The sequence below is a fragment of the Drosophila obscura genome, unplaced genomic scaffold (assembly GCF_018151105.1).
Source record: "Drosophila obscura isolate BZ-5 IFL unplaced genomic scaffold, ASM1815110v1 contig_97, whole genome shotgun sequence".
NCBI lineage: Eukaryota > Metazoa > Arthropoda > Insecta > Diptera > Drosophilidae > Drosophila > Drosophila obscura.
The window spans coordinates 126,262-269,841 of record NW_024542891.1 but is presented as its reverse complement, the minus strand read 5'-3'; the positions used below and the strand labels follow the sequence as shown (position 1 = coordinate 269,841).

The 143,580-nt window shown below is 43.5% G+C and overlaps 11 protein-coding genes and 1 long non-coding RNA gene across 16 annotated transcripts; 6 read left to right on the top strand and 6 right to left on the bottom strand.

Moving 5' to 3' along the window:
- Nucleotides 1-22,768: 22,768 nt before the first annotated feature.
- LOC111071633 lies at nt 22,769-24,837 on the top strand. Its single transcript, XM_022363082.2, has 3 exons — nt 22,769-23,808; nt 23,874-23,978; nt 24,042-24,837. Exons 1-3 carry the CDS (start codon nt 22,840-22,842, stop codon nt 24,711-24,713), a joined length of 1,746 nt encoding a protein of 581 aa, XP_022218774.2. The 5' UTR covers nt 22,769-22,839; the 3' UTR covers nt 24,714-24,837.
- A 392-nt stretch (nt 24,838-25,229) lies between these two features.
- On the bottom strand, nt 25,230-26,396 carry LOC121405474 (fibrinogen-like protein 1). Its single transcript, XM_041596172.1, has one exon. The coding sequence runs from the start codon at nt 26,394-26,396 to the stop codon at nt 25,230-25,232; it is 1,167 nt and encodes a 388-aa protein (XP_041452106.1).
- A 5,964-nt stretch (nt 26,397-32,360) lies between these two features.
- Nucleotides 32,361-55,194, bottom strand: LOC111071609 (pneumococcal serine-rich repeat protein). Of its 5 annotated transcripts, XM_022363043.2 has the most exons (7): nt 52,169-52,228; nt 44,040-44,254; nt 35,123-36,643; nt 34,547-35,041; nt 33,546-34,481; nt 33,257-33,475; nt 32,361-33,189 (listed from the first exon to the last, which is right to left on the bottom strand). In XM_022363043.2, the coding sequence occupies exons 3-7, from the start codon at nt 36,640-36,642 to the stop codon at nt 32,550-32,552; spliced, it is 3,810 nt and encodes a 1,269-aa protein (XP_022218735.2). In that variant the 5' UTR covers nt 36,643; nt 44,040-44,254; nt 52,169-52,228; the 3' UTR covers nt 32,361-32,549. The 5 variants fall into 5 exon arrangements, with proteins under 5 accessions (XP_022218735.2, XP_041452122.1, XP_022218736.2 ...); XM_041596188.1 differs by lacking the exons at nt 44,040-44,254; nt 52,169-52,228 and adding an exon at nt 55,175-55,194; XM_022363044.2 differs by lacking the exon at nt 44,040-44,254 and having other exon boundaries at nt 52,169-52,234.
- Nucleotides 55,195-61,014: 5,820 nt separating this feature from the next.
- LOC111077658 lies at nt 61,015-63,328 on the top strand. Its single transcript, XR_005968597.1, has 3 exons — nt 61,015-61,131; nt 61,194-61,253; nt 63,085-63,328. It is a non-coding gene; the product is annotated as an uncharacterized LOC111077658 (long non-coding RNA).
- Nucleotides 63,329-68,480: 5,152 nt separating this feature from the next.
- On the bottom strand, nt 68,481-76,102 carry LOC111071610 (protein hunchback). The gene is made up of 2 exons (XM_022363046.2): nt 75,865-76,102; nt 68,481-70,207 (listed from the first exon to the last, which is right to left on the bottom strand). Exon 2 carries the CDS (start codon nt 70,203-70,205, stop codon nt 68,547-68,549), a length of 1,659 nt encoding a protein of 552 aa, XP_022218738.2. The 5' UTR covers nt 70,206-70,207; nt 75,865-76,102; the 3' UTR covers nt 68,481-68,546.
- An 8,451-nt stretch (nt 76,103-84,553) lies between these two features.
- On the top strand, nt 84,554-88,570 carry LOC111071622 (protein HIRA homolog). The gene is made up of 5 exons (XM_022363069.2): nt 84,554-84,727; nt 84,831-86,722; nt 86,781-87,145; nt 87,221-87,425; nt 87,492-88,570. The coding sequence occupies exons 1-5, from the start codon at nt 84,691-84,693 to the stop codon at nt 88,122-88,124; spliced, it is 3,132 nt and encodes a 1,043-aa protein (XP_022218761.1). The 5' UTR covers nt 84,554-84,690; the 3' UTR covers nt 88,125-88,570.
- A 2,239-nt stretch (nt 88,571-90,809) lies between these two features.
- Nucleotides 90,810-93,224, bottom strand: LOC111071623 (negative elongation factor B). The gene is made up of 3 exons (XM_022363070.2): nt 93,000-93,224; nt 91,638-92,936; nt 90,810-91,572 (listed from the first exon to the last, which is right to left on the bottom strand). The coding sequence occupies exons 1-3, from the start codon at nt 93,120-93,122 to the stop codon at nt 91,219-91,221; spliced, it is 1,776 nt and encodes a 591-aa protein (XP_022218762.1). The 5' UTR covers nt 93,123-93,224; the 3' UTR covers nt 90,810-91,218.
- A 762-nt stretch (nt 93,225-93,986) lies between these two features.
- LOC121405485 lies at nt 93,987-96,165 on the top strand. The gene is given in 3 exon segments (XM_041596194.1): nt 93,987-94,144; nt 94,146-94,281; nt 94,349-96,165. Coding segments are annotated over 3 exon segments (1,668 nt in total). The 5' UTR covers nt 93,987-94,099; the 3' UTR covers nt 95,836-96,165.
- Nucleotides 96,166-96,247: 82 nt separating this feature from the next.
- Nucleotides 96,248-98,303, bottom strand: LOC121403759 (pyruvate dehydrogenase [acetyl-transferring]-phosphatase 1, mitochondrial-like). Its single transcript, XM_041596195.1, is given in 5 exon segments — nt 96,248-96,699; nt 96,764-97,331; nt 97,399-97,682; nt 97,684-97,901; nt 98,004-98,303. Coding segments are annotated over 5 exon segments (1,413 nt in total). The 5' UTR covers nt 98,118-98,303; the 3' UTR covers nt 96,248-96,470.
- A 490-nt stretch (nt 98,304-98,793) lies between these two features.
- LOC111071613 (ras-related protein Rab-39B) lies at nt 98,794-100,614 on the top strand. The gene is made up of 2 exons (XM_022363049.2): nt 98,794-99,181; nt 99,536-100,614. The coding sequence occupies exons 1-2, from the start codon at nt 99,074-99,076 to the stop codon at nt 100,082-100,084; spliced, it is 657 nt and encodes a 218-aa protein (XP_022218741.1). The 5' UTR covers nt 98,794-99,073; the 3' UTR covers nt 100,085-100,614.
- A 671-nt stretch (nt 100,615-101,285) lies between these two features.
- LOC111071612 (mitochondrial import receptor subunit TOM40 homolog 1) lies at nt 101,286-103,752 on the top strand. The gene is made up of 4 exons (XM_022363048.2): nt 101,286-101,562; nt 101,823-102,085; nt 102,165-102,582; nt 102,659-103,752. The coding sequence occupies exons 1-4, from the start codon at nt 101,379-101,381 to the stop codon at nt 102,796-102,798; spliced, it is 1,005 nt and encodes a 334-aa protein (XP_022218740.1). The 5' UTR covers nt 101,286-101,378; the 3' UTR covers nt 102,799-103,752.
- Nucleotides 103,753-124,813: 21,061 nt separating this feature from the next.
- LOC111071629 lies at nt 124,814-126,153 on the bottom strand. The gene has a single exon (XM_022363078.2). The coding sequence runs from the start codon at nt 126,016-126,018 to the stop codon at nt 125,077-125,079; it is 942 nt and encodes a 313-aa protein (XP_022218770.2). The 5' UTR covers nt 126,019-126,153; the 3' UTR covers nt 124,814-125,076.
- Between the last annotated feature and the right edge of the window lie 17,427 nt (nt 126,154-143,580).

Sequence of the window (143,580 nt, the reverse complement as noted above, 5' to 3'; positions counted from 1 at the left end):
TACATCAGATATGTCAGACTGCATACGTTGAAGACTCGTTGTCAGCAGAGTTAGTTGTGCTGTGAGCCCTAGGTATGACTGAATTAGATGATCGCCGTGATATGTTCCTCTTTCTCGGCTGATGGTTGCCACTTGTTGTTCCAATACCTTTAGGCGGTTGTCCATGGCTGACTTATCCTTCCTGATCACGTTCATTGTGGAGTCGACAATTGACGTTTGATTTCGTAGTAGATGTAGCAGAAAGTCTTCGTTGGTTTGTACCTTTTCGATTACTTTGGCCATTTTCTCAGCATATGTAGAGTCAAGTACACCGAAAAGTTGGTGTGCCACGTTTCCTACTATATCCAGCGGTGATCTGCGTTGTCGAGAGGCCTTCATTAGCATATTTCCTGTTTGTAGTTCTTTGTACAAATGTTGAAAGTGTTGAAATATGGAGTTGCACGCTGGAACATTTTTTAGATCAGGGCACATGTGTCTTAGTTCGGACATTCCGGCTGACATGACTTGCATATCCTTCCAATATGGATCCAAGTCGTAGTATACAATCATGGTCCATTCGGAAGTGGTTATTCTTGAGGTTCCAAGTTTCTCATAGAATATTCCAGGCTTGTTTGCAAATTGCGTCACATTTATTGATTGTGAAAATGCTAATGGAAGCATGAGAAGTAACACTAACAATGTGGATGTTAGTGTAGGTAATGATAACCTTTTTCGCTGTGTTGGTGGCTCCTCTGTTTCCGCAATGTCTTGAATAGCATTTTTGGAGCGTTTTGTTGCGACCTCCTCTGAGAATAATGGGGCGAGACGACTGATGGGGCGTTTGTATACGCCGGACGATGTTTTGACATCAACCACTCGTACATGGTTGTCTTGCCCAGGATAAGTTTTGATGATGCGACCCATTGGCCACTTCATTACTGGAAGGTTGTCTTCCTTCACCAAAACTAATAATCCTTCGGTCACGTTTGGAGCGGTGGTTTTCCATTTATGCCGAGCTTGTAGCTCGTGGAGGTATTCCGTAGACCATTGTTTCCAAAATGCATGTTTTAAGCGTGAAACCAATTCCCAGCGCTTAACCAGAGTTTTCTCTTGACGATCGGTGTTGACGTCAGGTGCTGCGGTCAAAGGTTCACCGATCAGGAAATGCCCTGGAGTAAGCGCACTTGTATCCGTTGGATCATTTGACATTGGAGTTATGGGTCGGGAGTTGAGAATTGCTTCAATTTCGATTATGACTGTGTTCAGCTCCTCAAACGTCAAGGATGCTGTTTCTGTGGTTGTAACTAGCAGCCTTTTCGCTGATTTTACCGCAGCTTCCCAGAGGCCGCCAAACGATGGGGCCCGAGGAGGAATGAATTTAAAATCCACTTGTTTTTTGTTGCAATGATTTGTGATCAGAGCATGTGCCTTTTCGCTAAATATTGTTTCTTTCAATTCCTTTAGCTTGTTATTTGCGCCGACGAAATTTGTTGCGTTGTCGCAATGAATAGTCTGACACTTCCCGCGTCTGCTAAGGAATCGCCGGAGTGCTGCCAAGAATGCATCTGTGGTTAAGTCACTTACTAACTCCAGATGTACAGCCTTTGTGGAGAAGCAGCAGAATACGGCAATGTAAGCCTTATCAGGCCGTTTTCCTCGGATTTTATGGTGGAACATAATTGGTCCACAGTAGACAACGCCTGCATTAAGGAATGGGCGTGCTTGCGTGACTCTTTGTGCTGGAAGATTGCCCATGATCTGGTGCATCAGCTTTGGTCTGGCTCTGGTGCATCTAATACAGCTTTGTATGATGCTTCTAGCCATCGTCTTGTCGTTGATAATCCAGTATTGTTGTCTTGCGATTGCCCTTAATGCTTGGGCACTGCAATGCAGATTTTCCTCATGAAGCTTTCGCATAATCATTTTGACTATTGGGTCGTTGTACGGTAGCAGGATTGGATGTTTTGCGTTGAACGGAACTTGAGCTTCTTCGAGTCTTCCGCCAACTCGGATGAGCTCATCATCTCCTAGTAAGGGAGATAACGAAATGATCTAACTCTTTTTATCCACCGTTTTATAGCGTTTTAATTGTTTTAAATCATAGTGCGAGCACGCCTTAGTTCTCCTGCGCAAAGTGTGGTTGTAGGTGCTCTATTAGTTTTGTAGCAGAAGCGAAACATGTACGCTACAATACGTTGTAGTTTGTTGAACGAGTTGCTATGTCTGCATGTGTATAACTCTTCTCCGAGAGAGCTAGATGGGATTGGCAAGCTGACATGCTTAGCCTTTCTCTCGAGATTGCTGGGCTCAATGATGGGTGGTTTTGTCCATTTATCTCCTGATCCGTGCAAGAATAATGGTCCGTATAGCCATAGACTACGATCCCTTAGCTTGCTTGCTAGGATTCCTCTTGAAAGGACATCTGCTGCGTTGTTGGCTGATGAAACATGACGCCATTGTAATTGGCTAGTCAATGTCTGGATTTTGGCGATTCGATTTGCCACGAAGGTGTGGTATGTGGACGCCGATGCGTTAATCCAGGACAGTACAACGGTGGAATCAGTCCAGAAGCTTCCTAATACTGTGTCAAGATTCATATGGAGATCCCTTCTAACTCGATTGGTGAGTTCGGCACCTAAACTGCAGCGCACAGTTCTAGACGTGGTAGGGATTGTTTGGCGGTGGGTGCTACTCGAGACTTTGAGCATAATAGTCGTACAGAGACTTGATTGTTTTTGTAGGTGGCTCGTACGTACACTGCCGCGCCATAGGCTCGTTCCGATGCGTCTACAAAGGTATGTAGATCCTGGGTGACTGGCACTTTTCCATCATATACGTGCCGGGGAATCTCCATTGAGTTTAATGATTGTAGGTCCTCCCGGTACTCCTTCCATTCGGTTTGGAGTTGTAATGGCAGTTCATCGTCCCAATCAAGTTTAATCTCCCACAGCTGTTGCATAAATATTTTTGCCTTGACTATCACTGGGGCAAAGAGACCCAGTGGGTCAAAGATTTGGGCCAATTCTGAGCACACGACCCTTTTGGTGATGCGTGTTGCTTGGCTTTTTGTGGTTCGTCCTCGCAGTTGGTCTTGTTTTGGCATCCAAATGAGACCCAGCGCTTTCACGCTGTATTGCTCTAATGTTTCACCTAGTTTGACGTCGTTGACAACGTCCTCTTTAGGGATTCCTTGCAAGAGCTGGTCGTTGTTGGAGCACCATTTGCGAAGTTTAAGACCGAACGGTAGCAATATTTTATTAAGTTCTTGTTGAACTTGTATCGCTTCCTGAATGGTATCCGCGCCAGTAAGACAGTCGTCCACATAGAAATCGTTCTTCAATGCAGCAGATCCAATAGGTAGATGTGGTCCCATATGTGACTGTTTTTAAGCGATAGTACCTGATATCTTCAGATGGATTGTTTCTCCAGACTATCATCTGATGAAATTGATCCTCTGGATTTATCCACACTTGTCGGTACATTTTCTCGATGTCCGCTGTGAATACGTACTTATGTATACGAAAACGTAGTAGAATGGACATAAGTTCACTCTGAACTGTGGGTCCGGCATGCAGAATGTCGTTTAGAGACTTTCCACTTGTTGATTTACATGATGCATCAAACACGACCCGTAACTTTGTGCTGGTGCTCTCAGGTTTGAGTACACAGTGGTGTGGTATGAAATAGTGTCTCTCCGGCACTTGAGTTGCTGGGACCATCTTCATGTGTCCAAGTCCTTCATATTCATTCATAAATTCCACATAGCCTTTCCAGGTGTCTGGTGAAATCCGTCGCTCTAATGCCAGGAATCGTTTCGTTGCAGTTTCCAAAGACCCCCCCAGGGCTGAAGAGTGTTCGGAAAAAGGGAGTGCCATCCGATGCTGTTTGTAAGTTCTCTATAAAGTGAGCTTCGCAATGTTCTTCGATTGGCGTGCGTGGTTTTTCTTCCGTCTCTAAGTTGTCCAGAGTCCAGAATTTTTCCATTAGCTCGTTGAGTCCAATTGCACAAACGGATGCGGAATTGTGTGCAGACCTGATTTTCCTGCCACAATCCATCCCAATTTTGTATTTTGCAGCAACGGACCTCCTGACTTTGGCTGTTTTTGATCTGGGAGTAGTAGCGAATAATAGTGTTCTGCTCCGATGAGCATTTCGACCTTTCCCGGTTTATAGAAATCCGGATCTGCCAGTGGGCAATTGTTTGGTATGTTCAAGTTTATTTCATCGAGTGCCTGCGCTGGTTGATCAGTATTGGATTTTACAGTCTAGTCTCCGAAGTAAAGAAGCACGCCAAATTTGTATTTAAATATTCCTTTATTAAAGGACTCGACTTTTCGACTCGACTTGCCACGCCAATTATGTTTTCAAGAGTGAGCTGAACCGAGAAACCAACAGAAAGCCGGTTGATCTCCAATACATACGCATTACTGTAACGCAATGGTTGTCTCGCTCTAACTATTTGATCCCTGACTGTTTTGTACGTCACAGCAACACATACAAGAATACGGAATGTGTGTATGTTGCAAAACTCACAATTATTGCATCAGTAACTTCAACCGATATATATTAATATATGGGCTACTCCCGTTGTTGTTGCTGTGAAGCCAACACACCTCCTCAAAACAATCATGGATCATTCACAATTAAGTTAATCTTAATACTAAAGTGACAAGCCGAGCATTCTGGGGAGTGTTACATTATTTGGTCCAACATTTGTTGTATAGGTTAGGAACACCCAGGAAAACCTAACCAGACCAAAACAAATTCAAGCAAACAAAATTCTTTCAATGTTACTTTACATTTTAAGACTAAATATAATTATATATATTGATATGGTATATTCGTATATGTACTTAACAAAATAAGCTTAGCTTTTTCAAAGTTTTGCTTTTGTTTCTAAATCAAAAAAAAATGTTGTTCAACAACAAAGAAAAATTGACAATTTAAATTGTATTATTATTATTAGGTATAATCAGTTCGTTAGACCAATTTGACTTCTCAGGTCAGCAAATCGGGGTCCAGGTAAAGGTTTGGTTAAAATATCTGCCAGCTGCTTATCTGTGGGAAGATACTCAACAATAATTAGCTTATTTTCGATTTGCTCTCGTGTAAAGTGGTATTTAATATCAATATGTTTTGATCTTTTGTGACACGTTGGGTTGTTTGCAATACTTATGCATCCCTGATTATCTTCATAAACCTTCATAGGTTTATCTAATTCTAGTTTTATACTCATTGCCAATGACCTTAACCACATAGCTTCTCTTGTAGCTTCAAAGAGAGCCATGTATTCTGCCTCCGTAGATGAAGCTGCTACAGAATTTTGTTTCTTTGTATTCCAACAAATCAGACTTGAATCAAACATCTTAAACAAATAACCTGTTGTGCTTTTTCTATCTGTTTCATTCCCAGCCCAATCTGAATCAACATATGCCGTAAACATATTTTCGTAGTTTAATACTTTTACAAAAACCAATTTAAGATTCACTGTACCCTTTAGATATCTTAGCACTCTCTTCAGACACTGCCACAGCTCTCTATTATTTTTGTTGGTATATCTACTCAGGATTCCAACGGATGTGCTTAAATCTGGACGAGTACATAACATTATGTACATTAAACATCCAATTAAGCTTCGACATGGAGCATCATAAAAGTCGTCTGAATTTAGTGCATCATAGTTTAAATTGCTTGGGAGAGGTGTAGAAACTGGATTACAATTTTCCATATTAAATTTAATTAAAACGTTATTTATGTAAGCAGACTGACTAAGTTCTATCTGATTATCTTGTCTGAAAAGTTTGATACCGATAAAATGTCTAATTTCTGATAAGTCTGTCAATCAAAATTTTCCTTTTAAATAGTTTTTAAAATTTGACATTATTTCTAAATTTTCCGTTGCTATCACTAGATCATCTACATATAATAACAGATATATGTTCTTAGCAACATCTCCCTTGTCAAGAAGATAAATACAATGGTCTACTGCTGAATTAACAAATCCAATTTCTTTGAGTGTATGCTCAAACATTTCATACCAGCATCGTGCTGCCTGTTTAAGCCCATATATAGATTTGTTCAACTTGCATACTTCATTCTGTTTTGCAGTCAGACCCTGAGGAATATTCATATATATCTCCTCTTTCAAATTTCCATTTAAAAATGCGGTTTTCACATCCATATGATGAACTTTTAAGTCAAACTGGTTTGACAAGGCCATTATAAACCGAAAACTTGAGATCCTTGCTACAGGAGCAAATGTTTCCTCATAATCAATCAAATATCGCTGTGTAAATCCACGAGCGACAAGCCTGGCTTTACATTTGATATAATTTCCATGTTCATCGTTCTTGACCGTGAAAACCCATTTGCAGTCAACAATGTTTTTTTTTTCTGGCTTTTCTACCAAAGTCCAGGTCTCATTGAGAATGTGAGAATCTAACTCTTCTCCATTGCTTGTTCCCATTTGATCTTATCATGCCTACCTTTTACTTCATCATACGAATTCGGTATGTCGCAAAAGGTATTTTGTGAACACAGCAAACCACCATTTAATATCCTATAAGATATTTGTGGTTCTCTTGCAGTCGATTACTTCGTCTGACTTCAAGATTCTCATTTTTTCCACCTTCATACCGTATATCTTCCGTGCTCTCCTTCAAGAAACTGCCGTCCGTACTCTCATTCGGGACATTATTCTGTACACTTTCCTTACTCTCATTCAGGAAATTTCTACCATCCGTACTCTCATTCAGGACATTACAATGTATATCTTCCTTACTCTTATTCAGGAAACTTCCACCATCCGTACTCTCATTCTGGATATTACATTTTATCTCTCCCATACTTTCATTCTGGGCATCAATTTCTTGTTCTACACTCTCGTTTGGAAACACTATGTCCACATCAGAGCCTTTGGTTTTTAGGGAGTCAACATCGGATTTATATACATACATTTCATCCACTATCACATCTCTGGCTACTATGAATTTCTTATCTTCTTTCGCACATATCTTAAAACCATTTGCTGCATACCCAATTAGTATACCACTAATTGATTTGTCGTCAAATTTTCTTTTTCTTGTCTTGTTGTGAATGAACACTTTTGAACCGAATACTTTTAAGTACTTTAAATTTGGCTTCCTCTTATGCCACATTTAAAAGGTGTCTTTTTGCATTTTTGTAATGCTCTACTTGGAATTCTATTTACTAAATAGGTTGCTGTCAACACAGCTTCACCCCAAAAACGTTTATCTATGCTCGCTCCACTAACCATAGTACGAGCTTTCTCAGTGAGTGTCCTAATCATACGCTCAGACACACCATTTTGCTGGGGTGTATGTGGGATTGTCAAATGATAAGTAATACCTTTCTCAACACAATAGTTTTTCATTTCATTTGACAAATACTCCCTTCCATTATCTATATATAAGTTCACAACCTTTAAATTGAAATGAGCTTCAGATTTTGCTATGAAATCTTTAAAACAATCGAATACTTCAGACTTTTGAGTTATTAAATAGGTCACGCAATAGTGAGTATATTGGTCCACAAAAATTACATAATAATTTCTACCATCAATTGTAGGGGGTGTAATAGGGCCACAAACATCTGAGTGAATAACAAATAAAGCTCTATCAATATAATCTTTACTTTTAAATTTGGCAAATGGCAACCTGGCTTGTTTTCCTTTAACACAAGCTTCACAAATGTCATAATCAAATTTAATCGATTTTAATAGATCAATATCTTCAAACATTTTATCTCGTATAATTTCCTTTAGTTTCCCTTCACTCATATGCCCTAAACGTGCATGCCACAATCGATCCATATTAATATTATTATTTGTTAAATATGCCCTATGGCATAAGTTAAATTCAACAATCGGTATGTTAGATGAGCACTTACCCTTAAAAACGATTTGACCATGTTTGGTTACTTTTACACCATCTTTTGAGAACTCGATCGTCATTCCAGCCTCTTGCATCTTTTTGACAGACAGCAAGTTTTGCGGAATCTGCTCACAGTACAGTACATTTTTCAACGTAATATTTTGTTGCCAATTATTACTAACTTGAACCACACCCATTGCTGTGGCGTATATGTACTCATCACACTTGGCGACTGTGATTTCAATCGGTTGCTCCAAAACATCAAATCTTTCAAAAAGACTCTTATCATTGACCATATGGTCGGACGCACCCGAATCCAAAACAAAAAACACGCCATCTTTTCTTTGCATGTGTTTGGATCTTTGTAACATGAAGGCGAAGGCGCCATTCTGCTGAGCTGCGGCGGCTGTCTGTGCTTGTCTTGGCTGATTTTCTTGAAGGTTCTTTAAAGCATAGCAATCCCTTTTAAAATGACCCATCTTATTACAGTGGTGACATTTCATATTCTTTTTATCCATTTTTCCTTTGAAACTGTTTTTATTTTTGTTTTTAATATTTTTAAATATTTTTCTATCACTTTGCTGGTTGTTTCCTACCGCCTGTAAAACTTTCGAGCTCGTGTCTTTGCTAGCATTCCTCAACTTAATCTCGTGGTCCAAAAGCCGATTTTTCACGAAACCTAATGTCAATGTGGACTCAGACAATGTCTCTACAGCAGTCACAATACCATCATAAGTCGAAGGGAGTGTCATTAACAAATGAGCTATCTTATCCACCTCCTCCATTTTAGAACCAGAAGCTATTAGTTCTGTAACCAGGTCATCAAATACGTTGAAATGACTTATGAGATTGAAACCGGGTTTCAGTTTTAATGACAATAATTGCTTTCGGATTGAAAGCTGAGATGCCAAACTTTTTCTCTCGATATGGCGTCCAAATTTGTTAGAATTTCTTTTGCTGTATTGTCGGAAGTTGCGAAATGCAGAAACGAGTCTGACAAAAATTCTATTATCAAGCTTTTCGCTGTTAGTTCAGCTTTCATCCACTGTTCATTGTCACCCACTGTTTTATCATTATCTTCTATTACTTTTAAAACATTGTGTTCGGCCAACAGCGCTTTTACTCGAAATTTCCAGATGGAATATTTCTCGCCGTCAAACGGTTTGATGTTTCTTTTTCCTTTATCCATTCTCCTTCTTCACGTACACACAGCCCAAGCACAGAGACGCGCACGCACACACTCACAGATACAGCGGCCGGTCCTCGTTTTATTTCACAATGGCACGTAATTTTTTTTTTTTCTTTTAATACAAATCTTAATTCTTTGTTTTTAACTGTTTTTCTTTTACTCCGATGTGACTGGACCCATAACCTATTGGACTTTACAGTCTAGTCTCCGAAGTAAAGAAGCACGCCAAATTTGTACTTAAATATTCCTTTATTCCTTTAATTCTTTTCGACTCGACTTGCCACGCCAATTATGTTTTCAAGAGTGAGCTGAACCGAGAAACCAACAGAAGGCCGGTTGATCTCCAATACATACGCATTACTGTAACGCAATGGTTGTCTCGCTCTAACTATTTGATCCCTGACTGTTTTGTACGTCACAGCAACACATACAAGAATACGGAATGTGTGTATGTTGCAAAACTCACAATTATTGCATCAGTAACTTCAACCGATATATATTAATATATGGGCTACTCCCGTTGTTGTTGTTGCTGTGATCTTCAGCAATTATCTGAGGTAGTACGAATGCTTCAATTCTTTGCGTAAATCCGCCGTGAAGTGATTTTATTAGAACATTTACTCGTGCTCTGCTGGTCTTTGACTGACCTCCAATACCTTCGATGCGTAATGTTGTATCATTAAGTTTTACTGACAACATTGATACCATACGTTCAGAGATCAGGTTGATCTGTGATCCTGAATCCAGCAAGGCTCTAAAATTGGCTCTCTGTCCATTGTTTGCTTCTACTGCTACTTTTGCTGTAGCTAACAGGTTGTAATTATTGTTACAACCGTCGGTGCTCTTGGTTCTGTACTTACGCCCGATGGTATGTCCAAGTGCAGCAGTGTATTGTGTTTTTTGTCGCACTTGAAACATGTCCGACCTGGGCATGCATTTGTTTTGTGGCTTGTTTTAAAACAGTTGACACACAATTTCTGCTTTTGTACCCAATTTAGTCGTTCTGATGGTGACTTGGAGCGAAACTCATCGCATCCGTAGAGCCTTCTTGCCTTCTTGCAGAATGAGCAGAGAGGCGTCTTCGATTTTCCAGTGTTTACTGTTGCACGTGTTGTGCCTTTTGGCTCTTTCCTTGAGATTTGTGTCTTTTTGCCTGTTCCTAGAACTCGAACTCTTTGTTCTAGGAACTGAAGCATTGTGTCCAAGGCCTGTATTTCCTTTGAGCTTCCCAATGATTGCTCGTACAAGGCTCTGTTAGTGACATCCAGCATATTTTTGATGACGGCAATCAATATTGGATCCCATGTGGATATATTGATGCCCAATCCCTTTAGTGATGCCAGGGATTCGATAGTTGTAACGTACAACTCTTTTATTTATTTATTTATTTATTTATTCGCCAACGGATAAACCTTATCTGGCTAGACTAACTTAATTCTACATTAAAAAGTAAATACAAAATGAGGAACTAACAATTAAACAAGAAAAACTCAGAAAGCAACCGTCTGACGGCTCCTTTCCCAAGGCAAAAATCGAATCGCATCCCAGCAGGTAGCGAATTATACCGGCGAAGAGCCCTACATATTGGCTCGTTATTACCGTAATTGTTTCGGTGAAGATCAACTACAAAGAGTGCATGGCCCCTAAGGCTCCTGGCAGGCGTGTTAAAGCTAATCCCAGCAAGCAGGTCAGGGCAATCGATGTTACCCACTAATATATTGTATATAAATAACTGAGCCGCAATAGTCCTTCGATCCTCGAGAGAGAAGAGATGCACGAGGCGACATCTGCACTCATAGGACGGCAACGGAACGGAAAATTGCAAAGGCTGGAGTGCAAACTTCAAAAACTTCCTTTGCAATCTCTCGATACGAGCAATTTGAACGACCCCAGTGGGGTTCCAAACCACCGAAGCATACTCAAGGCGCGAGCGCACAAGAAATGAATAAAGACTTAGCCTCGTATATGGGTCCCTAAACTGGGATGAATTACGCGTAACAAAGCCGAACATAGCATAGGCTCTGGGCAAAATGAAGTTCAAATGCTCGATAAAAAGAAATTTTGAATCGAACAAGACCCCTAGGTCAAGTGCCTCTGCATGCTTCAAGAGCGGAAGGCCAACAAGCGAATATGAGGCCTGAACATTGAATACACACTTGCTAAAGGACTCAAAGTAACATTTGTTAATGTTGAGAGGCAGAGAATTATGTGTGCACCAACGAGCGACTGCATCCAGGTCTCGCTGAAGACGGATACTGTCGCCTAAAGTTTTGATAGGACGGGAGATTTTCAGATCATCAGCATAAAGCAAATGCTCAGAAGATTGAATGCTGAAACATATGTCATTAATGAAAATAGCAAACAGCAACGGCCCAAGAGCACTTCTCTGTGGAAGGCCGGAAGTAGCCAAATATGGGTCCGACTGCTTTCCGTTTACCAACACAACATACTCTCGCTGCTCCAGATACGACATGAACCAACAAAGCATGCTCGAATGAATCCCCAACCGATGCAGCTTGGCTACTAAGGCACATTGGGGGATTTTTTCAAAAGCCTTAGCAAAGTCAGTGTACATTACATCGACCTGAGAATGCCTTTCAAAGGCATGTGTGCAAAAATTACTGAAGGCTACCAAATTAGTGGTCGTTGATCTACCCGGCATAAAAGCATGCTGATTTGGGCTTATGTACGACTTCATGAGGAAAGAGATCTTTTTGGCAATGATTCGCTCAAGAAGTTTTGAGACATTGCTGAGTTTGGCAATTGGTCTATAATTAGAGATACAATTCTTAGCACCTTTCTTAAAAACGGGAGTAATAGTGGCAGCTTTCCACTTTTTAATAAACTGACCCGTTACCAAAGAATTTTTGAACAGAATTTTAAGAGGCTCACAAAAAGCAACATCACAGTTGCGAAGCAGAAAGGCAGAAATGCCATCACTGTCGGGCTTACTTGAGTTGTCGAAATCAGCAATTGCCTCCAAAATGTCCACCTCCGATACATCAAGCGAGCCAATATTGACCACTGAAGGGATAGAGTCTAAGACATCAGAATCATGTCAAACTGTGTATGGCTCGAAATTTGAGCTAAAAAAAGAAGCAAAAAGGTTTGCTATGCCACTATCAGTATTTGAGCTCAAGTTACCAAGGTTCATGGCTGAAGGAAGGGCACTCGTCGACCTTTTTGAATTTATGAAATGCCAGAACGACTTAGGATTAACCTTAAGTCCCCTTTCAACGTCAGCAATATACTGATTATATAAAAATTTGTTTAAAAAATCAAACTCCCGCTTATGCTGCACGTATCTGGTCCAGTCAACAGAGTCACGTGTTTTCTTAAATCGTTTAAAGAACTTGTTACGCAGATTCTTATACCTAACAAGACCCTTCGTATACCATGGTAGCCTATACGAGCCACGCACTCTTCTGGAAGCATTATTATCAACAATATTATGAACGGTACTAATGAAAACATTGTAAGAAGAGTCAGCACTAGGATGCGAAAGAACAGAAGCCCAGTTTACGTTTAACATGTCATCCCGTATAGTAGTCAAACTTACATCAGTAAAAATATATTCAAACCTGGGTTCAGACCAGGGCGAGTAACTATAGAATTTAGAGCTGAGAAGACCAACGGCACGTGATGCATGTCACATTCTGCAATAGGCAGCTCGCAACGTGCAACAGGGCAACCAATATCAGCACTAACAAAAACTAAATCTAGAATCTTATTTAACCTATTAAAAACATTATTTATTTGGGTTAAGCCCATACTATAACAGTCATCCAGAAAAAGAACTTCGTGCTGTAAATGCACATTACTCGGCATCATAGCCGCAGACTGCGGATCAGCGGACCATACCAAGGAGCCCAGATTAAAATCGCCAACTACGCAAAGATGCTGACGGCCTCGTAGATTACCATATATGTTGGCAATATTCAGCGTGCGCGCCTTGTAGACTTCATAGCTGCTATTCGGTGGAATATACGACGCGCTGATACATAGCGTCTCCGACTGACCGGCCACTGACACACCAATCTGATCCAAGATAGAGTCACCATCAAGGAGACAAATCGGATCACAGCGTAGGGTGCGTCTGACGGCCACAATGACACCACCTCCTTTTCGACGCTTCGTTTTGGCACAATCTCTGTCCTTACGAAACACTTGGAAAAGGTTGGGATCGAAGTACTCGTTGTCGAAGAAGTTTGAGCCAGGTTTCAACCAAGATGATTACGTCGAAATCGCACGTAGAGGTTGCCAAGTAGACAGCCTGAGCCTTAGTGCGCATACCTGCTATATTTTGAAAGAAAATGCGAATGGATTTGGCCCCGTCCATCAGCATGGTCCCAGAGAGTGGCAATGACGTCCGTCCAGTGGCCACGGGAGGAGGCTCCAGAGCAGCACCAGGCAGTTTCCACTGAGCAACAGGGGCCAGACTCACATGGGAAGCCTGCCGAATCGTCGCAGTGCGGATCAGCAGCCCATCCCCATCGAGTAGACTGGGCGGGAACGGTGCTGGGAGACCCACTCTTCCTGAATGTGTTGACAGTGGTGGCAGTCGAAAGAGAGCGCCAGCAAGAGCATCGACATCCGATCCAGGCAGCAGCCGAGCGAATGCCGCACAAAGCGCAGCGCGAAAAATGCATATGTTGTAGTTGTTGCGTCGACGGGGAATGCCAAATATGATCGCATAGGCGGTTGCTCACAGCAAAGAGGCGAATCAGGTGCAGGTAGAAAATTCTGTTGAAAAGCGGCGATCATGAACCCAGAGGCGCCGCTCATTGGGGGTTTTTTGAAGTGGACGGAACTGGACCTTCCTGAGTGGGCGTGGACGTCCGCAACGGTACGATAGCGCGGAAATCTACTGCCGTCAGGTCAGCGTCCAGCCTCTGTCTATGTACAAAGCGGGAAACCCTTACTGAGACAGGCCAAAACTTGTCCTCAAAGACAGCAGCAAATAGATCCCCAGGGACCCCAAGTTTGAAGTTGACAAACTTTAACGAAGATATATCAGCATCTCGCTTGACTAGCTTCGTACAAGAAATTTTCGCTACCGGCACCTTAAGTTGTTCGGCAACAAATTTTGCCACCGCCTCTGGCTCCGTCGCGGTAGAAAATTTACCGATATGCATGTATTTCTTACTCTGCATAACGTTTAGCTGCTCACAGCTCGAAGCAATACCAACAAAACGCTTAGTGTTTTTGTTTCTATTCTTCCTCTCCTTCTTTCTCACTGTGACAAAGCCATCCAAATCCAATGGAAGAGCAGCAACTGATTCCGGTTCAATGACCGCCGTCGAGGTGGCGGCCCCTAGTCGCGGAGACCACAAGTCAGCCGCTGGCATGGGCTTGTTGGCCTCTTTCCTAGTAGGCTTCACCCGCTTAGGATTGACGGAAAGGCCCTGTAAGTCCGACTTGAGATCCCGATAAAGGCTTTCAAGCTTCAGAACCTTATCATTAATTTCGTCAATTTCCGAATGCGAGTCATTAGAAACCACACAGTTATCACACTGCCATAACAGGTTAGGCAGATTTATTAACAGTTTTACGGCATCTGAGTGTAGATCAATGCACGTCAAATGAAACGCACGTCGACATATAGAAGAACACCGAACAGCATCAAAGCAACGAAGCTGAGCGGCAGTGACGTCCGAATTGCATTCCGAGCTGTGATAAAGCGACATAGCGAGAACACGTCCGAGCGTAATGAGAGCTGATTGATCACTGATGATCAATGATTTAATGACTTGGAGTCGTCATTAACTGTGTTATAATTTAGGAAGCGGTTCAATACCGTGCTAGCGACGTCTCTGGGATTGTTGTATGTATCAATCAGAATTTCCCAGGCGTTCACATAATTTTCTTCCTTTAGATCGATATGTCGGTTCAATCTTTCTGCCTCTCCAGTTACGGTTGTTTTCAGATACCACATCTTCCAAACTGTGGGCATGTTTGTTTCATGTATCATACATGAAAACAGGTCATAGAACTGGGACCATTTCAGTATGTCCCCATCAAACTTGGGAATGTTGATGCGTGGAAGCTGCACGTCATTATTGTTTGATGTGGCTGGTTTTGCCAATGCACTTTGAACCTCTTTTTCCAGGGACAGGTAGGCTTCCATGTTGTATCCTCCTTCCTCTGGGTTATCATATTCCTCGTGGATAGTAAAATGGACTTCATATGCTTGAGTCCATAGTGATTTTATCAAATCACTTGATGTACGTCCTCCCGCCTCTGAGAATTGTCTCAGAATGCGTTTTATGGACGCTACTATGGCCTTTTGTCGGCGACATAGTGAAGGCAATTTGCTGTAAGCCTCCGTGGTGACAGCGTGTTCCTCCTTGTGGTAATCCATTTCGCCTCTTATTTATACTTTGACCCGTTGGGAGTATTTTATTCGCTTTGCAGCTGGATACGCTCCTATTCGCAACCGATGTGGTACAAAGTATAAGTACAGACAACGTACTGGATGGAGGTTTTGTGCTGGTGAAACGCACTTGTGATCTTGATATTATTAATCGTTGATCTTGTTGGCTGATGATCTGAAAGTGACAGATCTGCCAATTTGTTCTACTTATTGGTAGGAGATTCTACCGTAAGTATGTGGCTTGTTGCCAGTTTGTGTTGAAAAGTCCTGGTGACTTCTTTAGTGTGATCTGCAGGTTTTCCTGCGTCGGAGTCACCAAACGTTAATGTGTGTTTGTGTGTATGTGTGATTTGGTATGCATACGGTACATAAACCGTCTGCAAATTTGTCGTCGCAACTAGAACTTGAACCAGTTGGACTGCGGAGAGGGTTTCCTACGTCGAGCAAATGGGGGTCTGAAGACACGGCGACAGCCTCTGTTGATTGCAGTTGTAGAGAATGAGTGAACAGGCAGTGATGGTACTGTTTCTGATACTGATTTTATTCAACAAACTTAATTTCTATTTATAGGTAACAAAAGGTACAGAAAGTGCTGAGTCTCGTAAGAATATGGTAAAAGGGAATTGGAATTAATATTGAATTAATTTGGATTTAATATGATATTGTGTTATTGGGCAATTGTAATAGTCAGCAATTGCACCAGTGTGTTTGCCCTCTGACGAGCTATCGCATCGTTGGCAGAAATTGCTGCAGAAGCGGTTATTGTTGACTCAGCTACAATGCTTTGTCGTTTGTTATTATGTCTCCCGTTACATGGGTCGACCTGACTTATTCGATAAGTGTATATAATTTAATATTAATTACTGCATAAATATGCGACTGAACATTATTATTATTATTATTAATAATAACGAAAAAAAATTACCAACATATACCAAACACATTTCAAATACCTAAAAAAAAATACAATTTGCGTCTTCAAACTAAATTTAATCAAGAATAAAAAAAAAACAAAACCAAAAAGTAAAGAAAAAATATTACGCCAATATTTAAAAAATATGCAAAAGACAAGTGTGTCAACAAATCTGTTGAGATCTTCTTTAATTTATATACATATATAGTTTTTCCAATCGACATTTTCTTTCCTCCTGTTTGTGTTTAAGTAAATGTGTTAAATACTTTTCATTTTCATACGCTTCAGCTAATGGATAAATTACACCTAATATGGATATGATAAACGATACATTTATATGAAAGTAAATATATATACAAAATATATGGAACACAATGATGATGGTGGGAACGGGCACGCCCCTGAGAAGACCCCACCCCCAGATAACCCACACGACACGATGAAATTGTTCGCAACTTTTAGTTTTAATTATTTCGTAATACACAATTTTTTTGTCTTTGTATTTTTTATACCCGTACTCAAAAAAGAGTTAAGGGGTATATTAGATTTGTGGTAAAAGTGGATGTGTGTAACGCAGAGAAGGAAACGTTTCCGACCCCATAAAGTATATATATTCTTGATCAGCATCAATAGCCGAGTCGATATAGCCTTGTCTGTCTGTCCGTCTGTCTGTCTGTCCGTCTTGTTGAGCGCCTAGATCTCAGAGACTATAAGAGCTAGGGCAACCAAATTTGGTTTCCAGACTCATGTGATATCACACTCCTACAAGTGTATTTCAGAATTTCGCCCCGCCCCCTTCCGCCCACACAAAGGACGAAAATCTGTGGCAGGCACATTTTTAAAGATACGATAAAACTACGATACGCAGTATCGTAGAGAATGACCATATCTACCAGACTGCCGAATCTGAATCAGATCGGATCATAATTACAGTACAGCCAGAATGAAGAAATTCATTTTCAGTTGCATCCCCTGCCCCCTCCATCAAACGACAACGCAACTCATTTTCCTTCTCGCTCGCACACTCTGCCGCATTCAGTGCGCGAGCAACCCCTAGCGGAGGAGATGTAGAATATGAATGGAACATGTACAATCTACATGTTAGATGTAGAATAGACATTGTATATGTAGATGTAAATAGCAGATGTAGCAAAAAAATGTAAAATGTAAAATTTTTTTTTTTTTTATTTCTAAAAAATCATAAGCTCAAAAATGTATATACTGACTGGTTGCGGGTAAAAGTAGAGTCGTGTCCCCAGAAACGACTCACACGTTCCTTCTCGTTATTATTATTATTATTGTAATTATTATAATATATATACATATGTATATATGATATATATGATATGATATATACATATACATATATATAGGAAGGAACGAAGTGAAGAAAGACAAACAAAAAACAAAAGCAAACAACATACCAATAATACATGAACATGAACGAAACTTTATTAAATAAAAATGTTTTATTAAACGAAAAAAAACCCATCGATAATCCTTTTTTTATGTTCCACAAATTTTCCACAAGAAAAAAAACCAACAAATCCTTGCTCCGAATCCAAATGGCCTTTTGATTTCACTTAGCAAATCGGATGCCGCTGAGGAACAAAAGTACTCGCAATCTCTTCTAAATCTCGTATCCCTTCCTGACCCACCCGCCCAGAACCCACCGGTGGGTGCCCTGCAGTACCAGAAGTGAGCGATGACAAATGTCAACTACGCGTCATTCAGGATTTTTTCTCTGCCGCTGCAACAGACGAGTAGAATATGACGTCGACGTCGCGATCGACGCGTCGGTCAGACCAAACTCTTTTTTTCTTTGTTTCTTTCTGTTACGACTCGTGCCGTAACAGAATTCGGTTTTGCCGTCGGCGTCTGACAACGTTGTTAGAATTGTGCGGTGAAAAGTGAAACGCAGGTTTTGTTTATTTTGGGCAAAATTATTATCAGGTAAGTGCAGTGTTTCATTTAATTAAAAATAGTCTATTGTGCGTTGTAAAAAATGAAGAAAAATGTGCGAAATTATATGCGTTTTGGACGAAATTTTTCATATTCATCAACGAAAACAAAAAAAAACAGCCCGAGTGGTTCTTGCGAGTCTTGAGTGGAACAGGTACATATGTATCTTGGCGAGTGTTTTGTTTTTGGCGCAAATGCACTGCTGATCTACTGAGAGCATTGTTAACAAATTGAAAAATATTTTAATTAACCTATCTTTTTTTAAAGGCGATTCAGTTGAACATGAGAAAATCAAAAAAACTAAAAAGGTTCTGTGGAAAAAAGAACACACAGCACACAAATGTGAATATGTATACATTTTTATAAGAAAACAATAAATAAAAGAAATTTAATATTTTAAAACAGAATTTACTCATGCCTTTTTCATAAAAAAATCAAAATTTTTTACTTAAATACATCACTTATTAGGGCCTTACTTTTTAAGGGAAATTCATCGCTTATTAAGGCCTTACTTTTCAAGGGAAATTCATCGCTTATTAAGGCCTTACTTTTCAAGGGAAATTCATCGCTTATTAAGGCCTTACTTTTCAAGGGAAATTCATCGCTAATTGAGGCCTTACTTTCGGCTAATTCTCGCTTACTATGTCATCGATTATGCTCCTAGGACATCCCCGTGTTAAAGTAAACAGCCCATCGTATGGCAGGTCATCGCTTATGTCATCGAGCTGCATGACGTTGCCATCGATGTGTGGTTGCTTACACATCGCTTACCCGTACTGCAGAGGTTGGCTCAGATGTAGCATATTTTAAGGGGAGTTGGAAATGAGCCCTGCTCTACGAGTATATACTTACATACATACATATTTTTATACCCGTACTCAAAAAAGAGTTATAAGAGGGGTATATTAGATTTGTGGTAAAAGTGGATGTGTGTAACGCAGAGAAGGAAACGTTTCCGACCCCATAAAGTATATATATTCTTGATCAGCATCAATAGCCGAGTCGATATAGCCATGTCTGTCTGTCCGTCTGTCCGTCTGTCTGTCTGTCTGTCTGTCTGTCTGTCTCGATGAGCGCCTAGATCTCAGAGACTATAAGAGCTAGGGCAACCAAATTTGGTTTCCAGACTCATGTGATATCCCACTGTTACAAGTGTATTTCAAAATTTCGCCCCGCCCCCTTCCGCCCCCACAAAGAACGAAAATCTGTGGCAGGCACATTTTTAAAGATACTATGAAACTAAAAATGCAGTATCGAGAGAATGAGAATGCCCTTATCTACCAGACTGCTGAATCTGAATCAGATCGGTTCATAATTATAGCCAAGATGACGAAATTAATTTTCAGTTGCTTCCCCTGCCCCCTCCTGACCACTACAACACAACTCATTTTCCTTCTCGCTCGCACACTCTGCCGCGTTCAGTGCGCGAGCAACCCCTAACGGAGAAGATGTAGAATCTGAATGGTACATCTATAATCTACATGTTAGATGTAAAATATACATTGTAGATGTAGATAACAGATGTAGCAAAAAAATGTAAAATGTAAAATTTTTTTTTTTATTTTAAAATTCTAAAAAATCATATACTCAAAAATGTAAATACTGACTGAGTACGGGTATAAGTCGAGTCGCGTCTTTAGAAGCGACTCACACGTTCCTTCTCGTTAAATATATATATAGCATTTTTATACATACAACATATATATATAGTCACATATATACATACATAATACGCGGTGCTAGCCAAGTAAATTAAAGCAAACAGATAACTTTAAATAAAGCTAAATATATTGAAGCGAAAAACACACATAGATATTGTATACAGATAGATACATATATGGTATATAAAGTCACGTAGGCAGATGAAATTTTTTGCATAGATATCCGTAGAACCTTAGGCAGGCAGAACAGAGAGGGAGAAACATACGTAATTAATTTTAAACTCGATCAAGCAAAGAAGCAACAAAAAATTAAAAGAAACACACACACACAGACACACATAATTGGTAAAATCAAAACTTGAGCTGTAAATATATACAACATAATTATGAAATGAAATGGTTAATGCGAAGTACATATGTATATGCGGAATCGATCTTAGTAATTATGAAATTATGAAAAATATCCTTCCAGTTTAAACACACAACAACAGAGAACAGGAGAGAAATGTATTGAGTAATGCAGTTTTTTTAACTCAACTTTTGTAGAAAGTTCTAGGGAGAGTTACATACATACATCTACATATATATGGATATGAATATGAATGAATTCAAGCCCATACACAAACACATACACAACGAGAAGGAACGTGTGAGTCGCTTCTAAAGACGCGACTCTATTATACCCGTACTCAGTCAGCATATACATTTTTGAGCTTATGATTTTTGAGAATTAAAAAAAATTTTTTTGCTACAGCTGTTATCTACATATACATCTACAATGTATATTCTATATCTAAGATGTAGATTATAGATGTACCATTTAGATTCTACATCTCCTCCGCTAGGGGTTGCTCGCGCACTGAACGTTCTTCCAGATCCTAACACCACCCAACCGATTGGAATACAGTAGATTCGTCTTGGAATACAGTATTTTATAGTATCTTTAAAATTGTGCCTGCCACAGATTTTCGTCTTTTGTGGGGGCGGAAGGGGGCGGGGCGAAATTTTGAAATACACTTGTAGCAGTGGGATATCACATGAGTCTGGAAACCAAATTTGGTTGCCCTAGCTCTTATAGTCTCTGAGATCTAGGCGCTCATCGAGACAGACAGACAGACAGACGGACAGACAGACATGGCTATATCGACTCGGCTATTGATGCTGATCAAGAATATATATACTTTATGGGGTCGGAAACATTTTCCTCTCTGCGTTATTCACATCCACTTTTACCACAAATTTAATATACCCATTAACTCTTTTTTGAGTACGGGTATAAAAAAACAATTAAACCCAAAAAAAAACCCAAAAATATCAAAAATATACATATAAACGAAATTAAATGCAAGAAAACCATACATAGATATATATATATTATATATATATAAATATACATACATACATACATAGATACTTAACTTAAGCACATACAATTTTTGGCAAACCTCGAAACCATTTTCTAAGATCTAAGAAAATCCAACAAGAAGAAAATTAACCCCAAAATAAGCAAAAATTACACATACTCACACACATTTTTTTGTAGCATTTCTTGAATAAATGCACACGAAGCATTGAATAAATAAAAGGCATATTTTTTTTTAAACCTAAGCTAAATCGTAATTGATCTTTGATTTAAATCATTGAAAGTACGAGTACTCCATACGCATACAGCTGTGACTCCCCAAAACGAGAATTTTGCAAATAAAATCAAATGTAAACAGAAACCGACACTGCTGCAAAAACAATTATCAAAAACAAAAAAACAAAAACAAAAAATAAATTTATTATACAAAGTGGCAAAGGAAGAGAAGGAAACGGAGACGAGTAATGAAGAGACGCACGAAATAATGCAAATATAAATAGTAATAATATGATTAATAATTTAGTTTATATAGCATATAATACTGAACAGAGAAATCATATTGAATAAAGACGAATCTACTGTATTCCAATCGGTTGGGTGGTGTTAGGATCTGGAAGAACGTTCAGTGCGCGAGCAACCCCTAGCGGAGGAGATGTAGAATCTAAATGGTACATCTATAATCTACATCTTAGATATAGAATATACATTGTAGATGTATATGTAGATAACAGCTGTAGCAAAAAAATTTTTTTTAATTCTCAAAAATCATAAGCTGAAAAATGTATATACTGACTGAGTACGGGTATAAGTAGAGTCGCGTCCCCAGAAGCGACTCACACGTTCCTTCTCGTTTTTTTGCATATGCATATGATAAATTTTAAATTAAATTACATTTTTAAAATTGTATGTATATTCAATAACTTTTTTTGCAGATTATTCATTATTATTGCTAACAATTTTGTATTTGAACATTAATTTGCGGCCCAAGTCCGGAGAGGAATCGATGTCAAGCGCCAAGCAGGCGCGTCGCCAGGGAGGAATCTACAGCACGTAATCCGAGGCGGAGAAGCAGCAGTACGTCCACATCCAGCAGTCAATAGCGGAGCATCTGCGCCAGATAGATACCCACATGGAGAACGCCAAGATGGCACTGCAACAGAGTCTCCAAGCCACTCCTGTGTCCACAGTTGAATGAGTTTTGGGTTACCCTATGTACCTATGGACAGGATCCTCTAGAGCTTTATGCCCCATCTGGACTCCTCGTAACTCGCTCCCCTGTTTTGCCAGGCAGGTGAAGCCAAGCAGCAGCAGCAGTATCGATATGGCCTTGTCCCAGCAGGCGCCCATTCAAAATTCCCATTGTCACAGATTCGTATTGGTGTTTCCCTTCAGTTTTTCGATATCGATTCAGTCTCACGGCTTTTAGAAAAATTTTTTGATCAAAATTGCTTAATGAAAGCATAAATTTTTTGGTTCCTGATCTCTCTCACATCACTTCTGCAGCGCAATGAGCAACGGGAGTCACGCACTGCCACCAAACGGCGATGGTGATCACGAGGGGTCGTCCCCCTGGCTCGGCCTCATGGACACGGATGCGATAGAGGACAACTTCACGGAGCACTATGGCGCTGAGGATGTGCGCGATGAGCTGCGCCAGATAATGGCGCGCTACAATGACGCTCTCCCTGGTGCCCAGGATGTCAATGCAGAGGTAAGCAGATGGCAGTCCCTGGCTCAGGATGACAACAATTCGGCGGCCTCACTGTCGGATACCGGCTCCGTGCTGACGCTTAACCCGTCGCCGGCCAGCACCAACATTGCCGAGCAGTATGAACGACAGGATCATGATCGTGATCGCGGGGAGGCCAGACGCCACCTGCACTCGGCACACAGCATATCGAGGGTGAACCTAAATGGGTTGCCGTCTGCATCCCATAATCTGCGGACCATTGACTCGTTACCCTATCTGCTGGCACGGCCACCCATAGCTGGCCATTTGCGTGAAATAGTCAACGCGATGGACGCCAGATCCACCCACGCACGGCCCACCGTCGATAGATCGCCTCGCCACATGGGGCTCATGGGCAGACTGTACAAGGTGCGGCTGCTGGGCGAGCTGGTGGAAGTGGTGGAGTCCGTGCAGGGTGAGGAGGAGTTCTGTGAACAGCTCCACCGCCGACTGATGGAGTTCCGGCGAACGGGCTTTCGCGACATGGAGCCGCTGATCTTTGGCAGCGATGAGCAGGCCGAACTGATGGGACAACCACTGGAGCGATACCACTTCGCGGAGGCCATTGCCTACCTGGACCAGAATATGCGCCTGGACAGGGATCTCTATCAGCTGGCTGAGGACTCCCTCAAGCGGTTCAAGAACCAACGGGCCGTGATGTACACGCGGGCCAGTGAGGCACAGAACAAGTTCTATGATCTGCTTGATCAGCTCGTTGAGGGCGAGAATTGCAGCGATATGAACATTGTATGTGTGTTGTCCAGTCGCTTCCACCCGTATATACTACATATATGCTATCCCATCCTCCGCAGAGGGTACGCAGCGAGCTGCACGAGTTGTCTGGGGCCCGAAAATGTCTGCGCAGGGTGGTTAATCAGATGATAATCCATCCCCTCTCGGAGCGAACCTACAGCGAGGTGAGTCCAGTCCACATGTCCACACCCTCCAGCTCTAGCTGATCCGCAACGTACCCTTTCCAGACGATGCGTATGATCAAGTGCCTGGTGGCCAAGCTCTGCGTCCTAATGCCATTCCACATACCGTGCACCATCCGCTGGGGACTGATCCGCAACGAGGAAGTTACCCACCTAAATGACTCGCTAACCGACGAGCTATCGTGCCTGCAGCTGGAACTCTATCGCCAGCGGGAGCAAGTCTTTCTCGATCGCAGCATCGAGCAGGAGCGAATCAGCGGCCATCTGCTGGAGCTGCACGTTGGCAACGCCAAAGCCCCGGAGGAGGAGACGTCCGCGTCTGACTCGGGCTATGACGCGGACAGAGACTTGGACAGCAGCTCCACCACGGACCAGCGATCGGTCCAGCAGAGCGTGGGCGAGACGGCGACTCGCCGTCAGAACTTCTTGGACTGCATGAGGCGCTACAAGGAGCTCGGCTTGCATCTCTACCCATTCGACGTCAACCGTCGTAGGACCGAACTGGGACTGCCCAACATAATTTCGGAATCGGATGATGCGTCGTCCGGCACACAGCCGCCCATAGAATATGAAGGCATTGGCGATGTGGTAGATTGGCCCACACCAATTAATCAAACTAGTCTCTTTCCCCCCCAAGCTCTCGTCGATCCGCCCTCCGACGACACTGAGCGGACCGTCAGTTTTAGTGACGAGGTAATCTACGGTGATCCATACTGATCCCAGCCAGCGTTCGGGTGTTCAAATTCCCAGTATAGATACCAAAAAAAATATATATATATATTTTGAGAGATAAAAGACTCTTCCAACTCTCCCATCTCTGGTATCTTCTCGATTGTAGAGTCTTTCGACCTGTGGGTTCAGGCTCAGGCTCGGCTGCCTGCGTGTCTGTTGTCTTAGCGCACAAACCAACTAAAATATGTAAGTGAATTTTCAATTCTTCTTAAATGAAAAAAAATTATCGATTTTATTGAGTTTAAATATTCTCGATCCAACGATGATTATAAGCTTATTTTTTATATATTCTTCCTCACGTCTGTGGACTCCTAGGTCTTATCATAATTTTCACAAAAGTCAGTGATATTCGGTAATCAAACGGAACCCAATGGCGCCAATAAATTCCATTGCATGCATGGGCGATACCATCTTTGAAATATTTACCGTTTAACGAACTGAAAAATAAATGGAAATTAATTGAAATTAAAGGAGTTATCTAGAAAACTAATAAAAGATTAATTACCTTTTTCCGCACTTGAAATCCGTAAACCACCACGGACCGCTGAGCTTACGAACGCACTTAACTTTGTTGTCCCTATCCAAAGTAGTGAACATTCCTCCCTCTTGAGTCCTTAGGGAGTCCCCTGCATTTCCCGAATATTCACCCAGTGATTTGAGAATAAAGTTTTCTTCTTCGCTTCCCACGATGAAATTGTCATAGCTGGCATGACGATAAGTTCCATTAACATCTCGGAGTTGTATATACAATTCCTGAGGCTGAGCTGCGGTCATCAAGTGCAATTTTTGCAGCCCAATGAAGAACTCTCCACGCATGTCTCCAAATCCCTCTTTGTAGGCCGTCCAATTTCGATTAAAGTCCACACTTCCGTCGATTCGCCTTTGAATGACCATCCATCCGGACAATTCGCAGGGAACTTGGAACGGATCCATTCCCTTGACCTTTATCTGGAAAATGCCATTTGGGCAGCCTTTGGCACATGTGTCGGGAAGATTCTCCGCCGTTTGATTAGTTTGCGATGGCTGATCGCGTCTTTTGGCAAACAAGATTTGCTCGTCTTTATCCTTTATTTGTTTGTCTTTTCCTGTAATTTGTTCGTCCATCACTTTGATTTTTTCGTCTTTTCCTTTGATTTCCGCTCGGAGATCCTTGATTTTCTCGTCCTTCACCTTGATTTGTTCGTCTTTTCCTTTGATTTGTTCGTCCTTAACTTTGATTTGTTCGACCTTTCCGTTAATTTGTTCATCTTTTCCTTTAATTTGCTCGTCTTTGCCCTTGATGTGCTCTCTGAGATCCGTGATTTGCTCGTCTTTGCCCTTGATGTGCTCTCTGAGATCCGTGATTTGCTCTCTGAGATCCGTGATTTGCTCATCTTTGCCCTTGATGTGCTCTCTTAGATCCGTGATTTGCTCATCTTTGTTTTTAATTTCCGTCCCACTATTTAGTAACTGGCTCTGCAAATTGCTGATGGTCTCTTTTGTCTGAATTTTGTCTTTTGTTCCATTATCGTGATCTGCTGCCTCTTGACACTGCAGTAAATGATCAATGTATGGCTGGAGAACTGAGAAACAATAGCCATTGCACTGCTCCAGGATGGTCACTTCCTCCGCCACATTACCTTGCAGCAAGAGCAAGCAGATGATTACCACAAAGCCCGAGTTTTTCATGTTCGCTTGACTTGCGTACTGTCTGTCGATTCGAAACCAAACTAAGGGAAATCCTCCCGATGCCCATTTATAAATATCAATTTTGCACTTTCAATTCATGCTATACATACTACATACATATATGTACATAAATACATATACAGATTGTATTCCTGGAATTGATAACCCATGCATGATAAGCTGTGGGTTTGATCTCAAGCTATCAACTAAGTGAATAATATTCATTGTGGGCTTTGCAGAGCGTTAACATTATTTATTATAAAATTAACATATTCGACCACATGAAGTGTGTATATTGTATATACATAAATATTATATGCACATGGTACATACATATGTATAGACATTTTTCGGAAGTACAGCAAATAGGCAACTATCTTTTTTATATTCTCTGGCTTCTCTGGAAATAGTACTAGTACTATTTTAATAATTGATGGATACTTCATGTGCTATTAGTGTTCGGCGGGGTTCATGGTGTATCATATGAGTATTAAGGTCCATCTATTAATTGAATATTTGAAAAAACAAATACCCTTCAGGTGGACTCATGGACTCATTCACATTGAAAACCTCTCAAATTTCAAGCATTTTCAACATTCATTTTTATTCTGCTTTCGATTTGTTAGCAGCTTCTAACTTATGAAAATTTAGTGGTGGCCTTACACTTTGAATTTCAAAACATTTAAAATTTAAATAGTCAAATGGCATGTCAACAAATGAATTTCATTAGCAACCTTTGCCATTGTCATTCGATGTTGGTACGTCCTGAACGTGCCGTCTGATCAATCTCTGGGATTCAGATTATTTTTGCCATGTTTTTCATCTCTCTCTTGTTTTTTGTTTTTTCCCCCATGCAATATTCAAACTCTCAAGCGACTGCAATTTCGTGTTTTATATAGAAAACAATCTACAGTAATTCACGACTAAATTGCCTATTCAGTGGGGCCATGGTCCAAGTGTCCAACTGCGACCACAAACCGAAGAAAGACCAAATATGCAGTACTAAGGGGAGTTCTGAAAGGTTTCAAACTCGTTGGCCATTTGAAAAGTATTTATCCACAACAAAGTCGTAAGCCTGATATCAACAGATGGGTGGTGAATAGTTTATTTATTGTATGACATACACAATTCGTTTATACACAGTGATGCAGGCCCAAAGATCAGTCCCAAATCTGTTTAGTTCATACATTTTTTTTTTTTTTGATTTTTGGTTTGGTACATATATTATGTATTTATATAATTAAGCAACAAACGAGAACCAAGTAGATGCTTTTCATTTCAATTGGTTTTTGTGTTTTTTTTTTCTTGGTTTTTTTTTTTGTGGGTTTTTGGTTTTACATCATCCAAAAAGTAGAAAAATGTTATTTCTAAAAAAATACAGGGTAACATTTAGCTCTCATCCAATTTGTCTCTGCTTTCGCTTGCACATATACATATGTATGTATTTATTTGTTATATATGTATGTATGTATATAAATATAATTCATGATTTATTTGCTTAATTTTGTTGGTTTCGATATATTTTTTGTTCATTTTTCTATTCTTTAAGTTTTGTTTTTATTTATTTTGTTTCTTTTGTACAGAGGTTTTAGAGACATAAAAACAGGCGCTATTTGAAACCTTGGAGGGCAAACAGATTAATCATCCTATTCTTCAGATATATATATATATGTATGTATGTATTTATATGTATATGCTATACATATAAGTAGATATCAGATCGCACAAAAAGGTTTTTCAAAAGTGACACAGAGACGGTACTCCATTCGATTTTTTTGAGACATACAATATAGTACATTTTTTTTGCGATACCCTGTAGACTGTGAGTGTATGTTTGTGTGTGTGTGTTTGTGGCATGCACCAAGGCTTTATCAAAGGCAGGGCTTAAGGAGCGAGGCTTCAAGCTAACACTTTAACTAACAAATCCGTGAAATCTGGCAACAGTGCGTTATTCAATCAAAGCTTCAATCAGTGGAGCGGGGCGGGGTCGGTGTTCGGGTTGCGGTCAAGGGCAGGCACTTACAATAGCTCAACATTAACCGACATCTACTGATCCTACGGATCTCCCCTAAATAGTTACCTAAATATAAGTATGTACAACTATGGACTAAATTCACAGTTCACGATCCATCAACGAATGAAGAGCACATGATGGGTAAGTGTATTGAGGGAAATCAATCCCCATGGCCGGACGTCTTCCTTTAGAGAGAGATGGAGCTTTATTATATCACCGTCGAGGAATGTGCCTCAACACACTGATATTCCGGTACTCCGATTTTAACACATCCTGATCGGATTAATACGGAAATCGGAATACCCAATTCAGTCGGTTCCGTAATACACAAAAAAAAGATAACGAATCAAACGAAATTATTTCACATATTGATTTGTGTGTATTTGGTATGCAAAAAAGTTTTAAAATCGAATATATATATACATATATGTATGCATATATATATCTCAATAATAATAATAGTAATAGTAATGGTAATAATAATAATAATGATGTTGCATAATAATAAAATAGAAGAAAAAAAAAACATTAACAAAACAGTTTTGCTCATCGCGGGCAGAAGAAGGGTATAGGGTATAGAACCATTGTACCGTATCGGATCAGATCGTATCGGTTAAGATCGGATCAGGCGAATAGTCTCCACCTGCTCTCTCTCTCTCTTTTTTTATCCGTTGATTTCGTATATATATATATATAATATAAGTGTGTTTCTGTATAAACAATAAAGCTTAATGGTTTATAACAATATTTATATATGTATCTATGTACTTTGCTATTGTCGTGTATGTAGTGTGTGTGTGTATGTATATAGATATTTATATGTGTAGAGTGTAGGTTGTGTGTGTCCTAGAGCTACATAGAACTTTCAACTGTATTCAACTTAAGCGCGAAAAACGACAACAATTCGGGCGACGATTGTCTTTCGCGGGGCATGGATGATCGTGGCATGGCATGGTGTGGTGTGCTGTGTTGTGTTGTGGTTTGGTGTGGCTGGGCTCCGAGAGGGGTCCTTTAAGCTTAAGTTATACAATAATTTTGATGTTTTTGTTTTTCCTTCTCCTCCACACACACACCGTTCGCCCTATCCCCACATGCGCTTCAAGGCCATTCTCGCGTTATTAAACTAAAAAAAAAATAATAGTAATAATAACATAAAACATAACATAACTCTACTTATACCCGTACTCAGTCGGTATATACATTTTTGAGCATATGATTTTTTAGAATTTTAGAATTTAGAATTTACATTTTACAAAAATTCTCCTCCGCTAGGGGTTGCTCGCGCACTGAACGCGGCAGAGTGTGCGAGCGAGAAAGAGAATCAGTAAATGAAAATTAATTTCTTCAATCTGGCTATAATTATGATCCGATCTGATTCAGATTCGGCAATCTGGTAGATATGGGCATTCTCTACGATACTGCGTAGAGTTTTAGTTTTATCGTTTCTTTAAAATTGTGCCTGCCATAGATTTTCATCCTTTGTGGAGGCGGAAGGGGGCGGGGCGAAATTTGGAAATACACTTGTAGTAGTGGGATATCACATGAGTCTGGAAACCAAATTTTGTTGCCCTAGCTCTTATAGTCTCTGAGATCTAGGCGCTCATCGAGACAGACAGACAGACAGACAGACAGACAGACAGACAGACAGACGGACAGACAGACATGGCTATATCGACTCGGCTATTGATGCTGATCAAGAATATATATACTTTATGGGGTCGGAAACGTTTCCTTCTCTGCGTTACACACATACACTTTTACCAAAAATCGAATATACCCCTTAACTCTTTTTTGAGTACGGGTATAAAAAAGAATCGTAATATTAAAATTTTTGAGCAAACAAACAAAAACATTTCAAAATTTGTTTCATTTGTTTTTGGTTCTCTTTGTTGCAACAACTAGCAGATTGGTTTCTTTGACATCAACATCCAGTTTAGTTTTAGTTTTTAATTTAATTATATAACTTTTTAATGCGTTCTTTGCTTGTTTTTCTTTTTTTTTTTTTTTTTTTGCTAAAAAGGTACATGAAGTGTATACACTTGGGGCGTTCTTTGTCCAGTTTTCGTCCCTCCTCTGTTCGTTTCATATAGATATACATATATATATATATATATGTATATTTATATGGTAATAAGTATTTCTTGGTTTCCACAGATGTATATATATATGTATATAGGATTTGCTTTTATGTTTTTTGCATAGATTGCAACATCGTCTCAACGGCTCTTTTGAATAATTTTGGGTATATACACATTCGTTCTAGGCTCTGATTTAGAGGGGGGTAGAGGGTTCTGATTTCAACTGAAGTCTGCTTAGAGTCTGATTAACAATTTTTTAGCATTTAAACTACGTAACCATTAGAGGGATGGTGGAAGGGGGGATGAGGGGGGCCTTACTTAATTAAGGGGTTCGCTTTTGCTTTGTGGCTTTAACTTATATCTAAATATCTTTGATTTAACATTTTTTCTTGAGTGTCATCGTGTTGGGTGTGTTCTAGCAGTATATAGTATATATAGCATATATCTACATATAGATCGCATATCTGTATAACAAAGCAGTTCAAACAATTCTCAACATCTCCCATTTAACTTTTGCTAAGGACTCGTTTCATAAGGCGCTAGGTGTGTCTGGGCTTCCTGCTTATATATTACTCTCTCTCTCTCTTTCTTTCTCTCTCTCTTTCTTTCTTTCTCTCTCTCTTTCTTTCTTTCTCTCTCTCTTTCTTTCTTTCTCTGTCTCTTTCTTTCTTTCTTTCTCTCTCTCTTTCTTTCTTTCTTTCTCTCTCTCTCTTTCTTTCTCTCATTCTATCTTCTATATATATATATATATTTTTTTTTTTATATATCATGCAAGTAGTTTTCCATTCATGTGTCTGAGTGTGTGTGTGTGATTCTTATTTGTATAAAAAAACATTTTGCTTACAGCAAAAAAAAAAAATTAAAAAAAAAAATACTATATTACAATTTGTTGCTCTTTGTATAAAATTGTTGGTTCTTGTTTTTTTCCTCTTGCTTGTTTTACAATTTTTATGTTTTGCTTTCCTTTGCTTTTTACAATTTAATGCATAGTTTTTTGTATTACTTTATTCTTTTATTTTCATTTAACAAATTTGATGCCTTCGTTTTGCTTTGCAATTATTATGCTTTCTCCCATTTTGTACAATTTCTTACTTGTTCTTTTTGTTACAATTGCTTGCTTTTTTTTTTTGTATTTTACAATTATTTGCTAACTTTGTTTTACCATTTTTTTGTTTTTTATTTAGTTTTTGTTGTTTCTCGTTTCATTATTTTGTTGAGAATTTTCCTACTTAAATGAATTTTTTGTGATTGTTTCATTTGTCTGTCTGTCGTTTGACATATGTAAACCGTCCTTCTGCCTGCCACTCTGTCTCTCCCTCTGATACGCTAGAAATTATGACATAAAGCCGAAAAGATCCAGGGCTGTGCATTAAAAAACAATGAAATAAGTTCTTCTACATCTACACCACACTTTTAGCAAAAGCTTAAAATAATATTCTCCTGAAGCAATTTTTGATCTACGATTTTCAATTTACAATTTTTCGTTTCTTCGATTTTCATCTTTGTCGTAAAAACATTTTTGAACAATTAAAAAGTATTACAAACTAAAAAAAAAACTAAAATTGAAAAAAACCAAAGTTCGGGGAAGCAAAAGGGAACAATTATTTAAGTTATTAATTAATTACAATCGTTTAGGTTGAGGGTTGTTGTTTTCAATAGATGATGCGTAAAAAACGTGTGTGTCAAATATTGAAGAAATGGCCAACAAGCGAGGACCGAATCAAGTCCAAAAGACGTTTAAAAACTAAACTAAAACCTATGAAAAAATAGTCATCAATTTGTATAACAAACACAAGGATTAAAGGAGTAGCACACACACATTCAAAATAAAGGATAAGAAAAGATGAGCGGTGGCGGTGGGGGGGGGGGGGGGTGGAGTAGGAAGAGGAGGAAAAGAAGGCGAGGGAATCGACTAAATCTTACGACTAAATGCTCTTATTTGAACAAATTGCAATTAGAAAGAGACAACAACACAGGGGACGTGGCCATGGAGGGGACATGCGAGTGTCTATAGAGGGGCTAGGAGATGGTCCTCCGGCGGCCTCCGGCCTGGCGCCACATTCACCGCATCCATGCGGACTTGCGCTTGATCTTTGTACGCAATCCCCGCACAGGCTTCACTTTATTCTTGGCCGCTGCCGCTGCTGCTGCTGCTGCTACTGCAGCATTGGCCATCGCAGCACTGAGAATGTTGGGTAACATGGCCGCCTGTCCTCCAGCTCCCGTTGCAGCGGGCAGGCAATGATTCAACCCAGCCAAGTAGCTGCCACTCACGCTGCCGAACGGATCTGTATGCTGTTGATGCTGGTGCTGCTGTATCTGATGATGCTGCTGTTGGTGCATCTGATGGATTTGGTGGTGCTGCTGTTGCTGCTGTTGGGCCAACGCCACATTGGCGGCGGCACTGCTGAGGAGTGCCATCTTGCTGCCGCTGCCATTCGTGTAGACAGTCTGTGATGTGGACGACAACAGTGGCTGGTACTGTTGCAGGAGGTGGTGCTCGTGCTCCTCCTCCAAACTGTGGCTGGAGGGGCGCTTGTGCGGAGAGCCGTGACTGCTGCCGCTGCTCCCGTTGCTGTGGTAGTGCGTGGTGGCCACCGACCCGCACTCAACGATGGATGAGCGCGACAGTGAGAGCAATGCGTCGACACCATCACGATGTCGCTGCTGATCGGCCAACTCCTCGGGCGTAATATTGTGACTGTGGAGAAGAAGGGGAGCAGAATTAGGTTGACTCAATAACCCCGCGCACGCATTAGGAGACTCACTTCTCCTCGCTGCTGTCGTAGGCCGCATCAGAGCTGGCGCAATTGCTGTCCGATCCTGCGCCGGCATTAGCCTGCGCCTGCAGCTGCATCTGGGCTGGTGTCTGCCCCGCCAGGATATTGCCATTCATAAGAGGTGTGGAAGCGCCGCTGTCCGCATTGCTATTGCCGCCCGCGGAATACGTGTGATCCTCGCTAGGCGAACTCGTAATCACTGGGGCCCTTTGACAGACAGAGAGAGGTAGGGATAATAAGATTTGCCGGATTAAGAGAGCGTGCCACAACAGCTTACCCATTTTGAAAGGACTCGGTGAAGGCCTTTGGTCCGTGTTTTAGGAAGAGCATGGCCGCCGCAGCATGCACATCGTCCATGCTGTCAGCCCCGCAATCGCGCGCCAGTCGCTCAAAGTTAATGCCATCTCCACTTGCATTTGGGGCGGCAGCAGAAGCAGCAGCACCAGCAACTCCGTTTCCCACATAGATGTACCTGCCGCTGCCGCTGCCACTGCCACTGACGCTGTTGTGGTTTTGGTTGCCCGCATATTCGCCGGAGACCTCGTCATCGAGGGCTTCGCCGAGGAGCAGCTGCTGCGTGGGCGGCCCACCATCCTCGCGGATTTTGCTGAAGGCCTTGGACAAATAGGGGAACAGCTTCGGATCGACACGCGCATGACTGGCATTGCCTCCTCCGCCAGCGTTCGCCAATGGACTGTTTGGCATGGCGGCCGATTGACTAGCACCACCGTTGGCGAGCACCAGGCCATTGCTTTTTGTGGGTGTGACCAGTGCCACTGGAGCCGCAGAGTTGCCACAGCCCATTCCCATTCCCATTCCATTGGTGGAGACAGCGGTGGAGGCGGCAGCCACTCCATCAATGCCATCGTATCCGCCGGATGATGACAGGGCTGCCCCCTGCCCATTGGGACTCTTCAGCGATGTACTGATCTTGTCCACCGCTGAATTTGGAAAGAATGGCGACCGATTGAGGGCCTGGATGAGATTTTGACGCTGTTGCGGCTCTACGCGCCACAACGAACCCTTGCCCATATTGGGGGCCTTCTCCACTTTAACGAAACTCTTGTTTAGCGACAGATTGTGCCGCACACTGTTCTTCCAGCCATTGGGGGCCGTCTTGAAGTATGGAAAGTGCTGGACAATCCAAGCATAGATCTCTTTTACAGGCAGCGCCTTCTCGTTCGAGCCCTCAATGGCCATAAAGATGAGGGAGCTGCAGGGAATAATTGGAAATCAATTTCTTGATTGAATCAAACCGAGGATCGGCTTGGGTCTCACCTAAAGCTATATGGCGGCTTGTTGTTTGTATGCACTAGCGGATCGTATGGCACATTGTTCGGATGCTTTTGCTTCTGTGGTGTGTTGCCTGCACCACCACCACCACCGGCTCCGTTGGTGGTATTGGAGGAACTGTTGGCGTTGTTGTTGTTGTAGCTGCTGCTCTTTGCTGCCGCTGCCACATATTGGGGGGTGCTCGTATGCATCCTGGAGTTTACTGTCATATCGAACTCCTTCAGCGAATCCTCATTCTCGTAGCTGCTGTAGCTGTTGGGGCTTCGCAGATTCAATCCAGATCCAGATCCATTATGACCCCCCATTGTTGCATTGATTGGCGGCGGTGGCGGCGACACAGACACATGCATGCCACGCTGCTGCTGCTGCTGCTGTTGCTGTTGCTGTTGCAGGTGCTGCTGCTGTTGCATTGGCGTGGCATTGGTGTAGTAGATGCTGCCGCCTCCCCCCAGAGTCGTCTCAGTTGGTGCCGTCGAAGCCCTGCCAAAAATCAGATAGAGATAGAGAGAGATTAGTTTTATTGACTGTCATCCTAGAGGCAGAGTTCCACGAGATACTCACATGACATGCGTGGATCCAGCCAAATGATTCACAAAACTATAGCTGCCCGTCAGGGACGAGGCACTGATCAATCCCGTTGTGGTTATCAGCGTCGTATGATCGGGCAGGTGCTGTCTGTTGCTGTTGCTGTTGCTGTGGTTGTTGCTGCTGCTGCTGCTGCTGCAGGGCGTTGTTCCAGCGCCAGAGAACTTAACCGTTTCGTAGACGGTGGTATAGCTGCTGGCTGCCTTGGGCCCTGGACTATTTCCAGCCCCATTGATGCCCCCCGATGATCCATTAGCCGACATGGAGGAGGCGGAGGCGAAAGCGGAAGCGGAGGTGGAGCTAAGCGATGAATTGTTGGAGGATGCGGGCGAACTGACAACCGTCACCGTGGAGGCCACATGATTGCTGTGGTCCACGTTCATCTTCTCCCGCAGATATTTCTTGTGGGGATGGTGGGTGGTGGTATTGTGGTGGTTGCTGTTATTATTCGGCGAACAGGGCAGGGCGGACGAAACAGAGACCGTGGCCATGGATGGGGGGGAGGAGGTATTGTATGTTGTGGAACCCGTCCCATTGCTGGTCACATAGATCTGTTGGGTCTGCTGCTGCTGCTGTTGCTGCTGCTTGGCGGGCGAAATGGTGGCTTGTGCTACTGGTGTGATGATGCTGCTGTTGCTGCTGGTCACCACCACAGGCATGTAGCTTGTTCTTGTGGCCGTCGTCGTCGTCTTGGTGGCCTTGTACTCCACCACTGTAGTGGTGCCGCTGGGTCCCTTGTGCACTGTCGTGGTACTGTAGACGCCACCCGGCGTCCCCTGCTGCTCACCCGCATCCGCCATATCGTTGCTGCTTGCCGGCAGCTCCTCAATTAGATCGCCGACAAGGCAGACTGCCGCAGGAGCCTTGAGGGCCACAGCTGCTGCCCTTTTCGCCTGCGATGCGGCCGTTGTGGGGCCGCTGCTCGTGACAATACCCTTGATCAGATTGCTGTCGCTCAGCCACGACAAGGAGCGCAGCTCTCCATCGTCCGCCCCCGCTGCTGCCGCTGCAGCGGCGGCCAATGCATCGGCCGAACCCATTTCCAGGGGCTCGGCGGCTAAAAGAACAATATTTCCACCCGTTGCGGCACCACCACCGCCGACCGTGGGCGAGGTGGCTACTGCACTGGCACTACTATCGTAGGCCGTGAAGCCGCCATTGTGGTTCGGTTGGATGACGACATATTTTGAGCTGGTGGCCTGCATGTTGCCACCTCCGTGATGAATGCTGCTGCTATTGCTGCTACTCGTGGTGGATGATGTTGCTGATATTACGGAAGATGATGTTGATACTGGTGCTGCTGCTGCTGTTGATGATACTACTACTGCTACTGGTGCAGGTGCTGTTGCTGAGGTGCTGATAGGTGGGGGGATTACGCTGCGGTATCCATGTACGGCACTTGGTGCCGTCGCTGGCGCTGTTGTCGCCTGTAGATGGCCACGCAATTGGCCAAGATCCCGCGTGGTCAGCAGCTGTGTGGGATTATCTGTGGACATGCTGCAAGAGAGAGAGAAGAGGGCGTTAGCGAGGGCATGACAATCGTAAGAATTTATTTTTACATTGAATCGATAAACAAATTACCCATAAGCCAAAGGACACATACTATTTGTTTTTATTTCACGATTCATAATCGCAACAAATTAGAGAACTCGAAGAGAATATTTTAATTCCCCCAGAATTCACCAGCATAAAAAAAATAAATGTTGAGTCACTCTTCTTCTATTTATAAGAAAATCAGATGTCTCTGTTTTGTTTTATTTTGATTTCAACAATTAAAGTAAATCTTATTGACTGACTCAGATCACCATCATCACCATTCAGCCAGCGATCATGACATGAGTGGCTCACTCGTCTGTATCTGTAAGATATTGTCTCATCGCTAAATCTGAAATTCTTTTGAGCAATCATTTTGCTCATTTTGCTAATTTTACTCAGATACATTTCATCAAGTTTTTTTTTGCCATTTTGATGATATAATGATTGATTGGCGAAATTATCAATGTTGCTGCACTTTGGGGCATGCCAGTCATTAATTGGATGTCGTGAGCATGACTAGACACATTGTTTTTTTTGTCGATGCTGCAACGAACGTCCTTCACACAGCATTGATTGCCTACTTTGCTGCGCATTGTTGCACACGTACAACGAATGTACGCGCATGTGTTCATACAGCAACGGGCATAATAATAGTGCAACTGCTGCTGAATGAACACACAATATTACACATACATACATATGTACATGAATATCAAATAGTACACAAATCTTAAGTATTTAATTTGTATCTTATTATGCACATAAATAAATAAATGCATATAAATATTTTTTTGATTATTCGATTTGTCGTACATGATATTTGCGATTGTTCCACCCAAATAAAACTTGCTGTAGTTTGCATAATTACCATATCCTTCTTAGTATCATAACTATTCCTATTACTTTGACCGCGACTGTGTGCTCAATTCTGCTGCTCTCCCACTCTGGCTATCTCAGTCTGTCTATCTCTGTCTGGCTATCTCTGCTGCTGCTGCTACTCTCTCGTTTGTTGCTGCCATTTTATTGCTGCTTAGCTTGTTTACGCGTGTTAGCGTTTTTTGCCGTTTTATGACGCGACGCGTCGCCAGCAACAACGTCGGCGACGTCACCCACAGGCCCGGCCCGGCTCGCGTCGATTAGAGTCGCTGGCAGCAAATAGCGCGCTCTGTCTGACTGCTAGGTTCCACCTGCCCTCCCGCTCTCTCGGACTCAGTCACTCCTGCTGCCTGCTGCTCTGCCCAGTGCTGTGACTGCTGCCTGCTGACTCTACTGGCATGTGTGAGTGATTAGTGGATTATCTTATCAGCAGTTTTCATTTTAGTTTCGTGTCTTTCGTGTCTGGCTGGTTCATGTGTTTGAGTTTTGGGCTTTGGTTATAGTTTGTTTTTCTATGTTTGCAATCGAAGAGAATGAAAATCTAACAGAAACAGCAATAAATGACAGAGAGAGTCCAAAGGTTATTATTTCATTCAAGCATTCACCCACAACCCCCATCTCATTATTTCTCTTTTGCATAAATACATATGTACATATGTATAAATGTACTTACATATGCATTCCTGTATACACCCAAGCTACAGTTTTTACCCGATGATCCCGTTCGATTTTTCAAGACATCACAGAAGAAACTTCATTAATTTTTTCTCATATTTATTTATTCCTTCATTCATCATTAGTTCATTCTCTCTTGTTGCTTCCACTCAGTCTTAAGGATTATTTCATTCTTTGTGATCATTTACTTTACTCAGTCTTCAAGCCTTCAAATCAATAATTACTTCACTTAGCCGTCCAACAATTTAATTCATCTAATATTCATTCACCACCCTAAAGCGCAGTTTGCAATTAACTTGAATATTCATTTGCCTTTTTTGGGCCAACTGTTTTTGCTGTCAGGCGCAGGCAAGCGGCGGCACATAGCACGGCTGCTATATGTAGGTGTCATGGGGGGGGTGGCAGCCAACAAAGTGTATTATTATTTATTGATTTTTAACATAGCCGAAATATATGTACATTCCAACGGTATAGGTAAAAACAACAAGAAACACACAATTAAAGAAATTTACTTTGACATGCCGTTAGTTGTTCTTCTTAGTCTCTCTATCCTCTTTTTTGTTTTGCATGTGCAAAGAGCAGCAACAACAATAAAGCGCGCCACAACAAACGAGAACGACCGACTGAGAACAAAACGCACAAAGCGATAGCAACAGAGAAACAACAATAAGAAGAGCACAAAAACAAATAAAAAGCTCCCTCCTCTGCCGCTGCCTCTATACTACTACTGGCTACGACGACCTCCAAAACTGGCGGCGTCGCAACGCCGTCTCTCCCGCTCGCCCGTCACAGTGGCATCTCAAATAAATAGACAAGGCTCTGGGAGCAACGCTGCGACGCAGTATTTTCATACCCTTTGCTGAGCGGGGTATTTATGACTTTGCAATGCAGAAAAATAAACAAATAAACATTTCCAACCTTTTCAGTCTTAAAATTTTAAAATTCAATCGATATCGAATGATATGATAAATATCATATAGCGATCGATCCGCAAGTACATATATATATGTATATCAAAAGCTTCGGCCTCTGAAGCTGGCCTTCCTCTACCAATTTTCGAAAGTTTACGTCGTTGTCTTGACAACTTTGTTTTGCTGCTGCTGCTGCTGCTGCTGCTGGAAAACAAGAAACAACAAGAAAACTAGCGGCAAAACCAATATAAAAAAAAATATATAAACAATTTGAAACATTTTTGCACGATATAAGTGTGAGGGAGAGGTAAAAAGAGAGAGAGAGTGAAAGGTTGGTCTTCAAGTTGCCTATTTTCTGACACGTTCTCTCGCTCCTCCTCCGTCCTTTACATATTAAGGCAACGATACACAAAGAAGAACATTTTGTGACTTTCCAGGGAGCACTCTCTGGAAAGGCCTCACCTTGTATGTTTTAACCTTTGGAACAACGTGGTTTTTGTGAGGGACAGGCCAATGCGAAGAGCAGTGTCTGTGTATGGGTTGTGTGGTGTGGGGGGTGGGTGTGAAAACGTGAGGTGGAATGGCATCGGAGAGGTGTGTGTTTACCCGAAGGCGCGAGAGCTATAGCTACGGCTATGGCTGCCTTTGACATAATTAATTAGCAAATATGGCCGCTTAGAGACAACAACAACAAGAACAACAACAAATGCAACTATTTATTAAACACACACAGGCAGCCACAAGTAAAAACAAACAGATACTGTGATGGTGGTGGTGGTAGCCGCTTGAATGACGTTCCGATACACAGCCGCCACCGCACCGATACGCTTCGCTCTCTTAAATTCCGAAACACAGCGCGTTCTCTCTCTTTCACGTCTCTTTGTCTTTTGCATATGCTCTGTTTTGTTTATCTTTTTTGTTTGCTTTCCAACGAGAGAGAGAGAGAGAGAGAAGCCGCTCTTTTTCCTCTCTTCTCTTCGCTTTTCATTTTATTTTGTTTATTATTTGTCTTTTCTTTGTCTCACTCTCTCCTTCGATGTTGTTGTTGTTTTGAATGTGTGGAGATTAGGAGGAGACGCCGCCCCCACCTAGTCACATTTTTCGTTCTAGAAACGTCAAATGTTCTGTGACCCGCAGACCTTTGGGGTTGGCAAGCAGTTTGGAAGGAACGCAGGAGAGGAAGCATTGGAAGGAAGAATCAGCAGGCAGGCAGGCAGGCAGCTGCTTTAAATGTCATCGGGGTGGACAGCCGCCACCCACAAACGTCAGTCAGTGCATTCAGTGGATAGAATGATGGAATACAAGGGGATAAGTGTGCCCAAGGATGAATGGAAGTGTGCGAGTGTGTGGTGAGGAGAAAGGAAACAAGAAGAAGGAAGAGGAAATGAGGCTACGCTTGCATTTTGGTGGCACTCTTCTCTAGCCGGTGGCTCTCCCCCAATTAGCCAGCAAGCAAGCAGCACAAGCACATGGTGGTAACTGTACCTGAGCGTGTGCTGCTTGCTTTGCTAATAAAAAACTGAAATAAAGAACATAAACAACAACAATCGCTAATGAAACGCCAGCCAGGGGCCAGCCACTGGATGAGGCCGTTGCTGATGATTGTGTTCATGTAGAATGATGATTCATTCAGATATACCACACACACACACACACATAGATACAAAAACCGATATATGTATGTACATCAAGTATATGCTATATGCTATATGCTATATAATGAGCATTCTAACAGGGGTAGAGGGGGGTAGAGCCACTTTAGCAGTAAACCACCAAAAAAAAAACATGTAACACAGACACGACTTTCGGTATCCCCCGTTCCACAATAGGAAAGTGAACTTTGACCTTAAGGATACAATGCTGTTTATTTTGAGCAAGAAATGCCGCTGTACCAGAAATAACACTTGCAGCCTTTCCGAGACATCCTTATCCGATAAAATACTTGGAATCGAGCATTTCTTGCTGACACTTTTTTATTAAACGAACTACTTGCACATTAGCGCACCCTTGATACCCTTAAACTGACTTAACCATAATGTTTGCTCCCCCACATCTAGTACAAAAAAATGAATGACTAATCATGAGAGAGAGAGAGAGAAAGATGTATCTTGCAGAAATAGTAAAAACTAAAATGAAACAGTTACACTCTCCGATGGTCAAGCAGTATCCACCCATAGCATACCCTGTGCTATCTTAATACCTGGCACCCACTGTACAAACTAAAAAAAAAAAAACTGCGTGTAATCATCGTGCGACTGAACATCCTGCCCTCTTCAACTTCTCTGCACCCATCCCCCCCCTCCCCATCGACCAACAGCCACCAGCATGATTTTTGTTGTTGTGAAAATTGTCGCCCAATTGAAGAGCCAGAGAAGGAGAGATAGAGAGGAAGAACGCAACAGAGATATAAAGAGATGGATGTGAAAATCTATATGGAGAAAATGTTAAATGAGTGGCTTCCTCTTTAAATACAATAAATAACAACGAATGTAAAGAAGCGTGAGAATGAAAAAAGTATCAAAAACAATCAAACAAAACAAAAAAGTAAACAAAATATGCAAAAGAGAGAGGGGAGAGGAGAGAAACAGATGAAGAGAGGGGCATGGAAATGTATTAGATGCCGGCTTTCTGCGCTGTGGCCTTTAGCAAAAAATAAATAAAAATAAAAAAAGCAGAAATGAAATTTAATTATATTTTCATTTAATTTCTTTGTGGCATTTGTTGTCCTTTTTATTTTTATTTTTCTTTTTGTTCTATAAAAGCAATCGTATAAAAATAAAAAAAAACCACAAACTATTGCCACAGCTTTCCAAACATTTCACGTAACAACAAAAGAGAGATTGTGAGAGACAGGGAGGGAGAAAGAGAGCGGGCGAAAGAGAGCTCAAAAAAGCTTTCGCATGCTTCCGGCCATCAACAAGATAACAGGCAACAAAAACTGGAATAGCCAAAACAGCCAACAAAAACAATGAAAAGAACGCACAGCAACAAAAAAGCTTAAACGAAAACGAAACAAAAATCAAAAGGAAAGAGCAAACACAACAACAACATCTGCTTGAGCATTTTTTGAGAGTATATACTGCAAAAAACGTATGGCGGCAATCAATTCTCTCGCTCTCACTCCGCGAGCTCTCTCTCTTTCTACGCCATTCTTTCTTCCTATCTCTCTCTTTGTGCAAGGCTTTGATGAAATATAAACAAATATTTCTGAAATTAATTTTAAAATATATGTATATATTTTATGATCATTTTTGGGGATGAAGGATATTATATTTTCAGAGTTTTCCCGCTTTTGCTTTTTTCTTCCTTTTTTTTGATAGATTTCAGGTTTTTTTGTACGATAAGCCTTTTTTTTTGGTGATATCTTTAAATATTCAAGAATTTTCTTAAGATATAACAACAGAAACAACTTAAAAGCCGCGGAGGAGGAGAGCTAGTACAAAATACGATGGCGACGCGACCACGCGGCGTATACGTAATGCCCCCTGACGTATGCCTGCCTGTTTTCGCTCTCTCTGTCTCTCTCTCTCTCTGTGTATTTTTCCCTGCACATTACGTATACGCCTCATCGAAAAACGAAGAAGAAAAACTATAAAGAACGCGGGAGATAAAAACAGCAACAAAAACACTGCTAAAAAATGAGAATACAAATATTTCTTACAAAAAGCAAAGTTTATACTAATATTTGTATATTTCTTATTTATTTATTTATTTAGTGGAAAATCACTATAAGTTCCCCAACAACAAATATTAAAATTATCAGAAAATAAAATAGTGGGAAAATGTGTATATTTTTAACAAATAAAACTATGTACCTAACAAAAAAGACCATAAAGCAAGAGCTGGAAATAAATAACAAAAAAACTATATATACCATACACACACATACATATGTATATGCATGTGTGTATATACAGTAAATCTTATACATATACAGAAAAAAAAACGCAACAAGGCCGCTAGAAAAACGCTTTTGGCGTTTATAATTGTTGCCCACTGTTCCTCTCCCACCACACTACATTCAACCCCCCAACCCGACCGACCAATCTTTGCATATATTTTGAAAAACAAAACTGCTTTTCACGCGTTCATGTTAAAGCGGGAAAAAGCATGGCTAGACAAAGAGAGATAGAGAGAGCGACCAAATGGGCGGGAGAATGCAAAGAGAGCGGGAGCACTTTTAGTGTGTCACACAAGTCAACGTATAGTGGTGGCTTTAAAAATAATTATTCACGATTATGATTTTATTATCACTTTTGAGCAGGATTCCACCATCATGCACAGTGGACACTCGTCCGTCCGCTCAACAGTTGCTCTGACATTCAAACAAAGAGCAAACGTTCTGGCAGGCAAGCTTTCACTGTACTTTTATTTGCACACATCACAGTTGATGGGGAATATGGAACTGCTTGGCTGGCAAGCAGCAGAGAGAGAGTGAGAGAGCGTGTGTGAGAGCGAGACGAGCTGCGACGCTAACGCTTAACTCTGACGGCGCTGTCCACAATTTCAACGTGGTTTTTCTTTGCTTCTTTGTTGTTGTAACGCGTGGTTTTTGTTTTGTTTGTTGTTTCTTTGCTTATTAGTTTTTGTTTTTTATTTTTATACTCTTGCCGCGTGCCATTTAGTTGCTTGATTATGAAATCGATTCGGACAAAGTAAAAAAAAAAACTTCAAAATGGAGCCCAAAAGAATTTCCCAAAATTAAGAATTATTATCTCTGTAAATGCTATTGTTTCCCCCATCTCTCCCACTCTCTTTATTTGTTTTTTTTTTTCTGCTTGCACACACAGACACACATCTCTACCTCTACCTTTTCTCTCTATTGCTCTCTCTTGCTCCACCATTTTTACTGTTCTTCCGTTTGCTGATATTGCCGTTGTTTTACTTCCACATACCTCTGCTCCTGTTCCTGCTTCTGCTCCTCCTTCTCTTGCTGCTTTTACACCCATACAAGGCGTTCTACTGCTTGTTATGGTTGTGATCCTCTCTGCACGCTGCTTTTTTTTTTACTGATTTTGCTGCTTGCTGTGACGCCGCGCTGCTTTAAACTGCTTCTGTTGTTTGTGTTGTCGTTTCGAGGGATGTACACGTTTTCATTAGCTCTCGCCTTCTATCACGTCAAAAAAAATAAAAAATTTATATATATTTTCCGTATACAATTTAACCGCATTTTGTTGTGATTTTCATCATAAAGCTTGTCGGCATTCACTCCTCAGTAAATCTCAAAAGAAAAACCGTAAATAAAATGTATTTTTTGTGTTGATTTTTTGGGCTGTTATTTATTATTTTAGTTAATCTCGAACCGTAAGGCACGCGAGCAGGCAAACGAATGAAGCGAGGCGGCGGCGGCATTCGCCGCAATTTACAAAAATTCCTCCGAGACCGCGTCGGTAGCACACACACACAAGCACATACCACGGTGCGCTCTCACAGTGTGTGTGTGTGAATGAGCGGGACAGAGAGCCGGCAAAAGCAAAATCATCGTAAACAAGATTTGTAGAGCGAGATGGAGAGAGAGAGCGAGAGAGAGAGATATGAGGGAAAGAGAGAGCGTGTGTGAAGCGTTCGCGCATGACATTGCCATTTATTGAAAAAGTGAACAAAAGTTTTCTCTCTCTCTCTCTCGTTCTACCTCTCACTCCCCCTTTGGGTAACACAACATAAACAACTCTCTCTCTCTCTCCCTTCTGTTTCCCCCCAACTCAGTCCTCTAAGCAGTACTAAAAGATAAACAAGGACTACAACAAAGAGGCAGGCACAACAAACAGCTGTTTGGGCTAGGCTTCAAACCGGTCATCAAAAGCTCTCTCTCTCCCCTTTCATTGCGCTCTCTCTCACTCTTAGGCCACGCAGTGAGTCACAAAAAAAAAAGCATTTGGAATGTTTATAAATAAATAAATTGCACAGCAATTATCATTGCATTTAAACCAAATGAGATAAGCCATTAAAAAAATCGTTTTAATTTCAAGCATTTCAAGTACCCTCCTTGCTAGGCAAAACATTTGTCGCCTTTTTTGCATAATCAAAAACAACAGCAACAAAAACCTAAACCGGGCTGTGCTTGATTAATGCATAATTAAATTAATTTAAAATCAACATCGGAGGAGGCGGAGCTTTGATCGAAATGTCGACCAAAATGAGGCAAAAGCAATAGCAACATTACGGGAAGCAAAGTTTAACGGATAGCCGAAACTTTTAATACTCTTTGCAGACGCATTTTTTTTTAAACTTTGTTTGACTATAAGAAAAAACTATTTGTGTAATTGAGAAATTAATTGGTTCCGATTAAAAATATACATATGTACATATGTACCTATTTGCCTTGCAAATACATACTAAATATATAATCATCATAGCCTCTTCAAGGGTATAATAACAAGCAAGCGACACCGTCGTCGAAATCGACACGTGCGACAGCCACACACTCACGCCGTCCCCCATTGTGGGTGAGAGGAGCCGTAGTGAGGGGGTCGCAGGCAGGAAATACAAGAAGCCGAAATACACACAAACACACACACGCAAGAGAGAGGAGAGAGGGAATGCAGTCGTTGCCGTTTAACCATATTTAATTTTAGCAAAGCAGCGGAAAATTGAACAACGACGGCATTGTCGCTCGTATTTGTTGAAAATAAAAATAAATTTATACAACCCCCACTAGCCCCTGGCACGACCTCATCACCCATGCTCATCCACGCTGTCGCACGCACAAAGAGAGATAGAGAGAGAGCCACCAAAAAGAGAACGCGCGCCTCAAAGCAAGAGAAAAGCGCAGCAAAGAAAGGCAAGGCATGGCAAAGAGCGTAAAAAGGAAGTTTGCCGGCTTTTTGGATGCGATAAAAAGTAATCAGTATGGTAGGTAAGGAGGAGGAGACAGCAGCAAGAAGCAAAAGATGAGACATGAGACTGGAGGAGGCAGGAGGCAGGACCACTGCATCACAGTAGGAGATAAAACAAAAACAAAACAGAAAACTAAATCCGAAAAAATCCTATACCATTATATGGTTATTCATCGTTAAATAAACAGCAAAACTAGCCAAGTACCAGTACCACGCGCGACCATACAACGAAACGTCGAAGGAAAATTTAAATGTCATTTGTTCCTATTGCCATATCTTGGTAATTGTATAGACTTTGATAAAACACTTCCAAGAAGAAATTTTAAACATTTTATGGACTTTCTTATTTGGAAGAACTTCCTGTGCGGGCTTCAGTCTTTGACATAATAACAAAAATACCTGCCAATAACATGCCAATAACATGACTCTTGTTTGTACAATATTTAAGAAAACTGGGTAAATACCCAATAAACATAATCGTTGAATGTATACAATCTCCATCCACTCGGAATACGATCGTAGTCCAGTTTATACTATAAGGTTCATTGCTTCTATCACTGAGTTACCACCACCAACATGTGACCAAAAATTGTAGTTCATTCTGCATTTACACATGTCATGTGGCTTGCATGTGCATTTAGTATGCTGTTGCTTTGGCATTTAAGTTTATCCGATGCCCTGCTCTGTCTGGCACACTGCGTTCCGCTCTACCACCCAAAAAAAAACTCTGTTGCCAGGCGCACTCTCTCTCTCTCTCCTCACTGCCTTCAGTGCTTTCCACCTCCCACACACACGCTGTACCCTATACCGACTCTCGTACCTTTCAAAGTGATATCGTCTCGATGCTAAAACTGATCATTAAAATTTCAATTTCAATTGAATTCAACAAAAATAAACACATCGTGTGCTCGTCTCGCTCTCTGCTCGCCTCTCGTCCCAGCATTCTCCCTCTACAGAGTATGTTGTCTTCTTTTTCTTCTTCTGTTTTATTATTTTTTGTTTTTTGTACTATAAGCAATTACACAAGGCATACACTCGACTCTTGAGGTATGGTGTCTCTACTACAAGAACAACAAATTGGGTCAACCGCAATTAAATACAACTAAATATAGACAAAGCACATTTTCCCTCGCAAAACGAAACTAAACAAAACAAAAGGGCAGAGCAAAACATATACAAGGGTACAAAAAAAAAAATAATAATAAATGAGAAAAATAAACAAGAAAAAATACACACACACACACACACACAAAGTGTGGACACAAAGCGTTGTTTACTCGCTTCTAAGTCCCAGGCAGGGGCTGATAAGAAACAGATAGAGAGACCGATCATCGTTGCGTATACGTAATATAGCTGGAAAAAGATTTAAGGGAAATTACGGAGTAAAAACAGAAGTAGGAGTATGTAATGAAGAAAAAGTGGATTAAAAGCATACAAATCTGGACGATTGTTTAAGTACGAAAAGTTAAAGGAGGAGTACGATAAAATGAGGCAAAGAGCAGAGTATGTAAAAGTATTAGAGTCAGGCGAATCAGGGAAATTGAAGAAGTACAGAAGAAAAAGAGAAAGAGGAGTAACAGAAAGGGAAGCAATGACCACAGGATGAAAGCAATCCCTGGCTTGGGGACCACACAATTTGTGTTCCTCTTCTTCGCTGCTTCCCGCCAAAGTCTCACTCTCTTCTTTTCACTCACTTCCTTCCTTCTCTTCCTGCAAATGTTGTGCATTGTCAACCCACAAAAATGTCACCATCATTTTGATAATCTGTATGTTCAATTGACCACAAATGAATTTTTACATTCATTTGTCCATTGGTGCGTGATGATTGAAAACCCTCAACAAACAAAACCAAAAAAAGGAAAATGAAGAAAGAAAAAAAACATTTGATTACCCCCCTGCCTTATTTGTTTGCCAGGGTTGCCCTTCAATCAACCCAACAACTTGAACCAATTGACAACCACACACACACACACACACACACACATACAAAAACAACTTAAAATGCATACATATACACAAATGCGATAAACGTTTCCCACTAATTAGCACATTTTGGAAGCAAACGCAAATGTTCAATGCTGCACCATAGCCAAAAGGCACCCGACTGACTGCATGTACACAAGTGTGCGTGTATTTTTGTTAAACATTTAGTTAAATAGATGAATTGATAATTGATAGAAATAAGAGCAGAACAGAGGAGAACAGAACGAGAAAGAGAGAAAACAGAAATAGTTGGCAACTAGTTATGACACAGCTCGAACGGAAAATGATCAAGGTTTGCATTTCAAATAGGGTACTATTTGTGTATGTATATCTCGTATATCATTTCGATAAACAGCAACAAAAAAAAAAAAAAATCAACAAAAAAAAAACCACAACGAAAAACCCCCCAGCTGTGAGAACAACAATTGTAATTACAACTGATGAATAGCAAAGCCCTTCACCTCCCCATACATTTCTCCAGCGAAGCAGTTGTCAGAGTTTCCTGCTCAAGAGCTGACGTTCGTAACACTCTAACCTTGATCTATTGTCATGTTCATTCGTGTAGGAAAGTGTTTCACCTAGGATCTGTTACGATTTAATCCAAATAAAGCCAAGTGGTTACAGGACTCAGTGTCTACAGATTCTACATATTTACATTTATCGCCAATGACACAGTTGTCGCCTGTAAATGCCTCTTTTTTTTATCATAGTTTTCCTTGCTCTCCATGGATATTCTCACTCGTTTGTACTGTTACACTGTTACTGTGATTCTGCTATCAATTTTCTCTGCTTAGTTTCCTCCTTCCATCCTCCTGTTGCTATGTTACAGCTGTAACAGGCCTGCCTCTCTCTCACTCTGCACAGCAACTGTAAATCTCCACTGTTAGCTTATCTTTGATCAGCTGTTAGTGCATCTTCTGCTGCTTCATCTACTGTTACTGTTTCTTCTTGTGCTGAGTTCTGCTCCATTTTCTTTTGTTGTATAACAACCCACAAAGTTGTCGACGGGGACAGGGCAGTGGCAGGGGCAGGCCAACGGCTGTCGTCGTCTCCTGTTGCTGTTGCTACTTTTAAGTTTTTTGTTTGCATTTTGCGCACTATTTCGCTGCTGGTGCTGCTGCTGCCGCTGCTGTCGCTGCCACGCCATATCTTATCGCCTCAACCACACACAAAGTTGTCGAATGACTTGTGTTGGCATAGTGCTTTGTGTATACGCATCTGTATCTGTATCTGTATCTTTGTATAGTTTCACGCACACGTGTGCGACTCTCTCTCTCGCTCTGTGTGTGTGGTGTGCTGTGCCTGACAAAAGTGTACATAATTATTTTCATTTTTTATGTAATCAACAAACAGCGCCTCAGTTGTCGTCGCCGTCGCAGCAGGTCTTATGTCGATGCCTGGGTTCTCAAAAAAAGCACACACACACATAGACGCACGACGCACGACACACGCACACGCAATATGCTCGCGAGGTGCAAAGTTAACAGAGAATTTTAGACCACCTTCAGGGGATCGAAGTTTTAGATACCCTTTCATATCGATGGCTATTAACGGGAACTACAAAATTCCATCCTATTGCGACTCTAATCAATACAATTTTGGAGAAGGTGCATTCAATGTGTCAATCATCATACCATACCGTTCTTCAAGCGTATCGAAACAACAGCCATAGGGCAACCAAAAACAAAAGGGGGAGGTGGGAACGAGAATAAGTCAGAACTTTTAACGGAACAAGCAGCGTTGTGCGTCTTGCGTGATTCTTTAATAGTTTTTCCACCCATCTACCACCCACCCCTGCAACAAGCATACAACATGTCGAAAATTTTCCTATGCGATATTCAATTAGTTTTTAATCCACCTTACCCTACCCCGCACAGCGCACCAAAGACCACTTAGGACCGGCCTGGCCCTGTCAAGGAATTTCAATTTCCAATTGGTTTTTAAGTCGGAAATTGCCATCAGACACACAAAAACACAAACACACATGCATAGCTTTTTGAAGTTTCCAGTATTCCATTATTTTGTGTGTTTTTTCGTGTTTCCTTCAGCATTCAATTGCGTTGCATAATCGCTGCCGCTCTGCCACCAACGCTGCTAATTGCACAAATACAATGGGTAGGAGGAAGAAGATCGGTAGCAGAGTCTCACGTGAGCTTCGATCTGCGCTGCGCGCCTGGCTCTGCAGCTTTTTTTTTCAATGCAATAAAACGAGGAAAAGAAAACTAACAAAAAAGAGAAAGAGAGAGAAGTAGTAAGCCAGGCAGGCGCAATGGCGAGGTCGCTTTATCAGACGAGGACGGACGCAGCACCGGTAGTGGCGACAGAGGTAGCGGCAGCAGCCTTACAATTAGCGTCCCAGCGGTAGAAAGAGGGGAGGCAGCGACGGTACACAACAAAAACTGATACGATCACAAGCTCTCACGACGCCAGAACGCTGCCCAACAACGCACACTCTCTTCGTCGTGTGAGAGAGAGTGAGTATGTGTGTGTGTGTGTACAGGGGTATCAGCCGAACACAAAAATAAAACAACATACAGGCATGGCCATCAGAATACGGAATATACAAAGTATCGCAGAGACCGCAAAAGCAAACGAATGTAGATAAAGGGGGTTAAAGACGTGTAAGTGTGGCTGAAAAAATGTGCTGCAAAAAATTGGTCAACTTATCCACAAAAATTAATCAAATTCTTGATTAATATGGTGACTATATTTGTGCACACCACTGTAAGTCCTCTCCTCGCTATACAACACAAAACACACACACACACATTAACCGTGTATGAAACTGTATTCGCAATCCAGAGAAAAAAAAACACATTGATTGGAAATTATGCGCCGCAAGTAAATGTTTATAACACGGCCCGGCCCTCTCCCTCTTTCGACGCCTTTATCGAGAATATTACCAGAGAAATATGTACGGCATAGAATTATTAGAAATTTGCAAGAGCATGCGGGTGATTCCTTGTCCTCAGCACCCCCCCCTATCCTACTATCCATTTTTGTTTGTTTTTTTTTTTTGGTGATTGTTCTACCTCGTGCGGGCAATGTGACAAATGCGGTACGGGGGGCGTCACAGGAGCAAGACGAAACCACAAGGCAGACGCGGGGGACCCGCACACATACCAACAGCATACGCACTCTGGTGACACACACAAATACACACAGACAGAGAGGCAGATAGGCAACTCTAAAAATAATTTTTCGATTTCGACTGAAACATTTAGTATATCCTTTGTATAGGCGATATGATTATTTTGTGAGAAGGAAGCATTTGCTACCTCTGAAGTATACATACGATACACATATGTATATTTTTGCTTCGGAATAAACGTATGCGCAGTTAAAGGAATAGAGAACAAGTTTTTTTTTGTAAGAACCCTATTTGTTCTCTAAAATAAATTCAACAAAATGTTGGAAATTTATTTTTCATCTGACTATATCGACAATTTTTTAAAGAAAACCCTGAGGGAATTTTCTTGGAAACCCTTGAAATATAAAGGGTAAATCCACTTCGATGCTTTAAAGTTAGTACATATGTGAAGTCAGCACCACGTTGTTGTCGCTATCATGTTCTCTTCCTTCTCTCCTCTTTTGTTCTCTTGTGGCTTAAAGTTTATCTGCATGTGTGTGTTATTCTAAAGCTTTTTCGATTTGTTTTGCTGCTGCGTTTTGTATGTATTTGTGTTTGTTGTTGGATCTGTTTTCTTGTTGGTTTTTATTTTCTTAATTTTTTGTTTGTTTTTTTGTGTTGTTTTTGCTTACTTTCTTGCTATTTATTTTGCACTCACATTTTGTTTTTGCCTCCGCGCACGCACTTGCCCACTCTCTTTCACTCTTGCACTGTCCGTCTCCTTGTACTCACACTCTTCCGCACTTGCTCTTTCTACCTCGTACTATACTTTTTGCGTTTGCGGCTCGTTGCCTCTCTTTGCTTTTGGGGCTGGCTGCCTTCAGTTTGTTTTCTCTCTTAGCTTTTGGGGCCTCGCGCTTACTCCCGCTCCATCACCAATCAGCAGGCGGCACTTGCAAACTTTTCGCTAATTTTGCGGTTTCTTTCTTTTGATTTTTTTTGTTTATTGGCAAATTACAGCACTTTTTTTTGGTAACTTTGTTGCAAATGTCACAGCTACAATATTTTGGCACTTGTAAAAAAATCGTAATACTAAAAACAAGAAAGAGATGCATATATGTATGTATATACCTACTCAAGTTGTTATAGTTGTTTGACAGAGGGACGACTGGGTACGGACATCAATGCAAAAAAAAGTGTTGACTGCGTCTTTGAACTGTTATTCGTATTGACTGCGTTTTGTTTGTTGCGTGTACGTTTGTGTAATTGTTTGTTGGTCTGGATTGGATTTTTTGGTCTGTTTTTCTTTTTTTGGCCAGCGCGCTCTGAACACGTCCGTTGCGCTGAACGGCACAATGCAAAATGAACACGAGACGAGACGGCCGCGCAGTCTACAGGGCAGTGGCAGTGGCAGGGGCAACAGCAACACGAAGCAGATACATAAACCAATGCAATTGCAAGGCTTACCAACATAGGGTAGGGCAGTCCGCCAGTGTTTCAGTTGTTTTCCAGGCTTATCAGAAAGATGAGATAACAATTGCGTTTTTGTGTGCCGTGAAAAATACATTTTTCTTAGTGGTATCTATACCTTAGATAATATTGTTGCGAAACATAGATGCACATTGAACGATGGGTTGGCCTTCCCTTTTATTAAATATACCTTGGTCAAAACGCAGCGCGATATTTTTGATGTTGTTGTTGTTGCCGCTTCTGCTGACGTTACGCTGCAGTGTCAGTGCTGATCAGCGTTCGATGGCGTTACCAGGTTGAAACTCACATTCCCCCCAAATCGTTATTCTGCTCTGCCAATATTCATTAGCTAAATTAACTCATTTATTGCAATGATGGCTTTTGATTTGTTTTTGGAGATGGATGGGCAAGAAAAAAACACATTGTAGCGCGGCAGAGAGAGCAACTTGCTTGCGTTGCTGTTGCTCTCAAAGTGCGAGGCCAAAGAGAGAGAAATAGAGAGAGCGTAACGTAAGCGCGTGGCAAACACATGGTTTTTGTTTTGCCAAAACTGGAAGAAGAAGAAGGCAATACTTACAGTTAGCTCTCGACGCAGCGTTTTTCGAAGCGGACAGTGGTATTAAATGATATTTCAGTGGTGTAAAATGAAAATCTTTGAAAATGTCTTGCATAATGAACATTTATTCAGTTTGTATTTGAATACACTGAATATTTTGGCTTATTTGAATGTATGTGTGAAGCACATAACACTTGTAACATATAATGGACTCGAAAAGGATTGTTAGATGGATATAATTTTGGAATGTTTTAAATCATACATATTTTTGGATTTCGTTTTGATGTCCGTACCTTATTCGGTCACTCTGGACAAAAAGAGTTTACAGAACCAACAACATGCTTATCGGACAACAGAGTTTTGTCCTATTGCACATTCCCCTCGACGACTGTCTTGGCGCCGGCGAGGCCCATTGTGCACGGCCAAAGGTAATTCTTTCATTCCTCGCATTTACATAAATGTGCTTCGCTGTTCTGTGCCCTGCGCTCAGGAGCGGTGCGTCTGTGTGGGTGCACACATGTGTCACAAGCAAAGGCGAAAAAGTCAATCACAGCAACACAACCGCAGCCGATAGCCGTAGAAGCGGTGAGGTGGGGGTACCGTCGTCAGCGACGCCGTACCGCAACACCCGCGCGCAAATAACAAAACACAGCGTCGCTACAATGTATAGGCATTTAGTTGATACATTGGTATAGGGGGGAGAACGAGAGAGAGAGAAAAAACTGCCGTTATTGTTTTTACGTTGCGTGCGTACGTATATGCTCCATATTTGTGTGTGTGTTTGCGTATGTGTGTGTTCTAGTTTGGTGGCAGTCTATTAATGAAAATAAATTGTAATGCGAACGTGTTAATTAGAGAGACAAAGCGAGAGACGGAGCGAACGAGTGATAGCGAGAGAGAGTCTATCTAGTGGCAACAAAAAATCGGAACAAAATGAAATAAGGCTACGGCGCAAACGCAGAGACGAGATATGTGGCCAAAATAGATGGCTGGCCATTAAAACCAACAGCAATACCAAAGCAAAAGCACAAAAAGAAAGTCAAACGATAAAAAACAACGACAATCAAATACATTTGTATATAAATAAAAAGAGAGGATGCAGGTTGCAGTGGAAGAATTTGTTGATACCCTTTTGCCTAATGTTTTTATGGTTGTTATAAAATATCGAAATCGGATTTTTAAGTGACTGAGCCTGGAATGATGAGGAATAATGTATTAATGTGAACATTTCTGCGATTGAAAGATACCCCTCTGCGCAAGAGTATGAAAAACGTAAGGCTACAAATGTATGTATGTAAGTAGTTCTTATCGTTTGTCACCCATTTATACAAAATTCGTCCACTCACACACACACACATGCATAAAATCCCGTGAGATCGGTAGAGAGGAGACCGAGAGAGTGAGTGCGCCAAATGCTCACGTAATTGAGTCGATAAACGGGCCGCGCTGCAGCGTCATTGTCGGCAAAAAAAATAAATAAATGCGCGGCTCGGCTCGTTGTTCCAATGGCAATTGTTTGCCCGGTTTTTCCGGCAGGTTTTAGCCACAGAGATTTTTCTCTCCAACAACGTGGCTGCCAAAAATACAGGCCGTAGGAGACAGAGAGAGAGTGAGTGAGAAGCGGGTTCGGAAAACGTGTGCAATGGAAAATAGAACGAAATCGTTGTCTACCGGCAGAGACGCGGCGCCGACGCAGTAGCACAAAGAAGATGTGGAAGAAGAAGAGCAGAAAAACTAACAAACAAAAATTATGTGGGACAAGCGGCGCATAAACAAACGGCATGCGGTTGTGAGAGGGGGATAGGGATAGAGCGACCAACACTGTAATGTGTGAGTGTAACAGCAAGTGAGAGAGTGTGAGTGCGGGAGAGAGCCAAACATGGAATGGTGTATAGACGATAGTGTATTAAGACAAGGTTAGCCATTCCTGGAAAGCGCTCCTTTGAATTCTTTTTCCACGTCCAAATTCTTTAATCATGTAAATGACAAATTCTATTAACTTTTTGTACGAATAATTAATTAATTATTTCCTCGTGTACGATCCTACAAAACTCTACGGCAACGAGAAGAACAGTGCGCTCAAAAGAATGTAATAAGCGAAGATACATAGTTCACCTCATATTAATACACCCTGGAATAGCGGCGACGACCATAGCTCCATTCTCTCCATAGCCGGCGATAAAAGCAAAGAGAGCGGCCCCGAAATTGTTTACACACAACTTTGACGACGCACGCTACTGTGTTGGCAACTCTGGGCACCGCACCGGTTCGTACGTTTCGGCTGCCATGCGGTCGGTCGGTCTGGTCTCGGGTCTGGTCTGGCCATACTTAGTTATACAACCCGCTCCAAGTCCAATTACCAATTGCGTTGCCAATGAGACTGGCGGTGGCGGCAAGTGAAATTGCTCCGAGATTGGTGTATTGGAAATGGATATGACAATGTAAGGGTATTTCGAAAAACCAGTCAGAACCATGGCAACTCTGGAGTGGGGGCTGGTCGATGGGGTCTGCCGACCCGCTCGCTCAACGAAAACAAAAACAGTTAAACAGGTGCAGAAAAGCATAACAGTTTGGACAGTGAGCAGAGAGCCGGTAAAGAGAGAGCGAATCAACCAGAAAAAAAGAGAGCCAGCTGAGAGAGACAGAGAAGCAACGCGGTAAAAGCTTACACAGAGAGCATCTAAAATCTAGATGCTCAGAGACAAGCGTTCTGGGGGGCGCACAGTGGGCCTGAAATCTGCGAAAATGTTAGCCTAGAACTGTCACGCTGTCGCATGCCATTCCTCTGCACCCCTCCCCGGCAACAACAACACGTGATGAAAGCATAAAAGCAAATACTTGTACGTTGTACACTTCGCTTGTACTTATGTACATATGTGTTGAGAAACGATATTTCGGTATCCATACCCTTGTAGAGAGTATGATGGGACATCTGGGTGGGATATGTCAACTAAATGAATATTGTTTTCCGATGCGATCGATATGATATATTGATATGATATATATATGTACATATATTATATAGATGGGGAAACTTACATAAATGTTGTATCAGAACTACGATCGTCTTGGAACTCTAGTAAAATATTGTATACCCCCATCTCCCACTGAATTTAACTGTCTGGAGCAGGGAAAGTAGAAAGAACCGAAAAAGTACTCCAATTAATAAGAAATTGTTAAATTAATCACCATCGATTAGAGAATATCAATCAGTCCATCACCTCCTAGATCGCATCCAAAATTCCCAATGTTTGCAGATAACAAAAGAATGAAGGTAAACTTTGACGTCATTATGTTGCTTTGCAGAGTAGTCGAGTAACGACAGGGACAAATGTGGAGATCAACAGATCATTCACTCAAAACGAAAACGTAACGAAAAAAAGAATGAAAGAAAAGGCAAAACAAAACTGTTTCGAAAAGACATTTTCTTCAATACAAACATAAGTGCCTACCCTCTATGCGTGTGTGTGTGTTTGCGGCTACGACTATGTATGTTTGTATAATCATGTGATACCAAAATAAAGAAAAATGTGAAAATCAAATAACAGCGACAGCAGCGGCCAAGCTAAGGCACTAAACAGTCACACAAGAAAAAAAAAAAAGTGGAGCAATAAAGCAAACAAAGTCGACGAAAAAAAAATATATTTGTTGCCATGTACTCGCCACCAACCCATCCCCCCAGTGACGTGCCTCTGCAACCCTGCCACTGCCGCCGCACTACACCTATCTGCAACACAACATACTACATATGTACATACATATCTAACCATCCATATATCCATCCCATGATGGCGCTGTGGAGGGAAAAACAGATATACATAGCATGCAAATGCATCGTGACAATTAATGGACTTTTATAGTCCAGAGATCGTATTGGGGATGTCACAGATTAGATGCAGCAATTAATGATATCTAAATGGGGGCTCTTATCCACATGGAGAGAACATTTTAATACAGTACATCTTTCAGATGTGGTCCGTTATTCCTTTCGTTATGTATTGTTCTTTATTGATTACTGTTTTATTGCATTTTCAAAATATAGAACAAATAATTTGCCCAGTTTAAGAATCGACACTGCTCTATCGCGTCTGCTGTATTAAATTTCATTGAACACACGCACAAATCTCGCAACGAGAGTCAGCATACATAGTGCTCAGAGGAGAATACATACAAATACGAAGAACAATTCTAAAAACATTAAAAAAAACATTTTTAGCAGCTAGCCGTATAGAACGTGAGAGGAGAGTGGTGGGTTGGTTGGGAGTGAGAGGTAGAGACTGGCTGCCCCAAAAAGTTGTTGACGCTGAGAGCACGAAATGGCGTCGATACTGCACAGTGGCAGTGGCAATAGGTGCTCTAACTGTGGTGGAACTATGAATGACTTTAATTTTCAAATTTTATTTATTTCGATTCCATCCCACTGTAAGGAGCGGACTGCATGGCGACGTCAGCAACGCTGTCTGCTGCTGCTTTTGCATTATTGTCTAGGTGAGGTCGTCGTCGCAGATGCTTGCGAAGTAGGCAGTGGGGTGGTGGGGGGGAAGGTGGATCATTGGTCGGTGGGCAACGGGGATTGGGGTGACGACGCATTTAGCGGTTTGGCCATGTTTAATTTTGTTTGCATTGGTCGTCGATTGGCAGGCAGAGGTGGCGGGGTAGGGTCGGTTTACTTTGCCTTCCTCTCTCTGTATGTCTCTATGTTTGTGCGAGAGGGTGTAAAAATAGGCGGAAAAGTGCATAGATTTAAAAAGTTTTCGATTTCATGCACGCGCTCCGACTTTTTCTCTTCTCTCTCTTTCTCACTCTCTTCTCTTGTTCCTTTACGCTCCATTTCGTTTCTTATTTTGTGTGTTGTTTGATTGTTTTTACTGTTGATAAATGTCAAACAAAGTGAATGTTGTGTTAGGTGAGGTCGCTCAGCCTGAGCGCTCTCAAAAAAGTCGCATATTTCGCGTGCCGACCCACAGAGCAAATAAATTAATAAAATTTGATAAGCGCGAAAGCACGCATACCGGAATGCGGCCTCACCTTATTTAAATACACCTTTACGTTGCGTCTCTCCCGCTCTTGCTTTCAGCTACGTTTGCTTGCGCTCTCACTACTTGCCAACCTCCCTCCCCACTCAACAATTCTATAGTGGCGTCAGCGTCGCAAAATGATCTCGTTTACACTGTCTTTTGATTTTGCGTCGTCTTCGTCTGCCTCTGCTACGGCTTTTGTCTCACCTTCCCATTCTGCTTCTCCTTCTCTAACCCCTTCCATTGAATGTTTCGCTGCTGTTCTTATTGTTGTAATTTTTGGACGAAATGCGCAGTTAACGAAAAAAACCGCTTGTAAGCGCTTGCTCTTGAAGCGCTTGCTTGAAGCGCTTGCTCTCTTGTGTGTGCTGCGCTGCTGTATGATTGTATATATACGTGTATATATACAGTATAAATGTGTAAACATTATTTATTTATTTAATTGCAATTATAAATAAATAAAACAATTGTTTAATTGGCTTTTAAAAAATGTCCCATAAGATTAGGAACTCAGCCGAGGCGCGGTTCCCTTACCACTAAATTAGCAGGACACCCATAGCTGATGATCGCCATCAATCCATTCTGATGTCCAGGTGTATGATGATATCGATCAGATTTTCGTCAAGCAATAAAAGTCTACATAAGCTAAGCATATACAAAATCCAAGAAAATGCGTCTACTTGGGAAAATCCAGATTTCTAAAGTACATATATATATTCTTGATCAGCATCAATAGCCGAGTCGATATAGCTATGTCCGTCTGTCCGTCTCGATGAGCGCCTGGATCTCAGAGAGGATAAGAGCTAGAGAAACCAAATTCGGTTTCCAGAGTCATGTGATATCATACCGCTACAACCCCTAGCGAAGGAGATGTAGAATCTAAATGGTACATGTAGAATCTACAAGTTAGATGTAGAATATACATTGTAGATGTAGATAACAGATGTAGCAAAAAAATGTAAAATGTAAATTTTTTTTTTGTGCTAGGGCTACTATACTAGTAATGTTGCATCAATTTGGCTAATAGTACGAGTATGTTTAAGCCTAGAAGTTGATCGTTAATTGTACTCCTTCAGCAGCTCGTTATTTAAAATGGCTTTGACAGCTAAAGGGTTCCTTTATTTTACATTTTAGCTAACAAATGTAAAACAAAATATCTGGGGGAACGATTGAGGAGCTAAGCCTTATGGGCCTTGTGCTCCTCCTGCCTTCTGCTTACAAGTGGCTGTAAAACGCTGCTTGGGTTTTTGTTTGTCTCCATCTCCTTGTTTGGCAGCGTAGTGCTCTCGGTAGTACTTGAATGTTTCAAATCGAACTATTTTTAGCTCATCCTTGGTTAGAAAAGAAACTGTACCGTCATTGGAGCTGATCTCGCTCCGGATGACCACGATGGTCAGCAGCACGAAGATCACGTCCAGCGCAGCCAGCATTATGCTGGCTGTCCGATCGGTGCAGTACTCGTTCCAGCGCCAGTTTCCGGTGGCCGGGATCCATAACAGGTTGGCGAATGGAACTATCGGGAGCAGGAAGCCCCAAAGAATTGCGCGCCACACGGCCTCACCCGAAGTGCTTCGCATGGCGGCACTGGCCACAGCGATGCCTGAGAGGGCATATATGATTGTGCAAGATATCTTGAAGATGGCTTCGTAGGAGCTGACCATGGTGTAGTGGTTCAAGTCCATTGGCAAATAGGGACAAAATTCTGCTGTGGCGACGGCAGCAGCCAGCGAGAGGACGAATCCAACCAGCTTCATGCCCATCACGTGGCCGCAGGTGGCGAGGACAATGGACCAAAAGAGTGGCCACAGCAGCAGGCAGCTGGAAAGCAGCAGCGCAGGCTTTTCCCACAGGCAGGCACAGAAGACCAGAGCGCTGGTCAGCAGCACCAGTCCCATATCGATAATCGCTAGCTTGTGACGCGATAGACGCATCTGACGCGTCACCTGTGCCATGAGGAACTGCTTCTGGCTGTGGTTCAGCTCCACCCTGCCCTGAGACTGTTTGGAAGAATTACTCTTCGCGGATTTTGTGTTCTTCATTGCCTTTGTGGTCGTCTTGATCTTGTTGGTCGCCGTGTTCATCAGTTGATTGTCCCTCTCGTCGATGGAAGCCAGCAGTGCCTCAACATCCTTTTCCTTCGACTTCAACACCTCCTCGACCCGCACTTCAGTCACCTGCGAGCCTCGCTTGTCAGAGAGTGCCGCTGGGAGCACAGTCTGGAAGGGCTGCTCCCCGACGTTCGGTTCCATCTTGTTCATGTTCATGTAAATAAGTCTAGTGCTAGGCTCTAGGCGTCAGGGGTTCCTTGGATCGAATGAAATGGGAGTTCTCCAGCCGCCAGACATTTAAAACAATTCCGACCAAACGATGCCCGGAAGCAAGTGCCATCGATGGGATTTTGGATACTTGATGGCCATCCGTCCAGCAGGGTCGCCCCAAGCAGAGGCAATCCCCCAAAGTGCCATAAATGCTAACTGGCAATCGATGACTCGGTGCCGGCTGGCGCCACATATGGCTCTCGCGTGAGACCCAAAAGGACACTTCCACACTCGATTCAACTTGCAAATTGCATTTATGCATAGCCAAAAGCACAATTTGAAATTTTTGCCAACGATATCAACTATGTATTTAAAACAGAAATTAGACACGGCACCAACCAGCAGCAGGAGCAGCAGCAGCCAGTATGCAGAAGCAGCATCAGGAGCGGGCGGCAGTATTAGCCAAACAATGCTGACAAGGCGCGCCCAAAGGGTGGCGAAAAAATCACAAAACTTTTACAATTTCAAGCGGGGCTTAAAAACGTGCAACGCGCGTCAAAGGGAACATGCGAGCTGCCTGCTGTGTGTGGGCGTAGGGGCGTAGGTGTGTCCTGGCCATGCCCACAGAACATACGCACACCACACACACACATACATAGACACTCGAGTAGAGCTGGAAAAAACATCGATGTAACATCGATAGTATCGATGTTACTCAAAAATGTTCAGCATCGATGTTTTTTCTGCAAACATCGATTATCGTCACTTACAACCGAAAGACAGAACTCGTTATAAGGTAAGGGAATATTTTATGCGAATTTGCTTACAAAAATTAATCTATTCTACTTACTTTAATAGATAACATTTTTTGTGGTGTTGGCGTGGATCGTAGTAGCGCCATGGACAAGTTTGTAAAAAGTAGGTATAATGAAATACAGTTAATTTTTTACAATGTGCACACATATGTAATATGTATGCGAATAAATTTGTATACATGCATATACATATATGTATGTATTCTCACTTTTTCGCATACTTTTTTACATACATACATACAGTTGTGTTCAATGAAATAGTAGTGCCGCACCTCATCACTTTCAAAACTCTTTTTGAGACACTTCCAGTTATCCAAATTGAACAAATGATACCTTTTTAATTAGACTGGACTGTTACCATTAGAAAACCGCAGAAATATCAATACATTTGAGTTCCATCTTCTTTTTTTACATGACATAAGCCGAATACCCATGAAATATGCTGTTCAATGAAATAGTAGTGTTTTTTTAGAACATTGAAAAAAACAACGAATCTCAAATAAAAACATATATTTCATGTTTTTCATGTTTCCTGAGCTTTAATATTTAGTTTTTAATCAATTTGGTTTTCATTTCGAACTTGCACCGGCCGAACATGGGTTATTAATCTCTTGCCAACGCTTCAATAGGATTTGAGCCAATAATCCATGAACCACTTGCTAAAACTTGGCTCTGGTTCACGGATTTGCAGTTGCAATAATGTATTTGGTATTTCCCCATAAGATTTCGATGAGATTAATATCCAGTTGGACAGTTGGCCATGGCAAAACGTCGATCTTTTCCGATAACAATTAATTCCTAGCGAGCTTTTATGGGTGTTTCAAGTCATTATCCGGTTTAAATATCCTTTTAGCAGGAATTTTTCAACTGTAATATGAATGTAATGTATTCTAGAGTATGCCTACATCCCCAGTTTCGCTCAAAACCATACTATACTCAAACGCCAGGCCAGAAAGTACTAGCTCATATGAGCTGGGCCCCATAAGGCTCAGCCTAGCATGCCCAATGATATTTTTTTCATGATTTTGGGTGGTAATCGGATTTCTGTGAATGCCAAACATATTCTTTTGAGCCTATCTTACCATATAATACAACTTTACTATCATTAGTCAAAAGTATTTTTGTCACTGTGACACAGGCCATTCCACATGCGTTTTTCCAAACTGAAGTCGTGCACCCATGTACTCTCAGACCCAAACGCGGAGCTTTCTGGGACTTCTTGCATTCAAATAATGTGTAATCAACCGTCTACGAACTGACACATCACTGACAGAGCGATTAAAAATTTTTTTCATAATTTTTGAGTATATTGAAGGCATGGTCTTGCCTTCGATCATCGCCGACCATCCTCTAAAAATATGTTTTTCGAATACAAAATCGATTTTCACTCTACTTCTTATAGTTAATTAATTAAACACAATAGTGAGAGTGCATACAACTTAGTTTTCAATCCCATTATACCTCCTGCCTTAAGTTTTTAGTTTAACTCTTAGGTCTCCTCTTCTTGACCGAGCAATGATTTCTCCAACGCTTCAAAATCAAAAGTACCCCAATGTCCAAAACTTTCTTTCATCAAATTATTCGATATCTGAATTGAGCTTGCGGATGGTGACTTATTTAAATTAATTTGCTTTGTTTTTTCATTTTTAAAAATAAATTTAACCCAGCACTACTATTTCATTGAACAACAGATATCATGGGTAGTTTTCTAAAGTCATGAAAAACAAGAAGATGGAATGCAAATGTAATGGGGTTTCTTCAAGTTTCTAATGCTTACATTCCAGGCTTTCCGTAAAGGTATCACTTGTTCAATTTGAAGGACTAGAAATATCTCAAAAAGAGATTTGAAAGTTGTGAGGTGCGGCACTACTATTTCACTACTATTTCACTTCTACTATCAAATTAACTATTTTAAACTAATTTCTTTAAAACAGTAACGGCAACTGCATTGGACGACGTTGGAAATAACGAAGAAGACATCATATCTAGTCCCAAGCGACCCAAAAAGGACCTCGCTAAAACCTAAAATCAACAAAAACAGCTTCCTATCAGATCTCAATTAAAAATTTAAGCCGCAAACAAATTTTTGTATTTTTTATGTCGATAATCGATTATAATCGATGTCTTCGCCCTAAAACATCGAAAACATCGATGGTGGCAAACATCGATGTTTTTCCAGCTCTACACTCGAGTGAGCGGAGGACAGGGCACAAAGGACAGGGGACAGCAGGCGAATTGCTTAAAGCGCGACAAACAACATCCGCCACCAGTGTCGCCACTCTTATGTGCTCGACTCGCGCCAGTGTTGAGCAATTCCAGGCGAACTAGTTCGGAACTAGTTCCATATAGCATGATGACTGAGCTCTCTAGTCTCTCACAGACAAAGTTACAGCATTTCCTACTACTATTCCCAGTCCCATGGTAGCCAAAGAACAGGCTTCAATGCCATAAAACGACGGATTTGCCTTCGAAAGATTTTTCGCAATCTCTGGCATTTAGATTTCGGCTACTAACTGCAGCCATGAGAGACATCTTGAGTGCTGCCCATTGTCCAGGATATCCCCACTGCGTCTGCTTATATCTGTAATTACTCAGTGCCCATCACTTTTTCTCCTATTTCAATCGGTTGGTGTCCCTGCTGTCTGGAACCAGCTGGAGTTGTCCAACACTGGACGGACGGGAGAGCAGTCAGCGGGGGCGATGGGGACAGATGAGTGTTTGTTACCTCTGTCCGTTGTTCGTCGTCGTTCTGTTCGTTTTGCAAAAGTTTTGTCCAGTTTTGTCGGAACAAAACTACAAACACAACAGGCGCTTCACACACACACACATGTGGTGGTGGCTGGGGTGGGGGAAAGGAAGCAGCTGCTTCAGCAGTTCTGCGGACTAGCCCTTGCCTAGCTATCTGACTAGCCCAGCCGGTCCATCACTGTCCCAAAGACAAGCCCGACTCCATGTAAAATCCTATACCATTTTCTCATTGCATGTCATTGGGGCTGATGTGTCGGCAGGCATTTCATCAGCGTAGTCTAGACCGCTGGCTAGGCTGTGTAGACCAACCATGGCCTGGACCACTTGGCCTAGACACCGGGCTAGGCTGAGTATACCAGATCATAGACTGGTCCATGTTGCCTAGACACCAGGCTAGGCTGAGTATACCAGACCATGGACTCATGACCATGGCTCAATAAAACACCTTTTTTATTTTCTTTTCATTTGATATTTATATCAAGACAACTTTCCAAAAAAAAAAAACATTTAGTGGCATAAATCTAAATCTTAATAACTATTAACTACAAATAATAAAAAAAAAAACGAAAAAACCCTTCAGTGGCGAAAAAAACAACAAATTCCTTCCTGGCTTAAATCTAAATCTTAATTGTTAATATCTAACAATTACTTATACATATATGCTTCAAAGTCGGACGTTTGAATCGCCAGGGTGTTTACCGCTTCCATGCCACCCTAAAACTAGTCTTTCTCTCACGTTGTTCTTATTTTTGTGTGTTTTTTAAGACATGCTGCATCATTTAGCGTGTTTCTCATGCGTAATACAATAAAATCTACAATACATTTGAGCTGGAAAATTTGCTCATAAATATGTATTAACAAATACGTCGTTATCACCTTATAAACCGCTTCGCTCTTTTTTTTTTTGATTATGAATTTTAATGAGATGAAGAAAACATGAGGCCAGAAAAATGCGAATGTAAATAGGGGGGTATCACAATCGAGAGGGCGAGCACATGATAATCATCCCGAGGCCAATCCATATGGCTTTTTGGAGCACTTAAGACAAGACTAATGCAAGACTGGGCTTCATTTTCGACGATTAGTTGCTAATTTGTTTGAGCCACAAACTCCACTTATATCACATTTTGGTTGGTCAAATTTAAATAAGCGCGCCGATAGCGTGCTGATGAGATGGCAACGCTTAGGAAGTGGCAGCACTGGCCGTAACAAATGGCGCCACTGTGCAGTGTAACGGTCATTCTGCAAAATTTCTTAGCCCAACAGATGGCGCCAGGTGGTTTAATTTTTTGTTAAAAATTAAATCATCCAAATAAATAAAATATGGGCGGAACACAATTTAACTCTAATGAGACAATAGATTATTACCACCAGCTAGTATCCTGTTATTTCAGCATACTAATTTCTAATGTGGCAAAAGTCTTTAAAAATCTGAAAGAATATTCAGGACACAGTTTTTATTAGCTCTTAGAATACGTTCAATTACCCAAAAGATGTAAAACCTCTCTAAGTGGTTTTGGATAATTTCTTTTGGCGACGTATGGTTTTTTTTGTTTTTATCAATTACGCACTGATTTGGTCCAGAATTCATATATCCAATATTTTTATAAAATCCTTTTTCCATATATTTTATATATTTAGCTTTTTCAAAGTTGTTCAATTGCTTCACGATGCCCAGCGTTAAGAACAGCGGTAACTATTTATAATTTAGATGTATAGCAAACGAAATTGACTTTGCTAGCTCATCATTGTACAAATGTATGTGCATACGTATGTATGTACAGATGTATAATCTATCCAATTGTGCGGCACTGCATGTTCAAAATATCTTTAAGATATTTCAAAATACATTGTGCCTTAAAAGATGAGCAAGCAACAGCTTTAAACTAATTTCATGAATAACTATGGGTTATGGATTAGTATTTGTTTGGATATATTATTTGATACACAAAAAAAAAAAGTATGTAGTATGGTTTATTTTGGAAATATAATAATATAATTTTTACTTCTTACCCGGATAATACTCATCACTCTTTTCCTTGGCCTCTTTTCTGGGGTGCTATCTTCTAAAGCAAACAAATCTATCAATTAAGAAAAAAGCTTTAAGCTGTCAACACGCCCAAGTACTTTGCCGGTGGAAGACAACCAACCCCTCCTGTGGATAAGCTGCACTCATTGTTTGTCCAGCACTCAACTCAACCCAGCCCAGCCCAACCCCCAGACTCCGGCAGCAGGGGTTTTCTTGTGCTGTCGGTTTTCTTTTCCCTTTTTACTGGCCGTCTCTTGTCATTGGTAAAATTTGTTTTTGCCCCGAGTAGAGCTTATTGCCATTGTAATGCCATCGCGGCACCCAAACCAACACCCACCCAGGGACAGGGACAGGCAAGGATATCGTCTTGACGGGGAACCGCTGCCAATTGTCGACTGTTGCATGAATTATGAGCGTCTGCAAAGATTTATGAATTCGAGTGGATAACAAAAGTGCGCAAGTATTCATGACAGTCCACCCCTCTCCCCCCAAACCAACACGGGCAGACTCACACAGTCCCACCAGAATGAATCTCCCTCCTGCCCCTGCCCTGAAGCAAAAAAGGGAAAAATCTGTCAGCTGTTAAGTTGAGTTATAAATTTCCTGCAATTAGGTTGGATTTCAATTTCGCTACTTCGCTACTTCGCTTCTTTGCTGCTTCGCTCTTTTCCCATTTTCTACTTATTTTGATTACACAATGATGATGCTGATGATTCTTCTCCGTTTTCTTCTGCTCCCCACTCCTCACCCACACCCCACATCGCTGTTTCATGCAAATTTGTATCGACAAATTTTGTACAGTAGAGACTGTACTTTTGTTTGCTTCTCGCCTGGCTTTGCTTTATTTTGCTTTGTTTTCTGTCCCTGTGATTGGCTTCCATTGCAGTTTTTCTGCCTCAGTGCATTGATCGGGTGTGTGCAAAAATTTGCAAACTCATGGGAAATCCATACGTTTGATAACAATACGAGCATACAACAAAAAACAAAAAAAAACAAAGAGAGTAAAAAATGGAAAACAAGAAATAAACGGAACACATACGCGAAACACCAGCAGCAGCAGCAGCAGCGACACGACACAAATGACAACGACGGAAACGGAAACAAGCCCGGCAAACGCACAAGTCGGCACACGCCTCCACCATAGGATCTCCCTGCCCACTGCCCACCCGTCCCAACATTTGGAGAGCGCCACTTGCATGCATTCATTAAGCGCCGGGGAGCAAACAAAATCAATGAATGGTGTAAAAATTAATATCCTGTGTGAGCAAAAAAATAATGAAAAAAAAAACCGGAATGCAAAATCAGTGCAAGGAAGAGCAGCAAAATTATATAAGAAGGCCTCAAGGGAGTGTATGCCGACTAGAAGATACCCGATAATCAGATAACTAAAACTCTAAAAATATGCCAAATTATTTAATTCAAATATTCAAAGATAAATATGTGCCAATGCGACTGGAGAAAGCGAAGAAAATATAAGAGAATAGAAGACTCATTTATTCGATCGTAATAACTTGGAACAGATGAATAGATTGGATAAATATGCAGATTTTACGCTCTTAAGAATAATCCACCAGCTTTCAGATTCGTGCAGTACTTTATAAAATTCCATGCCCCATACATATTTGGTAGGAGTATTAGAAGGGAAATACACTAAGTTTTTTATTTGTCATTTGTACGGATTTGTTAATCAAGAAGATAAACTTCAATGATAGGTGGCTTATAAGAAATGTTAACCGAATAAAAATTAAAAAAAATATATATATTTCTGCTATCCTAAAACTCACACTCCATTCATAAATGCAACTTTTAAATTCTTTCAGTTCCACATGCAAAAGTTTGAGGCAAAAAAAAATGCTAGAATCATTATTATTTTGCTTTTTCTTGTAGAACTGAACGAATACTCGTGTACCATCTCGATTTGTCTAGGGTATACAAAAGAATTGTGGAGCAGCACAGGGTAGTTAGGTAGTGTACTGAGGATATGGTGGGCGTGGAGCCTTCTCGTTGTCGTCGTCATCCAGCCGCCGCCGGCAGCAGTTTTAATTTACACAAAGCGTAGTCAGCCGTGTAATGCGCTGCGCTGCGGCAGCAGGATGGGCCAGGAAGTTTGCCAGGATGGTATGGTATGGAAGGCAAATGACGATGGTGAAAGATGGAGGAGCGAGTGAGTGGAGAGTTGGAGATGGAGCAGCAATTCGCGCGACGACATTTAAAAAATGCCTTGAGGCTGGCAGCAACGTCGACAACGGCGTCAAATGATTTATGAAATTACTTTTACCGTTGCATACTCTTCAGGGCAGAGAGAGAGAGAAAAAGATACTGAAAGATGGATGAAAGAGAAGTTAACTGTAGCATGAGGCAGGCAGCGAGTAGGAGTTGCTCTAGGGCAAAGAATCCGAAGAATCTCCAATGCAAAGGCTCTCTTTAGAGATCGTTTAAGTGGCGTTTACGTGCACACGTGACTGGCATTTTGCCGTTCAGTTGAAACGGAGAGGAGGCTGCTCTCAATCGTCATTCCGACACACAATTTAACGCAAAACATAATCATTTCTACTCGTATTAAATATCTTTATTCATTCACAACAGCTGTACGACATTTGGCTTAAAGCAATACCCCTTTTAATCGATCTGTGTGATGGAGGCCTCATCGTTGCTGGAACATTTACTGCTCTCTCCGTCCGTACGGTACTTGATCGAGTCGATGATCTCCACGTCGATGTCACAGTTGCCCTGCATATTGCCAGAGTCCAGGCCGGCGGTGGTGTCGTTCGAGCCACGTCCCAGCGAGTCCTCGTCACAGAGATCGGGAGCGGACACGGAGGCCGTGACCGAGGCCGACTCTGACCGGGCGTCCATGTCCTGGGCCTGGGCCTGATGCGCCGCAAATTGGCTGTAGAGACGTGGCAAGTGCTGCAGCATGTAGCTGGCACCCGATTTGGACAGATTCGCCGCAGCAGCGGCGGCGGCAGCGGCCGCGGACAGATTGGCTGCCGTGCTCGATGCCGCCGGATGGTTCTCCTTGCTCTCCCCCAGATCGTAGTACTTGGCGTAGTGCTCGAATTTACCCAGCGAGGCGGTCACTCCGCCCGGTCCTGCTCCAGCTCCAGCGCCAGTTGCAGTGCCACCAACGGCTGCCATGCCGCCGGATCCGTTCGAGCACAGATTGATGGCATCGTTTTGGGCCGACTTGGGTATGGGCACGGTGAAGGCGGAGCCGTGGCGCTGCTTGCTCAGCAGGTTGGAAGCGGACATAGAGCCGGCACCCGTTCCGGTCCCACTACCTGTTCCCGAATTGGAGCCGGGCGAGGAGTCTTCGCCGCTGGCGGCCAGCGCATTGTTGCTGCTGGACAATGGGGAGACATTCTCCTTCTTGCGGTCGTAGATGTGCCCGGAGACACGCAGATCGATGAAGAAGTGCAGCGGATCGATGCCGTACGGGGCATACAGCGGGGGATACCATACGGGCGGTGGCGGTGGCAGGACCAGATCCTGTGGCGGTAACGATGCTGCCGGCGGTGTGTTGTCCTGCAGCGAACTGTCTACCGCTCCGCCCAGGCTGTTTTTGGTGGGGATGCCGCCGGTGGGCGGTGCTGGTGGGGCAGTTGGTGCCACCGTTGGGGACTTGCCCTCCAGCTTGGCATAGCCATAGGGCGTCATGGTCTTGTTGGTCAGCTCCAGTGGCTTCTCCGCCACCGTCTGATGCTGTTGCTGCTGCTGGTGGTGCTGATGTTGCTGCTGCTGCTGCTGCTGTTGCTGCTGTTGCTGCTGCTGCTTCTCCTCCGCATCGCGTCGTTCCCTTAGCTGCTCGTAGTAGGGACGATGCGACCAGGATCGCTTTCGGGGACGCCGCACCAGGGCCGCCTGCTGCTGTTGCTGCTGCTGCTGTTGTTGCTGCTGCTGCTGTTGCTGCTGCAACTGCAACACGCGTGCGGTCTCATTGTTGCGGGCCTGCACCAGGGTCCGCAGCATGTCGCTGAAGAAGAAATTGTTGGGCCCCACCGGCGCCGAGTACAGATACGGCGGAGTGGCGGCCATCAGACGACTCACATAGTCCTGATTGCGCAGCTCGTGAATGTTGCTCTTGCCACGTTGCTGTGGCTGCGGCTGCGGCTGCTGCGATGTGGCTGCTGCGGCTGCTGTCTCCGCCGCTGCATGTCCGGTTGTGGGTGTGCTGGGCGTACTGGGCGTGGCACTGTTGTTGGATGTCGCCGCTGCCGCTTGGGGCATCCCTGCTGTGCTGCTGGCTGAGATGTTGCTGCTGCTGCTGCTGTCCTTCATAGCTGCGTAGAGACAAAAAGAGTGAGGGAGAGAGAGGGGACACACAAAAGACGTTAGCACTGTGTCTGTGGCAGAAGTCGCTCAAGATTTATATAGAAACATGTACGATATTTGCATTGTCTTGGCAGTGCTCCTCCCTTTCCATGCTGCTGCTGCTGCCCCAAGGAATCCCACAATTAAATCTGAATTTACTGTTTGCCTTCCATTCGCCAAGAGGTGGTGAGTGGTGGCTTGCAGTTGTCAGATGTCTTGGGTCTGTGTGTGGCAGAAGCAGGCGGCAGGTGGCAGGTGGAGTGTTCGAATTTTGAGTTGAATTTGGAAAATATTATGCCAGGAAATTAAGAAAATAATCTTAAGAAGTCTTAAGTCTATATTCGGAAGGAAGCAGCTATCGATTTAAATTAAAAATAAATTAAAAACTAAAAATATGATATCTGCAAAAATAAATATTTATCTAATCTTATATCAACAGAGAAAAATCTATCGAAATTAAAACTCTGTCCAGTCGAGTTAGTTAATTAATCGATTAACAATTGACGTTTGTTTTGCATATACTAAGCGACTATGGGCCGTATCCAACTGAATAGACACAAATATTTGCAATATATTTAGCTTAGGAATTAAGTCGATTGTCGCATAGAAACAGCTGTCAGATTGAGGCAATTTAACAAACACTTTTATCCATCGACTAACTAACGATATCAATGCCAATCAGCTAATCAAAAAGTTTTCTTTATTTTTTGCAGCCCTAAACAAGTTGATGGATGAAATCAAAGCACCACCCTGGTTGCGGAGCACCGTGTGGGTGGGTCCATCAATTCCATTGTCCCCATGGATGGGTGTACCGGAACACCTTTGTTATAACTTTATTAAGGCAACAGCTGTGCGAAGGGAACATTTGCAAAAATTTGCATAGAAAAACAACAGCGATAAAAGCGCCATAACCTCATCCTCATCCCTTAACCGGGTCCCCCAGCTCCAAGCGACGCCCCTTGGTACTCCCCCCCCACTTTTTCAAGCTGTTAATAAGCTTACACACATTGCGCCAAATTCCAGTAAATTAAATGTTTCTCCCCCCCCTGTCTCCCCCGTGCCCGCACACCCACCACTAATTTCCCACCCGTAAAAGCATCGCGCTCTCTCTTTCTGGCACAAAACATGGAAGGACAAACTCAATTGTTGTGTTGCCAAACTGTTGAGGCACTTGACGCCGCCATCGTCATCGCCGTGTGGCTGGCGGCTTGTATCCTGTGGCTGTCAATTCAGGAACCTGGGGAGGGGGGGGGGGGGGCACAGGCAACACCTACCCCAAACCCATGCCATGACACTTGGCAGGCAGCCTGTGCTACACCTCCATCCATCCATGGCACTTGCCTTGTTGCTCTTTCATTTTCGCATTTAAAAAGTTTTTAACAAGCCACAACCGACGCCTGTTACCCGCTCACTGGATGGATACCCTGTAGCAATCAACTGGGCTATAAAGAGTGCACAGAGTGGCAGAAAGAAGGTAGAAATCTCAGGTCTGAGAAATCTAAAAATCAATTCTATGGTAAAGAACTTTTTCAAAAAGTTAAAATTTTATTCGAAATTTACAAATTAATTTTCAAATCAATTATATTTCTTAGATTAAGATTACTGTTGGATATATTTTGGATAACATTTCACTTGAGATTTAAAAGCAACTTGAACGTCAACGAAATGCCGCGTTTTCTATTCGAGAAGAAATTCCCCTGGACACCCAATAAATAGATCACTTTCTATATAAATGCTTAGGGATTGGCTTAAAGAGGGTCCTTAGAGTTGAAGTACAGAAAGATCAGATATTTATCATGTATTTGAAGATGTTCTGAAGATATACCTTGAGCTAATTCACATTCAGTAAAGGGTATTCCTAGTCTACGATGTACGTGCATATGTATGTATGCACAATATTCCCACTTTTTTCTCTGTTACTTTCATTTCAATTCGTTCTTTTCATTTGCTGTTTTTCCTGCGTGGGGATTGACGTGGGGATTGGTGAGAATTTCATTTTTATTGTTTTTTCATTTCGTTGTAAAAATATATAAAGTTTTGAAAACTTTTGCACGATCCAAAGGAATATATATGAGTGGCAGAAGGATGGCAGGGGAGTGTGGTGGTGTCGTTGGTATGGAGCCATGCAGATGGGGGCCTGGATTTGCATTTTTTGGCAGCCGCGCATCCCCCTTGTTTTTCGGAGTGGTGTGGAGGGGGGGGGGGGGGAATACTTTTGCGACAAAGTTGAAATTAGATTATGCTAATTAAGGCGTTTTCATGACGGGGGCGTGTACTAGAACACAGGGAGGAGAAGGTATAGGGGGTTGGGCGTGGCTTGGCATCTGCCAAAAGCGAAAAATTTGTTGATTTGCCAGAGCCCTGATTGATGCCAAGGCATAGCTTTAATTGCCATTTTTTATGGATAGCCAAAGGGACTCTACCAACTGAGACAAGTGGGGCAGGCAGTTGGCGGGGGGATGGAGCTTGGGCAGCATTTTAATATTCAATCAGCAGCTGTCGGGAACTTTTCTTCATTTTTTTTTTTTGTCTTTTATGGCCCAGACCCAAGTTTTGAGCAACTTTTCGCAGCTGAGAAAACAGGCAGAATGGATGAGAGAGAGAGACTCTTGGACTAAGACTGAGATTGAGGATGGAACTGGAGCGCAGGGTTGGCAGTGGAGCAAAAGGATGAGACTGAAGGCAGCGAGCTGGGCAGAGACTTTGAGGATTAATGCGCAAAGTGCATCCCGACTTTGGAGCGAGTTTTGTTTGTCTTTCGTCGGCTGGTGGGGGGTGTTGGGATAACTGCGGAGACTAGTGTACTTTTCCATAATAATTCTGTGCGTGCGGTTGTTTTTTTTTTTGTTTGCCCCCCTTCGTTTACAAACAGCGGCAATTAAAACCAAAGCACACTAAGACACAGTCACCCACTAAAGGTTGCGCCAGAACACAACTGATTGATGTGGTGGCATCAGTGGAAACGACTCACCACCCCCGGAATTGAGGAGTTGCAACCCTTGCACACACACATACACAGATACAGCTACACTTAACTGGCACTTGGGCTGTGGGCAAACTTATAACATAATTACAGCATATCCAACATAACAGCCATAAGTCGCGTCAGAGCTTAGGGATGGAGTGAGTGAGGACTGAGTGTGAGCCAGCAGCCAGCAGGCAGCAGCAACCCCCTGAGTAAAAGCTCACCTGGCATGCATGCAACCCCCGATCGCGGGTTGAGGTTTACCCCCGAAGGATGGCCAGCCGAGAGCAGGCGCCCAATTCGGGGCAATCTAATAATATTAATTCGCTGTAGAAAGTTCCCCTAACCAAAAGGACACAGTGAACACAGATGTGCGACTTTTGCCGTTTAATCTGAAAAGAATACTGCGATTTGGCCTAGAAATTAAATCATACAAAATATTTTTCTTGAGTATTTCCTGGGACTATAATGCAAAACTCCATTTCGAATATAGTTTGAGTTTCTTTTTGGCAAGTAAAATCTTCAATGTGAATTCTAAGATATCCATTAGATAATTCCAAATTGGAACTGTAGATCGTTGATGGTTAATCAGGGTATGGAAATGTAGAAAAAGGGACTCAAAAAAGGGACTGAGTTGCGGTACTGAGTTTCTAGAAGCTTAAGCTTTTATAGCTCAATAAACTAAGGTTCTTTAATCTTGAAAATAATTTAGATATTTCGCAAACAAAAGTAGGGAATTTGGCTCGGATTTAAGCCCAGAAATCGACTGCTACAAGGGTAAAACTCTTGCTCAATTAGCAGCCATTTACATTCCCCTTTGCCATTGCTGTTCCTGTCCTGTGCTTGCCCCTCCTGCCACTGCCACACACACTCGTGCGGACACATATGGACACGGACATGAACACGGACATCCAGCTATCCAGCCATCCGTCCAGACACCCATGAACTTGCAGTGACATGTCGATGTGGTGTTAACGTTACATCGTTTGACTGCGAATTAAAATAATGTGCCACTTGTGGCTCTCTACAGGATGGCATGTGCGTGTGTACGGACTCCAGTCCATATGCAGACAGACCAGGGGGGATTCCCCCAGGCCCAGGCCCAGGCCCCGGCCTGTGTGTCCTGTGCGTCCTGCATTGCCTGAAAATTTGACAAAATTTCATTTGCAACTTTGGTCGTTGCCACACATCGTTGCCCAAATCGAATTTGATTTGAACCCTTTTCGGCAGGTTCTCTCCATGTGAGAGTGATCCGAGTGGTCCACCCCTCAGGGGCTGTGGCTGTGACTGTGGCTGTGGCCTTGATGCGTGTTTGAGTTATGGCTAAATAATTTCAGCTTCATTTTGAAGTTCACATTGGGTTGCATGACATACGAGGGGAGGGAGGAGGAAAGGGATGTGCAAATCGTAAGTGTAGTGGGGTTGGATTGGACTGTGCTGTGATGTGGTTTGGTTTGGTTCATTGGACTAAAAATGGGACTGGAAGTGGAACTGGGACTGGGAGCTGGGAGTTGACAAGAACATAGGGGATTAAGTTCTTCAAAATGATCCAATTCTTGGATGTTCATTGAATAATTGAAACATTTTTATTCCATATATAATCGGAACTAAACCAAAGGGCATTGCACATAACTTTCATCCAGCTCTTGTAGGTTATAGCTGTCTGAAACAGCCACAGATATCTCTGCAAATTTTTTAAATTACAGATAAATGGCAAAAAAGCGTATCAAATCAGACAATTTTGATTTCTATTCTATATATGTATAAACAGCTCTATTGAATGGAAGTTGGTCAGTGATTTGATAATCAAACATTTTTTATGCATTTTCTATTAATTTTATGTGTAATGAGCTCGAAGTGGACCAAAGGAATCCCCAAAATAGCTAAAATGAGCGATAAAACAGCGCAAAAAGTTAGGCCTGGTAAATTTTAAGCGAGAAATGCTGAACAGAAATCCAGAGATTTTCAGAGCTGAAGTTTGCAGCTGTTAAGCTCCATCTAGCTATGGATCGCTAAGCAAAAGCAAATCGGATATCGAAGTCTATGGGTAATTGTATAATTATTCAACAAAAAGGCGCTACGATTGGTGTCCAATCCAACAAAATCTTCGGATAGTCAATGATAAATTAGAAATCTGTTAGGCAGAGGCGTCATAGTATTTCCGTGCGTGTACTCTCCGAGTACTTTTGCTGTCTAATCTCTATAGCCCAACTATTCAGTAAGTACTTGATTACATTTTGTAATGAAAGTTTAAAGAAAGTCAACGGAAGGAAATGTGTGGAGTGAATAGGTTGAGATTTTCCGCCAAAAAAAATATTTCCTTCCCCTTAAATTCAGGAACTATAAATCACCCAGAAAGAGTCAATTTTTGTTTCCATTATATGAAGGATGATTGAAAGAAGATGCCAGCGAAGGGCTTATGTACTTAATTCCCAAGAGCTAAGCAAGTCATATCCGTAGATGCCTTAAACGAATCGGAAACCATTGAAACTTCTTGCAGGAAAAAGCGACGCCAATAGAGATCTGGGTAATTAGACACTTCAGAGCCGTTCTGGGATTGTGTTGCACTTCTGGGAGTTTGGATTACTTTCTGTTTTGTAATGCTCTCCGATTCAAGCAAAAAACAAAACAAAAAATCACACTCGTCGAACGCGATCTCACCTTGGATTTTGGATCTTCAAATGTATTTTTGTTGTCTCACATTCACTGGCAAAAAAAAGAAAAAAAATATCACAGGCCGAATTGGGCACTGGAAGTGTTTGGTCGAGAGATGCTGAACTGCCGTCGATGACAGTTAAAAATCAAATGAAATGAATGCCACTGCCGGTGCCAGTGTGGCAGCAACGAGTCCCGAGACCGAGACAGCGACAGAGGCTGTGGCAGTGGCAGAGCCAGAAGCAGCGACCGAGGACGAGGACGAGGCGTGTGCGTTTGGTACGATTTTAAAATTATGAATTGTTGGGAATGAAACGGAGCAGAAGCAGCAACAGCAGCGGCAGTGGCAGCAACAGCAACAGCAGCCACCGTTAGCTAGGTGGGAGTGCGCTTCAGTGCCTGTTGGCATTGGTGGTGCGCATCAGCAGCAGCCACAGCCACAGCCATAGCCACTGCCACTGCCACTGCCAGTATGAAAAGTGTTGAATGCGAATGCGAATGCGAGTAAGGGGAAACGAAACCACCCTTGTGGCAGCAGCAGCATTCGCCCGAAGAATGAAAGCCCACGCAACAGTTTTTCAACCGAATGGGTGCTGCCAGCTGTTTGGGCTTTCATTTTGGATTGGATCACCGCAAGATCGGGGCATATAGATGTATGCCACAGAGGTAACTTGATAAACTTTACACATATATAGAAACAGATGCTATGAAATTCTATCCCGAAAAATGTGCTACCAAAATTTCATGTCGATCTTCTAACAGATGCAAAGCAAAGACATCGGAAAATAATTTGATGTTGACATCAGGATACCCTGGATAGGATTCTCAGTTGAGCTTAACTTTAGTAATAGATTTCATATACATATGTACATATGTGCGAACCTTTCTCTCCACTCACATGCAACGTTGCCCATTTTCAATTACTGTTACTATTCCATCCATCCTCCTCCCGGTCTTCCAGCTTCCGGCTTTGTACCCATTTGCGAGTAGAACAAAAGATTGCAGGAACCTTGGATATGGGCAACGTGTTGCTAAAACGACAGCGCACAGCTCCACTGGGCGCCAGGGGAGCGGGTCTGCATGGCCGGGGAGTGGCTGTGGTGGCACAGCATAAGCTTATAATTTCTATTACAATGAAGGCGCGCGGAGGCAGTGCGCGGCAGCGGCGCGTATGTAGAGCGTTGCGTGGGGTTTCTTTGCTTAATTTCTGTATTTTTTTTTTTATTTTTTGTTACTGCCAACTGTTTGCGACTTCATTAGCGACACCTCTGCCACCCTCCATCCCGTGCCCAGAGCCAAGCTGTTGCCTGGCAATTGCAATGTGTATGAGGTGGGGGGTGGAGTGGAGCGTGTGGATGTATGCAACATGGACATTGCCACCGGCAATAAAAGCAGTAGCAGCCGCATCGGGATGCGCATCCCATCCCATCCCCATTTTGCTTTCTTTTGCTCATGTTTTCGCTTGTTTTTACTGTACGCGTATATCCTTTTGCAAAAGGGTATGTTGACTTTGCAAACGAAGCATTTTTGATTCCATTAGAGTACATATTAATATATACCTAGAGCACCTATCTCTATCACATGCATACCCTAAATACCCTAACCCTTGAAAATTAATAAGTGATTGTTCGCAGATAATCCAAGAAAAAACCTTATAAATTTCAATTTTCAATAAGATTTTAATGGTTAAATGCGTATATTTCTGTTCCCATAAGCGAAAGGCACCTTTCATTTAATTGAATGGAAATTGAACATCCCAGTGGGATGACCATCATCGATGAATGTAAAACCGTAGCTCTGTATCTGTAAATCTATATCGATAGCTCAGCAAAAGGGCATCTAATGCTGCGATACACCCAAAGCCAGAAGGCCTTTATTTTTCGTTTTGCTTCTTTTTTTTCTTGAACTTGTTTGAAATAAATACCGCATTTTTGGTTCGTTATTTTCTGTGTTTTTTTTTTTTTGTAAGCTCTGGCCACAAGCTGTTGGCAGAAAGGGAGACGGAGCTGGAGCATCTCCAATGACTGCACATCAAACGTCAGCCCGGAAGGAAGCTGTTGTTACCCATTGCCCAACGTGGAGTGGGGGGATGAATGGTTGGGTGGGCGGGTGTAGTGGTTAGGTTGTGTGCAGCATTGTCTAGTGTCTGTGCCGACCCACCTCCCACCCACACAAACGGAGGCTGTGAATGTTTACACTTTGGATTTGGTGCTGGTCGTCGCATTTCCTCTTCTGCTTTTTTTTACCAGTTTTTTATTTGGGTGGACTTCTGCCATACCACACCACACGGCTCGAGCTTTTAAATGTATCTCGGTTAACGGTTGTTATGGCAATTCCTGGTAAGGAGCGATGTGGGGGCACAGGACACAGCATGTACCAGCGGCTGTTGCAATATTGGGATTCCCTCAAGTTGCGTGTCCGTAATCCAGAATGTCCATGGGTTGCATGGGGATCGCCAGGGCAAAACTTAAAGGATTTTTACTAATAAAGTAAAAAACATTACCCATGCTTTTTTTAAATTTATTATTTCGTTCTTTAAATTCCATCTGTGTTTCTGTATTTCGTTTCCCCTCGATCTCAATGTTTTCTTCTCGATTCCTTCTCTATGATTCTTTCCGTTACTTTCCGCCTTTCCTATTCTCTTTGTCTATTCCTTTGCCATGCCTTCTCTGCTAATTTCTCATTCTCTCCATCACTCAATGTCACAGAGATGAAGATCGCTCCATCGCTCAATATCATCCCACTATCTCTTTCCTTCTCTGGTTGTGTAACCCCTTTCTAGCTCCCGTTCTTTCTATATATGTTCGTATTTATATCTCTCTCTTTTGCTCTTTTGAATAGTTTTCTTCTTATTTTCTACTCGTACAACATGCAACAACGCTGCGTCTCCACACATGCCACACAATTTGTGCCACTTTTGTGTGCGCATCCATTTCCGCTTGGGCGGCGAGACATACCACCGTACCACCCACTAGCACGGCCTCTCTGCACCACCTATCCCTGCACCCATCAACCACACTCACTTCCCATATTATCCTTCCTTTTATTATTTTTTTTTTTTTCACATTTCACTCGAGCGTTGATTGAAATGTTCAACGAACGACAGAGAGAGGCATATAGTAGATATAGAAGAAGACCAAGAGCACGAGAAGAAGAAAAAGAGAAAGAGACAGAAAGTGGGAAAGAGGCAGACAGTGGCAGAGTGGAACACCAGTTGTTGGTGGGTGGAAAGTAGAGGATTCCACTCTGGTGGGTGGTTTTGCTGGGTGGGCCTGGGCTTGGGCTTATTTGTTTGTTTGCATGTAAAATGCAATGTGCCGTGGCTGTACCCCTCTTTACATCGTCCCCTCCCCCACCCACCCCCTTCTGTATGTTTTGCATTCTTCACTTAGATTTTTTGCTGTACACCCTCAAAGCGGGTATTATAATTATGATGAAATGCTTGTAGCGCAGGGAATGCAGTTTTCTGTTTTACAGGAGGGCACGAAGTGGAATGCCTAGAACCGAACGTGATCAAATCTTCAGCGACTCCAACAGACTTTGGCATACTCGTATAATATTATATTTGTTTGTACCTGGAACTCAGAGACTACATTGATTTATGAATATATGTATGTATGTACATATGTATATTAAATTCGTGAAAATATCAGTAGCAGCTAGAAGTAAAAGTTTCTGACTTTGGGGAAATTATGACAATTTAATTATCCATATAAAAAAAAAAAGAATAGAAAATAAAACAAAGAAAGGAAGCAAAGGTGATCGGAAGCAAAAAAAATCGTTCTACACTTTCCGATCCATCGTTTCCAATGTCAACTGATACTCATCTTTTCGCGTACATCATTTATATTATAACAGATTTAAAATAATATTTAAAAAGGAGAACACAAATTTTATTTGTACTCAAACGGAAAGGGCATCTGTACTTCGATGACCAGCAAAACAGATTTTGTGCATTTTTAGATTTTAAACTTTGTTGTCTTTTTGTTAAATGTTACCGTTGTTCCCGGCACGGCCCCGTCCACTGCAATGTTCCTCCTCCATTCCATTGTGATTGTCATTTGCTTTTAGCATCAGCAACCTCCCCATTATGAGTGTTTGTGGATGAACGTTTCAAGCAGCCTGTTCTGCCATCCGTCCATCATCCATCCATCCATCCATCCATCCATCCAACCATCCATCAAGCACAATCAACGCAGACGTTCGCGAGTTTTTTTTCAGGTCTTGATTTTGGGCTGGATTTTTTTTGTTCACTTCCTCTTTATTTTCAATTTCCTAATTTTTCTCTTTTAGCTTTGGCTAATGAATTAATTTTTACGAGAATTGGAAATTTTTTTTTTAAACGGTTTTTTGATTAATTAAATTGGAATTGTAGCTAATTTTGTTGGGGTTCCGGAAAATCAGAGAAAAAGCGAAGATCGGAGCCCAAAAAATGATCAAGTGATGGATCACACTTAGAACAGTTTTGAGTTCAATAAAATACTGAAAAATAAATATAATTTTTTTTAAATAGATTTTGTCCATAAACAAATCTTGCTTTTACCTATCCCAGTTACCCATTTGGACACTGCCATTGCATATTTACGGACGATTTGTTGGTGCTGAAAATCTTGCATTGTGGCCCCACAATGGGGACATATTTGAGCAGCTTAAGTGCCGCTGGCGTCGGCGTCGGATTTGCCAAATATCCGCCAGAGACACCAAACACACACACACACACACACACACACACACACACACACACACACACACACACACACACACACACACACACACACACAAACACCCAGAAGCAGATGTGGCGAAGCTGTAAGCTGCAGGAGTAGAAGTAGGAGGACTCTCAGGACCAGGATCCATTTCCATGCACTCACGCAGACTGTAATCGCTTTACGTGCGCTTTGTTGGCAATTGTCAAGTGGAATTGGATGGGCTGGGATATCCTGGATTTAGTGGATGGAGGCAGCAGGCAGCAAGCAGGAACATCATTGACGCCACATGTTGCCGGCAACAGATACGGTGGATTTCAAATTGTCCCAGGTATGGCGGTTCTGTGTCTGGGGGGACGAGACTGTTGTCTGCTATTATTCTGTTTTTCACTTTATTGAGACAGTTGGTCTGTGTGTCTGGTTTGCCTGTCAGTCAGTCAATTTGCGGCTTGCCTTGAGAGAGTTGCTTGATTTTGCACTTGGGGGGAAGGAGTTCTTCGAATCTCATAATAGATTTCTACTACCAAATTTGCGGCAAGCACAAGGCAAACAATTGAGCAAATAAACAAACACTTGCGACAAAATTCCATGCATGTCAATTACGCAAATGAGAAATTGTGCAAAAGCAATTTTGAATTGATGTCTTTCTTGGCCGTATCTTTCTCCCAGATTGTTTGTGCTATTTGGATTTTGATTTGGAGGCATCTCTGTAGATGGCAGCAAAGCATCCATCCCCCTTGGCCCATACCACGCCCAGAACCCAGGCACCGACCAATGGCAGCAAGGCGCTTAAGCGCCAGTTTCGTGCTTTAGTAGTTCGTTTCCTTTCGTTAGTTTTACTCCACCCCCATGCGGGCTATTCAAATGAAAACAAAAGAAAATATAATGAAAAGAAAGGCGGGGCACTTGCAGTGTCAACTGATTCTAATTATATATATTTTTGAGAGCTACCAAGACTCATGAGTTTTTGAAAATATTCTCAGAGACCACAACAAATTTTCCATCAAAGTTTTTCTGTCAATAAAACGCTTCTACGGCAGCTTTGTACCTATCAAATATTTTTGCCCACTTAGAATTGCTCCCATTTGATTTTTACTTCGTAAATTTTGAAGTGTCTATTTGGCAGGTGTCCTTGCCGTCAAAAACCACTCCTCTGGCCGAATATTTCGAGCCGAAAACTTATTTGCAAAACGTTGCGGCACCTGTGCTGCTTCCACAGCATAATTTTTAAACCGCTCCTGAGGCGTATTTTCATATTTAAATTTTCTTTCTTTAATGGGGGTATTAATTAATTATTCATTTTAAAACAATGTTGGAACTATATTGGTTTTGTTATTCGTTAATTCAAAATAAATTAGCTTATAAGAAAAAATTCTTTTTTCTTGTAGAAAGTCGTTTTTTCTATTTAAATTAAATTTGTTCTTCCGTTTTGTAAATTAGCGAAAAAGCGTAAAAAGCGCGTGATATTAGGCGAATAGGTTGATATTTGCGAAAACAACCGACTAGAAAAGTCACAAAAGCAGGAAATTTCAGAGTGGGGTGGGGCTTTAAACAAATAAATATGCAATACAAATATTCCATTTTAAAATCCATGTTTGCACGCAACTCATACTGCAAAGAATTTTCGGCAAAACTATTGTTTTGTTTAAGGTTTTTCATACAAATTTGAGTACCTTGGGAAAATGGATATTATGGAATTGAGATATTGCTTGCAATTTCAGGCTCCAATTAATGAAGAAACTACTCAGTCTCTGTTTTAAAGATATTTTGTAGCTGACGGGTACCAATAAAATATATCAGAACCGGGATAAATGTATTTTTTAAACACAAAACATATACATACCTTAATAGGTAATAAACATCTCAATCTAGGATAAAATCATTATTAATGTTTCAATGGAGCTTGGAACAACAAATTTAACATCAATTAAAGGAAATAAGGTATAGAAAAGTACATACGCATTGTTGATCAGCAACAATGACGTCACATTTACCTTTTATGCTGTGGCCCTTTTTGTTTGAACCTTTTTATGTAAACAACGCAATAAAAAGAACTTCTGAAAACTAGCCAATCTTGTAGAAAATTGATGAATCTAACGGATAAAATTAGTTGTTTAGGGCTGAGAGGGCCAACTAGCTAGTAATATTGAACTGAATATCAAAATCATGGAATACGATTTCCATCAATAAAATAGAACGTTAGCCCATTGTCGACCAGTGGGGTATTTAATATTTCCACGAAATGTATGTACCTTTAACATATTTTACGCATTACAGGTGAACGATATCGGTGGTCTTTTTTTAGTTTTGTAAGTAAAGAGGAGGAAGAAGCTACAAGGAGCCCTTACAAACAGTATTATTTTCCGCGGCTTAACAAAGGGTGCTCAACATTTTAAATAGAGGTGTGTTAAGGGGGTTAAGTCCCGATTGATCACCGGATTGCCCTGGTCACTAACCATACAGTATATAGATGTGCCAGTTCATACAACGAAATGGGCGCAGCTGAGGTTGCTGTCCCAGCACCCCCCAGGTCTTCGGCTAGGGTGCTGGGACCATTGCTGTGGTGCTGAGACGTTCGGGTCGTGGGTCTGAGACGTTCGGCATTTTTTCGACATGTTCGATTCATGACGAGATGCGAAAGCAAGCTGAGAATTGCAAATGTATGTGTGTAAACAGACACGACAAAATTTTGTATCAATTCTTATTTTCCGAAACCGTTTTAAGTTTGTTTTGAGTTTCGTTTCCAGGTTACGTAAATGTGTGTGTGCCATGTATTCACACATACTGTGCTTGTGTGTGGGCTCTATGTTGGCCGCTTGAATTGGTTTTTCATTTTGTTTTGAGGGCTGATGTGATGTAGCGACCTATTAGGGCCGGATCGACCCTAGACCGGTTAAGCAACCATCAATCTGGGGCCCTCCTTTATTTTGTATTTTTCTCAGTGGCTATTATATTTTGGATTCATTATTTGGAGTTTTGTTTTTTCAACAAAATTTTTCTGTTATTTCTAGGAGGGCCCTAGGCAACTGCTAATCCGGCCCTGGACCTATTCCCGTCGTAAGACTTCATATTTTCTTGGTGTGTTCTGTCGCTCGACTCGACTCGACGCGGGTCGAGGCATTGACGAAGCCGAAAGCAGAGGCAAAGGCTAGCCTAAAAGAGAATGGAAGAAATAACCTACGCGCTCGACGCAACATCAGCTTTTCAAAACAAAACGAAAAAATATTTTATGAACGGCTTCGTCAATGCCTCGACCCGACCCGCGTCGAGTCGAGCGACAGAACACACCAAGAAAATATGAAGTCTTACGACGGGAATAGGTCCAGGCCGGACTAGCAGTTGCCTAGGGCCCCCTAGGGATAACAGAAAAATTTTGTTGAAAAAACAAAACTCCAAATAATGAATAAAAAATATAATAGCCACTGAGAAAAATACAAAATAAAGGAGGGCCCCAGATTGATGGTTGCTTAGGGCCCGGTTGAGGGTTGATCCGGCCCTGAATAGGTCGCTACATCACATCAGCCCTCAAAACAAAATGAAAAACCAATTCAAGCGGCCAACAATTGTAGAGCCCACACACAAGCACAGTATGTGTGAATACATGGCACACACACATTTACGTAACCTGGAAACGAAACTCAAAACAAACTCAAAACGGTTTCGGAAAATAAGAATTGATACAAAATTTTGTCGTGTCTGTTTGCACACATACATTTGCAATTCTCAGCTTGCTTTCGCATCTCGTCATGAATCGAACATGTCGAAAAAATGCCGAACGTCTCAGACATACGACCCGAACGTCTCAGCACCACAGCCGAATGGTCCCAGCACCCTAGCCGAAGACCTGGGGGTGCTGGGACAGAAACCTCAGCTGCGCCCCTTTCGTTGTATGAACTGGCACATCTATATACTGTATGGTTAGTGCCCTGGTTTATGGTATGGTATTTAAATGGTATTTCTCGAAGCTGAATTGGTATTTAATGGTATCTATCGATAAATCCGCGGATAATACCACCCACTGTAAGGCCGGCTGTAAATGTTTAAAAAAATTAATTATTAGTTCGATTTGGGAGAGATCCATTCGCAACAAGATACTCGCCTTTGGTCGCCAGGTCTTTGTGTTTCCATGAAGCTCCTAAAACCCGCATGGGTCCATCACGATGGTGAGTAAGGGAGAGAGAGAGAGGAGGAGCACCACTAGCCCGAGTCTGCTGCAGCAAGTCCTTAACCTTTTTTTTTTTTTCTGTTTTTTGTGTGTGTTTGCAGCAAAGCAAATATTCTCGGTAGACATCCATCAGGACTGTACAAAGTTCGCCACCGGCGGGCAGGGCAACGATTGCGGTCGTGTCGTTATCTGGAATCTTCAGCCGGTGCTCAGCGAGAAGGATGAGTTCGATGAGGCAATACCGAAGATGCTGTGCCAGATGGACCAGCACCTGGCGTGCGTCAACTGTGTGCGATGGTCACAGAACGGCGTGTACCTGGCCTCGGGCTCCGACGATAAGCTGATTATGATCTGGCGCAAAATAACCGGATCCAGCGGTGTCTTTGGCACCGGGGGCATGCAGAAGAATCACGAGTCGTGGCGGTGCTTTCACACGCTGCGTGGGCATGCTGGCGACGTCCTGGACCTGGCCTGGTCCCCCAATGACATCTATTTGGCCAGCTGCAGCATCGACAATACTGTCATCATTTGGGATGCCCAGGCGTTCCCCTCGATGGTGACCACGCTGAAGGGGCACACGGGTCTGGTAAAGGGTGTGTCCTGGGATCCGGTTGGAAGGTTTCTCGCCTCGCAGTCCGACGATCACAGCATCAAAATGTGGAACACCATGGACTGGACGCTATCCGAGACCATCACAGAGCCGTTCGAGGAGTGCGGCGGCACGACGCATATTCTGCGGCTTTCCTGGTCGCCGGATGGCCAATATCTGGTCTCGGCCCATGCCATGAATGGTGGCGTACCCACCGCACAGATCATCGAGCGCGAGGGCTGGCGGTGTGACAAGGATTTTGTGGGCCACCGCAAGGCCGTTACTTGTACGCGCTTCCACAACTCTGTGCTGATCCGCCCGATGCCCGACGGCCTCAAGCAGCGGCAGTACTGCTGCCTGGCCGTCGGCTCCAGGGATCGCTCGCTCTCCGTTTGGATGACGGCTCTGCAGCGGCCGCTGGTTCTCATCCACGAACTGTTCGAGGACAGCATTCTGGACCTATCCTGGGGCCCCGACCAGCGTCTGCTGATGGCCTGCAGCGGTGACGGTACGGTGGCATGCCTGCAGTTTACCGACGAGGAGCTCGGCCAACGGCTCTCCCAGGAGATGATGGATGCGCTGTTCATGAAGGAGTATGGGGAATTGTATGGCGCCGGTTTGGGCTTTGGCAACAAGACGACGGTGGAGCCAGCCGATCAGAGCTGTCCATACCAATCAGAGTCGTCGGCCCTGCGTACGTCGTCGCTGCACTTTCCCCTGCCCAATGCCGCCCTGGAGCGACGCACGGCCTCCAACGCCCAGCGACCCATCAGCCAACAGACCGAGACACGGACAAAGGATGGCAAACGTAGGATTACGCCCATGTTTATACCGCTCAACGAGGAGGAGCGTGCGCCAACGATCTCCTCCTGCAGTGGAGTGCCCACAGCAGCAGTGGCAGCAGCGATAGAGGGTTCGCATGCCACTACCCCCACGGAGTGTGCCGTTACGCCACGAATGCCCGAGCCACTTGTGTCGGCGGCACGCAAAAACCAGCAGTCTCATCGCCGCCAGACGACGGCCTTTGATCCTAGCCAACAGGCGGACTTTTCACGCAGACCCAAGACCCCCGACGAGCATCAGGGGACAACGATGGGTCCGAAACTCAATATCACGGCCACGGCCAAGAGTGAGTTCGTAAAGACGGCCCTCGATTACAGGCTGCTCGTACAGAATGGTCACCTGAAGACGAGTCACGGAATGCTGGCCAAGGTGACGGCCAGCATCGATAGCGAGTTCCTCTGGGAGTTCTATGTGGGTTCGCCCGTGGTGAATGTGAATCTCTGTGCCAAGTATTGCATGCTCTGCTCCCTGGACGGCAGCATGCGGCTGATATCGATGGAAACGGGCTGTCATGTCTTCCCAGCCATTGCCCTCTCCAGCTCCGCTGTACATTGCGCCTTTGTGAGTATTCGCCCCGCGCCCATCTCAAGCAAAAGTTAAACCTTTACCATTCCCGCAGAGTCCCGACAACAGTCTGGTAGGAGTGCTCACCGAATGCGGCCTGTTGCGCATCTGGAATATTGCGTCAGCGATGATTAACCTGGCCGCCGGCTGCAAGGAGCTGCTCACCAAGCATGGAGCGGTCGTTCAGTTCTCGGTGACGGATCAGGGCATGCCGCTGATTGGCTTCCCCAATGGCAACTCGTACTCGTACTCGACCAGCCTCGAGTCGTGGCTGGTGCTGGCCACCAAGGATGCGATCATGTACCATGGCATCAGGGGCACACTGCCACGGGATGAGGATCTTGTGGCACGCAAATTTCCGCTGCTCAGCATGCAGGCCAGTAGCCAGAATTACTTTGTTCTCGGCAGCGGCATGGAACTGTAAGTCACCACCCCCTCCCGCACGTAAAACCATTCCACAATCCATTGGTAAATTTATGTCCTTCCCTTTTGCAGGAGAAAATTGGAGAGCTGGCAGCAGACGGCGAAAATTCTGTTCATTGACAATCAAATCAAGTTGTGCGAGGCCCTGCAATCGGCGGATGAGCTCAAGCACTGGCACACGATGCAGGCCCTCCAATTGTCCGCCTATGGCTCGGAGAAGCGTTTGCGCACCTTCCTCGATGAGCTGATCTCGGCTTCGGATACGGGCATAGCGATGGTAAGCGATGTCACCTCGACATGCCCTTACCCACAACCTGTAAGCGTACCTTCCCTCTCGCTCTAGTTCACGTCGAAGCACGAGCTGGCGCAGTGCGTGCTAGACACGTTGAAGTCGCACGGACAGTGGCGGCGCCTGCACACCGAATACACGGAGCTCTTGAAGTTCTCTAGGAATCAGCGCATTGAGGATATCTTTGCCACGCCCGCACCGCCACAGCGACGATCGACATCACCCAGTCCGCCACTTGCGCCGCAGCAGCCGGTGTTCCCCAGTCCGCCAAGTGTGGCCCCAACGGTGTCACCCAGTCCACCAAGTGTGCCGCCAACGGTGTCACCCAGTCCGCCGCGTCTTCCCCAAACGGTCTCCCCTAGTCCGCCACGACTGCCCCTCCAAACGGTCTCCCCTAGTCCGCCACAACTGCCCCAAACGGTGTCAGCCGCCATCCCACAATCGGGCATGGTGTTACTTGGTCAGGTTTTGTCGCCCAGTCCGGGAACAGTGTCACCCGACACCCCACAATCGGGCACAGAGTCATCGGGCACGCCACCTGGTCAGGTGCTCGCACAGACTGTGACAATCAGTCCGCTGCAGACGCACTTTGTGTCATCCAGTCCGTCACAGTCTGGCACACAGTCGCCCGACACACCACAATCGGAAACAGAGTCGCCCCAACCGCCCAGTCCATTATATCCCTAAGATAACGGCACTAACGGCAGGGCAGGCACCGATTTGTGTACTTTTTGCCACGGAAACGACAAGCATTCATCATCATCATCAACATCATCTCCATTATAACTAAACGGCAGGACTCCATTATACCCCAAGACCAGCAATAGCAGCTCCTCTGCTGACTGCTGACTTCCATCTACAGAACGATTAAGAAATTGTACATCTTTATAGACTAAGAAACATGAGGGAGAGCAGGAGAGACGCGCACCGCACGCACTCTAATCGTGCGTGTGCCTCCATTTTTAACCTACGTCTAATTATTTGTCTGTCTTTTTTTTTAAATGCGTTTTACCAACTGTACAGTCGTCCTAGATAGATAGCATAAGATTGCTAAGTATTAGCTATAATTGTATGTTTTTAACAATTAAAATTATTAAAACAATTAGCAAACCCAATAAAAAGAACGTCTTGATAGATTTGTACTCTATATTAGGCATACAATATATGTATATATATTTGTATATATTATTTGTTTTCTAAAATGAATTAATCAATCAATTACGTTTCGCGCAACAATTTACATAATAAGTTGAAACAATTTTTGGTCATTTGTGTACGCACCAGCAAATGCCAATATCTACTATATATATACAGCCATGTGATTAATAATAAGGACACTTGGCCATGCTTCAGAAAATGCTCTATAAAATTACTATTTTCGGGAATTTTGCGGTGATCTTAATTTTTATTAGTAGATTTATGTTTGCACTCCATAAAAAAAAGGTAAAAAACCCAAGTATAATGGTGAAAAATATAATAAAAAAATTTGGTTCGGTGCGTCATTGACTTTTGGCTGTGCGAAATAATAGGGACACCAAATAAACTGTTATATTTCGTAAAAACAGCATGTTTCCAAGAGGTGGTCTTAAACTATTGATTGTAATTAGCTTTTGTAATTTTAGATATAAAAACATCCATAAAACAAAGTTTAGATATTAGGGATGGGAAGGGATGTGCTTAAAAGTACCAGATATCCATGGACATGAAAAAGTCCACAAAATGGATTTTCGTTACGGAATATTTGCCAACATTGACGTTTTCCAAGGAAAGTAATGATAATGCAATAAAACATACTACTTAGGAGGAACACGAGAAAAAAAATCAAAAATATTCCGAATTCTGGAGAAAATGTGATGAGATTCGTGAGGCAAGACACATTTAAAAATTCTTATAATTAAAAAAAAAATTTTCTATGGAGGCAAACCCTTCTAAAATATGAATAATACTTACAGCTAACAATCTAAAGTCCAAGAGACCCCAAAAAGTTCCGTGTCTATGGAATAGGGATATACCAAAGATGATGATGGTCGCTGCGGACCATGAACCATGGCACCCCCATACCATAATTTATGTTAAATAGTTTTAAGTTCTTCAAATTTGTGTTTATTGGTCTTCGCACATGCTGAGCTATCAATCAAAGTAGAAAACATGACATTTTCTCTTATTCGACCAGAGGATGCTGTGCTATTAGTTCTCAGGCCCATGGTTCATGGTCCGCAGCGACCATCATCATCTTTGGTATATCCCTATTCAATAGACACGGAACTTTTTGGGGTCTCTTGGACTTTAGATTGTTAGCTTCAAGTATTATTCATATTTTAGAAGGGTTTGCCTCCATAGAATATTTTTTTTTTAATTATAAGAATTTTTAAATGTGTCTTGCCTCACGAATCTCATCACATTTTCTTCAAATTGGAATATTTTTGATTTTTTTTCTCGTGTTTCCTCCTAGTAGTATGTTTTATTGCATTATCATTACTTTCCTTGGAAAACGTCAATGTTTCGGCAAATATTCCGTAACGAAAATCCATTTTGTGGACTTTTTCATGTCCATGGGTATCTGGTACTTTTAAGCACATCCCTTCCATCCTAATATCTAAACTTTGTTTTATGGATGTTTTTATATCTAAAATTACAAAAGCTAATTACAATCAATAGTTTAAGACCAAACACCTCTTGGAAACATGCTGTTTTTACGAAATATAACATGTTTTATTTCGGTGTCCCTATTATTTCGCACAGCCAAAAGTCAATGACGCACCGAACCAAATTTTTTATTATTTTTTTCACCATTATACTTGGGTTTTTTACTTTTTATTTATGGAGTGCAAACATAAATCTACTAATAAAAATTAAGATCACCGCAAAATTCCAGAAAATAGTCATTTTATAGAGCATTTTCTGAAGCATGGCCAAGTGTCCTTATTATTAATCACATGACTGTATATATCCTTCGATTGCCACGATTTGTATATTATAAAGATTTCATGCTATATAGAGAATATTCTCCATAAATTGTGTATGATCAACACAAGCATAAGAAAAAAAAAACAATAAAGGATGCTTAAGCGTCCCAGAATAGATAGAGATGCTACCTATCACTCGCGCTCCCCCCTGCACATCTAGCTATCTATCCTTTAGTTCGGTGATATTGTGTGCATAGGAAAGTGCGCTGCTGCTGCCAGTGGCTGTTTCGTTTTGTCTGCTTTCTACGCACTGAAACGAACTGCAAAATATATGAGTGTGTGCGTGCCAATCACTGCCTAGGCATATATATATATATATATTATTTGTGTATATATATATGTATATATATATGTATGTATATATACATATACTAAATATACATGCACTATATTTATAAATATGATTTCTAATATTTAACTACAATTTGTTTGATTGCTTTCTTATTTTTGTTTTAAGGCAACTGCTAGATGTGTGTATATATTGTGATATGAGCCTGAATCTGAAGCAGAAGAAGCCTCCCTCCCGCTTTAGTTCTCTAAAACAGACAGACATATGGCGGACATGGGCTATTAATGTATGATTGATAATTGAAATAGGATAAAAGGATAAACCCAGGAGACGGCTCGGGAAATCAGTACAAAAAAACATTCTACGGCTAATACTCTCTCTCTCCCTCTCTCTCTCTCTGTGTCTCTATCTGTAAACTACATCATCTATCTGCTGTTAGAATTATCTCGTGTAACACTCTTGCGAGAGCATTAATTGTCCATCATCCGACGACAGCCGCTGTTACCGCGACCACCGTGGCCTCTGGCTATTGCGCATTGTAATGCGGTCCTGGCGTTGGCACTGACTTCAATGGCGAATCAAAGTCCGCTGGCGGTGCCTCCACCACCGGTGTTTCTGGTGTGCCCGCCGCAATCCGATCCGTCAGCGTTTCGTACAGCTTATGCACATGTTCATTGTGTGCCGTCGTCGGCTGCATGGCCTTCATCAGTGTGCCCAAACGGCAGGAGGGCAGCTTGTTGTGTACATACCACAGCAGCTTCAGCATGTGCCTCGAGGTGACATTCTCGCGCGTGAGACCCGCAAAGATGAACTCATCGAAGAGCGTGGTGCAAAAGTCCTCGGTGGAGAACTCATCGCTCATCGGAATGAGCAGAGCAATCTACAAGAAACAAGAACGAATGATTCGATCGGACACCCCATGGGGATGTGGCGCATTTCGCTCACCAGGGAGTGTAGGAAGGGATCCTCGTAGGCGCGATGATCCTTGCAGGCGGAGAGTATGGCCAGGACGCGCAGCACACCCACACGATCCTTGAGGCGGGCCGTGTGCAGGGTATAGTACATGGCCAGAATGCTGGATACCGCACTCTCCTGGATGTACGCCTCAACGGCATCGGGCGCCGGACCCGAATGCTCAATGATGGTCAATGCGGACTCACGCTCATCCGGCGGCAATTTACCATGCAGGCTGCGACACTGATCGTCCACCATGAGCGACATGAGGGCGGGCAGAAATTTGGTGACCACCTGACAGTCTAGCTTCGGCTCCTTAAAGTCCTGCGAGTCGATCATCACCCAGGCACTGAGACCGAGAGCCAACATTCGCAGCAGGAGTATCAGAATTTGATTGTCCCGCGGCATGCCTTCGTTGTTGATCAGATGGTGTAGAATCTTGATCGCCGAGGTGGCCAGAAAGTTGATGGCATACGGATCGCAGAGGGTCATCGAGAGATCGCCCAACACCTGCTCCTGGCCGCGCTTAATGTTGTCGAGGAATCCCTGCAGTTCGCGCGATCTCTTGATGTCCACATTCTTCTCACGGATGCAGGCATCCAGGCACCAGGTGAACTTGTGACAGGGATCAATCGAGATGATTTCCTGCACCTCCAGGTCGTGCAGCGCCATCAGCAGCTCGGCGCGCAGCGTGCAATAGTGGACATTGCGGGTGCGCAGGAACAGTGTGCGAAGGAACTGCAGCACCATGTCGTACAGCTTCACGCTGGTCCCGATCATGTTCGCCAGCTTTTGCACCACCTCGCCTTGTCTGCGCACCTTGGGCGTCGGATGGAAAAACAAGTTGTTGAGGTTCGTGTGGTCGAATAGAATGTGCTCCTTTTCCCGGATGTACTGCGAGAGCAGGGGCGAGACCTCGTCGCCAAACAGCGACTGATTGTCCCGCCAGATCTGGCGCTTCACCTCCGTGTCCGTGTCGGCGTACAGTTCCCGATCGCGCACCAGAATCTTGAGGTACTTGTCATCGATGTGCTGGGTGTTCCTCAAGATGGCCATCACCACCGGACGCAGCGACTTGACCCGCACGACGGGAAAGCTCTTCACCAGCAACTCCTTCAGCTTCTTGTCCCGCTCCCGGGGCTCCTTCTGGCCTAGCTCGTTGATGTGGGCAATCAGCTTGTCGCGCAGCTCCTCCATCAGCGACGTGTGGAAATCCAAACGCCGCACACCGTGGAGGTCGAGCAGCGGCAGCATGGGGCGTAACGACGGCAACAGCACCCCATTCTCCAGCTACAATAAAGGGAGACAGGTGCATCAGCGATTTTTCGCGCCCATTTTGCAACGTAAACAAACCTGAAAACTCTCAATTGCCTTCAGCGGGTCCGTGCAGGAGGTGAGGGCCTCGCGCAAATACGCCTGCCCCGGTATATTAACGTCCTCGAGTCCCGTGCCATTATTTTTAGCGGGTGTGCTCATTCTAATTAAGCTTAACACGTTTTATGCGGCAATTTAATATTTAATTCTTGTTTTATTTTTTTTTTTTTAGAGACAAACAATTTGGGGGTGTGTTATCGGTATCCGGTCATTATAAGTGCTATCGATTAGTATCGGTTGCGTAGCACATTGAATTTGATGTGCAGTTTTTATCAACATTTATATTCTGCGCTGCTAAATAACATACAAAATATTTGATGAGTCGTAAAAAATATGTTAATATTAATTTAGATTATTATATTCAATGTGGCATTCGATTGGCAACAACTATCGTGCCCTACCAGCCCTGCGCATCCCTACCGTACTGTCGTTGTCCTAAAGTTCAATTGCCAATTAAATACGGAATGAAATTAGATAAGTGATGGTGTATGGAAATAATTTTGTTGTGCCTTGCATGCCTTCAAAGAATCCGATTATCATGGATAATCCAAGACTACTCACTGTGCTTATTTCTAGGCGGTGACTGTGGAGGTAAAAATATATCCGCGATAAGTAACAGGTACGCCAATGCCAATAAAGTCCATCTCTACGGCTGTATTTGCCAGAAGATAGGTAGAAGAGCATCAAGTGCAATAAATTTGGAGTTTAGGTAATCTCCCATATTATGTGCCTGAGCAACAGCTTCCGCAGCTGGAGACATAGCTAGACGACAGCTTCGTTTACTTCCGGCTACCAGTACGATTACGTCGTAGCCGTGTTCCGTGTGGCAAGCGCGCACCTACGCGCCATTTGTGTGTGCGTTAGTGTTGGTGTTGGTGTGCGACCTCGCCAATGAGCAGACGAACCAAAAAGTCTGGAACCGCATTCCGTGGAAAACAATAACATTGCCTGGCATTTGCTGGGGAGAAGAGCAAAGAACAACCGATTGCTCCACATAGCACAGATTGTGTGGAAAATTAAATGTGACTACTGGAGCGAGGAGTGGAGAGCAACAGAAGTCGAGACCACACAAAAACAACATGTCGTCCACATCAGAGCGGAAACGCTACCACAAGGACAATGCGCCCCACCGACGACATTCTGACGCTAATCAATCTGGTGCGCCAGAATCCGGCACTGTACAATTACAAACTGCAACCGAATCAGCGGCGTCGCTCGGACATCTTGAGCGGATGGCAGGAGGTGGCCCAAAAGATTGGTCGTGAGTATCAAGCAGTTCTTCATATTTTTGTGTGTGGTGTTCCTTATAAATTTGGACGTTCTGGCAGATAAATACACTGTGCAGGAGGTGAGACGAAAGTGGAAGAACCTCAGGGATACGTACCATCAGTATCGCCTACGCACACCCAAGTGCATAGAGGGGCGTCTCTCCAAGTGGCGCTATGCCAAGGAATTGGATTTCCTATCGACCGTGTACCAGCCGAAACTGAAGTCGCATCGCACCCAAAATAACTATGAGGCGAGCAGTGCCACAAGCACAACGCTGCCCATCGGTTCCATGCTGCATCTGAAGGACCAGGGCGATGACGATGATGATGGGGACGATGATGGTCAGTCGGATACGGCAATTTCATCGCATCATGATGCCCAGATCACCCTGGTTGGCGATGAGGCCGAAACATTCATACTGACAGCCTATGAGGAGGGCGTCTCGGACGATACGGTGTCCCAGCATCATGAGCACCATCATCATCAGCACCATCATCACCAGCAGCAGCATCACCATCATCATCATCACCAGTCGCAGCACGATGGCAGCATCTCCAGCATTGAGCTGTCCCAGATCGCCCACGATGACGATGTTGTCGACGATGTGGACGACGACGATGATGTGGTCGATCACGACGGCCATGTGGTGGACATTGTCAAGCACGAGATGGACGAGGATGGGGCCACCGGCACCGAGGTGGACTACGAGGAGGTCTGCCTGTACGAGGAGGCCAGCGGTGCCCATGTCGACTGCGAGATGGGCGTCAGCGACGGTGTGGATGGCAGCAACGATGTGACCCACAGCAAGAGCTTCCATTACATCGATGCCCATGACTTTTGCATATCGGACATTGAGCCGCAGCCGCACCAGCAGTCCGTCTCGGTTGCCGTCCGCTCCCACCATCATCATCAGTATACGGGCAGCTGTGTGAACGGGCCGACCACCAACAGTGTCCTTGGCGGCGCCGTTGTGTCCGACGGCAAGCTCAAGAATCTCACGCTGGTCACCACCACCTCAGCAGCGGCAGCAGCCGCGGCGGCTGCGGCAGCCGTCTCGAGCCGTCACGATCAGAGCATTTCCACACAGCAAATCTCTTTGGTGGATGTCACAGAGGCAACCAGCACAAGCGTAACCATTTCCAGCACACCGGCTGTGTCGCTAAATGCCGCAGCGGTCACCACCTCGCCGGCAGCGTCATCGGCGCTGTGCAACACCACATCGTATACCACGCCCACAGCCACCATTCTTCAGTTGCCGCCGCTGACATGCGGTGGAGCCGGTCTTAACGGTGGCGGGAATGCTAGTGGAACCTGTCCACCGCTGGCGATCAGTGCGGCCAGCAGCAGCACTCTGATCAAGGAGGAGGACCAGCATGCCTATCATGTGGCCCAGGCGCTGGCCAAGAGAGACGAGCTGGATCTGTTCTTTGATTTCCTTAAAAAGAAGATGCAGTGCTTCACCAAGACCCAGGTGACACACATACAGATGGAGTTCTTGAATTGTGTGGGCCGTCAGGAGGCGGCAGAGCAGGATAGCAAAGACTAAGCAACTAAGATATAGATGACACAATCCCATGTCCATGCCCATCCTACCCCCCCTTGCCCTTGCTTCCCTCTTGCTAATAGTTGTACTCTCCAGTAGTAGTTGCTTAGTTTTAATCATTGTGTATAGGCTTAGGATCGTACCGTTTACCAGTTTGCAAGTTTATTGCCAAACCTCGTGTGTGGATTCCACACACCAGAGTTCTTCTATCAAGTTTTCTCTTCATTTTAGCTTTAGGAATTTCCCCCAAAACACACAAACACACCATACACACATACATACATATATACTCTATGTAAGATTAACTCTAAGAAGAGTTATATATATATATATATATCATATATATAATCCCTGCCCCCCCAAAACAAATTGTAATTTGAATGTAATTGTAAAATAAAAAAAAATGATTTGATTCTCGATTTGTAGTGAGAGGATTTACTGTCCGAAGAAACAAACTTAAACGCAAACACTTAGCCTAGGGATTAGCTAAAGGCTTTTGGTTGGGTGCCACAGAAAGAGATGGTGGAGTGAGAGTGGGAGTGGGAAGTAGTGGCAGCGGTCCGGTACAGTTAATAAATATTGTACATGCACACAAGCAGAGCGGTAAGAGAATAAAGAAAAGTCCGGCAAGGGGATCATCACGCTGCCGGCGCGCTTGTCCCATCTCTGAGTCCGGCTATGTGCTCCGTGTTGAAGTAAATGACGGTTATGGTGATATCATCGCGATACAGCCGTACCACATCCTTGGGCAGCGACAGGTAATACGAGATCTTCGAGTGCTCAATCCCATAATCGGTGGCACCCAGTGCATGACGGATCAGATGTGTGGCAGCATTCTGATCAATCGGCTTGCGTGTGAGACCAGCTCTGCAGCAGAAATTAAGCAAGAGGATTAGTTTCGAGTACGCGGACAGAATGGATGAGGACTCACTTGCGTTCGGCCAGCTGATCGGAGATTTGCTGGAGCGTGGGATTGCCCTCGGGCAGCCGCATCGGCTCAAGTATCTTCTTCGAGTTGATGTGCTCACCGACGAGGCTGACCACCTCGCTGGGCGACAGAAAGTCCCACAGGCCATCGCTGGCTATGACTAGAAACTTATCGTTGACGCTCAGCTCGTGCTGTTGGACATCGGGCCGGGCGGTCAGGTACGGCGGCGTATAATAGTTGGGTGCCATCGCCTGCTCCCCGATCAGGGGCACCACCTTCTTCTGCATTATGTCCAGGGACCATTTGTAGCGATAGTCGCCAAAGGCGCGCAACGGGGCCAATTGGCTGAGCAGCCGGCCATTACGTATGGCCGTCTCGTGTTCCTCCTTGGGATGCTCGTCGAGGATGCGCTTCACCTCGGCCATGTTGTCTGCATTGTGTTCGATGTTGAGTTTCTTTGGGTGCCATTGATTCGTCTGCGGATCGAGTACGCCCAGAACGGCACCACAGTCCCCAGTGCTGGCCACATGCAGCTGCAGTCCCTCCAAATGTACCAGACACGCCACGGCACCTACAAATATATCAATATACAAATTCAACAATCAATATTACAGGCTCAATCTTAAGCTTAATCTTACCCGACAGCGCCACTCCCATGGTGCGCACATCGATGGTGGCCAGAGCCTCGTGGGACAGTGCCTCGTCCAGTTGGAGAAAGGCATGCACCAGTTCGCTGCTCACGTCCCGCTGCGCTGTCTGGGCCAGTTGTTTGATGTACTTCTGGAAGCTGTGCTCATAGATCGGCTTGATCTCGTTGACAAAGTCCACGTTGTCGTTGTGGCACTTGAGGAAGGACTGGCTGTTGCAATTCTGCTTTATGTGCTCCTTAAGCACCTGGCGGGGCAGTGTGGCCGCAGAGACAGCGTAGGAGACGCTTGGATACCACCTGGCCGCAGGCGGCGCCGCCATGCCCATCGAATATGCCGCAAATGAAGCCATTCCTATGTAGCAGACTGGCCTCGGTGCGTGAGTCCTCGCAGGGGGAATTGGAGCCAAGCTGATTCGTCTCGTAGCTGTGCACAATCCCATCATCCACTGGGAAGTTGTACACAAATTCGTTCTCACGCAGCTGAAGATTCACCTGCGAAAAACAACAACAAGAAAACACACACACACACACAGAAATATGTTAGCACATGGACATCCCCATCCTACCCTTTGCCGAACGTAGATATGTACTTACATCGTATGGACTCAGCTGAGGTAGGTGCGGCAGGAGGCGTAGAGCGTTGAGGCTGAACTCTCGCACATTGTTGCGCACACAGGTAGCGGCGTCGTTTAGCACAAACTTTAACATCTATGTAGGTGAGTGTAGGCACATATATGTACGTAGGTGTATATATATGCTTAAATATACATATACTCGGGCTCTGCTGCAGCTATAATTAACGGTATTAATATTGTTCGGTAACCTTGCGCAGCGCACACAACTCACAGCACGTTGAATGTGTGCGGTGTTCAGACGGAGAAGGAGACGGCGGATACGGAGCACGTACCCGTACCCGGCAGCAGACTTTCTGTTTAATTGCTGACTATCTTCTTTGGGCGCCTCCTGCCTACTGTTTGCGGGCGCTGGTGTTGGTTCGTTACTACTGCTGCCGTTCCCCTGATAGTGGACTTGTTCATTTGTTTTGCGGCAACCAGGCAATTTGGACAAAAAACAAACGTAAAATTAATATAAATCGAGCAAATGTCAGTATGACAGTTGGCCGGCGCTGCCATACCAGTTGCCAGTGGCGCATAACAGCACGTTTTTTAACAGTACGTTTTGAACAGTCTGCTCTAATCTGCAAATGAATTTGGCTAAATCAATAATTTAGCTAAATGTATGCATTAAAAAAAGCAAAAACAAGTCAATCAATTACAAAAGGGTTAATGAACAATTTATTGGGTAATTTGTATTGCGCCTAACAGCACATTTCTAACTGCTGTCCACGGTCTGGCAACACTTGCTTTTATCACTCACTCACCCACACAATCACAGTTTTTGTTAGAAAAAAACAAAACAAAGTCACGGCAGCTAAATATTTTGTAGTATATTTATAATTGACGATTAACCCGAGCATCGAAACGTTAATTAGCTATAAATAAAGCAAGTGTGCACCAGTAGCAGTGCAGTAATCTAGTTCCGGTGCGAAGAAAAGAGGCATGGGCTGGCCCCAACACCACTGACCAAACAACAAGGACGACAACATAATTTGCGTGTTAAACCCGAAGATTAGAAACACACAAAGGGCCGTTGCACCAGTCAATATGGTCGAGCCCATTTTTGAGTATCAATTCCGCCTGATACTCATTGGCGACAGCACAGTGGGCAAGAGTTCGCTGCTTAAATTCTTTACAGATGGAAAATTTGCCGAGGTTTGTATTCATATTCATTTATGTGTCTCATGTCCCACCCCCCCTGTGCAAGACTACGGTGGCTGTTGAATGTGTGTGTGTATGTGTGTCAAGTGCGATTGTTTAACAGATGCATTTAATGCGTTTTCTTACATAATTCACTGATTATTTTACAAAAAAAAAATAAGAACAAAGCCTGCGTCTCAGACTTCTCAGATGGTGTCTCATGTGTGTAGGTGTGAGTGCGAGCGCTCGCCTGATAATGGAAGGAACAACAACGCTGTATAGACCAGGGCTGCCATATCATTCGCAGTACTTTGCCCGCGCAATTTAAATATATTACCCAAGAATGTCTCCCTTTATTTGTCATTGCAGCTCTCGGATCCGACAGTGGGCGTGGACTTCTTTGCCCGCCTCATCGAGATGAAGGATGGAACACAAATCAAACTACAGCTGTGGGACACAGCCGGCCAGGAGCGTTTCCGCTCCATCACAAAATCCTACTATCGCAATTCCGTCGGCGTTCTGCTCGTCTATGATATCTCGAATCATGCCAGCTTCGAGCATATACCACTGTGGATGATGGAGGCGCAGCGTCACATCGAGCCGCACCGACCCGTCTTTGCGCTGGTTGGCTGCAAGCTGGACCTCATCAATGCGGGCGGCCACCGCGAAGTGTCCACAGAGGAGGCGCAGACGTTTGCCAAACAACATGGCCTGCATTTCGTTGAGACTTCCGCGCGCACCGGAGCCAATGTGGAGGAGGCTTTCCGCATGGTCACCCAAGAGGTGTACGCCCGGATTCGATCCGGCGAGTACAAGGCGGAGGATGGCTGGGACGGCATCAAGGCCGGCTTTGCGACGCCCAACAGTCTCGACTTCAATCTCGTTGTGGCCGAGCCGGAGAAATCCTCCTGTTGTTGATTCGTTTTTTTTTTGTTTGTTGGGTCCCTTTTGAATGTTTTGTTTGTCCACCCAGCGATAGAGGTTTTTATTTAATTTTTTTTCTGTATGTTTCTTCCATAGTTTATTATTTGTCTCTTGTTAATTATTGTTTTGTCGAATTCTTTTGTGTGGACTGTCCATCATTGATCCACCACCGTAGGCACTCTTAAAACTATCTAATTTAGCTGAGAAACCAAATCATTAATTCGTTACCTTAATATGCAAAACTAATTTTAGTTTCTAGTTTCGTTTTTAAGCAAACGACATAATTGGGTTGTTCTTTAGTGACCCCCCCGCCCTGGGACTAGTAGAATTATTTTGTGAGCCCCCCCAAATACATTAATATTGGATCCAAGTCATTCGGAAAAGGGTCTGTTCAGCTTTACACATACGTAGCAGAGCTCCTGTGCTCCGGAAATCATACATAGGCATAGGCTCTATATACACGAAAGAAAAGCTATACATAATACTATACTTAACTTGAAATATACAAGTTTTTATTAATACGATACGACGAGAAATTATTTGTAACTGAAATTTTGCTGCCGGCCGCATCAGATTCACCTGCTGCTGGTTACCCGTTTCGAGGCTAACGCCTGGTGCACCACCGTCTGGAATTTGATTTTTGATTTAAAAAAAATCTTTTATATATATGTGACCGAGCGGATAAAATCACAAAATACCATTTTTATCAAAGTGTGACCATAGCGAGGGCACGGTTATGGCGTTTAAGTTATGGCTTTTATGGCTTAAGTTGCTTTTGTTTTTGTGCGTAAAAGATGAAGCATCTGTATATTTAGCAGCCAAAATTGGCTCCAGGAGAGCTGGAGGAAAGCATGATTATCCATGTCATGCCATATAGAGTGATACTTGAAAGCTCATTTAAAAAGATTACCAGCTTTGAAGTGATGCCATAAATTCGTGAAACCGTATTATGCAAACAGTCCAATAAAAAGGAGTTCTGAAAACTAGCCAACATTGCACAAAATTTATTGAGGAATCGGACAAAATTATTTGCTTAGGGCTGACAGGGGTAACTAGCTAGTAATATTAAACCAAATTTCAAAATTGAGGAATATCAGCGCATCTTGTCGTTTTCGTCAGTATATTTTTGGTATATTTTGATAATGACAAGGTATATTTTGGTATATTCCTGAGGGTCAGGCAGTATATTTTATCGTTAAATACGCGGTCACACTGTATATGACATATCGCGCGTGCTGCTTAAAAAAATTGTTAACAATTTTTGTGCATTAAAACATCAGAACAAAAAATGGGCAACGTGCTAGCGGCATCCTCAGGCAAGAGCAACAGTGTGGCTGCCGGTCTGAGTCTTCCCGAGCCGGTGGTTGCACCCACAGACACATTGCTATCGGGCGCCGCCACCGACACCGCCGGGAAGGATATTTTCCTGGAGAATCCAGGCACCGTAGAGGAACTGCACAAAAAATGCAAAGGTAAGCGAATCCCGTTCGACCGACCACATTATGTGCGCATTTTCATAGACCAAAGTCGAGGCGGCTAGAAAAAAACCTCAGCTGTCTGATGACATAACCTACAACATGTGAGCGGGGGGCCGCAGTGCGTGCGTGTGTGCGAGTGTGTATGTGTGTGTGCGCTGTTGTCTTTGATTATGCATTATCAGGCCATTGTTCATTCAACTATCCTACTCTCTTCCCCTCTCTGCTGTCCTTTGGTAACCAATCCACTCCGGCAGATATACAGGCCGTAACCTTCGAGGGAGCCAAAATCATGCTGAACAAGGGGCTCAGCAATCACTTCCAGGTCTCGCACACCATCAACATGAGCAGCACGGTGCCGAGCGGCTACCGCTTCGGGGCCACCTACGTGGGCACCAAGCAGTTCAGCCCCACCGAGGCATTCCCTGTGCTCCTGGGCGACATTGATCCATCTGGCAATCTGAATGCCAATATCATTCACCAGTTCTCGCCGCGCGTACGCTGCAAGTTTGCCTCGCAGGTAAGTCTTCAGAGTGGAGTAGATTAATGCGCCGGCATTAGCAGCATCAGTCTCTTATGCATTTGGAATCTTCTTACAGGTCCAGGACTCGAAGATGGTGGCCTCACAGCTGACAACTGATTATCGCGGCGACGACTTCACGGGCTCGCTCACCATGGCCAATCCGAACATATTCAACAACTCTGGCGTAATCGTTGGCCAGTATTTGCAGTCTGTAACTCCGGCCATTGCCTTGGGCGCCGAGATAGCCTATCAGTATGGGCCGAATGTGCCCGGGCGCCAGATTGCCCTTGTCTCAGGCATGGGCCGCTACACAAGCGGCAACACGACGTGGTCCGGCACTCTGGGACTGAGTGGATTGCATCTGTGCTTCTACCAGAAAGCCAGTGAACAGCTGCAGATAGGTGCCGAGGTCGAGACCAGCCTGCGCATGCAAGAGTCAGTTGCCACTGTTGCCTATCAGATTGACTTACCCAAGGCTGATTTGGTCTTCCGAGGTGAGTCTCACAATACAAATGTGCTATCCGGCTGAACAGCAGGCAATAAATAATTGTTTGGTGCATTTCCTTGCAGGCTCTATTGACACCAACTGGCACATTTCGGGGGTGCTGGAGAAACGTTTGCAGCCATTGCCATTCACGCTTTTACTGAGCGGCCGCATGAACCATGTGAAGAACAACTTCAGACTGGGCTGTGGGCTGATGATCGGTTAACCGGTAGCTGCATTAACCAAATTTTAGCCACAGACCCCCTGCCCCCAGACCACATTCACATTCACACATCCACACAATTTTAGCACATCATTTGTCCACACACAAAACACCGCCACACCACCACCACAAACAGACAATTCTTTTGGCTAATTCGAAATGTTATTTGCGGCATTGTTTGTCTGCAAAAGAGGAGGACTTGTTCAAGTTTATGGGAATTAAGTAGCCGTCGCCTCCGTCGTCGTTTCCTTCGTTCTTTTAAAAGAGACAAAGAGAGAGAGTTTTCAGTTAGTTATCTAGGAATATTCAACATTTCCAAAACATTTTAAAGCACGCATCCAACAAAGAATTGTCACTGTACATTTTAAGTTGCTTCCTAGAAGATGAAAAAGGAGAAGAAACGTACGCATTTATTTTGATAAAAAATATAAACCAAACAGCCAGTGAACCAAGAACAACCACAAAACATCAAACACACCATAAACCACACAAATACACAGAAGCATCAGGAGCATCCATAGTTTTTTCAAAATCCGAAATGAAATGAGTTAATAATAAATGCGTATTAAATGTATGTTACATTGAAAAATTGGTAACGAAACTGCTTTAAGTTTATAATTTATAAATTAACAATTAGTTATTAATAACAAACAAAAAACTTTGTTAAACCAACTTTTACCTTTGTGGCGCGCGTAGAAAGAGACAGACATAGAAAAAGAGAGAAGTTGGGAGTTCGGATAGAAAGAGACGAAGCGTTAGCGCCAAAACGTTGTGAGGGGAAAAAAAACCAAACAAAAAAAAACAACAATAAAAAACAACAAAATAAATCCCATTACTACATTTGTTAAAGATGGGCAATGGTTCAGTTACATTGTAATATAGCTTCTTCCCAAGCAATAAACTACAGAAGAGATACAAAACAACAACAACAACAGAATGAACTATCAACAAAAACCAGATGATACAAAACAAAATAGGTTTTAGTAAAAACAAAAAAAATAAACAATTTAAATAAACTTTTCGTGCGTTGTTCTTTTAGATGGTTAAGAATGCGCGTTAAGTACGAAATTGATCTCTCATTTGAACTATATATATATTATATTATATTAAATCAGAAAATATAATAGACGTTCCATAAAAATAATGTTTGAAAATTGCACGCCCAACCCCCAGTGACGCCTTTGGTATGGAGGCCATCTGGCCATCTGAACCTGAAATTCCTGTGTGAGTACAAAAGTTACAGAAGCTTCATTAATATGTCTTTTGATTTCTCCAGTAGTGTGTGATGGGTAGCTGCAGGAAGAGGGTGAACAAGCGACCAGTGGCTCAAAGGCAGCTCGACAAAGAGCTGCAAGAGCTATAATGCTCCACTATAAATGGAAAGTTAATAAGAGTGGCTCCTCAAAGGGGAAATAAAAGCATTATACAACATCAAGCAAGCGAAAGACTGCCCAAATGTCACACCTAACCCTAAATCGTTCAGATGCAACATCTTGAGAGAATATCTGTAGGCGTACAGCACGGCAATCAGTAGCAAGTAACGTGAGCCTTTGGCGTATAATTTGCATAGAAATTAGCACTATCACATTGACGCATTCCCAGGACAGAAATGGGAGGAGCATTATCTTAGTGAAGGTGGAAGATGAATAGCTGACGTGTTGCCCAGAGTGTAGGGTTAATGCGATATGTTTGGCAATCCTGAAGTGCTCGACCGCAGGATTCTGTAGTTGTTCTGCTGCGTCTTCACCTGATGCTGTGATGAAATTTGATTCCTTTTGGATTGGTTTATTTGATTTAAGATTATTTTTGAGAGGATTAGATGTTCTTCAACCATGATGACCATCATGAAATTATGCAAGTTGGTGTATTCCCTCTCTTTCGGGTTTTATTTATCCAATTCATCACTTACACACATGCAATCACAGCGAAGTTTGCTGTTGTATTTGCGCGTTGCGGGAATACACCAACCACATTGTGTAATTTCATTATCGATGGATGACCTATCGTAAATTGCTGCCACTGTATGGAAGTATAACCAAGGATGTCAGAAGCTTCCAAATTATCGATGCTTGACTTTCTCTCTTTTGACTGCCTCTAACACCGATTTTCATCAGGTTTGATGTTGTTTCTGTAAAACTGTGAATGTATGACTAAAACTGTAGAAAGTATTTCCAAGTATAATCAAAGTGTACGGACTTGAACATTTTCAAAGATCGCAAAGTGCATCAGTGATGGGAAAACTGTAGCATTAGCACATGCAACTGAAATTTTAACGGGCTGGCTGCACGTATTGCTGCTCAAACTGTACAGTTGCCCCTAAACTATTATTCCTGAAAAAACCTTAATTTGTGCCATTTCGCATAGCCTTTAAGACTTTTGCCACAAACTTGACCAACATTTTGGCTCCATTTTCCGTCCATGGAGTCATTGGCAGCACATGTTGTGGACAAAAATAGCAGAGCATCAACAACCACAAAAAGTAAATTGTGTTGAGGCCAGGTGGAAGTCAAAGCGACTATTTGATACCCAGCACAGTGGACACCCTATTTGATTGGAACGGCTGAAAGTGGGACAACAGCACAATATTGGACTTTCCCATGGATATACCCATGTATAGGCTGCCGCTGTTTCAGCATAGATCTACCCTTTGGATGCCCTGTAAGTAGATATGACAAAAACTCCAACGACAAAATGTATGCAAGCAAACTTTGTTCAATCAGCCAGAGGAGCGTGGATGTTGTTGCAGTCGCTTTGGAAGTGCAGCAGTCGCAATATTGTTTAGATAAGAAAATGTTGCCAGCCCGACACATCGACACACACCCACACACACACAACGTACACATGCACAAATAGAGGCTGTGTGTGTATGTGTGTGTGTTTGTGCTCTTCCTGTCGGCCCCCTCTCTGTCTATCAAATGCTTTTTGCTTTTCAACATTTTCTTTTCGGTCTTTGCTTTTTTCCCCGCTTTCTCTCTTTCTGCTGCGCTCCAGCAAATGCAATTTGAACTTTGGCAAAAAGCGGCCGCTTTGCCATGCGCCCAGCGCCCCACCACCACTGCTTTGCCCTTCTATGTAGGTGCCCTGCCCTGCCAAACCATTTCAGCGATAAGCAGCAGGACAGCGGAGCGAGGCGACTTTCATACTCGTATTTTGTGAAATTTTCAGCATTTCCTCTGCTTCTTTTTCCCCCCGGACTCTTACGAGTCTCTCACTGTGTGTGTGCATTATGGTACCCGCGAAAGCTGTTTTCCAATTCAATTGGTCTAACCAGAAGGAGCTGAAGAAGCAGCAGGCGCTTCACTCATGGCCAAGACAAAGGAAATCTGTGTCAGAAGACGACGAAGCGGCAAAAAAACTCATTAACATATAAAGTAGCCGCCACAATCTCGGGTGAGTGAGTGCAGAAAAATCGGGTAACTAATTAAAGAAAAAACAAATACAGGAAAATAGAAAATATTCGAGGACCGCATCTTCAGATGCCCTTGCAAATCAGTCACTTTTTTGCTGTACAGCTGTACAATTTTAATGGTTTGAAAATATTTAAGAAGCTCTACTTGTGGTGCTGATATGGATTAAATTTACTCGAATGATAATTTTAATACCATTTTTAGACTACAAATAAAATAATACTTTCATCAATTTGAGTGAATTAATTTGAGCATCAACATAAAATTTTCACTCATGATACGAATTTTCACGAATGATAATTTTAATACCATTTTTAGACTACAAATAAAATAAAACTTTCTTCAATTCGAGTGAATTAATTTGAGCATCAACATACAATTTTTCCCAAACATTTTTTTGATAATGATATATGCGACCGGTTCGGTTATACGCGTTGCGCGTCATGCGGGTGTGCCCCTCGGTCGGTTGGGCGGAGGGCTGTCTTTCTGCCTGGTATCTCCGCGTAACAAGCTTCGACTTGTTGTCACATCGGCCAATTGCTGGTGCAGCAATGTCCAAACATATTAATATTATATATTCTTCAGATGTTGGCGGCTATATCCCAAATGAAATAAGAGGGGTGATGCTAATAATTTGAAAATAGTTTCTTTCTTTGCGTTACCCTCAAGTGTGTACAAAAACCGATGTACCCCATGTAAGCGCATCATAAGCGCATGGGGGAGTTGCTCATAAAGCAGGGCGCGTCAAGTGCTTCCAGTAGCGGGCAGCTTAAGTGCTTGCCAAACTGTACAAAGCGCAATAAGCATTCCAAATATGTTTCTCCCCACCCCACACCCTGGCTCCTACGAAAAGGGCTTAGAAAGTAATTAGCAGCTCAACCCCCACCCCCGCCCCCTGCTCTAATCTTACGAATTCGTTGCGACACTTAAGCTACAAAATGATTTAATTTTAATGGCAAAGTGCTGCTGCTTTCTGTGTCCCTATATCCTCAATCGCACATTGCAGTTTGAGAATAATTAACTGAACAGTATTTTCAGCTATCATTTGAAGAAAGTGCTCAAAAATAATATCTTAATAATGTGTCTGAGTGTGTCTCTATACGGGAGAGTGAATATATAATATTTTCTAAATATATATAGAAAATTAGTAAAATTAATGAGCTTTAAGTCGGTACAAGAAAACAACAAGTAAGTGCATAAGCAATTGTGTTTCGCCAGTAACTCGACGTAACTTCAATGCTGCTGCTGCTGTTGCTGCAAGCGAGTGTGGGGTGGTGTGTGGGGTTGTGGAGTGTGTCTCTGCTGTGTTGTATGCTCGGCATATTTACGCCAACTTTAGTTATTTGAATTACGTGACTTCAGCAACAGTTCTATGACTGAGACGGGCACACACCAAATACATACACCACCCACTTGCACTTATACGTCCACGGGGGCGGCACACAGAGTAACTCGAACTTTGTGCAATTTTTTAAGCACACATAGAGCAGCATGCGTATTACTTACTTTACTTCACTGACTATCTACCAGTACGTTGATTACAAATGCACGGGACGAAAAATGTTGGGGCAGCTGGAAACTGCAGCCATGGCAGGGGAGTGCGGAGTGCCAGCAAGCGATGGGTACAGGTTCGCACACAAAAAAAAAGATGCTCCATGCAGGAATGTGTGGAAAGAGGCAGAGAGACCAAGAGACACGTTGAAGCATTTCTTCCTCTAAGTGGAGAGCTCTTCTCTCTGTTAGTTAACTTCTTAATGGGTATGATTAGAATAAATGATTAGAAAGACATTAAAATTGTTTACAAAACTTGAATGTCCATTTGGTTGCATTTTGTCGAACATTTTTGGGGGGAGATTTATGAGCAAATTGTTCAGATATTTGCATCAACGAAAATAAAACAATTGCCGGCTCTATAAAGAATATAAAATATGCAGAGCAGCCGATTGGATATAGATTTTATTTAACATTTTTTACTCTGTGCAAGTCTCTCGCATTCAACCACTGTAATTTAGTTGAAAACTGAGATGCTTGAAGAATAAAGGGTATCAGCAGAGTCGGTCATTTAACACATACATTTTACACCTTTCTTTTTGTTGTTTATGCTTTCTGTTGAGTTGTTGTTGCTATTGCTATTTTTGGCTTTGAGTTTTTAGCCTTAAGCCAAATAAGTGTTTTAGCCGTCATGCAAGAGATAGAAGAAGGACACAAGCAGTGGGGCAGAGGCAGTGGCAGGAGCAGAGTCGGAGGCAGGGGCTGGGGCAGGGTCTCTGCCTAGGGTTGGTGGGGCGTTGTGCAGGGAAAGACATGGACTTTGGCGTCGACGTAAACGTTGTTGCAGCAGTAGAAGCAGCAGCAGCAGCAGCAGCAGCCGGAAGTTGCCACGACAGCTGCAGGAAACTCTAACTCACTTACACAAACAGCCAAAGCGCACACCTTCACCTTATGTGTATGGATGTGTGTGTGTTCTGGGTGTGGGGGGTGTATCTTTGTGTGTGTGTCTGGCCACGTTTGTGTCTGTGAATTGTTGAAAGTTAGCAATAGATTTTTAACGGAAGTTGCACATGTGCGCACGTGTTCTTCCCAAAAATGTTCTTCCCCCACACAATTCATTCGTCTTCTTCTGCTTCTGGCCGTAACCCCACGAACACCACCCCCAACCCCATCCCCTCTCTCCACATTCGACCCTGTTCTAGACCAACTGAAATTTTCGGCTTAACTCTTGGCACGTTGTAATTAAGGCTTGCATGTGTGTGTGTGTATGTGGAGGGGAGGGGGCGTGGCACATCATCATCATTCAAGCGCAGCTAGATTAGACCAACCGATTATTGCCTGACTGCCTGCCTGCCTGCCTGCCTGCCTGCCTGTTCTTCTTCCTAGCCACCATCATCTGTGGCACCTAGACACCGGCACACACCTCCACCTCCCCCACCCACAATGACCCGTTTGCCCGTTTGGCACATCTTCATCTTGTTGGAACCCCTAATTTTGCCTCAGATCCTCCTCCTCAAGTCCCGTGCTGTTCCCCCTATTCTTCTTCCAGGCATTGCGTGTGCGCGTCTACTTAACGAGAATTTATGTCTTGACTGCCGCTGACATATTTACCACTTTAACACTCTCCTACCCAACTACCGAAATCCCGTAACCCTCCTTTTCTGGGGCGGGAGGCCAATTATGAGCCACGAATGAGAACATTTTTCGTGGTGTAACTCTGGTTTTCTTTTTCGGATTCCCATTTCCATTTCCATTTCCATTCCCATTCCCATTAACATTCCCGAGGTCTGCCATTGTCAGTGCTCGGTGTAATTTAATGGAAAAATCGCTGAAGATCCTCCAAGCAAGTCGGCGTGTAATGCATAATTAATGGTGGGGTGGGGGCTGGGCTAGATGCCATCTCTGCATTGCTCATACGCCTATTTGTCATTCGGTAACTGAAGGCAGAAGCCAACCCTCCCACCATGCTACAGGGTTCCTAGGAACGGGTGGATGGTGTGGCTGTCAGGTCTTGGCTGTGGACTGTTGGCTGTCTGCTGTCTGCTGCCTGTATCACGCATGGCTTGGCCAGGACGATGCTGCTCTGGCAGTGACGCAGCAGCAGCGGCTCCGATTACCATTTGTGCCTCAATTACTTCATAAACCTGACAGGAACAGGTGCCACCTGGCGGCAATCAAGGGCATCAGTAGTGGCAGCAGCAGCAGCAGCCGAAGCAGTAGCCATTCGAATCGTTCTTTATCTTCTTAGGCTTATGCTACCCTGCAAGCGTAGGATATAATATTATTTTTTATTCGTTCAGATCTGTTATCTGTAGAGCAGATCTTTGCTGCTAAAAGATTTAATTCTTTCTACAATGTGTAACTACTTTTTTTGCTTCCAAGATTGGAGAAATCTATGTGGTATACAGATGTTTAGTTATGGAAATCATATATTAATCCATTATTTATATTGGTCTGAATATTATCCACCAATCCACCAAGAATCTTCGTGATGGTATATGACCCATAGTTGCCCATGCGTCATGTTTCTATTTTCTATAAAATATCCCCTGTGTATTGGGCTTATTATAGTTGTAATAGTGCACAGGGACTTGTAGTACGCGTACGACCAGTGTAGATTAGATGTTTTGCAAGCATTGTTTGGCCCAAGAATTTATTATTATTTTGCATGTTTCTCAGCTGGGGGAACGCAAGTGGCCTGCAGCAGTCAGGCAATAAACCACCGAAAGGGGTAGCTCCTAGGTAAATGCTCGTACAATGCGTTTTGCATTGTCAAATTGCTGCAGTGGCTGTGCCTTATCTGTGGCCAGTGGACAGTCAGCTCATAAATAAATGCTTATTGTGCGCATTTGATTCATGGATTTGGTCGTCAGGTGGAAGCATCTTCCCTCAGTGATGTGCCACAAAAACCCTAGAACTAAGAGCTTGATAAGTGGATGAGTTTGTGTTTCATTGAAAATTTTGAATATGCAGTTATTGAACTCAAATCAACATTTCTACAAATACTTACTCGTATATCCAATATCTGCATATACTTTCGCCTAAAGAAAAAAAATGAATTATTATAGATGCTGATTGGAGTTTTGAATGAACCAATAAAAGATGGAAGCAGGTTACTAAGAATGGCGACAGATATGGAGAATCTGTATCAAAATGGAATAAAAATATCTGTCTGCTACATCATCAATAAATGTTTATTGTGCTCAAATATTGATGCATGGAGGTTACGGCAATCGATTCGGATTCGATTCGGTCTGGGGTGCCGATTCCGGATGCTGTTCTCTTTGCTGGTGGTGTGTCGGGGGTGTGATGGGAAAATTAAGATTCAATTGTCTGCATTTGAAAGTTGTCAGTGTTCATTATCAATGGAAGAAACGTTTGAAGCATTAACGATATCGTTGAGACGACCTCCCCTGTCTGCTGACCGTTGTTATACGTTCAGTGTGTGTGTGAGTGGGTACAGGGATGACTGGCTATGCAGGATGGAACTGAATATAGCAAGCAATGATAGCAAGCCAATTTATGGAGTTTCATTGCACACAAGTGAAAGGTAGATGGATTCTAAAAGCAGCAATCAATCCAATCCTACTGATCCAATCACCTTCACAGTCCAATGAAATATGTGTGTAATTTGAAGAACTTTTTACTAAAAAAAAGTAGCCAGAATAAACTCACAAAAATATGTTAGATCAATGGCTACACGTATTTATTTTGTATTTTAGTTCAAAGATTTTTTTACGAAGGAAGAAAATTGAAAATAAAATTTAGTAGGCATAAAAGGAAGAGTCCCTAAGAGTGCTCCCCCAGTCTCAGATACAAAGCCAAATAGTTGAAAGCATCTGTCTTCTTTATTGGTTATACACTGTGCTTCGCTTATTGATGAACATGATTTGGCAACAGTCCGGCAACTTCGACTCCGATACCGACTCTGAATCGAGTTTGAGACCACCCGTACCACCACTGGCTACGGAACGATGTAACGAGCAGGCGTTTGCTCATCAGGCAGAGATTAGATGGGCAGGGGCCAGGCAGGGACCAGGCAGGGGCAGGGGCTACAGAGTACAGTACGTTACAGGAGAGTAGAGTTCCATGGAATTGTCGTTGCTGTTGTTGTTGCTGTTGCGTTCGCTGCACATTTGTGCGCTTAATGGACTTCGTATGTCATTTTCAAATTGCAATAGACTTTGGATGGGGTCGAAGAAGGGGCAAGAAAAAAAAAATGTCACATACAGACAGGATAGACAGGCGGTCGGTTGGTCGAGTCGGATGGACTCTGGAGGGGGCGGGGCGGGGGCACCCAACATTTATCTATCCATCCATCTCTTTCACTCGCTCTCTTTCACACTTGCACTCAAACACCAACACCCACACCCACACCCACACCCACACACACACACACACACACACACACACACACACACACACACACACACAGGGATAACTGTCAACAGCATGCGTGGATATGGGTGAATGGGCGTCCAACAGGGGGAGAGAGTGAGAGTGAGAGCGAGCTTCAAATAGCGCTAAATGACCGCAAAGTGTTTTCATTATTTGTGGCTGCCAACAATTTATATCGTTCATTTAGGAATTTCTCTTTTTACACTCTCCATTTCTCCACTCCTTGCCACACCCCCCTCACTGTGTGTGTTGTATAAGCAAAAAAAGGGATGACAGAAAGTTGGAAGAAGCAGCAGCAGCAGCAGCAAAAACCCAGTGAGAACTTCTAGCTATCGGAGATTCAACTTTTAATACCCTTTCTTAGCCTTTTGGTTTGACATAAAATATGGTCATTCGATTCGTAAGAAATTACGTATACGTGGGGTTTTACTCACACTCCAGTCTTGAAGGCACAGACTGCAGCAGAGAGAAGGATCTGTGTTATGTTACAGGCAGAAATAGAATCGATCTATTGACTGGATTATTTTCAACTTGAAATAATTTAATTTTCTTCATTCTATGCGCTTCCTAAATACAGCTCAAAAACGGTATACCCCTTTGGCAGTGGTATAAAAAGAAGTACCCAAAGGGTGGACACAGCGAGAGGTCGGCATCGAGGACCAACGACTGCCGGGCATTGGTATTGCTGTGGCCATGACTGTGGCCGTGGCTCTGTCACTCTCCCTGGCCCTACCTTCCACTCTCCCGCTCGCTCGCTCTCCCACTCCCACTCTATCTCTGTGTGTGGCTGTGTCCTGCTTGGACCGCATGTGCATGGCTTCATTATCGTTCACGTTGTCGTCGCCATCAGCATTATCGTCTTCACTTACAGTAGCATTGAAACGGTCGTTAGTTGTACAAAAATGCCATCAGAACATTTATTAGATTTTCTCGGTTCGCCCCGAGCAGAAATTTATACGAGTACGGGTACGAGTACGGCAAAGAACTGGTGCAAAAGTCAGTTAAATAGTCGGAATTGGAGTGGGATTTTGTTGGAATTGGCTGTGGGCCGTTCTGGCTATTGACTAATCATATATGTATAGATTTTAATGCAGTTTTTTTATTAAGAATTTGTTTGGGCTTGGAATGTGACCGAAACCTCAAACGATTTCAGCAGATATATGTATGTAGTTTCTGGAGTTGTTTTCAAGCCTTCAGCTTGACTTTTGTTGTCCTTTTAAAGATATGTTACCATAGCCTTAACAACCGCAAACTTATGCCATCAATAGATCAAATCTTTCCGGTGTTAATCGTTGAATTACGTCCTCGTATTGCTTACGAATATCTGTCAATCTCTTCCATCCCCAGAATCTGCATCCATTTGTTGTATATCTGGGCAGTACTTGGAAATATACATATATTCTGTAATTATTCTGTAATGACTTGATTTACGAAATCCCTCAACTTTGTTCCATAGTTAAGCAACAATAGCAACAATAATATCTATGGCTCTTCAGTTCTTTCAGCTCCCTTAACCAGCAATTGAATCGCCATGTCATACTCAACCAAACACCGCAAACCTACATACATATGTATATGCCCCCTCTCTCCACCAAATCGAAGCAACAGTCCAGCGACAGAAAGTTCTGGCTGTGCAGGACTGTTGGACAGTGTTTTGTGTGCAGTTTATAAATGCCGATGACGATGCGGTAAAGACAGGACGGGGAATGGGAGTTCGATGGCAGTTGCAAGTGGGAGCCTAATGGAAAGGGTGTAGGAAGGGCTCTAGGAGTGGGGTATGGTGGGGTAGGTTTTGGTAGGGAAGGATCGAATCCGAATGGAGAGAAGTTGGTCGGTAAATGGTGATGGAGGCTGAGGTTCCTGATAATGGTCATGGCGTTGACTGTGGCAATGTGGCACTGGCTTTGTATGCTCCATTCCATTTGCTACCCCTTAACTCTGTCTCCTTTCTGTTCCCTCTCCTTATCTTCTCCACTCTCTGCACCAAACGTGCTCGCTCTCTCTCTATGTGTCTCTCTCTCTCTCTCTGCCTCTTTCTCTGTGTGGGTGCCTGTGTCCTGTGCGTCGATGCAAGGAATTTTAGTTGATAACGACAACATCAAGCATAGTTGCTGTTGCACAGCTCTGTTTTGCCACCCTTGCTGAGGGTATGATGATTTCTATCACTAGTTTGAGTACGCAAGAAACAGTTTACCGATTTCATAATGTGTATATGTTCCCGATTAATTCATTCAGCTCTCTAACAGCTTATCTATTTGATGCTCCGAATATTTTCAGACTAAGATTTTTGCACGTACATTTCCTGCACGAAGTTTAAATCTCGTACAGCTGGCAGAAAAATTTAATTGAAAATAAGAAACAAGTTTTAATAAATTTCTAAGGAGACCTTCTTTTGTCAGAATTAAAGCCGGATTAGACAGCTTCCAATATAACGCAGCCAAAATGACTTTGTCATGCAGCTTTAATAAGAAGAGTCGACAGAAAAACACTCAGATTATTCCAACAGCAGAGCCAAAGCTTTGAAATTGCATTCAAAATTTTTAAGTCTACAAATTATTACATATTTGTAGATTTAACAATTTCTAATTTCGCTTCTACATAAAAAGAAATACTAAACTTAAAGGGCATCAACAGTGTCGGCTCTACACGCTATCTTGTTGCTGTTGTTGTTGTGGTTGTTGCTGTTATTGTTGTTGTAGTTGATGATGGTGTAGTCGTCGTCGTCGTTGTTGTTGTTGTTGTCGCCGTTGGTGTGGTTGGGGTGTCGCTGGCATTGCTGCAATTGAGTGTTTGGTTTTGAATCGCAAGTGTCAATTTGGAAAATGTTTATTTTATGCGACACTTGGGCGTTGTTGCCACGCCCGCTGATAGCCTGGAATATCAGCGCACCGCACCGCACCCCAACCCCACCTCAACCACTGCCCGTGCTTAACCAACCTGTCGGCTATTATCGGATAGCGTTTCGCTTAAGTCTCCATAGTTCTTGTGTGTTGAGCTTCCCCCCCACCCCCGTTTATTTGTTTGTTTCTCTGCGTTTAATGTGAGCCACTGATAAGCCGCGCCGGCAATCGAATTCGCAATTGAAATGCAATTGCAATTGTCAGTAATTCAATTGGGACTTTATTGAGTAGTCTGTCTACCATCCCACCATCCTACCAGCCTACCATTCTCAAGCCACTGATCAAGGGCTTGGCTTCGACTCCGATTCCGACTTCAGCTAGTCATAAATTTCGCGAAACTGCAGCGAGCCATAGACAGTCGCTAGTTAAAGTCAATGCGTCGCGGCTATAAGTTTATTCCACTCGACTGAATTGCAATTTCAGTTATATTCCAGCAGATCGTTGGGCAGGAGGAGTGCCGTAGGAGGTTGGAACACACTTCAAATCTTGACAAGTTGCCAGCTTTTTGAAGGGATTTCTAAGAATAATTCCGGTGTGGAACTATTTATAGTTTCTTATGTTTTTTTTTGACACAACTTTTTACTAGAATTTTAGTTTGAATTTCGCCTATAACTTTGCGGTTTTATGTTGGGCGTTTTACTAGCAAAATTCAACTGTCATTTAGCAGTTTCCAGAACTAGTTAATTTTGGTTTTAATTTCTAAGCCGAAATCTAAATTAATCCAGCACCTACATTTGGCATAATTTGGTCGTTAACTGCAACCAAGTTGATCCGATTTTAGCCTCCTTTTATAGTCCTTCCATTGCTGTTTGGTATGAACTATTTCTAGAGCGTTACTTGAACCGCAGCTCTCCCTCTGCAGCGCTTTTCCCACTTGGCCACAACTCCTTCTCCTCCTTACTCCACTGATGCGGAGAGAGTCTAATCAGATAATTACATTATCCACGCTCAAAAGTATGCTACATAAAATGTTGGTTGGCCCTGGGCTCATTAAGGCTCGTCGAAGGCGGTGCAGGCAGAACTCGGCTTATCCCACAGCGCTCGGCGCTAAGCAAATCTCAGGCCAAGAACCGCAAACAGAAATAAACACAAAAAAAAGACGGCATAAAACATTTATGCGAGCGAGATTTAAGCCATGTCGGTGTCGTCGAGCTCTTGCTCGTGCCCTTGCCCCTGGCTCTCTTATTGATGGAGCTATTTAAGCGCACGGAGGGCAATTTATTATGCCACAAAACGGATGCAGGAGGCAGCAGCACCACCAGCAGGAGGAGCATTATCTGCTCCAGTCACAATAATTGCTGGCAGCAAGTAAATCCAAGAGCTTCATTAGTATCGATTATGTGTTTAACGACCTGAGCGGTGGATTGGGGAGGGAGGGGGCACATAATGATTGTCGCCATAAATGTCAAAATACCGAATGGTACAAACATTTATTGAATAAGTTTATTGATTTATACGAAATTTTCTTCTCTGCCAACAAATCGAATTATCAGCCAGTCAAAATATATATACAAATACATACATACATATGTACGTATGTATATATATCCTTTGGATTTTGAGTGTTTGCGTCTGCATGCGATTTGGGGTAAACTTTTAGCAATGGCAGCCATAAAACAAATGATATTTTACAAAAGAAACTTTTTCGCCAGGTTGTGTTGTCTTCTCAACCATTTTCCATATCTAAGCATATTCCCTATATCTATATCTTTTATCTTACCCATACTCCAACTAAAGCTAAAGCTCATTCTTATTCCTATTCCGTTTCAGTTTCAGTTTCTCTTTTTATTTGAGCCATCATCAAACTTTACAAACATTTACAGCAAGTAGAAATGGCATCGAGTTGACAGGTAACTAAACTTAAATACCATAAGCTAACTGGAATGCAGTTGGACTTAGCTACAGGACTGGCAGCAGAGCCAGGCAAAGGATTGGGCAGCATGGCCAAACAGGGTCAGGGAAGAGGCTTGAGCTTACAATTGCCAGAGACGTACGCTTGGGAGTCATAGATTTTTGTTCTTTAATATTGGGATTTGTTTTCTCACAGCTGACACATTTGTATCAACTCTGGGCACTTGCCACGCCCTTAATGATTTCGAAACCAGTTTTACTCAATAAATCTCTCACACAGCAGCAGTACTGGTAGTCATGAATATCGTAATAATTCCGTTTAGGATTTCTAAAGCATTTTACGTTTCATTTGGGCTTAAACTTTAATTAATTAAGCAAAGTAAATTATGGATCGAAGCCATTGAGATATGCATATGAAGGTACGAGTATGATATTGAAATAGTGCCGCATAAAGCCTCTCTTGATTCGATTGTTCTGCACATTTAAATTGGCCCAAGAAATGCAGTTAATAACAACCAAAAGCTAAAGCTTCTTGGAAGAGCTTAACTACAGGGCGAAGGAAGCCTTCTGTGGAGTGGGGCATTAGGCAATTTGTCGGCCTCTTGGCTTTTGGTCAGAATGGGTTTTCATGAATTTTTAAGTGAAATTTCATTTGTGAGCAAGTTGTTGGCCCAAGGCCCAGGCCCAGGCCCAAGAAACGGTCCCCTAGGTCGAAGCCACACACACACACACACAGCGAAACGTGTATCTGTGTGTAAAGTTTTTGGCTTCTAAACTTTGCGTAGAGTGTAGGTATCAGTGGCAGCAACTTGCAATTTGAAGTGGCTCAAAGCGACTCGACTCAGCTGGAGCTAGAGTCGAGTGCCGTTTACGAAATTTTGTTCACAAGTCGTCGTCCGGGTTCTGGTTCTGGTCCTCGGCCTGATGCTTGTCCTCGTCTTGGCTTTGGTCCTCTCCCAGGACTCCTTACAACTAGTTGCAATTTGTTTGCAAAAGTTTTAACACCATTTAGTCGGTTTCATATGAAGACAATTAAGCGAACGATTAAATTTATATTATCAAGGGATAAAGTTGCCTTGCCTTCGTATGACTGTATCTATGGCTCTCTGAATCTGTGACTGTGACTGTGTCGGTGCTGCTGTTGCTGGTGTTGCTGGTGTCTTTCCACTATCTTTACACATCTTGGCAGGCTCAACTTTTTGGCCTTGTAAACACTCAGAGACGCTGGCAGAGACAAGAGCTTCGCATACGGCGTACGACTTATTCATATTCATATTCGCATTTAAATTTTGCGTTACTTTTTCAAGGCCCCCCCCCCCCATCACACCCGTACCGTTCTCTGGCCTGTGGCCCATGCCAACGCCCCAAAGCTCATTAAATACACATTAAAGTTTAATTATAAACATTTTGCTCTTGCACTTGGCAACAAAATGGCCAAAATGGACGAGGACGCTGCCGGAGCGAGGTAGCGGGCGGAAAGCACCAAAAAAAATTGCAAAAAGCGCAAGCGAAAGTCAAAGCAATTTGCCCTCTTTGCACTCTCCGCGGCATCATGACTGGCATATGGACTGCAGCTCTCAGGTAATCAGGGTGTTGACATGAAACCCAATGCCACAAAGCAGCCAAGTGCAGATGCAATGCATTGGTATGTACAGGATAAGATAAAGATATTATGGCAACTGACAGTACGAGTGGGAATTGACCTCTTGAACCATTTTAAAGGAGTTAAAAAACCTAGATTGCTGATTGATTACTCAACTTACAGGGGAAGCCGCCTTAAAGCAAATAACTTGAGCGTTTAATGGCAAAGACAGAGCAGGCACAACACCACCATCATGCAGCGGGATGCCCCACACAGATCGTAGCGCACAATATTTGTAATGGCCGCACTTTGCATGCGTCCTTCCCTTCGTTTGGGTCCACTCCAAATGACTTTTATAAATGCCATGAATATATATGTTTATATTCGTATATATATATGTATGTACGGGGAGTATACTTTTTTGTTGCTGGTTTTTCTGGTCTTTGTTTTGTTGTTTTCTGGTGGCGGAGGGTGGGGGGTTAAACATAATTTTTAACGCAGCATTTCCTCCAACCGAGGAGTAGAGTCATGGATTGAAATTGCCTGTAGCCTGAAGCCTGGTACCCTTCCTTGGTGGCATGAGGCAGAGTCATTTTCCCTGGCCCTTCCAGCGGCCATTTAACATTTCACATTTCACATTTTCACATTTCGCACTTTGCACTCGTGCAGCTAATTTCGCCTTAGCCCTACACACTGCCCCACCATTTCCACTGAATTACTCTATCACCCCCATTAAAAATTAAAGGAATGAAATGCTGAAAACCTCTTAAAGTTTTCTGGCCTGGGATTCCAACAAAGTGCTAATAAGTGCGCTCCAGAATGCCTTTAAACAAAAGACAAAAGCGCCCAAAGGGGAAGCGAATGAATGGAGGAGGATTGAAATCGAATGGAATTTCTTTGGCAGGAGGAAGGACAATGCCTTCGATGCTTATCGGCATTTAATGCGGTGGCCTCCACTTCCACTTCCACCATACCATCCACATCCACATCCATTGCCACTCTTTCGGGTACCGCCAGACAGTGGGACACACAAATACAGAAAGCCCCAGAAAGGGATACACATTCAATATCGTTTTACTTATCGTTTGGCCATAAAAATTGCCAGCCCAGAAAATTGTTTAGTCCTCTTGGCATGTCTGGCACTTTGAGAGATTGGCCAGCAGCAGCAGCAGCAGCACTACCAACAGCACACAGAGAGGGGCTCTATCTATACGTAGTACAGGGGCTAGTGGATTGGTTTGTAGTTGAAGCTGGCAGCCGCGTTATCGCGACCATGGTGGGTTGGTGGGGGCTTCATTTTGGGGCTTGTCTAGTTTTATGGCGGCCAGGCGAAATGTTTCGATTTATTTGCGGCCAAATCTGCACATCGTCGTCGCTTTTCCATGCTGCTGATGATGATGATGATGATGATGATGTTGGGTTAAAGTTGCGGCTAAAGGAGCTGCAGCAAAAGGCAGAGGCAGTCTGCTGGGAGTGGAGGGATGACGAAGACGGATACGGGTGATGTTTTAAGGCCATTTTGTAATTTTAGCTTATTGACGGACATTTGCAGCCTCGACATTGAACTTGATCAACACTAAGAGGTGGCTTGAAGGGTAAGGGACTGGAGGAAGGGTTTGGCGATGGTATTAAAGGGCTCACAGAAAACTAACCCCGACATTTACTGGCATTTACTTGAACTGGCCTTAAATTCAAAACCACAACAATTCGTATCGAAACTGCTCGGATAGAACGCCAAGCTGATACTCTTTCTGTCCATGAGCTGGTGCTTAATTTAAGCTGGTAAATTACGACTCAATAGTTAATGTTAATTAGGAAAATTTCGTTGAAATTTAAAACAAATCAAGTCCAAAGCAAGCAAGAATAAACTCTTACGCCCTAACTCTCCATTTGGTTGGGAATCTTCTGGGATTGGATTTACTATACTACTTTGCTAAAATAGCTATAATATAATATAATATAATATATTATATTGAGATTTTATAATAAATCTCAAACAGAATTGGGGTATTGGTCTTGGTCTTGGCTGAAGTTCAAAGTTACAATTTTAAATATATTTTAATATTCTGGGGTGGAAAGTCTACGCATGAAGCCATGATTTAAAATTTGGAGACCGTCCTTTATCCCTCCGATACCACACATGGATCGCATTCCAATATGCCCCATTTCGCACCTTGAGGGGGGTATGCAACAAACTTCCGTTTTACGTTCCCATTCAAATTCCATTTCCATTTCCACTTCCGTTTCTGTTCCTCTATTCCTGCTGCGGTTGTCACTGACAGCGGTTGGCTGGCAATTAAAAACTTTGCAAATTTTGTTGCCTTCAGCTGTTTGTTTTTGTTCTGTGCCGTTCTTTTTCTTTTTCTCATTTGTATTTTCGCATGAACTGGCTTCAACGTGTATTTCAATGGGGCCATGTTTGGGGGTGGGGTTGGCGCATTTTCGGGGGTCATTTCAATCAGCGTCGCTGTAATTCGCATGCAAATTGCAAAACTTAAATTAAATGTCACCAAATAAACAGAAAACCGGACATAAAACAAGCAAGCAATGCCAGCCGTAACTTTGGATACCCTTTAAAAATAAATTATTTCGAGCTCAGCCAAATGAGAAGGGAGGGGATCTGTGTTGGCTATGTTTGATTGCTTTTAAAATCTCTGGCCTTAAGATCTAATAATCTACATTTGGTAGGGTTTGACGAGTGTTTATTGTGAGTGCTTCTTTATTTGGCTGAGTTATTTGCATTAAAACCCCAAAATGGGGTAACAGGGTGGGCTTTCTTCTCTGCGTTGCAGGGTAATCGCCAACAGGAGCGATGAGACGAAATGCAACGAAATGCCAGCGGTAGGCAAATACAACTCAGCCGCGGGCCGTTTGGCAACAGTCAGCTTTTGTCAGGCGGCATAATGAAATAATTAATTGCTCACAGACCATGGACAGCTGTGCGGACAAAGCTCAGGCAGAGGACAACGCAGAGCGGATAGTGGATAACGGACAGCGGACAGCAGACATCGGACATCGCCCGGGGGTTCAGCGGCAAGCCAATTAAATGGGCTGCACTTGATTATTAAGTGATTTATGCTGAGCACCTGGCTTAGCAACGACCACCATCCCCACACAGCCTCCGGCCCTGCACTTTGTCCTCTTCCCTGCAGCTCAATTTGTAATTTGTGCTAATGAGTGCCTTAATTTAACGCCTGATTAACGCTGCGGCCAGCGTTGTGGGGGGGCATAGCTCTGACTGAAGCCCAAAGTCAAAAGGTCAGTTAGCCGGGTGGGCGGTAGGGGGGAGGATATGGTTTGGGCTTTTCTGACTTACAAGGAGCTTTACATCCGCCTCCTGTCTGCCTGCCTGTCTGTCTGTGTGTCTGCATATCTCCTCTCATTTGTATCATTTTGGAGCTTAATTATGATTAATTGTTATTATGTGGCCTGTGTTCACTTTTCAATGGCCGTTCAATGAGCTGTACATGATATCCGAGCAGGCAAATCGCTTCGCTGCCGTACACACTAATGAAATGAATCATGGCCAACACACACATTTACAGAACGCAGATTAATGTTAAATGTTCAGGCCACGATGAAGAGTTAGAGGCAGAAAGATGAGAAGAAAGTGCCAAGAAAGAAATCAGAATAGCTGCGGCCCAGATATACATAGGGTGATCAGGCATAGGTACTATGCCGTCATGGCGTCACTGCATTAAAGGGAAAATTGATTTACTAAAAATAAGTGAAAAAAAAAACCCCATCAAAGGAGCGTTGGAAAAATGAAAGTGAATCACAGAAAAATCGACGGAAAGGAAGGTAAACGCAAATAAAAGCACAAGAGAAACCAAGAAAAAAATGCAGAAATGGCAAAGAGTAAGGAAAAAAAAATATATTTATATATAAAAATACCTTAAAGTAGTATGTATAGGGAAGCCAGTGGATGGCGGGCCCGAAAATAGGTTAAAGGCAAAGCCAAAGGGAAAGGGCTTTCCCTTTCGTGAACACAGGACGAAAGCCAACGAACTAATTTAGCTGGAAATCATCAAACATACTCAGCATAGTGGGGGCGCAAACAAAGCGAGGAGGAGGAGGAGGAGCAGGAGGGAGGAGGGAGATGCAGACGACCCACTCCGGTGCTCAGATGCTCACATGAGAGCCATATCACAGTGCACTCAAATAGATACATTAGTCGTCACTTCATAATCACATTGATGGCTCCGTTAACAGGCACAAAAGAGGGAAATTCACGGAAAATTTTTGCCAGTCTCTCCTGCCGTCTTTTCAGAGTCCTGCTGCTTTTGCCTGTTGGTTAGCGCAGATTGGCAGGGCGGGCTAGCGTCGGAAAGGACGGAGCAGAGCGGAGCTGAGCAGGGCAACAAAAACTTTGGCTAGTTACTTTTACAGTTATTATTGAAAGGCAAAACTTTCGGCTTATTTCATTACGCCAAAAGTTTTCATTACGCAGTGGCTGAGGAGGCTGGGAGAGGCGTGGGCGAGGCGTGGGCCAGCATGTGCGTGGGAATGCTATACTGGTAACACGGATCCATTCCATGCCCTGACTATCCCTCACTCTCGCTCTCTGCCTTGCTGCCTTTCTGCCTCTCTCCCGCTTATCAATGCGAAAGTTTTGCCAAAGTAACCAAAAACAGTGAGAGGCAAACTTGATCCTAACTAGACGACATATCATGTGACCCTTCAAACAAAAAGTGCCAAAGTCAAAGCCATTTGAAACGTCAAGCAAATTGAATTGAAAGAGCGAGAGACAGAGACAGAGACAGACAGAGAGGGAGGGAGAGAGTGTGTAGTGCAGTGTAGAGGACTCTAGATCCCAGATCCTTACTCCATAATAGCCCTGATAATTGTCTCTGGGTTATGGCTGGGATACAAATAGAGGCTGATGGAGTGGAGTGGAAGTGGAAATGGAGGGTGAGCCTGAGCCCCATCCAATTGAATTGCGTTTGACGTGTGAGGCTTTTAAGGTTTTTTATTACATTTATGAACACACACAACAAATCGAACGGGAAAGCCAAGGCACAGGGAATATTATTTGGCCAGGTTTGAGCGGCTCGCCGTTGAGTGCTCTTGAGTGCCCAATGCTTGGGTTCTCTCCCCGCCCCAACCCATGCGATATCCGATATGAAAATTGATTTGTTTGATTAATGTCCCATTGTCCTTTGTCCACTGCTCCACTGTCCATTGTCCATTGTGTATTGTCCTTATCTCTGACGAGGACATGTAAGCGAGGCCTTATTAATTGCCATCTAATTGCTGACGGTCACGCAACGCTCCAACACAAACCAAAAAAAAACAACAACAAAAAAAGTGGGAGAAGGCAAAGGAAACATTTTTGCCTCACTAATTGAAAAAGTCGTCGTACAAAAGTTATTTATATATATGTACGTATGTAATATATAGTTGTACCCAGTGCTATATACATATATACATATCCCCAGTAAAAATGCAAATTAATTTGCACCACAAACTTCATCAAACTGGTGGTTAAAAAAATAGCCAGGCAAATGGGGCAAAGAGAGAGAGATAGAAAGAGAGAGAGATAGAAAGAGAGAGAGAGAGAGGGAGAGAAAGAGAGAGAGTGTGAAAAAGATGGAGAAAACAAACATTTTCACACCATAACCAAATTAAAAGTTCTGCCAACTAAAAAACAATTTGTAAGCCAAAGTTGCAGTTGCAGTCAACTGCCAACGGAGAGAGACAGAGAGAGAGAGAGTGGGAGAGTGAGCGGGTGGGGGAGACAGATAGCCATAGGGATGGGGATGATGGGGGCAGCAATAGATGCTGCCACTGTGCTGTTGCATTCCGCTGCTGGCCCCACGGGGCATTTTGTGTTGTTGCTTACTCTAATCAGCGCAGTTGGCGCCACACTTCAAAGCTCTGGGGGCCAAATGCAATTTTAACCCCCCCACCCCGCCCCTCCAACCAACCAACACTCTCAAATACATTCACCACTCGCGCATTCTCTAGCACCCCCCACCACACCGCACCCCACCAACCTCTTTTGTATTTCGCATTTTATGTTTCACTATTTTGTAAAAAATTTGTGTTTGCCTCTGCTGTTGCCAAGCAAATGAAATCAGTGGAAAAGCCAATTGCATTTTCATATGGCAATCTATAGGCAGCAGCCGTCAAAAGCCGTCAAAGAAAGGAATCAAATTTGATTGAAAGCAAAAGGCAGAATCCGAATCTGAATCAGAAGGCAGGCGGCAGAATGGAACATAAAAGAGGGAAAGTTGTAGGTTTTTTGTTTTTGTTTTTGGAAAATAAAGAAAAGCGAGAGTCAAGCAGAGAGCGAGAGCGAGAGCGAAGAGGCCAGGATTGGCATGAGGTAAGTCTCTCCATTGCTGTTTCTTCTGGCATATAAATAATTGATTAGTTGATAATAATTTGTGCGCATATTCGGCATACATCAAATTTATTTCAAATGCATTTTAACAATTTTAAATTGGTGACAACTCTATTTTCTGGCAAGTTCTTTCTTCTCTTTTTGTGTTTGTGTGCCGCTGTTTGTATTGGCATTGGAATTGGTATTGGTTGCTGCTTGGTGTTTTTTTTGTGTGTTGGTTTCTGCTCCTTTGTTTTGATGTTTTCTCTGCTGTTGAGTGTTTGTGGTAGTGTGAGAAAGGCTCGGAAGCTGCTGTCCAAAGATTAGTTAGTCTTCGTCGCCGGACGGTGGGGCAGTTCCATCAGAAGCGAAGGAAGGTGGATGGTGGTGCTGTGCGGAGGACTCGCCTTCAATGCACTTCCACTGCATGCGAAGGTCCTCGACATCATCGTCATGGGTATCCAGGTGCAGCCCCTCCAATACCTGATCAAGCTCGTCGTATTCGCCGCAATAAGCTTCAAGCGTCTGGATGTTCATGTGCTCCTGGTTGGCGGGGCTCTCGTAGCGAGACACCAGGATCGGACCAGTGTCCACATTGCGTGCCGCGTAGCGTCGGCTGCGAATCATCCGAGTGCCCTGCAGCAGCTTGCTGGGCTTGCTGGGCTTCGAAGGCAGACGATTCTTGCCACTCATGCAGTTCTCGTTGAATTTGGGCGCCAAACATACTGGATTGAATGGGTAATGGGCACGGCGGACCCAAGGCCGGTCAATTTTGTACATCTGAATCATCATGCTGGCCTCGAAGTACTCCAGGTCGTAGCCTACGGCTCCCTCGCAGAGTGGTTCAATGCCGGCGGCACGCTCCTGTGCTGCTCTTGTAATTTCTTTAGTCTCCTCCTTGACGTCGTCAAAGATTCGCCTCTCGCTGCTGAACGGAACGAACTTTAAATTGCTGAGCGGGTTATGGCGAAAGCGCGGCCGCGGCGGCTGTATGTAGCTGGGGTAGGGACATTTTTCAAGCGCCCGCACGATTTCTTTGGCCCTCTCCATAGAGGACTTTGTGCCCTCGGGCAGCTTCCATTCGCCAAACCTGTGGTCGTCGTTGTTCACCTCCACATACGGCTGGCGCTTCTTTTCCGCCTCCTCCCTTGCAGATTTCAACGAGCAGGAGTGCAAAAGCTCGGCCATCTCCTCGACAGTTATCAGCTCCATTTCGATTGGCGGCGAACGACGCGGAAAGCGGCGTTTTATTGGCTTGGCACGTCCCATGGTGTAGCTGTATTAATTGTCGACGCTTTTCAAATCAAAAATCCAGTATGACTGACTTTTGATTTTCTTAGCTGCTGAATGTGTCAGAAATGTGTCGAATGACTGTGATTTTCTACGATTCTAATGATGTGTCAAATTTTTGGTTAGAACAGATTAAAGTGAAACGATTGTAAACGATATTTATTTGCTGACGTGTCAAACACCTGCCCAGTGTGACCATACATAAAGATATTTATGTAAGCGCCATGGGAATACGTTCCCATAAATGACTGTTCGAAAGCTCAACACACTGCGCAGGTGCAACCCTGTAAAGAAAAGTGAGTCTAAATTGCATCCAATTTAATTCCATATTTAATATCAGCCTCCCTTGGCCTGCTGCAAAAGACGCCAATACTTTTCTTGCGATTTATCCCCCAGGCACTACAACCCTGCTGCCCCTTGCCACGTTTTCATTTCGTCCATTCAAAACCCTAATAATTGTCTCTGGCCTAATGTTTATGTCTCCTGTTGTTTCCCCTACTAATTGTTCAATGATGCGAAAGCAAGGGATAGAGGCTGGAGTTGGTTTGGGGACGGCTTAAACCCTTTTTTGTGGGCTTTAACCGTTTCCTCCGTCCCCCGTTTAACGTCGTTTACATGACACTTGAAGCTTAACCCTGGGGAAAGCTGGCAAAATGTGTTAAACCATTAAATGAAATTGAAATTCTTGCCGAGTTTACTTGATTATACTGTCACCAATAATTAAATGTCGCAACAAGTTGCCACCCCACCCGGCATTCGGCAACCGGCAACGGGCACCCACAACCCACTCAGCCACCCAGCCACCAAACAGGCAGCGAGGCAGCCGGCACCCACAGCCAAGGACGCGCCATGAAGAATGAAGGATGCAGAACGAAGGACGAAGGACAATGCCACTGGGTAACGGTTTAAGCCTTTCTGCCAGCCCCGCTGGCGCGTGATAAATTGTACTCATTAAAATATTTTAATTTACTTGCCAAAGCGCGACCCACAAATGCCGCGACAGCCCCAAAAATGGCGTACAGTGCGGGTTGGGGTGGGCAGGAGGGGGAGCCACGGTTAAATGTGACATTAAATTAATGCTCGACACATTTTGGGACAGACGATGGCGTCATGATAAGTTATTTTCGTTGTATGTTTTTGTTTTATTTTGTTTTCCGAAATAATTGGTTATATTAAGGCGAAATTATCCGCCGACACCGCCTCAGAATCTGCTGCTTCTACGTGCTACGTGCACTGTGCGACCCGGAGATGTCACCAAGGCAATTATATGTGTCAATAAGCATCGTCACTGGCTGGTATCGAGTAGATATATTTGTAGTGCATTGATTGACAGATGTATAAAATACTTGTAAGACCCATATGAGCTATGTATGAGGCTAATGGCAATCGATCTGAACGCTGGTATCGATAATGAGGTACTTTATTATATATTTAAATTTATTATTTATCTCTGATGCCGGCCATATCTGTGGAATTGATCACTTAATGCTACTGATTATACTGTGAATATAACATAAATATTCTGTTGATATTCCATTAAAAACGAGAAGGAACGTTTGAGTCGCTTCTTTGGACGCGACTCTACTTTATACCCGTACTCAGTCAGTATATAAATTTGTGAGTTTATAATTTATGTAGTTTTAAAATATTTTACATTACACATGAAAAATGAAGATTATACATCTACAATGTAGATTCTACATCTTCTCTGATCTCTCTGAGATCTAGGCTCTCAACAAGACGGACGGACATGTCTTTATCGACTCACCACAAATCTAATATACCCCTTAACTCTTTTTGAGAACGGGTATAAAAAACTACATTCATTGATTCATCTTATATGTATTCACTGTAAAGTGGATGTGGCATCAATAACAATCCGATTGCCGCTTGGGGACTGCCCCCCTGCCTGCCTGCCTGCTGCTGCCTGCTGCTGCCTGCAATCCTGGAATGAACGGATAATCAGAATTGTGTAAATTACCCAAAAATGTCATCAAGTCAATTTGCAAAATGAGAAAAGTAATCAGTAAGAGAAACACTGAGAAGTGGTACAGGGGAGGTGTGAGGGGATGGGCCAAATACCCAAGAAAACACAAATGCAAAAAGTACTTAAAATTTAAATCACTTCACACCAAATCCTCTTCTCTCTCTCTCTCTCTCACTCTAGCTGGTCTGGCCTTCTTCTCTTTTACGATATCCCCTTACCACTCTGTCACTCAGCATGTCTCTTTCTCTCTCTCTGTCTTTCTCTAGGACACACACATATAGCCAGCCACAATATAAATTATATTTTGAGGGTAAATAAAACACTTAACGCCCTTTTAGCGGTTGACACCCTACACCCCCCTCTGAATCCAACCATGAATCCCCCACAGTACCATCCCCTGCCCCCCAACACCTAATCCACGCCAAAAGCAGAGCCACGATATGCTCTGTTAACGGCGCGTCCTCGGGAAGGCACCGACCGCCCCCCAATTCCAGCCAAGCAAACACATTGTCGCAGCGGGCGTCCTTTAAGCCATCATTACCAAAATGGCAGGCGGGCAGACGGAGGAAGAGCAGGGTGGAGGCAGGGCGGAACCAAGGGCGAGGAAGACAGAGACTAAGACTAAACAAATTTGCCCCGCTGATGTCTTCGTCAGCTTTACTTTTTCTCATAACTGTCAGTTGACAGCTTCAGAGTTGCTTTTTTCAGCCAGCCAGCCAGCCAGTCAGCCAGTCAGCCGGAGTTGTCCTCCGTTTCTGGCTCGTCCTGGCGTTGACGAAAAAACTTTGTCGCTTTGTCGACGTTAGCTCGTGTCGTACCCATTATTCGCACAGCCGAAGGATCTGCTGTATTCGAGTGAATTCATACAACAGCAGGCAGAGAAACAAAAAAAACTGATAACTTTGCTTAGAATCAACAGGCGCAAGTATCTGCATCGATCTAAAAGAGGAATTACCTTAAACCTTTTTTTGATGTTTCTATAAGCAGAAAATAAACCGATTTAATGTCTTTAAATTGCCAAAGCTCATAGAGCTTTAAATACTCTCCTGAGAATTGATACACGGACTCGTCCGCATATGCGATTGGCATATTAGAATTCTTCCTGGTGCTAGAGGGTATTCCCGTATTCGAAATAAGAACTGTGTAATTTTGCACTCATCATGCGCCTGCCACCCTTTTGTTTTGGGTTTGTTGCTTTTGGCTTTTTGGTTTTGAGGCTGCGCGATTTGACATTAACCTGTCAGCGCTGTGCCTCCAACTGCCGGCTTGCTGGCGTCTTGCATTTTATTTATGGGCGTGTGCCGCAGCCGCATACATTTCTGACGCCAGCAAATAGTCACACAGACAGACTGATGTACTGACAGGCAGACAGACAGAGTAGCTGAAAGTTTTTGCCCAGTCGGTTCTTTTTGGCGTGACGATGGGGAGTGCGATAAGACCGCTGTTAAAGGTGACGAAAGTGCTGCTATCGGCGGGTGCTATCGGACACTGGGGAATATAGTAGATTATCCCATGGGTTTGCAAGGGATACACGTATGCCAAGAGAATCTTCTTCATTGCATTATTTCAATAGCTCTATAATATGATAGGAAATAATGGTTTGGCCTGACTGGCGATAATAGGCAGCCTTAGGAGACACACACAAACACTACATCCTGAGCGACCTTCTTCTTGAATGTCCAGTAACCCGACATACGCTCCATGGAAGAGGCGACCACTGGCACCTTCACTTGGTTATTAATTATATGTAGTTGCTTTATATAATAATGTATCAATATCGATTGGCTCCCTACTAATCGTCTCCTCTTGCTGAGAGCTTGTCGCGCTCAAGAGAATGCTTAGAAGTTGGGCATTCAATTTGTGCACCCATGTATCACATTGGGCCCCCCACCATTGGGTACTCTCACAGACACAGGTTCATGGAGCGATAGTGAGTGAAAGAGAGAGAGAGAGAGAAGCTCAAGGACATACTGGCTACCACAAAGACCGCATACACACACACGCAGACATGCACACAGGGGCACGCTTATTTGCTGGCTTTGTTCCTCATGCAGCTGCATACCAAGGCGAGCGTCCTGGCAATGTAATTAGTTGCTCGAGGTGCTTTAATTAAAATGTATATCCTTATTGTCCTCCCAGTAGCCCAGCAGACCAGCAGCCCAGTACCCTGCCCTACCCTGCCCTACCCTGCCCTACCCTGCCCTACCCTGCCCTTCCCTACCCAAGCCTGCTCAGTCCCATCGTAATTGTTCGTGTCACAATTAATTTTGTCAAATGGACCGACGCACCAACCACAGCCCCGGCCAAGCCACGCTCCGCCAATTCAACTAGGAAGCTGCACACATACATATGTAGATCTCAATGTATAAGGTCTCCTTCTGTAGCCAGTTGCAAAATCAAATTCAATGCTCAACGTGGCAGGCGGGCAGTCGGGCAGGCGGGCACTGCAGTTCACTGGTGGAAAAATAACTCCCCGAGATCTGATGACCGCCTGGGCGAGTGGCCAAATGGAGTGCTTGGGTGGAGTGCCAGTGTTTGTCATTCAATTTGCATATCGATGCCCTGCCCTGAACATGAAACCCTCCACTCAATCGAACACCGGAGGGCCAAAGCTGCGTTTTCAATAAATAAATTTAATAACTGTAAAACTGCTTGCGGCCATCAACTCGATGCAACTGTTGCAAGTGTCGTTTCACAATCGAAAGGCATAACAAATGAAATTGAAATCTAAAACCAGAGACCAGAAACCACAATTCTCCACTTTCCACCACCTCCACCCCAGCCACAGTCACACACTCCAGCTCCCACCTGAAGTTCGTTTTGTAAATAAATAGTCAAGTTATGCATTGAATAGTCGTTTATTCCCCCATTAAATGAGCATAGGAAAATGAAGGAAAATGCATCACAAGCAGCTTGGTTCAAAGTACATACTCATATAATGTACACTGTAAATTTGTACTATTGATTAAAAAGAATTATACTCGTAGAGATTTATATGTCAAAAACTACTTATTTGACAGTTCTGTGATGAATTTCAATTTGGCTGTCTGTACGCTCTAACCGATGAGGCTGGGTTCTTATTTAACGATAGCAATAGAGAAATTCACTTCCCATTCTATTCCCCTGACAACTTGCCAACACATCATTTTGGGACTCTCCACGGGGACAGCAGACACAACCGGCAGCGTTTAGGGCCAGCCAGCGAATGCGGACATTCATGGAAATGCCGTCACCTTTTATACGACCAAATCAGTATAAGACTGCCTCTTATACTGGTAGCACGAAAATACTGGGAACGCCTCGTAGAAATGCCTCTCTTTCGCGGAAAGTACGGAGCACGATCCTGAGAATGTAACTTTAAGACAAGCCTTTGCCTCACATTTCGGTCATTTTAAAAATACAAAAACTATTTTTTATTTATTTATTTATACAGTCGAAGTTCGGAAATTATAAGGACCAGAAATTCGAATTGTCCAGAAATTTGAGCCTGCCATTTTAATGCATTGGCGACTCTGAAATTAGAACATGTGATTCTGCCATTTTAATGCATTGGCGACTCTGAAATTAGAACATGTGATTTCTGGAAAAATGTGTTATTACCTGCACAGTTTTGCCTTTTCGGTTGACTTTAAAATAAAAATGGGAGTCCCCGAGAAATTTGAGTGGGAGGGAGGGAGTGCCTGTGAAATTTGATTCACTTTTAGAAATTTGTGCTAGTTGATGACTTAAGCTCAAAGTGAAGCTCAAAGTTTGTTGTTACATAAATAACAGTAATAAAATTTAAATTATTCTTCGTAGGATTGTGAATGCTAAGCGCACACAGACGCGTGGTTCCAGTAAGACGTTTTAAAAGAGTTCGGAAAAAAATCCCAGAAGACTTTTTATTTAAAACTAATATATTACAGAAATCACTGACAAAAGTAAGTGACTCCCAGCACGCCAACTATTTATTGTAATTGGTGAAGGTGATTTTTATCGTTTTCTTTTACTGCCGTTTTCATGGGTCTCATTTCAGATGTAGAATAAACATGTTAGATGTAAAATATTTAAAAATTCTACATAAATCACTGACTGAGTTCGGGTATAGAAGTAGAGTCGCGTTCAAAGAAGCGACTCACACTTTCCTTCTAGTTTTATTTATTTTTATTTATTCTGGAATATGCTGTGGCTGGCGCATCAGATTGCCCCTCAATAGTTGATGCACTCGTTATTAAATACAAAAATACAATAATCATTTCCATTTAAGTGGTTGCCTTGAGAGCCTTTCCGCAGCGTTTCGCTCTCTGTGTTCCGGCCTCGTTCTCCCAATATTTGTAAAACATTTTTAATTTGCCTCAGTTTTGGGCTGGGCCAAAATGCACAATGTGCTTTGGACAGGGCCTAAAGGTGGCCACACCACACCACCCCATGCTGGCCAGCACTGTCCTGTCTTCGGTTCCTTTTTTTTTTTTTTTAATTTTTTGTTTTCTCTTGATTCTTTTGTGATTTTTTTTTTTTGCGGCTGGTGGCTTTGGCACTTTATTTGAGTTACGTGACCCTGCGCCATTGAGAGCTGGAAAATTTCTTGCGACATGAACATGGCACACACGATGGGCGTATGCCCCCAAAGCAACATACGTACTTATCGTACTCTTTCCCTGTCTCTCCCTCACCCTCTATGTTTGACTTGTTCGTCTTTCTGTCTGTCTGTCCCACTGTCTGACTGGCTGTGTGTGTGGAGGTCTATGGATGGGGGCGGTATTCCATGTGTCCGACTGCTCCCGGCCTGGCAGCATGTCGTTCTCGTCCTCGTCGTCGTCGTCGTTGTGCGAGCTTGTTAAGTTCATTAAGGTTAAATAATAACAACAGTAACTACATTTTAAAGGAGTTGTCAGTTGTCAGGAGCGCTCCTTCGGTCCCTGCCGCTGCTTACCATGCTCTGGGTCACAGTGGAGAGTCCCCTGTAGCGCCTTTGGTTAAAACTTTCCTATTCCCTGTCGATCTATTTTATGTTTTTTTTTTCCCATATGAGCCATTCGCAGGCATGCGCTATGCTCATGCCACTTTTTCCATTCTATTCGTTATCGTTCCATTCAAAAAAAAAACTTAAATTTTTCTGCCTACAATTGCCTGCTAGTTCCCATCACTTTCAATTTCTGTTGCAACGTAACTCCATCCAACTGTCCATCAGAAGGAATCTCCACTGTGCACACGTTCGTGCCGTGACGTTCAGGTGTCTTGGCCTCTTCGTGTGCCGCTCGCCTTGGCCTCACTCATGTTGTTAACTGCTCTTATTACAACTTTTTTTACTCACCAGTGTGCGCTCCTTGTTTGTCAAAAAACAACAGAGAAACAGTCAAAACCAGAGCCACCTGTAACCCCACGAACTCTTTTTGCGGGTACCAGAAGTTAAAGTTGCATTTACATTGCTGCGAAACTCTTTAGTTTCAACTTCTGCCCACAAAATATTGTACAAGTTATTTTTGCTGTTGTTGTATTTATTTTCTCTTTTTTGGGTTGTCGTGTTTTTCCCTGCCATTTTGTGGGTTCTGTGGGAGGGCTAATCCCAGACTGGTTCTTTGCTCTCAACCGCCGCCAGCATCCAAACATCTTCAGCCACATGGAGACTCACTCGCTGCCACTGAAAAAAAAAAAGAAACGATGAAAATAATCAAGTTTCCGACAAACATCAACATAACGCCAAGATAAAAAGCTTCCAGGATGCGCTGGCATCGCTCAGCCACTGCAGGACAAGATAAGACACATCATCGGGAGAGAGAACGAAAGCTGGAGTAGCAGCAGCAGCAGCAGGACCTACAGCACTTGGAGTTGGTCCATTTTCAGGACTTGGCCTGAAATTGGCTGGCTTCTGATGCTTCCTCTCTTTATACCCTTCACAGAGGGTATTATGATTTTGCTGAGCTTGAATAGCAAGTGTATATATACTTGATCAGCATTAACATATATTCTAGGTAAACTATACCTTCGTTACTGTGTTATAGTACTTCGTATGTGATTCTTGGTATATTCAGCAAGATTGGAACGTCATATGAACAGTTCTACAATGAAATGAGACTCCCTACTTTAAATAGCATCCATCGATCGATCGCTCCGCAAGGGTATAAGAATCTTCGTTCTCTGATTTTTTGCCTATATTTCTTGTTTTGATTCGGTTGGTGGGTTGGTGGGAAAGGAGTGTGGATTCCCGGACTCAAGTGTCAGCCGCTGCCATGTACAGGCCTGCCGACGGCGGCCTCAAGTTGTGTTCGGTTCGTGTTTGCACTGAAAAGTATATTGGATTGGCCCCAGCCACCACATTCATATGGGTGTGTGCTCATCTAGCCTCATCTCTGCCAGAATATGTGTACATTTATATAATATATATATATTTTTTTTCCTACTATGTCAGTCTGCTGCTGACGTTGAATCTTTACTCCTTTATTTGGGGCGAATTTTTGCTTTAGTTTTGATCTCGCCCTCTGCCACCAAAGGGGCAGCGAATCAAATCAATAGTGGCGGCTCGACCCGAATCATCACATAGTTTTAGATCGCCCCACACGAGTGGGTGGTGAGGTTGGTGTTGGTGCGTTGGGTCTACCCAAATATTTTTCATCGTTTGTGGTGAACATTTTTTTTTTTTTTTTTGTTAAGTGCACAAACAAAGCCACTTTAAATGTTAAACAAAATTATAACAGAATGCATATACTCGTAGAAAAAGGAAAGGTTAGAGGCCCACACATGTCGGGAATAGAATGGGAGGTGGATAGATGGGGTGCTGTTTGTGAATTTCTGCTGAAGTTAACATTTTTATAATTCCATTAAGCGTACGGCCCTGTCTGTCCCCCCCCCCTTCCCCCACCTAACCACCACTCATGTGTATGGTAGTGTGTGTGTTTGTATGCGTAACATGAGGATGCCATATCCCCCGAGCCAAGGGAGTACGGGATGTGCGGCTGTACAAAGTTGGTCCGAAAACTTTTTACATTCATAAATCATTTCTCTCTTTTTTCCAGCCTCACCTTCGCCCTCGTCCTCGTCCTCGACTCCCCCCGCCTGCCTTCCACCCTATGGGCCTTCCGTTTTAAAGGTGGAAAAATACTTTTCGCTGAATTTGTAGAATTTATCAGCTCAAATACTCACCGAGAGCAGAAAGGGATGCGTGGCTGGGTGCTCATATTTCGAATGCCACATTTGGGGGCCGAGACGGAGACAGTGGCAAGGTGGTCCATGGTAAGATGTGGGCAACGTTAAGTTGCAACTTGTTGCCTGCTTGGGTTACACGATTTGTGTCTGCTCCTCTGTGCTACTGCTGGTCCCACCCCACCCAAAGTCGTCGCACGGGCATATCCTTGTCATTGTTATACCCCTCACAATGGTGGCAACGGGGGCATATGGGGTACAGGGGTATCGCCTTCAATCCCATAAGCTGTAGATATTCCTGATCGAGAGCCCAGAGAGCCAGAGAAGGTTAATCGTCTGATTTGCAACCCTCAATCACCTCGGATCCCTAAATAAACCAAATCCAAATTCAGCATAGGGTATCTGCTCGTCGTGGTGCCCGGGTATGGCGCTGTCACTTGTTAATTTATGCGCAGACAAAGCTTGAACTTTAGCATAACTTAAGAATCCGATGGGGCGAAAGAGCGAGTGGCTGAAGGAGGGTGCTGTGTGCGGCCTGGGGCAATATAATTGGATTAGAATATGATATATCAGATTCTGGTGAATTTGACCAAGCGCCAGTTAAAGCCGGCAAGTGAATTCCCGGATATAGAGACCGTAAGCGAATCCTCTGCCATGATATCCCAAGCAAGATACCTAAAAGGAGACACTTACTCGCAAAAATAACAAACGAAATAGTATTCCCAGTTTGGGAATATATAAGAAATATGCAAGAACGAGAAACAGAGGAATAAACGATGGGCATTGTGCATATCCAAGGGATAGCTGCTAACAAGCGTCATAATTACAGTTCCCCACACACACACACACACACACGAATAGCGCCTGCACATTTACAGTTCGTTTGCCGTTTGCCTCTCTGGTTCTTCCTCTGGACTTTTGCATACTTTCTGGCAGAGCCGCAGCGAAAACTTTTAATTTTGAAACTTTTGTCGCTCGCTTGGCATATGTTCTCGGCATGCTCGCCAGTCCACCCGGTTGGAGTGGACTGCCCCCAATCCGATGACGTCTTGGTAGGCAAGTGGCAGAGAACGGTGCCAGAAACTTTTATGACTCACGGCATGCCAACGTCTTGGGCAATTTGATTCGGCACAATGGCAGTACGATTATATGGAAAGGTATACATAATTGCATAGCACACATACATACAAACATACATATGCATGCGTATGTACATATGTCTTCCATTAATGGCTACCATTGCCCCCCATTGTTACCACAATTTACCCTTTCTAAAAATAGTTATAAAAATAAATCGATTCTACTTTGGCATATATTAAAGTTAATAATGGCACAATCGACATTTTAAGATACTTTTACCTTCTACTTGCATATAAATTAATTGTAATTGAATAATTAAAAATAAGTTAAATAGTTATCAAAATGATTTATTATTATTATTTTATCTTGTAACGAACCATGGTTCTAGCCATGGCTCGTCACAAACGGCGAAGGGTCAGCGCATCCACGCTGGCGGGAGACAATAACCAAACTGATATACACCGAGCTAGCGAACCATGGCTCTAGCCACGGTTCTCCACAAATAGCGGTGTGTCAGCACCCCGGAAATAAAATGGTCTTAAGCACACAATTAATTAAGAACTCTCGATCAACAACACCCCACCTCTTGAGACAATTGTGAAATCAGCAGCCTACAATAAGCCAAGCCGACACAATTTCGCAATGAGAGATATCATTGGCGTTATTTCACAATAGGTCAAGCTAGCATAAAATTATCGACCTACCGACCCAAATTCAGATATCACCTTTCCACACTGCAGCCCGCACCTTCCGGGATGCAGCCTCAGCAAAACCACCCTGACCCACTAACAATTGTCAACGAAGCACAAAGCTTCGACCCACTTACCGCGCTCCACAATTATTGTTATCCAATAACCTTAAGTCAGCAAGAATTAATTATTTCCGGGTCTCAGGTGCTATCGCCAGCTGCATAAAAGGGCCAAGATCGGCTGAAAGAGTATGCAGTCCATCAGCCCGAATACAAGACACTGTGCTACGCAGTCCCTCAGTCACACACCCAAGACACTGTACTACACAGTCCCTCAGTCACACACCCAAGACACTGTACTACGCAGTCCATCAGCCCAAACACAAGACACTGCACAAGGCAGTCCCTCAGTCACACACCCAAGACACTGTACTACGCAGTCCCTCAGTCACACACCCAAGACACTGCACTAGGCAGTCCCTCAGCCAAAACACAAGACACTGCACCCCCAGTCCAACGGCTCCAAGGCAAAGTAACAAGATCCGCAAGTAATCCATCGTACACAAACCCACAAAGAATTAAGTAATAAAAATAATAAACACCAGCAAAACCAAAAACCACGATCTTCTTGAAGTATTTTTGTCAGCAACAAAACGCTCCTCCTGTGTCCTACCTCTCTTTCGGTCAGACAAGGCCGCTCCGAACCTGAAAGTCACCTGCGATCTACAAATTGTCTTGTAGCGGACCCTGGACAGGCTGATGCTTACCTCAGCCTGAAATAGGACCTCACAAGTGGCACCCGAGCAGGGACTTTTTGGTGACTTTAAGGAGACTAACACCTTAATACGGAGCTTTGTGGAGTAAAGACCCACGGCCACTGAAAGAGACTAGGTTAGCAAGGATCAATAACCGTCAAGCACAAAACGCAAAATCCGGTCGCAAGCAGAAATACCACCAACAACACGTAAGTCAGTGCTACTAACCACAGAAACACACCATGGAAGCCCACGGAGCCGGTCAACCCGACGAATTTTGCCCGGAGGGACACCATACCAATCCAGGAATCACCAACGGCTGGATCTCCAAACTCCGGCGGGACGAGCTGGAAACCCTGGCCGAGGAATTCGGATTTGGCCACGAAGGAACAGTCGAGGAACGACGAAAGAGATTCGCCGCATTAGTCGCCGGAACACTCTCGCAGGACGCCTGGGTTCGACTAGGAGACCTTGAACGGCAATACGCCAAACCAGCAGGACGCTCCAGGTCACCCATCCCCACCACTCCTAGGACATCTGACCAGCGGAAAACCGACCCAAAAGTCGGGTTACAAGTCCCCACCGCGTCCGAATACAGCACACCTGGCCCACCACGTATCGTAACGCCAGCCGATTTGCCCAGACCTCCAGTTACGGAGACCAGCCGCTCGCCCACACAGAGGATCGTGCCAGCCATGGACTCTTCCATAGATGGACGCCACCACAGCCACACCGCCCACATCGCGGAACAGATTCGGAAATGGGGAATCAGGTTCGACGGACAGGACGACCCACTTACATTTCTGGAACTACTCGAAGAACGTGCGCTCTCATATGGGGTGGACACAAATCAGCTACCTCGGGCCATGACAGAGCTTCTCACCGATCGGGCCAGTCGCTGGTACCGCACCAGCCAACTACAAGGCAGCTCATGGGAATATTTCCGCCAAGAATTCTTGACTTTCTTCTTGCCGCCACGGTACTTCGAACAATTGGAAGATCAAATCCGGGCCCGCAAGCAAGCGAGAGGAGAACTGTTCAAGGATTACCTCATCGAGATACGTCTACTCATGCACCACGCCAGGTACGACGCAGCCAAGGAACTAAACAGGATCTACGATAACGCCCTGCCAGCATACCAGATGTATGTGCGGCGACACGAACTACAAAGCTTAGCACAGCTCACAATGTTGGCCACCGAGTTCGAGAGCATCCAAGAGCGGACCATCCCGACCACTTTCGCACCCCCGCGGAACACTCCAAGATACGCAAGGCCGGCTTCAGAGCAGAGGAATTGCGACTCGCACCAGCAGCCATTTCTGAGTCCCCATTGGGAATCGACAGACACACCAGGGAGACCACCAGCTCATCCAAACAGTACGGCGAATCCCGAAGCAGCCCATCACATGATCACGACCCCCATCATCAACCCACGCGCAGCCTGTCGCCGGTGTGGTGAAGCGGGGCATGCGGCATACGACTGCCATAATCCCCCCATCCTATTCTGCTGGGAATGTGGCAAACGCGGCACACGGACCGTAAATTGCTGCCGCCAAAACACGTCGGGAAACGACATGCGTCCCCAACTGACACGCGATCAGCGGGGAACGACGCCTCCTTCAAACCGCGACTAAATAACTCTCTACACGTAAGCAACGGCCGGATAGTGGCGATGGTGACCATAGGAGGACACACAACGGAAGCCACAATCGACACCGGGGCATCCAGAAGCTTCATCAGCGCAAACCTCGCCCGACAACTAGACAACAACACCAACCTGCAAGATGCATGCGTCCGCATACGCCTGGCCGATGGCTCGGTCAGAAGATCTCACAAGTTCTACTGGCGCACATCAAGCTGGATCAACGAGAGGTTCAAATCCCGCTCCTGGTCCTGCCAAACATGTTTGGACAAGTCATTGTCGGCATGGACTTCCTAGGTGCCACCGAAACGACGATCCAATGCGGATCCACGCTGCTACGGCTACGAGACCGTCACCCCATGCCCACTGAACCCGTGCTTACTACCATCCACGTACAAGACGCCGAACCCCGATACCAGAAACCACAACAAATCGCAACGAACCTACGTCCACGACCTACCACAACGCACACGGCACACGACTTGACTGCTAGCGCCATGCACCGAGCCATGCCTAGAGCCAGGTCCGAGATCTTTGTCGCCCGTACCAGCTGTTGGTCCAAAACAAGAGGAATCGCCGAGACTCACCTGTTCATGAGCCAAACCCAAGCCAATACCACCCAAGTATTGCATCAGAGATATGAAACATATCTACCCATGGTCGACACCACACCCATCGTCGCCCACATAAGCGACTACCAACGGAGGATCGAAACGCCCAGCGCCTTCGACACAACCCTCTCACCCGAAGACCCCAGCCAGCCATTTGACTCCGAAGCCGCCGATCCAACCGAACATGAGCCCGAACCAGTCCCGGAGCCGTGGCCGCCGGACTTGGCCCCGCAGATCCAAGCATTTACATTCGACAGACCCATCCTACAGAAAGACCCGAATCAAACCTTTGACCCCGGAGCCACCGAAGACGACCCAGAACTACCGACGGATCCTTGGCCACCCGACATAGCACCGCCGATTCAAGAATGCCTGGACAAGGAACTACCGAAGAAAACCGCCGAGAAAACCATCGTCATATGGGATAATCGACCCACCAAGCAGACACCAACTACAAAGCACCCAGAACAGCAGAAAGGCCATGATCACAGAAGCAGTAGAAAATATAACGTTACCGACGCCACGCTAAAATGACGAGATTAACACCGACGAATCCAAAGACTCGGCAAAAGCCCAAGGACAGGATAACCCGGTAAAAAGGCGATCCTCAGCACCCGCCAAGCGACGCCACTAATCTCTCCATCACCCACCCGGCAGAAAGGGGGGGGGGTGTAACGAACCATGGTTCTAGCCATGGCTCGTCACAAACGGCGAAGGGTCAGCGCATCCACGCTGGCGGGAGACAATAACCAAACTGATATACACCGAGCTAGCGAACCATGGCTCTAGCCACGGTTCTCCACAATAGCGGTGTGTCAGCACCCGGAAATAAAATGGTCTTAAGCACACAATTAATTAAGAACTCTCGATCAACAACACCCCACCTCTTGAGACAATTTTGAAATCAGCAGCCTACAATAAGCCAAGCCGACACAATTTCGCAATGAGAGATATCATTGGCGTTATTTCACAATAGGTCAAGCTAGCATAAAATTATCGACCTACCGACCCAAATTCAGATATCACCTTTCCCAACTGCAGCCCGCACCTTCCGGGATGCAGCCTCAGCAAAACCACCCTGACCCACTAACAATTGTCAACGAAGCACAAAGCTTCGACCCACTTACCGCGCTCCACAATTATTGTTATCCAATAACCTTAAGTCAGCAAGAATTAATTATTTCCAGGTCTCAGGTGCTATCGCCAGCTGCATAAAAGGGCCAAGATCGGCTGAAAGAGTAGGCAGTCCATCAGCCCGAATACAAGACACTGTGCTACGCAGTCCCTCAGTCACACACCCAAGACACTGTACAACGCAGTCCCTCAGTCACACACCCAAGACACTGTACTAGGCAGTCCCTCAGCCAAAACACACTACAGTCCCTCGCCACCCCCAGTCCAACGGCTCCAAGGCAAAGTAACAAGATCCGCAAGTAATCCATCGTACACAAACCCACAAAGAATTAAGTAATAAAAATAATAAACACCAGCAAAACCAAAAACCACGATCTTCTTGAAGTATTTTTGTCAGCAACAAAACGCTCCTCCTGTGTCCTACCTCTCTTTCGGTCAGACAAGGCCGCTCCGAACCTGAAAGTCACCTGCGATCTACAAATTGTCTTGTAGAGGACCCTGGACAGGCTGATGCTTACCTCAGCCTGAAATAGGACCTCACAATCTTATTATTATTTATTATTTACACAATTATTCATTTTATTTATTTTTGAAATATTCAAAATATTGTTTCGCTCTCACACGGCCCTCTTCCTTCTTGTTGATTCGTTTTTTTAACGGAATTAATGGTGTTCCATGTGCTACATGGATTACATTGTAAATTTTATTTATATTGATTGTAAATTATTACTAATGAACACAAAATTTAATTTGGAGATAAGTCAGCCCCGGTGACTGTGTCGGTTTGGGTTTCACCATCGCAGTTCTCCTGCTCAGCCTCGGGGAGCGAGGCTTACACGATTAGGGGTCCTTCAGTTTGTCCGTTACTGGTTCCGCCAGTTTGTCCGTTACTGGTTCCTTCAATTGGTCCGTCAATGGTGCGTGGGGCTGAACGAATGCGCACCTTTCCCGTCCCTAGCTTTTTTCCCGAGCGGAGTGGCATGCCCGGGATGAGGGGCTCATTGACGCTGCTGCGAAGATCAGTATATTCGACCTGTACGGCGCGAGGCGGCTGCTCGCTTGAAGGGCTGCTTATGGGCAGCTTGGTGACAAGGCCGTCAATGGTGCGTGCCTCATCATTGTAAGCAAATTAGTGGGCTAGGGAATCGGAAATGGACTACACCCTCTGCCTACTGTAACAAATGCATTCCAACTCATTATTCTCAGGCGCGGTGTTGGGCATGGGAGAGAGAGGAGAACGCTGTATATTCCGGCTCAGGCTCGTCGGCTAGGAGGGTGGTGGTCTTGCTCCACTCCCATGATTGGCCTTTCTTCACTATAATATTCTAAATAAGTTGCCTGCTAGGAACAAGCGAAAACCGGAATAGAGAATCCCACTTACTTCCGACCAACAAACATACTAAAGGGAATGGAACTATTCCGCTGCACCTGCTGGTTCTCCTACTACGACCTCAGGTGTTGATGAGGCGTAACATGCCCACCCTACCGTTGGCCATTCTGCCCCCTGGCCCACATCCGAATGGCCCCTTCTTAGGGCAATTCTTCTAGGGCATGGGATTAGCCGATGTCAAATACAAATTACTATTATAAAATTAAAATTATAAAATTTATTTACGAACTAAAACATTAATAATACCCAACTACATATTTGAAAATAAAAGAATATAAATATAGGTAAATATAAATAAACGTAAATAAAACAATTGAGATAAAAGTGCAAATAAATATAAATAAAACGAGAAGGAACGTGTGAGTCGCTTCTGGGGACGCGACTCTACTTATACCCGTACTCAGTCAGTATATACATTATTGAGCTTATGATTTTAAAGAATTTTAGAAAAAAAAAATTTTACATTTTACATTTTTTTGCTACATATGATATCTACATCTACATATACAATGTATATTCTACATCTAACATTCTATTCTATTCTCCTCCGTTAGGGGTTGCTCGCGCACTGAACGCGGCAGAGTGTGCGAGCGAGAAGGAAAATGAGTTGTGTTGTCATGATCGGGAGGGGGAGGGGAAGCAACTGAAAATTTCTTCATTCTGGCTATAATTATGATCCGATCCTGATTCAGATTCGGCAATCTAGTAGATATGGGCATTCTCTACGATACTGCGTTTTTAGTTTTATCGTATCTTTAAAACTGTGCCTGCCACAGATTTTCGTCCTTTGTGTGGGCGGAAGGGGGCGGGGCGAAATTTTGAAATACACTTGTAGCAGTGTGATATCACAAGAGTTTCCAGACTACCAAATTTGGTTGCCCTAGCTTTTATAGTCTCTGAGATCTAGGCGCTCATCAAGACGGACAGACAGACAGACAGACGGACAGACAGACATGGCTCTATCGACTCGGCTATTGATGCTGATCAGGAATATATATACTTTATGGGGTCGGAAACGTTTCCTTCTCTGCGTTACACACATCCACTTTTACCACGAATCTAATATACCCCTTAACTCTTTTTTAAGTACGGGTATAAAAAAAGCAAAATAGCACAAGAAGAAAATACCAGAAGA

Coding starts and splice junctions, on each gene's coding strand:
- LOC111071633 (XM_022363082.2), top strand. CDS start 22,840: ATGAGCAACGGGAGTCACGCACTGCCACCAAACGGCGATGGTGATCAC. Junction 23,809..23,873: donor ATTGCAGCGATATGAACATT/GTATGTGTGTTG, acceptor CATCCTCCGCAG/AGGGTACGCAGCGAGCTGCA. Junction 23,979..24,041: donor CGGAGCGAACCTACAGCGAG/GTGAGTCCAGTC, acceptor TACCCTTTCCAG/ACGATGCGTATGATCAAGTG.
- LOC121405474 (XM_041596172.1), bottom strand. CDS start 26,396: ATGAAAAACTCGGGCTTTGTGGTAATCATCTGCTTGCTCTTGCTGCAA.
- LOC111071609 (XM_041596189.1), bottom strand. CDS start 37,570: ATGATACTAAGAAGGATATG. Junction 35,042..35,122: donor GCTGGATCCACGCATGTCAT/GTGAGTATCTCG, acceptor GATTTTTGGCAG/GGCTTCGACGGCACCAACTG. Junction 33,190..33,256: donor TACGACAGCAGCGAGGAGAA/GTGAGTCTCCTA, acceptor TCTTCTCCACAG/TCACAATATTACGCCCGAGG.
- LOC111071610 (XM_022363046.2), bottom strand. CDS start 70,205: ATGAAGGACAGCAGCAGCAGCAGCAACATCTCAGCCAGCAGCACAGCA.
- LOC111071622 (XM_022363069.2), top strand. CDS start 84,691: ATGAAGCTCCTAAAACCCGCATGGGTCCATCACGATG. Junction 84,728..84,830: donor CGCATGGGTCCATCACGATG/GTGAGTAAGGGA, acceptor GTGTGTTTGCAG/CAAAGCAAATATTCTCGGTA. Junction 87,146..87,220: donor CTCGGCAGCGGCATGGAACT/GTAAGTCACCAC, acceptor TCCCTTTTGCAG/GAGAAAATTGGAGAGCTGGC.
- LOC111071623 (XM_022363070.2), bottom strand. CDS start 93,122: ATGAGCACACCCGCTAAAAATAATGGCACGGGACTCGAGGACGTTAAT. Junction 92,937..92,999: donor AGGCAATTGAGAGTTTTCAG/GTTTGTTTACGT, acceptor CCTTTATTGTAG/CTGGAGAATGGGGTGCTGTT. Junction 91,573..91,637: donor ATCCCTTCCTACACTCCCTG/GTGAGCGAAATG, acceptor TGTTTCTTGTAG/ATTGCTCTGCTCATTCCGAT.
- LOC111071613 (XM_022363049.2), top strand. CDS start 99,074: ATGGTCGAGCCCATTTTTGAGTATCAATTCCGCCTGATACTCATTGGC. Junction 99,182..99,535: donor CAGATGGAAAATTTGCCGAG/GTTTGTATTCAT, acceptor TTGTCATTGCAG/CTCTCGGATCCGACAGTGGG.
- LOC111071612 (XM_022363048.2), top strand. CDS start 101,379: ATGGGCAACGTGCTAGCGGCATCCTCAGGCAAGAGCAACAGTGTGGCT. Junction 102,086..102,164: donor GCTGCAAGTTTGCCTCGCAG/GTAAGTCTTCAG, acceptor ATCTTCTTACAG/GTCCAGGACTCGAAGATGGT. Junction 102,583..102,658: donor GGCTGATTTGGTCTTCCGAG/GTGAGTCTCACA, acceptor ATTTCCTTGCAG/GCTCTATTGACACCAACTGG.
- LOC111071629 (XM_022363078.2), bottom strand. CDS start 126,018: ATGGGACGTGCCAAGCCAATAAAACGCCGCTTTCCGCGTCGTTCGCCG.